The following is a 139,385-nucleotide window of genomic DNA, read 5'->3' on the forward strand; positions in this document are numbered from 1 at the left end:
CCCGCCCACCCCTGTCCTAGGAGGGTCCTGTGTGCAGACAGCTGTGGTCATCGTGCCAGGAGCCTGTGTGGGGTCAGTCGGGGAGAGGCCCCCTGGGCAGGCAGGGCCACTTCTCATCTTGCTGGAGTGGGGGTCCAGCTGTGCTCCGGGCTCCTGGGGACACTGAGCCAGGGCACCTGCTCCAGACCTGGGCAGGGTAGCTCAAGGCGGGGCCTCGAATCCACTCCAGAGTGGAGGTCAGCCGAGGAGCCAGAGCCACAGAGCCCTAGGACAGCTCCACATCCCGGCCCCAGAGTCATTGGGGGAGAGCAGTCCCCCACAGGAGGAATCAGGGCAGCTGCCTGACGCCCCACCAGGCCATGCTGTCAGAGCTTCTGAAAGCAGAACTGCTGAGCCCAGGGAGGACATGGAGGACAAGGAAGAGGGGAGGCCCTGGGCGGGGCTGCCAGGGCCTGGGTCTCCCACTACTGACTCCCCCAAGGGAGCATGGGACGGGGCCGTGTGCTGGACTCACCTTCGGGAGGCAGGAGGCACTGGAGCTTCCCCAGCTCACGCATGGAGGCCCGCAGCTGCCTGATGACCACATCCTTGCTCAGTTACCAGGCCTGCTTCAGGGTCACCTGCAGGAACTCCCGGAGGTGGTCCCTGGACATCTTCAGCAGGCGCTCTAGACATGGGGGTGGGAGTCAGGCTAGGAGTGACCCTAGGGATGGCGCAGCCACCATGGCTGCTCCAAGCCCTGTCCCAGCTCCAGACATGGGCTGCAGACACCCTTGGACACCCTTGGGTGTCAAGCCAAGCACTGGAGGGACTGCTTAGGGACCAATTTCCTGTGTGATGACCTTGGCCACTTCTCCTTGTGGTCTGTGGGGGCCTGGGATTGGGGGTGCAACAGAGGATTCTCAGTGCCCTCCTGAAGGGAACCCAGGACCCCAAACCCCCTCATCCCTCCCTCAAGCCCTACTCATGAGGGGCAGGAAGGGGGACCCCCAGCTCCTCCGTCCCCAGCACCCGGGCCTCTGTGGGCCCTGAGGACTCACTGTGATGGATCTTGAGGGCCGTGTATGCCATGGTGGTGAGCACATGCTCGCCCTCAAGGATATAGATGTCCCACATCCTCAGAACCAGGGGGAACGGCACCTGGGGGACAGAGGCATTGGAGGACTCCACCCATCTGGGCCTCAGCAGGGCCCACAGGGGGTGGGTGTGCAGTGTCACACCCCCACCCACTCAGGGAACCACACCCAGAGTGATGACCATGTCCTGTCCTGGACCCTGGGCATCTGCACACTTTGGAAACCACACTGGAGATGCCAGACAACCCAGGGTCCTGGGGGAGGGGTCAGCCCTTGGGCTGTGCTGACACCAGCCTCTGCCACTGGGGGTCTATGGGTCTCCTGCCTCTCACTGTAGGGCTCTGGCCTTTGCCAGGCTCTCAGGATGGGTCCTGGTGGGACCTGTCCCCTCCTTGCTAACCCTAAGGCTCAGCCTCAGCTTGGACCACCCTTAGCAGGGCAGGACCTGCCTGGTCTGCACAGCAGACTCCCTCCTGTGTCTACTGGGGCTGGGGGAGCTCAGAGTCACAGGCCACCACGACAGGAGAGCCAGGCACTGGGGCAGGGGCTTTCCTGGGCAAGGGGTCCCTGGGGCACTTACCCCATCCAGGAAGCACTGGATGTACCAGTGGGTGGTAGAGTCCTCCAGGCACACACCCTCCTTCTCCTAAGAAGAGGCAGAGGCAGAGGGGTGGTGGTTTCAGGTGGTTTCTGAAAGTCCATGTGATGGCGGAGTCGATGTGATGGAAGTGAGTGGCGCCCAGCCTGGCCTGCTCTTTCATCTCCTGCAGGGCAGGGACAAGGGGGAGGGGCCAGCCTCAGGACCAGCAAAAGCCCCATTGCCACATGAGGCTCTCTACTCCACGTCAGCTCTTCTGGCTGGCGGGGAGAGTTCCCTGCAGGGAGCTCATTCCCTTCTGGGTCCCACGTTGGGGGGGGGGGTCATGGGCTCCCTACTTGCCTCAGTGTCCACGTCACCCCCGTGGCCAGCACCCCTGCTGAGGGGGCCACTGGGACCCCAATGGTCAGCATCAGACAGGGGCTCTGAAAGGTCCCTGTGCACTACCCCTGCCTGCCCTCAGCTCTCAGCACAGATGCGGTCTGACCCCAGCCAGGCTTCTGATCCCCCTCGCTGGCATCTCAGGCCCTGCCCTCCAGGAGTCAGCCACAGCCTGGCCACTGCTCCATGCTGCGCCCTGCTGGAGGGGCCCATCTCCATCTAGACATTGGAAGCCACCCTTGGCTTGGAGCCGAGCCTGGGCAATGACTGTCTCCAGGCCCAGCTCCCAGGGCCAGCCCCAAACTGCAGACTTGGGGGAGGTAGGGTGGGCCACACAGCTGGGCCCTGCTCCCTGATGGCAGCTGGGGACATGAGAGCCAGCTGCAGTTGCCAGCCCTCTGCTCACACCAGCCCTCACTCCCTCCATTCCCGGAAGCTTTGAGAGCTGTCTGACCATTGGACCAGCCACTCCAGGCAAGGGCAATGCCAGGGGCTGCAAGTGCATGTGAAGGCAGGGCCAGCTGTGGGCAGGCCCTGTTAGCACAGAGCCTGTGGGGCTCCCTACCTCACACCATTGTGATCTCATACTGGGAGACCCCCGCCCATCATGGGCGCAGCAATTCCTCTGTTCTGGCCTTATGCCAAGCTGCCCTGGTGAGCTCAGCAGAGAGCAGGTTAAAGCCTCTGGCACAAAACACACATGTGCAGTCCCAGCTGGGTCTGGGGAGACGTGAAGGAGGCACTGACTAGGATCTAGGGAGAGAAGCAGGCAGGATGGGGAGGAGGCTCCCGAGGGCTCAGTCAGGGACGGTCCTCCACGGAGACTCAGGCTCCTGACCAGGCCCGAGCAGGCCAGGGCCCCTTGGGCTGAGTGCAGAGCCATACCGCGTATTTGCCTGGATTCTGGGCCTTCTTCTTGTCCACCTCCAGCATCACAGCCCACACCTTCCCGCGCACCTGGGCAGGGATGCCCTTGTAGATTCTCTGCTGAAACTACAGGAGAGAGGAGGCTCTGGTGAGTGGTGAACGTGGCCACTCGGGGAGGGAGCGCAGGGTGAGACAGCAGGAGGGAGAAGCCAGGGGCTCCGTGTGTATTGGCAGAGGGAGGATCTACCCAGATGGGGGCCTTATGACCCACAGTGACTGGGGGCCAAGGGCTCAGGGGCACCGGCTCTGCCCTGCACTGACTGCCCCCTACAGGGCTCCTGGAACCACACCTGCCCTGCATGCGGGATTGTCTTCAGCAGTGACTTTAGATTTTCTACCAGGACAGTGTCCTGCGTGTATGGGGAAGGGGTGCACATGACCTGTGTCCCTGGGGGCTGGACAGTTGCCCCTGGGCATCTGAGAGGCAGGCGGTGCCTGGCACGGGAATGGGCACTGCTCAAACCCCAACTCAGCTCTCAGTGTTCCCGAGGGGCCCTCAGCTCCACGGTACCTTCTCGCTGCCATGGTATTTGCTGTGGTTCTTTATCATTTTCACCCATTTCTGGATCCTGTGCACCTGTTTACACTGGAAAACAAGACAGGATGGTGTGAGCTCAGCTTCAGACTCTGAGAGTGGCCCTCAGATGCAGCTCAGGAGCTCTGTGTGCACTCAAAGGAAGGAATCAGAAAAGGCACAGACCGTGAGCCCCAGGTCTTCTGTCTGGGGAGCGTCGGTGGCCTGGCCTCTGACCCGAGCTGCCCCATCCTCAAGGCAGAGCCCCTGAGCTCCAGCCAGGTCACTCCCAACCATGCCAATGACTCATGACAGCTGACAGGAAGATGCCCCTGAACTGCGGCTCAGTTCTGGGGCAGGTGAGTGTGTTAAGATGTCAGCAGGGGCCATGTAAGTACCACATTGCAGGACCTTATGGCACTCCCACTAACCATTGCCGAGCCCCACATGCCCCCTCCACCCAGCTCTGCTTCCAGATGACTGGCCCATGGCCAAGGACTTGTCCTTACCTTTGCCCCCGGGGTGCTGTCTTGGGGCAACTTCTGCTCACTGGAAAGCAAGGGAGATGGAGAGGTGAGGACTGGACCACAACCGGCACCTCCACCTCCCTACTGGGCCAGGGAAGGACCAGCTTCATCCTCTCTTCCCAGGGGACTCAGACGGGAAGGGAGGGGCTGGTGACCATGAGCACAGGGAGCCCAGGGCCAGGCAGGGGACCTTGCTGCCAGTGGTGGCTCCAGGCCTTCAGAGGTCCACCTTCCTGGGCATGTGGCAGCACCCCCACAGCGGTTGGGGAGTTGCTGTCCTGAGCAGGGCCAGGCTGCCCAGGGGGGAGGGAGCAGTGTCCCCACACCAGCTCTCCCCAGGAAGTCACCCTGGAACTGACCGAGTCCGGGTGGCCTGCCTGAGAGATGCTCAGTGCTGAGTGTGCACTTGGGGCTGAGGCACCTGGGACCACCACACCTCCCAGGGTCCCCCCCTGCCCACCATCCTCCCCTGTGCACTGGCCGCCTGAGGTGCTGGCTCCACACCTGCCCCTCCTCTGTCAGCCCAGACCCTAGCCATCTCTCCACCACTCTGCTCCTTTTTTTTTCTCCAGGTTCTGGCACACTATGGAGCCAGAACCCCCTATCCCTGAGCTAAGGTGGGCTGCTGAGTCAAGCCAAGAAGGCCTGAGAAGGCTCCATCCCTCTAGGTCACCGGAGCCCACCCTCCAGCCATGGGACCTCTCTCCCTGACATCCGTGGGAACAGCCTCCAAGTCTGCCTCCTGCCTCCCAGGCCCCACTCCTCCCAGCACAGACCCGGGGGCAGGGCCCTCAGCTGCACCCTCCCCATGGTCTATACTATGGGATCCCGCAGGCAGTTTCAGAGCCTCAGAGACTACACCCCTGGCTATCCCTCAGACTAGGTTTTAGTAAGCCTTGAGCCTGGGCCCTGAGACCCAGGCACCTGCTGGACAACTGCCCAGCTGCTAGGCTGGTGCCCCAACCCTGTGGACACAGCTCTGGAGTGGCGATGGTCAGGCTGTGTTGCCTGGGAGCATGGGGACCCTCAAGCCACCCCCTCTACTTAACAGAAACAGAGACCTCAGAGTAAGAGTGCCCAGTGCTTGCCCCACGTCCAGCTCTGTCCCTGCCTGCAGTCCTGAGTCACAGGGTCACTCGGCTCTGGCCAAATGCTGACCAGTGCCTGCCTGTGACCACAGCTGGGCTCAAGGTCAGGGCCTGGAGACAGGTGTGCCACTTCATATTGGGGTTTCTGACCCCAGTCCCTGCCCTGGGGTGGGGTGGGGTGTGGAGGACTCACTGCAGGAACCCAAACCTGTCTGGGACGAGGCAGCCGCCCTCATCATCCTCTTCTTCAGGCTCTAACAGTGCCGCGCCTCGGCATCCCTGCAGCCAAGAGGGAACCCGGATGAGAAGTCACTGGGGAAGCTGAGCCGCCTGCCCAGTTCTGTGTCCCCAGGGAGGCGGGGTCTGGCTCTCACAGGCACAGTCCTTGAGGCAGGGCCCCACCTCCTCCCCCAGCACCCTGGCCCGTACCTGCTCATATTTCATGATGATCGCTGCTCGCTCCTGGGCCCTGCCAGACCTCAGGGCGTCCATATCCAATCTGTAAGACACACACGCACATGTGAGCCAGCACAGGGGAGCCCATGGGAACTGCTGCCCTGAGGGCTGTCCCCCTGGTCAGAGGAGGGACAGCCACACAGCCAGGCAGGTGGGCACCTGGTGGCTGCGTCCCAGGAAGATGACTCGTCCAGAGCACAGGGACTAGGGACGGTTGGGGAAGGACAGCCCCCACCTTGCTTCCCCTGCCCTCAGAAAGGACGCTCCTCCCCAAGCCTGGCATCCACATGTCCTCCAGGGAGCCCAAGTCTAAGGGTCTCCCTGGCCTGCTCTCAGCCCACGCATCTCTGGGGCTCTCAGAGCCGGCCTCCCTGCCACACCTGATACCAGGTGACCCGACACCTAGTCTTGAACCCGTGTCTGACACAGACTCACACCAAGGCCCATTCGACACTGATGCCCAGCAGAGCAGGAGGAATGAGACGACTGTATACACCCTCTGCACACAGGGGTACCATGAGACCTCAGCCACATCACTCATGGAACCCAGCGTGGGAGACTAGTGCCACCCACCTGGGCGCGACCTTCCCCCATCACAGGTCACACAGAGAGCCAGTCCCACTCACCTCCGTCTTGAATCCATTGGATTCTGTCAAATGTGCCTCCTGTGTATGCTACCAACACCTGGTCAGTTGGGCCATCCTCCACTGCACTCCTAGGCCACAGCAGAGAGCTGAACTGCATTTTTAATTACCTAAAAGATTATTGAGGTACTCCATAGCAATATATGTGTGTATATATATATATATAGTGTATATATATATAAATATATATATTTAAATAGATCATGGGAAAAATTACAGAATGGAAGAAAATACTTACATCATACATGACAGATGAAAGTTAGTTTTCTCAATATACAAATATCTCCTAAGAGAAAGACAAATGAAACCAACAGAAAAATCATCAAATGACAGAAATGGACAATTATCAGAAGAGGGAATGTGCTTATTAACCATGCTGGTAATAAAAGATACCCAGTAAAATAATAGAATAACAAATAACATTTTATGCATCGTATTGGCCAACATTTAAGAGAACTACAATAGACAGTGTCAAGCAAAATATACAGGAAGAATGCCCAATTCCTCTGTTGTGGGTATGGGAATCGCTACCACCTTTGTGAAACAGAACCTGGCACTGCCTTGACACACGCATGTGTTTGGTCCAGCAGTCACATTTGGAGGGATCTACCCACAGAACTTAGGGCCCCAGTGCTAAGATGTGTCTCCCAGTCTCATGCTGGTAAGCTGTGCTGTGTACTTCTTGAGGCCCTTGTGGGAATTCAAAGCAACATACAGGGAATGCATTCTGTCAGTTAGCTACCAATGTGGAAACACAGGGCAATGTGGAAACACTGGGCTTTCCCCACGACAGCCATGGCTTTCCTCCCGGTACTCCTCACCTATCTGCTCTGCACCTCATGTTCCCCACAGTGTAGCCCTCAGAGGAGTTAGGAAGGGAAACAGCAGAGTCAGATGGGACTGTGCAGGAGAAACCCTGTGCCTTCTCAGACCAGAACAGAGAAACCCTGGAGGGTGACCTCTGAGAACCCTTCCTAGTCTATTGTTTCTCTCAATCACTCTCAGAAAACTGGGGGTGGGAGCAAAACATTCCTGGCCAAGTCTGCCGGGATCCTGGGGGCTGGTCGCTCTCCACTGTTCTCTCTGGGCTTTGTTAGCTCAAGGAAGCTGGCCTCCCAGCTGGCGCCTCCATGCAGCTCCCGGTCTCTAGGGTGTTTCAGGACCACTGGTAGCCACAGGGGGAGCCTTTGAAAATCTCGGCGAGTAGAGCAGGGACAGACACAGACGGGTTCCAGGGAATTGTGCTAAGGGTCTATAGGCTAGAGTAACCTGTGCCAGGAGACACACAGGCTGCAGGAGCCCTTTGCTTGGGAAACCACTCAGTGTGTGAATGATGCCCAGCGTTAGTAAGCAGGCTTGCACACCTTGGTTCATGGGAGATGTGTCATGTTCATGGGGCGTCCCGCCCTGCCCTCACTGAACATTTGTCCCTTTACTCTGTATCCCACCCCTCCACCACCTCATTAGCTTTGGAGTCGCATGGCTCTTCTTAAAAACAAAATGCAGAGACCGCCATTCCATAAGTGTGCTGAGTGAGGGAACCAGAACTCAGCTGCGGCTGGTTCTGTGGCACCCTATGTTTGTATGGAGGGGCAGGAGGACACAGGACTCTGGTGGTGAGACAGCGTCACACCACTTGAACACATCTAGAGGAGCTCATGTGGACTCCCTTTGCCTTTGAAATCCAGGCTGTGCTCCTGCAGGCTGAGGCAGAGGATGTATCCTCTGGCCAAATAAAGGCATCACAGTTTGATGGAACAGAAGGAGACTCCAAGCAAACTCTCAAGTATTCAAAAATTAATAGGTAGCAAATACAGCTTCGCAGACAACTGTTGGTTCTTGAACCATGATTTTCTCACAAAAATGGCTAATTACATCATAAAATATAACAAATTCTGGTTGAATTAAAGAGTTAAAACTGAACAATGGAATCATGGAAAAGCATAGTGGAGATTTAACTCACATCTAATGGCAAAACTTAAGCACAAAAATGAAAAAGAATAGGAGGAAGAGAAGGAGGAAGAGAATAAGAAGACAATGAGAAGAGAAAAGGGTAGATAAGTGAGTTATTCGATTTGACTGTATAGTTTTAAACTCCTGTACATTGAAAAAAAATCTGGAACAAATGAGAGAAACAATTAACTTTTTAATATTTAAGAAAGCTCAACCAAGTCAATAAGCAAAATACATGCATTCTAAAAGAAATGTAAACAAGACACAAAAATATAAAAATCGAACAAAAAGAATATAAAGTGTTAATAAACATGCAAAAAAAGTCCAGCACACTACAGACCATTTAGAAAGCAAGATATGGGCATTGTGTATAGAATGGCGATGGCCAAGATGTGCCTTCGTATTCAGTGAAGACAAACGTCCCCTATACGGAGCAGCTGGGGACTGGGGTGCAGGAGCAAGCGAGCCTGTGTAAAGGGACCTGCCACTGCAGAAGCAGAGAACATTTGCAAACTGTGGGCTGCTGCTTCTCACAGAAATGAGGAAGAAGGGCTGGGACACACATGGCTGGCTTGTCCACCAAAATTCACCAATAATGTGGGTCCTCCCCCAACCCACACATCCCTGAGAGAGCAGGGAACGAGGCTGGAAGAAGACAAACGTGTTACAGCTGGAGGAACGCTCCCTGCCTGGGAAGTTGCATCAGAATTGGGAAGAAGTGCCCCCTTCCAAGGAAGCAGACTCCATGGCCTCCTCCTCGGCCCCCTAACTGTTTAACTACTTACTCATGCTGCTTTTCTAGCGCTGAGTAATCGATTATCACAAACTTACCGGAGCAAAATAGCACAAATTTATTATGTGTGAGTCAGGAGTCTGGGCATGGCTCAGGTGTTCCTCTACAAGGCTGCACTTAAGGTGCCTGATGGGCCCACACTCCAGCTCACTCAGGTCACAGGTGCAGCCTGTTTCCTTGTTGCTGTAACACTGGGAGCCTGGCTCCCTGCTGGCTTTTGCTGGGGACCACACCAAACTCCTAGAGCCGCCTGAGGCTCCCTGACATGTGACGCCCTCCAAAGGCTCATTCCTGTCATGGCAACTTGCTTCTTCAAAACCAGTGTGGGACAAAGAGTGGAACGCTGGCAAGATGGGATCTATGTAATGTTATGCAGTCGTGGAGTGGTGCCCCACCATCTCGGCCATATTCTACTGGTTAGGGTCGAGACAGAGGTCTCACCCACTCAAGGGGAGGAGCATGGCGACAATCTCAAGGTCTGTCCATCTGTCCACCACATGACCACACAGTAGGACCAACACTTGACCTCAGATAAAGGGATGCTTGCTTTCCTCACTCCTTCTACCCCATCACATTTTCTAATTTCTTATTTATAACACTCTGGGGTTGGGTGTTGTGGCACAGTGGATCAAGGTGTGGCTTAGGATGCCGGCATCCCAAACTGGAGTGCCTGGTTTGATCATGGCTACTCTGCATCTGATCCAGCTCCCACCATATCTGGAAAGGCCACAGAGGATGACTCCAGTACGTGAGTCCCTGCTACCCATGCGGGAAACCTGGATGGGGCTCTAGGCTCCTGGCTTCAGGCTGGCTCAGCCTCAGCTGTTGCAAGTGTTTGAGGAGTAAACTCACCGGTGGAAGTTCTCCCTCTCCCCTAGCCACCTCCTCTCTGTCTCCCTTTCTCCTCCCCTTTCTCTCTCCCTTATTCCTCCTCCCTCTCCTTTGCCTTTCCCACTCCTCTGCCTTTCAAATAAGTAACTATAACAATTCCACGTATCCTATTTCTACATTAACCAGGACCACTGGTTCTAAATTCTAAAATGATATACACATAAAGCTAGCTTATGAAAAAGATACATCTTTATACTTATGTATGTGACCTCACAAATACAAGAAATAAAAGAACATTCCTACTAGGAGAAGGGTAAGGATGGGCCGCAAGAGAAACTGAAACTAGGACTTCAGGTGCTAGCAGGGCATTTTCCCCATCTCTCACACACGCACTGTTCCTGTTAGCCTCACCGTCTCTTACTGTGTGTCTCTAAGCAGTGTTAAATGGGGCTGCTGATACTGTATCTTACAGCTTCTGTAACAGGAAGTCTACGGGCCCATTTTTAATTTCAGCTTTAAACACACCACATGAGGACCTTTCGTTTCCATGTATAATGAAGTAGCTCACAGTAGAAAACATAAAAAAGACCTTGATGAGACTCACCTGAACAATCATGTGTTTTTATTCATGTAAGCCACGGGTTTAATCAAGCAGGACTAGAAGAACCAATACTTCACAGAGGGGAAACCATGGATCAATTAGACATTGTTCTGCAGTCACTTTTTAAAAAGATTGCTTATTTATTTATTTGAAAGACAGAGAGAGAGAGAGATCTTCCATCCACTGGTTCATTCCCCAGATGGCTGCAATGACCAGGATGGCCCAGGCCAAAGCTAAGGGCCGGGAGCTTCTTCAGAAGTAATATTTTACTGGCTGTGTGGGTATCACTGAACTCACTTTGACACGAAAGCAGCCATCACCAGCCCAAAGCCAGGTGGCCATTTTGACTGTTGTTGAAAACATCTGAGGTGTTAAGTATCAAGATAGATGCTGATGAAGAGAAAAGCAAGTCCTTCACTCGTTACCTAAACTTGGCCTTGGGTCTGGCGCCAGCTCTAGAAAGGAAAGGTATGAACCATTCCATTTCAAAAGGCAGATGAAATCAGTCATCATTTGCAGGTACTGCCGTTTGGAAACACACACTCAGCTCAGAAAAATAGGAGAGGGCATTGAAAAGTGAAGCACACACTAGCACGTCCTTGGGACCTTCTACGTAGCCGCCAGAAAATCTATCAGAGGTGGAAACCTGATTCTATCCACCCTCACTTCCAGCCCTCGGATGGCACATCGTCTCCAGAGGCAGCAGTGCATGTTTCTTAGCTGGCCATTCAAGGCCCACCACGTTCTGTCCCCTCTCCCTCCTCTGCCTCCTCTCCCATTGCCCGGCACACACTCCAAGCAGCAGTCAGACTGAATACCCCGTCTGTGCCTTTCTCATGATGTTCCTACAACCTGGACCCCTGATCCATCGTGACTGGTGTCCTTACAAGAAGACAAGACAGACACAGGGTGAAGGCCGCGTGCAGACGGAAGCAGGGTTTGGAGAACCGGCTCTACAACCCATGGACCCTGAAAGACGATGAGCAGCACCAGACCTAACAGAGAGACATGGCGCAGGTTCCCCACTCCCCCCCCCACTACTCTCCTACTCACCAGCAGCACCAGAACCTAACAGAGAGACATGGCGCAGGTTCCCCCCCACTACTCTCCTACTCACCAGCAGCACCAGACCTAACAGAGAGACATGACGCAGGTCCCCCCCCCCTCCTACTTCACCAGCAGCACCAGAACCTAACAGAGAGGCATGGCGCAGGTTCCCCCCTCCCCCCACTACTCTCCTACTCAGCAGCACTAGAACCTAACAGAGAGGCATGGCACAGGTTCCCGCCCCCCCCCCCCACTACTCTCCTTCTTCACCAGCAGCACCAGAACCTAACAGAGAGGCACGGCACAGGTCCCCCCCCCCCACTTCACCAGCAGCACCAGAACCTAACAGAGAGGGACAGCGCAGGTTGCCCACTCCCCAACCCATCATCACTACTCTCCTGCTTCACTGGCAAATGTTCCCCTGGCTCACCCAACCAGGGGTGGGCCTCTCTGTCCTTAGCACTCTGCTACAGCAAGTCCAGGCCACGGCTTTGTATACACCCCCATCGTAGGCAGGACTTGGTTTCCTGGCTGACTTTTCTACTATGCAGAGAGCTCTCTTGGCAGGGCCTATGGCCCAGTGAGCCCCATACTGGCACTATGTGTATAGGGCCCATCAGGGTCTGATGACTGGGAAACACACAGAACGCTGACTGCCCTTCCAGAGTCGCATCAGAGGTCAGCCACTCCCAGCCTATGCAGGCAGAAAGTTGTGGAGGCAAATAAGACTCCCTAATACATGTCAGGTGGGAAATGCCACGTTATGTTTGAAACTGAAAAAGAAAAATGCCTGCCTTTGCCAGCTTTGGGACTGCCATGCTCACTGACAGTGACCAGAGCTGTGGCTCCAATATTATTCCCAGTATAAGGAACCAGGACCCCCCCAAAGGACAACTGATTCCACGGCTCAGGACAACTCATAATGGGTCTGTCAGAAGAGGGGCTCCCACTAGTGAGGATCACTTTGCGATACCTATGCTTGATTCAGGCAAGTTAAAACAGTAGCCATGGTCCCCCAAATACAGACACGCACCACAGGGTTGAAAGAAATGTATGTATACTTCATATGTATCAGAATACTAACACACGAGATTCCCCTCCTAATTATGTACTACTTAAAATTTTATTATGAGTACTCCAACAGCTTCATGGAAAAGTAGAATTAAGAGATACATTATTTTTGCACAAAAATGTTTAAATCCATGCATAGTTTTTGGTAACATGCATTTTCCATGAATTTTTAAGTACTCCCACCTATAAGTATAAGAATATACATATCCATATTTTTTATCTGAGTGAACAAAGAACAAAATCATTGGTCAGAGCAGACATGCACAATCTGAAGAGTGAAGTGAGGAGAATATGGTTTGATAATTCTGCCCATGTACTTGAGTACATTTTTGAAAGAGAAAATTGCCTAAGAGGAACTTTTCTCAACTAAGTGTAAATAAAAACCAACTGAAATTCTTTTCTTTTTTTATTTATTAGAAAGGCAGAGTTACAGAGAGGGAGACAGACACAAAGAGAGGTCTTCCATACACTGGATGTCATCCCTAAATGACTGCAACAGCCAGGGCCGGGCCAGGCTGAAGCCAGGACCCAGCAGCTTCTTCCAGGTCTGACCCATGAGTTCAGCGGCCCAAGGACTTGGGCCACCCTCTGCTGCTTTCCCAGGGGCACCAGCACGGAGCTGGATGGGAAATGGTGCAGCTGGGATTCAAACCAGCGCCCACATGAAGGTGGTAACTTAGTCTGCTATGCCACGGCACCGGCCCTGATTTTTTTTTATTACTTCTAGGTAGTAAGGTTTTCTTACTGCTAATCCTTAGCAGACATGGTTCAATAGATAAGAAAACTGAATAGCACTGTAAGAGTGGATACAAACACACACACCAGAGAAGTTATGGTTTCTTTGAAAGTACTTGTACCAGAAAGCCGTGTGCTCATTACGATGCTGCTAACACAGGCTGTTAGATGACTCACTGGGAAGCTGCCTCCAGAGCCAACTTGTGAGCTGTGTGAATTTGTTCCATTCCCTCTTTACTCACTTGCCTCTCCTTCTTTTCTGTCATTCCTTCTTTCGTCTTGCTGGAAAAGCCATTTCTCTTTCCCCGTGCAAAACACACACACACAAAGGCAGGAAGGAGCCCGTGGCTGTGGTGGCAGGGTCCCTGGGGTGGCAGGTCCGGATACCTGGGGCTGCCAGGGTTCCCACCCTTCCCAAGGCCTGGTCGCTCAAATCTTTCTTCAGCCATCTTCGTCACGTCTCTTTATGTTGCTTTAGTTAACCAAACTTGGTTTTGGCAGCTTGCAGCCACAGAGTCATAAATGAAACATCCAGGTTAATGGCCAAGTTTGGCTTCATTTGATAGACAAAAAGCCCTAGATGCAGAGAGGGAAAATGATTTGTCTAAGGGCACACGGATCTAGAACTCAGGACGTATCTCTCCAATCCAGATGTCTTTTACATCACACGGCGTCTTACACTCTACATCCCCACCCGAGATGCACACAGCTGTGGAACACAAAGATGTGCACAGACACAGTCTCTGTAACACAATCCAGCCCTTTGGAAGTGGGCAAGAAGAAGGGGATTCAGGGAGTAAGTTACCTGACGAAACTGCAGCGAGATGCAATGCCAGGCAGGGCTTCTCCCCAGCAGGCAAAGGCAGCGAGGCACGGAGCCATTGCTCTGAGGTCCCCCCTCCCTTTTGCTACTGCAATTTACTTTGTTTTTTTTTTTATTTTTTTTTTATTTTTTTTTTATTTTTTTTTTATTTTTTGACAGGCAGAGTGGACAGTGAAAGAGAGACAGAGAGAAAGGTCTTCCTTTGCCGGTGGTTCACCCTCCAATGGCCACCGCGGCTGGCGCGCTGTGGCCGGCACACCGCGCTGATCCAAAGGCAGGAGCCAGGTGCTTCTCCTGGTCTCCCATGGGGTGCAAGGCTCAAGCACTTGGGCCATCCTCCACTGCACTCCCTGGCCACAGCAGAGAGCTGGCCTGGAAGAGGAGCAACCGGGACAGAATCCGGCGCCCCGACCGGGACTAGAACCCGGTGTGCCAGAGCCACAAGGTGGAGGATTAGCCTAGTGAGCCGCGGCGCCGGCCACAATTTACTTTGCATGTATATTTGAAAGCATAAATATAACGTCTGTATATGGTAAGAAGATCAAACAGCTTATGATAAGGAAAAGTGGACAGTCCTCCCAGCCCGGAGCCCCTGCATCAGTGTCCACACCTGGGTCCATCCCCCCAGGGGCACAGCCTTGCTTCTCAGCGGTGGTCTCAGGTGCCCCTCATGTGCACACGTCTTCTTGGAGAAGCTTGAGAAGGGTGTAGCTGAGCCGGGTGGTGGATGACAGCTTGCTGGGGAGAACGCTGGTAAGGGATAGGACAGATCTTGCAGGGACAGCCAGAGAGGAGTGCAGGAAAGGACTACGGTATGTTTAGTGAACACTTCTGATGATTTTTATTTCTGTGCCTTGATAAGAAAGAGACTTACGAGAGAGGAGGAAGTGGGGTGGTACTGGGAGTGGGAGGGCAGTTAGGGTGGGAAGAATCACTGTATTCCTAAAGTTTCTTAAGAAATTTGTACTAATTAAAAAAAAAAAAGTCTCTAAAGAAAAGACTTCCTTATCTCCATGCCTTTTCAGTTATTTGTTATCTATTTTACAGTGGGAATGTTAATGGCATTCAGGTAATTGGACTAACATATGCTCAATTTCTTAACGTATGGTGTGCCTTCGAAGACATTGTACCTTACCCGGCTCTCCCATAGTGGTTTCCTGCGCTCAGCAAGCTAAGGGAAACACGCACACGCGACTGCTTTCCGTTCTGTGTCCTTTGCTGCCATCTAGCGGCCATTCTTCATAATGCAAGTCCCCAGGGTTGTGGAGAACCCAGCCGGGGGCTGTCTCAGCGTGGCACTGCCCTCGCGGGTCTCACGCGGCACTGGGAGCCGGAGGAAGGCCCTCTGGGCTTCAGTCGGTGATGCCTGCAGGTGGGGCATCCGCCGTCCATGCTGGTTGGCCTATCTGGAATACAGTTGTGGACACGGACCCTTTACCTTGGTGAGGTGAGTCCTCGGGGCGGCCAGCAGCTACTCCCCGCGCCCTCCCTGGTCCTGCCTCCCTCGGGCTCTGCCAGGTGGAGGGACAGTCGTCCCCTTCTCCCGTGTCTGAAGAAAGCATGTCAGTCTCAGGACCGATTTCCAATTCCAGGGGTGATGTCCCGGCACATCTGGCCTCTCAGGACGAGTGAGCTTTTCCAGAGCCAGGGTCACAGGATGCAAAAAAGAGAACACAACAAGATTCCAGGCTGCCTTCCAGGCCCGGTCAGGGACAATGGGGGAAGTGTCTCCACCTGAGAGAAAGGTCTGGTCAACTTCTGCCCCGGCAGGCAACTTCTGGTACAAACAGAGAGGGGTGGCGAGGAGGCAGTGTCTTAGCCAGGGGTCCTCACAGGCCATGGGCACTGGGGGACTGGGTCCTGACAGGCACAAAACCAGGAGGATGGGTCATGCTGTGGGATCAGGTTCACTGTTAAACGTCAGCGGTTTAACCGAACGGGGTTTATTTCTCACATTCTGTGTCCAAGGCAGGCTAGCAAGGTCCTTGGGAGCCATCTGGAACCACCGAACGAGGTTTATTTCTCACTCACATTCTGTGTCCAAGGCAGGCTAGCAATGTCCTCAGGAGCCGTCCGGAACCACCTGGGACATCCCCTCCACATGGCCGGGCAAGTGGGAGCCCAGAAAACTCACCCAACAGCTGCTAAACGCCTCAGTCATGGGGCCGGTGCTGTGGCACAGTGGGCTAGGCTGCCACCTGCAGCACTGGCATCCCACATCAAAGTCTTGGACGCTCTGCTGCCAGTCAGGTTCCCTGCTAATGCCCCTGGGAAGGCAGCAGATGTCCCAAGGGCCTGGGCCCCTGGACCTCCACTCTTGCCTTCAGCCTGCACCACCCCTGGTTGTTGTGGCCATTTGGGACTGAACCACTGGAGTGGAGGTCTCTCTCTCTCTCTCTCTCTCTCTCTCTCTATCACTCTTTCAAATAAATAGACAAACTTTTAAAAAGTCCCGGTCTCTCTAACTGCCAGAATTGGTCATGTTCCCCACTAACTGCAAGAGGGGAGTACTTGGGTGCTTTTCCATCAGACATCCCTGTCTGTTCACCTTTTCTCCAAGGAGGTCAACTCCAAATCCTATGCAGACACCGCTACAAAAACCCCAGACCCCTGCATTGTCTCTGTAATGGGCCTGCCTCTGTCTCCCTGTGGCCCAGAGTTCTGTGAACCCAAGCCATCCAATGTCCATGCTCCTCTGCACACACTCCCAACATGGTGGAGGGACATCACCACACTAAGGCTAAGAAACACCCAGAGCACCCCAGCCTGTGGCAATGCTGGTGTCCTGCAGGACAGACACTCTGACAGCCTCTCCCTGGGGCCGGGAGTGTTCCCTTGTTTAGAATTTGCCTCCTGGACATGCCACTGAATGAATGCATCCTACTCTCCTTATATTAAAATAGAATATTATTACTATGACGAACTATACTTTGTAATTTTGCCGTATAAATAACTTTCCTATAAATTGCTCTAGAAATAACTTTCTCTATAAAAAACTTTTCTACAAATAGTTCAGCTCTCAGTTAGAGGACTTTGGCAACTCTGCCCTGTGCCACTGACAGCTTGTCATTACTCTTCATGCTGTATATTCCTCACTCTTAATATTTCTGTACATTTTATCTCTCCTTAACTATATGTTCCTTGAAGGTAGGGCCAGCATCTTTTTTTTTTTTTTTTTTGGACAGGCAGAGTTAGACAGTGAGAGAGAGAGAGAGAGAGAAAGTTCTTCCTTCTGTTGGTTTACCCCCCAAATGGCCTCTGCGGCCGGCGCACCGCGCTAATCCAAAGCCAGGAGCCAGGTGCTTCCAATCCTGGTCTCCCATGGGGTGCGGGGCCCAAGTACTTGGGCCATCCTCCACTGCACTCCCAGGCCAGAGCAGAGAGCTGGCCTGGAAGAGGAGCAGCCGGGACAGAATCCGGCGCCCCGACTGGGACTAGAACCCGGGGTACCAGTGCCGCAGTCGGAGGATTAGCCTAGTGAGCTGCGGCGCCGGCCAGGGCCAGCATCTTTTCTCAGCTACACCACTTGGCTCAATGGGGTGCTGAAGTGGGATGAGATGCTGTCAATCACCTATTATTTCTTTCCCACAAATCTCTCCTCCTTTTGCACTTAAAACCTGTCAAGACCCTGACTCTTCTGATTTCTCTACCCCCAACGCAAACTTCTGATCCTTCATGTTTAATCCCCTGACAGACCCTCTTCTCTCTGCAGGTCTCTACTGGAGGTACCAGTTACCACAGGATGATATTCCAAGTAATTAACAGGGGCCTGTCCAGTCCTGAGTGGAGCCCTGGGTTCAGACATTAACTCTTTCAGTGATGCTACTAAAGAGGGCCTGGGAGAGGTGGGAAGGAGCTAGGGTGTCTTATGGGAGTGTGGTGGGAGTGAGTACTTGGCTGGCTGGTGGCAAGGGTCAATTGCCAAGCAGCATGAAAATATTTTAAGCTAACAGCTAGTGTGTCTAGGCCAGCATTTTCAGCTTACTGCAGCCCCATGGATCCCTTTGTGGACAACTGAGAGAGAGGTGTGCGCTCTCTCTAGGTGTGGAGACCTGGAACACACAGCAGTTGTGAAAATGGTTATTCTAGTATCTCTTTTGCTTCCTGAATACTGAGATAAAATGGCTTCATCTTTTATTAATAAACCTAATGATTTTCAACATCAGAAGAAAAAATAAAAAACATCAGAGACAGTTCCCTGCTGGGAGTTAGCAAAGAAGATAGATATGGATCCACTCCCTACTTCTCAGTCTCTTTTGGGGCTCTGGGTGTCTGGTTCCTGCTGGTTCTTGTGGATGCCCAGCCAACAGAGGGAAGCAACTGTAATTTGTTTTATGCTTAGCTCCTGCAGGGCCCAGTACTGCCTTTTTTTTTTTTTTTTTTTTTTTTTTTGACAGGCAGAGTGGACAGTGAGAGAGAGAGACAGAGAGAAAGGTCTTCCTTTGCCGTTGGTTCACCCTCCAATGGCCACCGCGCTGATCCGAAGGCAGGAGCCAAGTGCTTCTCCTGGTCTCCCATGGGGTGCAAGGCCCAAGCACTTGGGCCATCCTCCACTGCACTCCCGGGCCACAGCAGAGAGCTGGCCTGGAAGAGGGGCAACCGGGACAGAATCCGGCACCCCAACCGGGACTAGAACCTGGTGTGCCGGCGCCGCAAGGCGGAGGATTAGCCTAGTGAGCCGTGGCGTCGGCCCAGTACTGCTTTCACTGCCAAGTTTCACACCGTATCAACATCACAATCAAATAGCCTTTTAGTCCTGCCAAAATACCAGCCAGCGGATGACTTCATCATCCTCTCCCAACCTGCCAGCAGAGGGCAGCCCTCTGTCGCGTCCCAGGACACCAGGCCCTTTTACTGGGCCCTCAGAAAGAGCAGAGAGAACTAGCTCCACACAGGAAGCAGAAACCTGTGCTTTGGATGCCACGCCTGTGCTGCCCCCAAATCCACAGATGCGAACCCTGAGCTCCAAGGTGATGGCATTGGTGATCAGCTCCTGAGTGGGACAAATGCCTCGAAAGAACAGGCCAGAGCGCTACTTCTCTCTCTGCCACGTGAGGACGCGATGAGAAGTCACCATCTGCAGCCCTGGAGAGCTCTCATGAGAATGCAAACATGACCCCAGACCTCCAGCCTGCTCAACCACACGAAATGACTTTCTGTTGGTTTCAAGCCACCCAGACTAGGATACTTATTATAGCAGCCCAGGCTTCCTGGAACATCTGGTTTTGATTCGTTTGGTTTTCGAGGGACCAATAAATCCAGACGTCTGGATAGGTATCCAACCAAGGCAGAAAAGGTTCTCCGCACAGGGAGAAGAGAATTCAGAGACCATATGTAAAGCCCAGACTCTTGTAGCATCCATCTGGGAAGTCTCCTCTTTCTTTGAGAACTACAAAGTTGGAGTCGCTAACATTCCTGATAGCCATTTGAACGCTGACCAGACACGATAGGCTGGAGTAACAAGATTTTCATTTGACATCCAAAATTTGGCCTCGGGCCTTTTGTTACCGTTTAAGCTGAGTGAGCTGCTGCATCTTCAGCTTCTTCCTTATCCAGAAAACGGGAGAGGTATCTGTTAGGGATCTGCATTGTCTATATGTTGAAGCCCTTCCTCCAGTCAGACTGTCTTTGGAGACAGGGCCTTTAAGATGGGAATGAAGGTTGGAGGAGGTCATGAGGACTGGACCTCGACCCAGCAGGGCTGACATCCTTGTAAGCACACCCAGTGGAAAGGACGTGAGAGGACAGCCACCTTCAAGCAAGGAAGACAAGCCTCACCAGAAACTAAACTTGCTGGAGCCTTGGGCTTGGGCTTCTGGCCTCTGGAGTTGTGAGAAAGTAAGTTTCTACTGTTTTAGCTAGCTAGTCTCTGGTATTTTGTCAGGGAGTTCCAAGCAGACTAACACAAGTACCTAATGTATACAAAGCATCGGGCCAGTAGTCATTCAAGTATTTATCTCCCTCGTCCACATCTTCCACACTTCAGATACAGATATTCAATGTCCTGTTAGAGTTCTTCCCCAGACATTCCCAGCAGGTCAGGGTTTCCTAATACAAGGTAATCATTTCTCCAAAACCTTATCTTTCTAATGACCTGGGCTAAAAACCCTCCATCACGCTGTTTCTCTCCTGTCTGTTCCTCAAACCTGATGTGTCCCCAGGCCACTCAGTCTATTCGGCCCACTTGGTCGCCACGGTGCCTCTCGGTCGCCATGGTACCTGTCTCCCACTTCTGCTCCTCCTCTCCAGAACCTTCTGCAAGCATTCTTGGTGCTGGGAAGAGTCTTCTTGATATTCAGTGGCGACAAAAGGCTTCGTGACCCAAGTCTCTACCTTTCGACTGACCTAGAGGCAGTCTTCACAGGTAACCAACTTAAAGTTTTTGCCAACCTAAAAGTTTTTTCCAAAAACTTCAGTGACTTTCCAATTTCGGAGGAAATGCAATTTCTTGATTATTGAATCAATACTTTGAAATGTGTGTGTGTGTGTGTGTGTGTTAATGTCTGCAAAGTCCATAAAATGGGGGCCAGCGTTGTGGCATTGTGGATAAAGCCACTTCCATCAACACCAGCATCCCATATGGGCGTGGGTTTGGCTCCCTGCTAATGGCCCGGGAAAAGGAGAAGGCCCAAGGGGCTGAGCCTCTGCCATCCACGTGGGAGACTGGATGTAGCTCCTGGCTCATGAAACCCAGCCCTGGCCCTTGCATCCATCTGTGGAATGAACCCAGGGAGGGACGATCTCTCTGTCTCTCCCTTCTCTCTGTAGCTCTGTCAAATAAATTAAACTTTTTTAAAATCCATAAAATCCATGAATGGAAATGACATTAGCTTTCTAAAACTATACAGACTCTGTGTGTATAACTCAAAGAACATGAAATAATCACCCAAGTCATGAAAAACTAACCACCCACCTTGGGGGAGGGTGTGAAAATAACCTTCCAAGCCCCCCCTCAGACCAAGTGAATTTCTGATCCATTAAAGGTTGATCCATTTTATAAATCTCTTCTTTCATTCAACCAATACAAGCATCATAGGCATGGATAAAGAATGAGTGATACAGTGAGCAGGGAGCCCCTAAAGCATAGACTGAAGAGAAACAGAGAGGGAAGGTAGGACTTCTCAACTGGACAGGCACAGACTGGGAACTGCCCAGAACTAACTTCTCATCTCCGTCGTCAGTCTTCTACTAAACTTCCTGCTTGAACTTTCTCCAGGGAAACTTTAAATTGAATGATTACTACAAGTGAGGAGCTCACAGTCCAGTAAGGGAGAGGGAGACGAGACGGAAACATGGCTCATTAGAATTCAGCTTGAAGAAACAACTTTTTTTTTTTTTTTTTTTTTTTTGACAGGCAGAGGGGACAGTGAGAGAGAGAGACAGAGAGAAAGGTCTTCCTTTGCCGTTGATTCACCCTCCAATGGCCGCCGCACCGCGCTGATCCGATGGCAGGAGCCAGGTGCTTCTCCTGGTCTCCCATGGGGTGCAGGGCCCAAGCACTTGGACCATCCTCCACTGCACTCCCTGGCCACAGCAGAGAGCTGGCCTGGAAGAGGGGCAACCGGGACTAGAACCCGGTGTGCCGGCGCCGCTAGGTGGAGGATTAGCCTAGTGAGCCGTGGCGCAGGCCCTGTTCATCAGCATTTTATACATGGCCATGTTCAATAAATTTCAACAAGGACAGACCCCTTGTCACCCTAACATGGGGGACAAACATGTCAGTGGCTATGTGCTTCTATTTAAAACCTCACTGCTTGTCCAAAACTCACTGGGAAGCTTAAGTGACCCTTAGAAACGGAGGGCTCTTTCCTTCATAGGTGTCTCTTTCTCGCCAACAGTCTTGACTGAACCAGAAGAAAAGTGGACTTACATCTCGGGGAGTCATTCTTTTGCCACTCCAAAGTGCAAGTTGCTTGGTTACTAGGTAATCAGGAAGCACACTAAGCACAGCCCCCGGGGCCCAGAGTGTTCCTCACTAAACCCTGCTGACGCTCATGCAACGTTAGGATGATGTAGCTGACTCCAACCACTCTGCATAGGCTCACAACAGCCCTCTCAGTAATGGCTCCCGGCCGTAGTTCTCCAAGTGGGTCCTGGAGACGCATACCAGCGTCTGCTGGGAGCCTCCCCGAAATGCAGAATCTCCAGCCAAGCACAGACCTACTGAACAGACCAGCAACCTGGGCAGGGGTGGAGGTGCTGCTCCGATTAACCTCAGGTCCCTCAGCACCTGTGTGCTTACCTGATTGACTGGCTTCCAGTGTGTTTGACTCATTAACCTAAATTCCTTGAAGCTAAAACTGTTTTGCTCAGTTTCATTTCTACCACTTTTGATGACTGAATAAATTAATAAAACAATCTAGGAGCCAAATGATTTTTAACCACACATCTTATTGGTATAGGTGGAAGAAATTTCAGTAATACTTAAAGAAGACAACCTTTGAGCTTTTTATTTCCCCAAATAAAACATATGGAGGTTATATAAGAACGGAGTTTTCTAAAGGAATGAAGGATTCGGCATGCAGTAAACATCTGAGGTATGTTGGAAGTTCAGCAGAATTGGGGTGGGGCCCTTGAGGGCACAGCACATTTCCATTCAAGGAGCTGACACCTACTAACGTTTCTAACAGTGGAACTTTATTAATTTTAAGCAGCTGTTATTTTTCTATCTCATAAAATGCTCATAAAAGAAGCATAAGGCTTTGGTACCACATGTTAATTACCATAAACATTACTCATCTATTCCCAAAATGCAATTCAAGTAAAACTGAGAATACATTAAAATCTAAAGAGTATCAGCTTTACTTTTATAGAGGATATGTAAGTCTGTCAAAGATAGAAAGGTCAACTATGAAATCTCACAATGTACAGAGGACCTTCTGTTGCAGGACCCTGTGGTTGCTATCAAAATAGCAAATTCATGAAATTCAAGCTGCCCTGGTCCTAGCCAGAAGTTACTCCAGATATAATACTAAAACAATACTCACAGGTCCTCAGAAGGGCCCTACAGCCATGCCCCTGCCACAGAGTGACTTGGCTCTAACAGGCAGATCAAAGATCAAGTCTACTATAAACGTTGTCTGTAATCACCTCACAGAACACTCTGGATATTCCCACTGGGTGAAACTGCTGTCAACAAGGCCATACTCTATGAACCTGCACTCAACACAAGGCTGAAGAGGAGGCAAAGTTCAAATTCGAGGAAATAAAAAAACAGACAAAACAAGCAATTATATCAAAAGCTGTGCTTTTTCGGTCTTTAAACTTATATCAGTTGTCTAGATCACTACAATTTCCCAGGAAAAAAAGAGAAGGCAGTAGTATGCAAAATACTTCATTTTTTATTTCTATGGATAACTGTCATTAGTATAGCAGAAACTGACATGATTATAAAAGATACCAAAAAAAGTGTAAGAATGTTAGTATTCAATAGAAATTAAAACCTGAGCTGAAGGCTGATCAGGGTAACCGACAACTGGCACCGCTCTGACAGAAGTTACAGGTTTACGAGCCTTAACTCCTGTAATGCAGAGGAAGTTAAATGTCCAAGGAGCTACAATACAATGACACTAACATTAAATGACTTATGTTGTTCACAAACACTTAAGCTAAATCTAAAGTTTACACTCTTGAACATGGTGAGGCATATACATTGTAGGTTTTTAATTAGCAAGAGAAAAGCTAAGTCTGTTCTTAATCGTTTATTCCTGTAGCTCTAAAGGGCTGGTTCAGTTGGGCAAAAGTGATCATCAATATTGGAATGGATCATCATACATTCACCCCACCTTCTGGAAAACAAGTGACATGGCAGTAACACCATCACACAGAACAGTTATTAGCAGGAATACACCTGCGGTCTAATTCAGTTCTTACTTTAGACTCCACGGTATCTCTTATGAAGATTTTGGTGAAAAGCAATTCGTAACTGGCCATAAGCAGAAGGGGAAAAAAACCTAAGAATGCAAGCAACAATGGCCCTGTTGATTCAGAATCTGTGAACATGAATAGATTCTAACATGTTGAATAGAGTCACATTCACACACCAATGGTTAATATACTACAAAACTTTACAAACATAAAATCCCCTCATTCGTTGAGAACTTCAAAGCCAACAGAAATTCTTCTCCCTCCTAAGTAAATTTCTTCCACAGGAAGTCCTAAAACTTGAGTAACGCCTGGCGTGCCTGTGCTTTCACAAACGTGTCATTAAGCATGATGGTTTTTGTTAAAGTGAAGCAGGAAGCAATTTCATGAGGTCAAGAAGGCTTCCATTCCCTCACAGCATACTTTTAATTCTTTCTGCTCCACGTCACACAGACAAGAAACAAGGGCATCTAGGCTCGTGTAGTTTCTTTTATCCCAATAAAGTCATTAACTTCCTATTATCTGTCTTCCGAGAAAGGATCCAGCACTACATGCTCCACTATAAAGCATCTCCAGCCTTCACAGCATGTATCTTTTTGTAAAGAGGGCTGAGGCAGTGCCCTCTGCTTAGCGGAGGCCGGCCACCGACTTCCTCCCTGTGCCGGCTTTCCAGGAGGACACCACGTGCGTCTTTGCCCTGATATTTCTGCCCCGGGTCTTCCGAGGCTTCTCCTCTTTGTGCACCTTCATGTGCTGCCGCAGGTGAGAACTCTGGCTGAAGCATTTGCCGCACTCACTGCACTGGTAGGGTTTCTCCCCGGTGTGCGTTCTCTGGTGCTGAATAAGGTGAGAACTCTGGCTGAAACATCGGCCACACTCATCACACTGGTAGGGCTTTTCCCCGGTGTGAATCCTCTGGTGCTGAATGAGGTTGGAGCTCTGCTTGAACCTTTCTCCGCACTCATCACACTTATAGGGCTTCTCCCCAGTGTGGATCCGTCGATGCTGGATGAGATTGGAACTCTGAAAGAAACTCTTCCCGCAGTCGGCACATTTGTGAGATTTCTTTCCAGTGTGGATCTTCTGGTGTTGAAAAAGAGTTGAACTCTGACTGAAACTCTTTTCACATTCAGTGCATTTGTAGGGTTTCTCATCCAGGCTTCTCCTCAGTCTACTCAAGCCTGAGTCGAAACGAATGGTCATCCCCCATCTCTGCCGCTGCTGGCCTGTTTTGCGCTTGTTCTCATAGGCTTTTCCCTGGCTTGAGCTCCGAGAAATGCCCGCCTTAGGTTTTCCTAACTTCATGGTGAACAGCCAGATGCAATCAGAAGGAAGTTTACGGTCCTCTTCTAAACTAATGCTTCATTTCCTAGAGCGACACAGAACTTTCTGCAGGTAGAGAAAAAAAATACAAATACAAATCTTATTAATTATTCAAATTTAAGATCTCTTCAAGCCACCAAAATCACAACCATGTTTAAAATAAAAATGTATTTGGTACTGATGAAAACAAAGAGGGGAAAAAAACAGATGTAGAAATACATGCAAAACAACTCTGGATAATAAACATCATCTCATGTTGACTGAATTTACTTTTAGAATGTTTGTCTTTTGAAACAGAACTAAAAAAAAGTGAGGTGATGAGATAGAATTTTTAGCCATTAGCATATAAATGTATCATTTTGAAGGATTAAAAAGTGGATACAAGATAACACCTTAAAAGAATAGACGAAATCATTCCAGAAGACAACAAAGTTTGTGAAACAAAATATCATTACATTGTACTACCTACTCCCTGGGGCCAGCGCTATAGCGGATAAAGCTGCTCCCTCCAGTGCCACCATCCCATATGGGTGCTGCTGAGTCCTGGCTGCTCCACGTCTGATCCAGCTCTCTGCTGTGGCCTGGGAAAGCAGTGGATGATGACCCAAGTCCTTGGGCCCCTGCACCCAGGTGGGAGACCCGGAAGAAGCTCCCGGCTCCTGGCTTCGGATTGGCACAGTTCCGGCCATTGAGGCCAACTGGGAACTGGGGAGTGAACCAGCGGATGGATGGAAGACCTCTCTCTCTCTCTCTCTCTCTCTCTCTGTGTAGCTCTTTCAAATAAATAAATAATTTTTTTAATCTACTCCCCTGACTCTCTAAGGTTTCCAAACAGAATGAAATGACAAAGTACCCACTTTATGATATATTCATTCCTGCTTATTCCCATTTGTTTAGCCATTGTACTTCCACAGCTGTTGATGGCAACGCGGCTCTAACTCTGTGACATAAATCATGCTGAATGTAAAAAGTACTCAATAAGAAGTGGTAGATTAACTTCGAGTCTAGCTATGATAAACACGTACTAGATGAGAACTTGCCAGCGACGCGGGCCTTTGTTATTACTTTATTCCTAGAGTCTAATGATCCAAGAAAGAGGACGGTTCTTGAAACAAAGAGTGCTTCAAGAAAGAGAAAGAAAAGTTTCACTTTTACCTGATAGAGGAATAAAAACGGAGTTGAGAAGAACTCAAGAAAAGGAGAAGTGGCAAAAGTAAATTTACATGTAAAAATAGGATGAGATTCTTAAAATACCCACATGCTGCAAAAAAGCTTCAAGTATTTACTTAGAAGGTTGTCCTGAGGCTGTTTAAAATAGCCCAGGCAAACAACCAAAGACCCCACAACTCCAAATAGGTGGCAATGTGGGAGAGGCTGTGACTGCCAAAGTAACACCGTCATTATGTCCCAAATCCTGTGCCTGAAAGAAGACTTTAAAAAGGGACTAATTACCCCGGGTTTCTAGGCATACAGACACAGGAAAAGACACATGACATCATTTCTCTTTACCTTTCCCTCACGTGACTGTGTAACTGAGACTCTGAGGCTAACAGTGCCCAGGATTTCATCGGGACATTGAACAACAACACGTGATGCAGAAAGACCAAACTGCTCCGTAACAGCTAAGTCCTTAATCCGGGCAAATATTTATAAAACAGGAACTGCAAAGGAGGCATTGTGTTAGGCACATGCTGTTGGTGGTCAACAAACACCCATAATGGGAATTACCTATTTTTTTAAAGGCGCGTGCATTTTTTTTTTTTTTTAACTACCCAAGTCGGATCTGGGTGGCAACTCTGAGACTTAAACGTCCTATTGTGCTGCCTTGGGCTAGCTCCGCGCCATCACCTCCGCTCAGAGCTGAGACCACGCAGGTGCCCCCAACCCCTCGTAGGCGGCGGCAGCTTTGTCCGCGGCCCCGGCTGCCCACTCCCGCCCTGGCGCTGCGGGCCCGGGGGCTCTGCCAGCAGGTGCGCGCGAGGGCAAAGGTCAATTTGAGTGACAGGAGCCGCTCATCCCCCAAGCCAGGCCGCTCCCGGGCAGGGGCCTCGGGGATCCCTTTGGTGGCGCATCCCCCCGGGGAGCTGGAAGTTTGAGCGTTATCGGCAACCAGCTCGGACGCACCCCGCAGCGCCTCCGCGCACCCCGCAACCAGCGGCCAGGCCCGCCGGGCGCTCTCGGGCCTGGGGGCCGCGCCGGGAAGGCCTCTCTCCGCGGCCGCGGCGGGGCCGCCCCTGCCCGCCGCCCCCGTCAGGCCAGCAGGCCCCAGCTCGGAGGCCGCCTGCCCGCGCCCGCGCCGCCCCCCGCGCCCCGCGCCCGCGCCTCGGGCCCACTCACCGCGCCGGGCCCGCCGCCGCCGCCGCCGCCCTCGCTCGCCGCGCGCCCCTCGCGCCGCCGGAAGTGCGGGCCGCGCCGCTCGCCCGCCGCGGGCGCTCTAGCCACCTGGAGGAGCGCCCCTCTATGGTACCGGCCCACCCGCCGGCGCTCCCTGCCTTTCTGCCTGTGGGTGTTCGGACCCCCGTACGCCCCCCGCTCCCCGCCACGGCTCTCGCTCCTCAGCCGGCGTCCGGTGACGCCCCGCACACCACAGTGCCTCGGGGTGTCCCCGAACCGCCCTGTGGGTCGCCTGAGCAGAGCTCCCATGAGCCTCTGCGACAGAAGAATGGCCATGCTGGGTTTCCCTCCTCTGGAAACCAGGGCTCGGAGAAGACCGGGCCCAGGCCGCGCTGCGTGTGGCCTGGGACGGACAGAGCCCTGGCGTCCCCCCCCCACACACACACTAATGTCCTGTCTGCCGCTCCCCTCACCTCACAGGCTCCCCGCTGCAGGCAGCCGCCCAGCCATGCTCCCTCATGGGTCCGCTTCCTGCTCCTGGGGGTCCCCTCCTCCTGTCGGCCAGCATCCACCAACTGGATGTGTTGAAGACCCTCGCCTGGGTGACCCCACACTGATCCTGGAGGCAGATATTACTGAAATCCAGTCCAGGGCGCCATATGCATGTGTAATGGACACCCCAAACCCACCATACCCCAAAATGAACTCCTAATGACTCACTTGGCCTCCTCCCAGAAATTGGTGACAACCCCATTTTTTTTTTCAGTTGCTCGAGTCAAATACTTTGATGGCATTGTGGGCCCTGATTTTTTTAAATTTTTTCTTCTGTTTTCACCCAAACCCACATCCAATCCATTTGAAAATTCTATTGGCTGTCTTGAAAATATATTCAGAATCAAGCCACTTTGAACAGCTGTGCTAGAAGCCGCCACCACCTCCTGTCTGGATAATTTCACTGTCTACTGATGTGCTTACGGCCCCAGAGTGATCCTCTTAAAACCCAAGTTACACCGTTAATTTGTCCAAAATCTCCTAGAGCCCTCTTAGTCTTGTTGGCGCAAAAGCCAGCAACTTTGCAGTGGCCCACAATGCCTCTCCTGGTCTGTCTCTTTGGCTCTTTGCTGTACCCTTAGTGCTAAAGACAGTGCTTAGCAGGTAGCAGGCACTCGGTGAATGTTTGCTGAATGAATGAACATGGAAGATGACTTGTTTACAAAGTGCTTTCACACCTGTCCTCTGGTCTTTCATCTTTACTATGGTCTGGTGAGGCAGGGGATTGTCTGAGTCCTGCAGATCTGTAAAATGAGGGAAGAGGGGGAGACCAAGTAGACGAAAGGTTCAAACTCTCAGGCTGCGGCTTTGTGTTCTGCAGCGAGCAGCTTCCGCAGACGGCCGAGCAAGAGGCTGGACGAGGTCTGAACCAGGAAGGTCAAGCCAATAACCCAGGGAACGCACGGACTGCTGTAAAAATCAAATGAGACAATGTGAGGTACTTGGCACAACGCATAGCATTTAAGAATTGTGAACCATTGTTATGATGTTGTAGGATCTTGATGGTGGTGGATGGAGAGGCTGGGGAGGAAGGGCGATGGCCAGAAATGCCTTAGGAAAAGTTTCAAGAGCAGTGACCTGCTAGGACTGTTTGCACTGCATTGAAAAGAGTTTATTTTCTTCAAAACATATACTTTATTAATAAGATAGTCATAAGCGAACAGAAACCCTTGTCCGAGTCCCACGTAAAGGTGGGTTATCCATTTCTCCGCACCTGAAACCAGTTGGTCTAGAGATACGTAGAAATAGAATCGGGTAAAGACTGATACGATTTTATTTTTTAAAAAAGATTTATTTATTTGAAAGGCAGAGTTACAGAGAGAGAGAGAGAGAGAGGTCTTCCATCCACTGGTTCAATCCAAAGCCAGGAGCCAGGAGCTTCTTCTGGGTCTCCCATGTAGGTGCAGGGACCCAAGGACTTGGGCCATCTTCTACTGCTTTCCCAGGCCATAGCAGGAGCTGGATCGGAAATGAAGCAGCCGGGACACGAACCAGCGCCCATATGGGATGCTGGCATTGCATTTACCCGCTATGCCACAGTGCCGCCCCCGATGCAGTTTTAAAATGGGAAAGATGAAAGGATAAAGGGGTATAGGTGTCCCAGAATGAACAGAGGGAGAGATTAAGACTGAGAAGCAATAGCCATAAAAGGGGATCAAGGGGGAGGAGAAGGAAGAGAAGGACCAGAGAAGAAGAGAGAAGCAGCAGGGTTCCATACCCTGGATGTGTACGCTAGCATCATAGTTAACTCTGGGTGCTTGCTGTGTGCCAGGCACTGTTGGAAGTACTTGGGGGCTCTTCTCTAATAGTCCTGTGGTGTGATTGTTCCTGGACACTTTGCTCCACCCTTCTCTGATGTTCCATCCCTGCCTATCGTGGTGTGACTCACAGGGCCTCCTCGTGAGCTCCATGCCCAGCCTGCTGATGTTGACTTGACGGTGTGACTTGCATTGGCCATGACCTGCACATGAGCAGGTGCAAGGCACAACGTGTCTCAGAAGGAGCTATGAGTCCTGTGTTCCTGCCAGCTTTGCTTGTTCCCACTGCCTCCAGGATAGCATGTCCCCAGTCAGGCTGTTCCTTCAGTCTAGAACCCAGGATGAGAAGACATATGAGCAGAGCCCCCAGGCTCACCTACGGCCGTGTAGTCCCATGGGACATGCGCAGAAATAAATGCTCTTACTGTAGAACAGAGATTTCGGTGTAGTGTGTTACTGTAGGAAAGCTGACTGATATACCTCCCACCAACCTTAAGAGATGAGAACTATTATCATCCCCACCTTATAGATAAACTGAGACAAGCAGCCTGCCTGGGGTCACACATTTGTGAATGGCAGAAGTTGGCTTTGCAGCCAGAGCCTGACTCTACAGCCCATGCTCTTAGCCTCTATATAACAGCATGCATTGCAAATGGAATTGCAGGTGACTTAAGCAAACTGAGAAACTGAAAATGGCCACATGTAGCATTTACAAAACGCAAAGGAGAAAGGGGGATGATAGTGGTCGGGGTATCTAACAGTGCATCTTGGTTGGCAGTCTGGGCTAAGAGGGCCCAGACCCCTTATTGGCTGGGCTCTTCTGGGGGACTACTGGGTAGGGGCTGGTGTACCCAGAGCCCCACGGTAGTTGAAAGGTTCATGCTGGGAAGAAGAGTCTTCTGGGCTGAGAAACATGCTGGCACGACTATTTCCTCTTCTGTGGCTTTGGTGCCTGCCCCATTGTCCTGTAGATGCCTGGAGTCCCCGCCCTCCACCCCCCCCCCCAGACACACAGCACACACAAGTACAGATACACATAGACACACACAGACACAGATACAGACATACACAGACACACAGAGATGCATACACAGAGAAGCACAGACACACAGAGATGCACACACAGATGTACACACACAGACACACACACATACACAGACACACACAGACATGCACACACACAGACACACAGACATACACAGACACAGATACACACAGGCACACACAGAGACACAGACACACACACAGACACATACAAGCACACATACACAGACATACACAGACACAGTCACACAGAGCCACACACACAGACACAGGCACAGACACAGATACCTAGACACACACACACACACACACACACACAGTCTCGACAGACAGCATTGCTGTCTTGGGTCTCTATTGGCAACGTGGATGCTCCAAGTCCAGGTGCAGGAAGGCAGTGACAATGCATGGCCCCAGTGCAGTAACGAGTGGTCAATTGGTCACCACTTCCCACGAAGGGGAGCCCCTCGGCACAGGGACCCTGAACAATGGTTCAGTCTACCACGCCTGAGGCTCAGCTTTGTTTTCCCTCGGGTGCTCTGGGAATTCCCATTCCTGGGCCTGCAGAAAAGTCCCCGTGCAAGCATGGTGGGCTGGGGGGTGGGAGCACAGGACCCCACCCCGCTCGCTGTGAGGCTCAGAGCACGTCAGCCCCTGGCTCGCTGCCACACAGAGGCAGTTCGAGGGCTAAATATAGTGCCTGCATCTGGTTGTTTTTATACTTGGAGTTGCTTGGCTTTGACCGACTGAACTTCCTGCCTGGCCCCCACTCCGAGCCGGGGGGGGGGGCTGTCCCCACTGCACCTGACAGCCAAGTCCTGCTGTCTCTGCAGCTGCAGGGTGCCTGTGTCCCACACACCTGGGGGGGGCGCATTTTGCATTCTCAGTTCCTCCACAAATCACCTGAGAGCCAGGACAGGCCTTGGGTCTCATTTCCCTAGAATGAAGGGCCCAGATGTCCTTGGAGTGAACAGCTTTGTTTTGACAGGTAGCGTATGTACTGGGAGTGGATGGCTATCACTGCAGAAAAACAAGCTGTGTTTTGATCCCTTCTGATAACTTGTTCTGGGCAAGGCTGCTGTTTTTTCCCGAATCAGTCCTTTTGCAATCCTGTTGATTTTGTCCTGTGCTGGTCATCATTTACTCTGGTTGCTGGGAAGACAGCCCCACTGCAGGAGACAATGCTCTCCTTTGCTCCAGCTTCAGACCCCTCTATGACTTTTCATCCTGGTTAGCCTAGGGCTGTACACGCCAGGGGAAAGGAAGCTGCAATTTGCCCCCCCCCGCCCCCCCTCCGCCCAACAGAAGCCGGCAGGAAACCACCAGATCTGAAATTTGAAATGGGGTGTTGGGGTGCTCTGAATGAGCACCTCTTCAAATGTGGTGTTGTCGTTGATAAAAAGATCTGTGAAGCCCCAGAACACTGCAGAAGAGGCAGTATCCCCAACTTGCTGGAGTAATTCTGAGCTGTAATGTTCAGAAGTGAATGCTGGGAGCTAGCACTGTGGCGTAGCAGGTAAAGCCCCCACCTCTGGTGCCAGCACCCCATATGGGCTGCTCCACTTCTAATCCAGCTCTCTGCTAGTGCACCTGGGAAAGCAGCAGAAGATGGCCCAAGTGCTTGGGTCCCTGCACCTACGTGGGAGACCTGGAAGAAACTTCTACTCCTACTGGCCCAGCTCCAAATGTTGTGACCATTTGGGGAATGAACCAGTGGATAGAAGACCTCTCTCTTCCTCTCTGTAACTCTACCTATCAAATAAATAAATCTTTTTTTTTAAGTGAATGCTGATAGTGTCTATTTCAAAAGCAACGCTTGCTTAAAAAGGCCTTAAGTACTGTTGTAATAACTCGCAAAAGCAAGCCGGCAAAGCAGCAGCCCGGGCTGACAGAGGGCTTCCTGTCCCAGCAGTACCTCGTACTGGTACCTGTCTGGCTCTCCAGCAGGTAGGCCTCTCTTGGCCTGCAATACCACATGCGCTGTCTTAGCCCCACTCCAGGCCTGGCTGATGTCCCGGCCATCCTGGTGTCTGGCACAGGGCAGAGTGTGGCTGCTGTCTCTTTGTCCCTCCAGGGCTGAGCCCAAGCCTGCACGAGGAGCTGCTTGCTTCCTGCCCATTGATAGGTGAGCAACTGTCCTGCACCCGAGGTTGCACGTACAGGCTGGGGAGTCAAATCACCTGCTTGCGTCACTGTCCCACCTTCTCCTGGGCCCTGTCTCTATCCCACCTGACCCAACCTTGGAGGATCCCTGACACCCTCCTGATGCTAAGATCCTGCCCTTGAAGGTGACGTTACTGTGCATCGTCCAGGCCAGCCTCAGGCACCCTCGCATGACTCCTCTTCCATGCCCTCCGGCATCCTCATCTTAGTCCCCCCAGGACATGTGGTGGGAGTGAAAGAATCACATTGGCCTGAAGAGCTGATAGTCCATCTGCCAACCACAGCCACACAGGCCGTAGGACAAGAGTTCCAGAAGCAAAGCCATCACAGTGGACATGGAAAAAAGACAAAGAAGGGAAGGAAAAGAAAGTTCAGCCCTCACTCCCTCAGTCCACGATAGCTCCGTTTTATTGAGCACCCAGGACACCGTGCCATCAGAGGAGACCGAGGACAGCAGCCAGGCCTCTGCCCCTTCCCTGTGTGTCTCTGTGACAATGGCAGTGGGCGGTGCAGATCCTGGCATGACGCACACCCCGGTGAGCTGCTCCACAGGGCACAGCTACTCCCAGGCTCTGCTCTCCCCACTTTACATGCACTGGACGTGGACTCTGTCCTATCTCTGCGAGCCTTCACGCTTCTCTTTAAATCCACTTCCCATGGGCTCCCAGGGGGGAAAGAGTGTTGGGCTTCAGTCTGCTCCGTTTTGGACAAACACCCTCGTGATCAGTATAAACTGCTGCATAGTTTTTGCAAAGCCTTTCTCGTTCGTGCCAGAAATTCTCCACTAGTGGACAAACACACATTGTTCAGCATCTGGCCCCAGGGAGCTCAACGCCTCTTCTTCCCGGAGAAACATTTCTCCTCCTACCAGGCTTTGAAGGGAAATCATGAGACCCTGGGGAAAGTAAGAGCCACACAGGCATCCAGGGTGGGGGTGACAGGGGCCTGGGTGTAGCCCCCGGAGTCTCACCCACCCACACAGGTGGACCACCTCCCACTGTGAGCCAGCAGGCAGTGAGCTCCTTCTAAGAAGCTAAGACGAACCTCTGCAGTGGGATGATAGGATGCTTGTGGGTTTATCCCTGATCTGCCCTCTGCACCGGGGCGCTGGGCTGTGCAAGGCTCACGGGTGACGTCAGAGGCTTGGAGGCCAGGGATGCGGAAGTGAAGCAATGGCTGAGGACGTTACCTCCCATAGCTGTGGGAAGCCCCTGCTTTTCCTAGCAGAGTTCCTGGAAGGCTACGATGTAGGGGCAGATAAGGGTTTCTCGGTTTGCAAGAATGATGATGATAATGGAAACCTGCATGGTCTCTTGGGCCAGACAAAACCCATGCCCCCCTCCAGGGACTGGGTCCTATATTGCTCTCCTAAGAAGAGAGAGTGTGGAGTGGACAGAACTGGCCACACCGACCAGCCACACAATGTGGCCAGGGCTACAGTCTCAGATCTATTCACTGCTGGTGCCAGCCTTGTGTGCAAACCCCAGCAAGCAAGTTCCTGGTTCCTCAAGCTGGGTCTGATTCCTGTGTGTGCCAACAGCGAGGGAGGTGGGTCTCATGGTACTGAGGCTTCAGACAGGTGGAAGTACAGGTGTTGGGCTCCTCAGGTGGTGGCCATCAGTCAGAGTGACCGCTCAGGGCCCAGCCGCTGGGACTCCGTGTGCACTTGCTGCTGGAGGGGTCAGAAGAGGCAGGTGCCTGCCAGCTACTTGGTCTCCACCAGCTGCTCCAGGCGCTGCAGCATTGTCAGACGCAGGGCTTGGAACCTGGAGGGAGACACAGCAAAGGGGACCACAGCTGCTGCAGAGGACCAGGAGCCGGTGACTGACCGAGGTATGTGGTGGGGCCTGGCCCGGGAGACCTCTGCTCCCGAATGGCTGATTGGCAGCCACCCAGGAGAGAGAAGACCCCGGCCTGCCCCATGTACTGTACAGAGCGTCATTCAAACAGACAACCGCCACTTCTATTCCAAAGACTCGAAGTGAGCAGGGGTGGGCTCAGGCAGCCTGTGTTCCCTTGCAGGCTCTGCAGTAATCGGTGCTGCAACCTCCCCCACCTGGGGTCTCCTCTTCTGTGCACTGAGCATACTCACCAGGTGGTCCCTGGGTCCCTTTCAGCTCTCCACTGATCAGGGTCTCTGTTGACTCCCTGGGTGGGGCCCAGCCAGGAAGCCTGCCTGGGTGTGTGTGTGTGTGTGTGTGTGTGTGTGTGTGTGTGTGTGTAGGGGTGGGGGAGTGCAGGATGTGGCTTTCCAAGGGCCATGCAGCCAGAAGTCAAACCAACTTCCCAACCCCAGGCCTTTCCAGCCCCAGGCTGAATGACCTCCACCTGTTCTCTTCCATACTTCACCGGAACAAGTGAGACAGGTCACCGGGACCCAGCTTGGTGAACCTCAAAAAGCCAGGTCCCAACACAGCTTCTCCAGCTGCTTGCAGGTGACACCTGCTCCCCTTCCTTTCCCTCCAGCTGGTCTCCCACTCCTAAAAACATGAAAGGGCTCTGGGAATTGCAACAACTGCTCAGAATTCCTGCTATTCAGAAATAGCAGAACCAAATCACCTGCGGAATTCAAAACCCTGATCCAGCCCCGCCCCCTCTCAAGACCCTCCCCTCCCTGCCACACCCTGCCCTCTTCCTCTCCTGCCCAGCTACAACTGTGTCTCGTGCTGGTGTGGGGATGCTGAGGCTGGATGGCGCCCCTGATGTTTTGGCAGCCAGGGGTCAGAGGGCGAGGCTGGGAACCAGGGTTAGCAACAGCTCTCCCTATACTGCAGGGCAGTCGGTGCCAATGGAGGAGAGAGACCTGCCCGCCCAGCAGGTGAGGTGCCGCTTACTTCATGGTCAGTTTGATAATTTCTCTTTCCTCCTCTTCCTTTAATTTTTCAACAAAACTGTCCAGCACCGGCATTTCAAACTTAATGTACTGAGCAACCTAGAAAATCCAAGAACATTTTAATGTGCTTTCAAATCGAAGCCAATAACACGCCATCTTGCCATCTTCATGGCTTCCACGGGAGCCCAGGCAGCCGCATCTTGCAGCCCCAGAAGCAGCTGCCCACTTCCCACCCAACCCCCAGCGCCGCCCTGTGCTGTGTGCCGAAGCCGGGAGGACGGGAACTGTTGCTTTCTCAAAGGCAACCGTTATCTCCGGGCCGGGGGAAATGTTAGCTGGAATATTAGGAAACGCCCTAGTCCCGCAGTGCTGGCACATGGAGAGGTGGGGGTGGACTGGTGGGAACACCATTGTTCCTGACAATGGAACGAAACAGCTCCAGCCCTGGGAAAAGGGTGCCCTGGGAAGAGCCGAGGGACACAGGGCCTCCAAGCCTCCTACTTGGGTCTCTCCATGCACAGGGGGTGTGGGATGTGCTCATTGTCCAGCCTGGATCCTGGCAGTGACCCAGAGACTGCAATGCCTCCTTCCCCTCCTCCATAAGCCCCAGGTAGTCCTGGGCAAAGAGTCCTGTACATGGCTCATTCATGCAAAGACAGCCAAAGGCAGCTGGCCTCCACATCATGCAACCCGGGATTGAAGATAGGAAAAAAAAAACCATATTGTGTCTGCGCCGAACATGTGCACTGTCATTATTAACAGCTACTCTGACAGCACTGTACATTGTACATTGTATAATGCATACCTAATACATTGTACAATGCATACCTAATACATTGTATAATGCATACCTAATACATTGTACAATGCATACCTAATACATTGTATAATGCATACCTAATACATTGTACAATGCATACCTAATACATTGTACAATGCATACCTAATACATTGTATAATGCATACCTAATACATTGTATAATGCATACCTCATACATTGTATAATGTATACCTCATACAATGTACAATGCATACCTCATACATTGTATAATGTATACCTCATACAATGTACAATGCATACCTAATACATTGTATAATGTATACCTCATACAATGTACAATGCATACCTAATACATTGTATAATGTATACCTAATACATTGTATAATGCATACCTAATACATTGTACAATGCATACCTAATACATTGTACAATGTATACCTAATACATTGTACAATGCATACCTAATACATTGTACAATGCATACCTAATACATTGTATAATGCATACCTAATACATTGTACAATGCATACCTAATACATTGTATAATGCATACCTAATACATTGCACAATGCATACCTAATACATTGTATAATGCATACCTAATACATTGTACAATGCATACCTAATACATTGTACAATGTATACCTAATACATTGTATAATGTATACCTAATACATTGTACAATGCATACCTAATACATTGTATAATGCATACCTAATACATTGTACAATGCATACCTAATACATTGTATAATGCATACCTAATACATTGTACAATGCATACCTAATACATTGTACAATGCATACCTAATACATTGTATAATGCATACCTAATACATTGTATAATGCATACCTCATACATTGTATAATGTATACCTCATACAATGTACAATGCATACCTAATACATTGTATAATGCATACCTAATACATTGTACAATGCATACCTAATACATTGTACAATGCATACCTCATACATTGTATAATGCATACCTAATACATTGTATAATGCATACCTCATACATTGTATAATGTATACCTCATACAATGTACAATGCATACCTCATACATTGTATAATGTATACCTCATACAATGTACAATGCATACCTAATACATTGTATAATGTATACCTAATACATTGTATAATGCATACCTAATACATTGTACAATGCATACCTAATACATTGTACAATGTATACCTAATACATTGTACAATGCATACCTAATACATTGTACAATGCATACCTAATACATTGTATAATGCATACCTAATACATTGTACAATGCATACCTAATACATTGTATAATGCATACCTAATACATTGTACAATGCATACCTAATACATTGTACAATGCATACCTAATACATTGTACAATGCATACCTAATACATTGTACAATGCATACCTAATACATTGTACAATGCATACCTAATACATTGTACAATGCATACCTAATACATTGTACAATGCATACCTAATACATTGTACAATGCATACCTAATACATTGTATAATGTATACCTCATACAACGTATACATTGTATTAGGTATTCTAAGGGTCTGGAGGTGGTTTAAAGTATATGGGAGAGGAGCTGGCGCTGTGGCACAGTGAGTTAAGCCACGAAGCCACAGCCTGCAGCACCCGCATCCCACATGGGTACTGGTTCAAGTCCCAGCTGCTCTATTTCCAATCCAGCTCCCTGGGAAGGTAGCAGTTGATGACCCAAGTATGTGGGAGACTCACATGGGAGACTCGTATGGAGTTCCAGGCTCCTGGCTTCAGCCTAGCCTAGCCCTGGTTGTTGGGTCATTTGGGGAGTGAACCAGCAGAGAGAGAAGATCTCTCTGGTCTCTCAGTCTATCTAATAGAGGATCTTTCTAGCTATGTCTCTCCTTCTCTCTCTGTAACTGTCTTTTCAAACAAATTTAAAAAAAATTTAAAAAAGAATACGGAGGATTGTATAGGCTCTATGCAGATCCTATGCCATGTAACACATGGGACTTGACACCTGCAGATTTTGGGTGTCTGCAGGGGGTCCTGTGCACACTGAGACATGATGGCGCGCTAAAGAGAGGAAAAAGACAGGGCTGTGGCTTTTTAGACCCCAAGTTCTTCTTTCCCCCAAGACAGTAACAGGCAGAGGGAGGGCTGGGACCATCACCGTGCTGGACAGGGGGGCTTGGGGACAGCTGTGTGCCCTGGACTCTGGCCAAGGGGGGCTACAGAGCCTGTGGGAGGTCCCCCACGGTGTCTCCTGGCCCCTACTCACATCGTGGGGCACCTCCTCGCCCAGGTCTGCTTCCATCAGGAACATCTTGGCGATCTTCTCACAGGGCCCGTGCAGGATTCTGGAAATCAGTGGGTACTCACAATCCTTTAACTTTGTCCTTTCTGGAAAACAAGGCCATTTACACAGCTCCTGGCCCATCCGGGTCAATGATGCTCTTTGGACCAGGACAGGCACGCGATAGAAAAGTGAAATCCAGGGTGGGGGCCCAGGAGACTCTCTCCAGACTGCTGTCCTGGGAGGGGTGTGATTGTGCTGCAGGGGTGCAGACATGTGACCCCAAAGCATGCCAGGATGGCGGGTGAGCCGAGGAGACTCTCCGTGCTCCCCTGTGTGCCTAAAAGCAGGACACCCATTTGGGTTGGTGCGTAGACATGAATCAGCAGAGACCACCCTCGGTCCTTGTCACACAGGGAAGGCACCTGAATCACAAGTGTTGCTGAAGCTGCCTCTGCCATCGGAGTCCCCACTGCTGACCTTTAGGCCACCGGCCACTCCCGTGTCTCTGGACTCCCCTAATAGCAAGCTTCTGTTAAGAGGCGACCTACGCCCATACCCATCCACTCCTTAACCACTCCCTGCAGTGCACGCCCTACTAAACCTCGGCTGTTTTCTCTTTTATTGACCTAAATGTACAGAGCATCATGAACCTGGGGAGGGAGGGGCAAGAGGTTGTTTTCCTTCTGCTGGTATCATTTCACAAAGACCCAGCTCAGCGAGGAGCAGGAGCCTAGCAGAGGCTGGGCCTGCTCCCCGGCCATGAGTACCACAGAAAAAGACAGGAGGGCTGGGACTGGGGAGGTGGCTGCTTCTACAGCTTTGGTGGCAGACAGGAGCCTGCACGGGTTTGGGTTGGCAGGGATGTGCATAAGTGGGAGGCAGCCAAGTGAGGAGGGTCGGGCTGTCCTGAGACCCCACCCACCCACCCAAGCTGGCCAGCACCCAGGCCCCTCAGGGAAGGGCCCAGCCAGCGAGCTTACTGGACAGACAGAGACATTTTGCTTCTACATTGGGCGAGTGAAGGCAAACCCTTACCTCCGGATTCGTGGACAATGTAGAGTGCAAACTCGCCAGGGCCATCTTCCACCTGCGTAGGTGATAGTCACGGTGGGAAGGGGGAGGGGGTAAGGCCAGGGCTGTTAGAGATGACAGGACCCCAGGCAGTAACCACGCCCCCAGTGCCATGAGCTCCAGTCCCCAGGGGCCCTCTCCTTATGGTCTCCGAGAAGTCATCTCAGCAGAGGAAGCTTTGCTCCCCCCAGCCCCCCGAAACAAGGACAAACCACGTAGGGTCCAGGCCACACAGGGCCAGACTCACTCTGAACTTGTTCAGCAGCAGGGTGAGCACATGCAGCGTTGTCATGGTGCTGTTGACCCTCACGTTGGTCACGGAGCCGTAGGCCGGAGTGAACACGGAGGTCTGTGCCAGGGAGGAGGGCAGTTCAGGACGGGCCCGGAGCAGGACAATGGGCTACCATCCTGGTGGCGACCCAGGCTCTCGGGCACACCTGGGCTGTCGGTGCCCAGACACCAGGGCTGCTGGGGGCAGCACATGCATAGGGCGCCCATCTGGACTGGAGAATCAGGATGACGGGAGTCACTCGTAAGGGGGAACCTGCCTCTCCCTCACTCTGTCAATCAAATCAGCCAGCGTCTGCTGACTAAGGCAGGAAGTTCTCCAGTGTGTCTCCTCCTCCACAGTCTCCCAGCAGTGCCTGAGCAGACGGCAGCAGCCCCCCGGCACGCCCCTTCCTCATCTCTACCCTGCCAGCCCACCCTCTACACTACAGCTCAAAAACACAACCTTTCAAAACGCTGCGGCTGGGGCCAGCGCTGTGGCATAGTGGGTAAAGCCGCCACCTGCAGTGCTGGCATCCCATATGGGTTTCGGTTCTAGTCCCGGCTGCTCCACTTCCGATCCAGCTCTCTGCTGTTGCCTGGGAAAGCAGAAGATGGCCCAGGTCCTTGGGCCCCTGCACCCACATTAGGAGACATGGAAGAAGCTCCTGGCTCCTGACTTGCAGCTATTTGGGGAGTGAACCAGTGGATGGAAGACCTCTCTCTCTGTCTCTACCTCTCTCTGTAACTCTATTTTTCAAATAAATAAATAAAATATTTTTAAAAAAACCAAACCTACAGCTCCAGGTGTGCACTGGACCACCATGGACGGCCATGGGGAGGCCCCCACCCCTCCTCTCTGCTCCAGACCCCCCAAATCAGACCCTGCATTTGCAGAACATGGGGCCATCTCTCTGTATCATGAGAAGTGCTGTTCCACAGCACGGTTCCAGCTAAAAATATCTGAAGGTTGCGCGCAGCCTGTGCAACACCAGAGGCAGCTCCTCTCATGGACACACGTAGGTGACACCACAATCAGCCTTGTGTTCCAGCCACACTGGCTTCTCCACAACTTAGGGGAGCACGCAGTACCCTTCAGAGATCTGGCCTTGGCCTGTCACTCACTGACGGCCCCTGGCTTACGGTGGTTCCACTGTGATTTTTCAACTTCATGTTGGTGCAAAAGCAACGCAGTCAAATTCAGCAGAAATGGTGCTTTCAGCTTGATCTTTTCCAGGGACGGCTGCATCCAGTGCATTTCCTTTCTTCTTCTTTTTTTTTCCTAAAGATTTATTTATTTGTTTGAAAGGCAGAGTTACAGAGAGAGGGCAAGAGCCAAGAGAGAAGTCTTCCATCTGCTGGTTCACTCCTCAGATGGCCACAAGGGCCAGAGCTGGGCCAGGCCGAAGCCAGGAGCCAGGAGCCAGGAGCCAGGAGCTTTTTCCAGGTCTCCCATGTGGGTGGCAGGAGCACATCTTCTGCTGCTTTTCCCAGGGCATTATCAGGGAGCTGGATTGGAAGTGGAGCAGCTGGGACACAAACCAGCGCCCATATAGCCATCTTTATTGGCCACACCACGACTCCATTCCCCATCCAGTGCATTTTCAACTTAACAAAGTGTTTAGGGGGAAATGCAACCCCATCGTAAGGCAAGGAGCCTCAAAAAATCCACCAGGACACTATCTGATGTAAAGTCTGTCAATGACACTAGCCCTGCACTGAACCTGCTAAGTGTTTAACTGTAATCTTTAACTTAGTTCTCTGAAGTATACCCCCACCTAGCTGTCTCTTCTTAGAAAGGAAACAGAGACTTGAGGTTAGTACGAGGCTTGTCTGGGGCACGCATCCAGACAGCACCGCCGCTGAGGATTCTGTGAAGTCTGGAACCCCACACACAGCCCCCTGGTGCTGCTGCCTTCTAGCCAATGGGACCCTTCTGCAAGTGAGCCCCTCCTCCCTCTGCAAAACCAAGTTCAAGTTCATATATGGGCCTAGATCTGCTTTCCCAGGGAGCTGGCTCAGCTCAGGGTGCTCCAAGGGGCTGGGGCTCAGTGTCCCCAGCTGGCCGTCACTCCAGTGAGTGCCAGCATCGGCCTCAAACTCAGACCTGCTTCCTCCACAGCTGGGACACACAGTGACTCTGGGGCATTCAGAAGAGCTGAGTGTTGAGTTAGGCTTTTAGCTCCCAAGAAATACGGCGCTGGGGAGAGGAATCCGGCTACTTCCCAGAGGGGAGACGTCTTGTCAAGCGAGGCATTGTCAGTGTTGCCTCTGCCTTTTCTCAGAAGGATACCGACCAGCTCCAAGTGGGAACAAAGGTCCCAGGCTGTTTTGCTTCTACCCACAGCGGGTTCCTCCCTAAGAGAACACATTCGAATCCAGCAGGCCAGCCCAGCGCAGTGGGAACAGCCATAAAGCTTCAACTCGGGCTGGCAGTCAAACCAACATGACTGTAAATCAGAACAGTTTTGGAAGATGACTAAGTGGATTCATAGTGCACAGTTCTAAGAAATAAAACTCAGAACCATTACCCGGAAAGGCAATGCTAGGAATTCTTTCGTTGTTTTTTTTTTTAATTGTTAATTATGACTTAAGAAACTCATACCCTAATTTCTAAGGACAAGAATTCTGTACAGATACAGGGTGGGGTAAGGAAGGAGGCTTATGTGTAGGGCTTCTTTTTGGGGGTCCTTTGGGCATGCAGGAAATGAGTAGGAAAGTCCCACATGCCTAAGGTGCTCTTGCACACCCTGGAAGACGGTATGGCCTCCTAGAGGCCCGGATACCCACCACACAGGTGCATCTGTTACTAGGATGAAATGGTGCCCCAACTGGGTGGCAGGCAGAGGCCCAGGGCTCGCTCTCTCTCGCTGGCTAAGAAAAGCAACTGTTGGTTCCGTTGGAACCGAAGGGCCACTGTTCATTTCTGCTCCTTCCAAAGGTCACATGGTGCTGGAGCCCCGTGATGTCTGCAATGACTGAATCTACAAACACCTCTCAGAGATGGACAAGCCCACAGCACAGCAAAGCCCCAGTGTATGGCACCTGAAGCCGCCAGGAAACCAAGCCGGTTCCTAACGCCCCTTTGCAGATGCCAGGGGCCGTCAGTTCCTGGTCTCCTGCAGTCTCCCAGCTTCCCTGCGTGAGTTTCAGGCTTCCTCGTCCTGCTTTTAAGATTGCAATCAACCTCTTACTAAAATTCACGGAATGGAGGGATTGGTACAGCCAGGTCTCAGATCACAGGACTTCTGGGGTCACTCCTCTCCCCTGTAGCTACCATCTGGATTTCTGGTCTCTTGAGGGTTTTTCCAGGAACCTCAGGCCCAGGGCAAGAAGTCACTACCACCCCCGGGCCAACTGAAGCCTGCTTTGCCATCATCGAAATTCCTAAAAGAACACAATACCACTGACCAATCAGTGGAGCGCTGAAGACTACCCCGGGATCTGCACATGAGTTGGGCCTGCACCTCTCAACCCCAACTTCAGTCGACAAGAACTTTGACCCTAAACCCTCTCGGGGACCCTGGGAATTAAGTGTCCATTGCCTGGCTCCTTGCTCCACACTTTGCAAATAAACACCAACTTTCTTCCACCACCCCACTGCCCCATGATTAGCTTGCTGAGTTCTACTGAGGGGACTCTTAGCTCACACACAGATTCTCTGAAAAATTTTGAGGAATTCCTTAACATAGCATATCAAGATGTATTTAAACACTAACCATTGGTGCTTCATACTTCTAGAAACAAAACCCATCTCAGAGCAAGATTTAAAGAATATCCAAGTGGGGCTGGGGGCTGGTGCTGTGGAATAGTGGGTTAAGCTGCATTGCCTGCAATGCCGGCATCCCATACGGATGCTGGTTCAAGTCCCGGCTGCTCCACATCCAATCCAGCTCCCTGCTAACGGGCCTGGGAAAAGCAGTAGAAGATGACCCAAGTGCTTGGCCCTCCACACCCACGTGGGAGACTCAGATGAAGCTCCTGGCTTTGGCTTGGCCCAGCCCTGGCTGTTGTAGCCATTTAGCGAGTGAACCAGTAGATGGAAGATATCTCTCTGTGTGTCTCTCCCTTTCTTTCTCTAGAACCGTCTTTCAAATAAATTGAATAAATCTTAAGAAAAAAAAAACCAGGATATTCAAGCCATATGACAAGTCCTTTGGCAATGGACACTGTTCTTAGTCTTTGCTAAACTTCAATGCTGGCACCCCTCACTCTCCTGGGAAACCACAGGATTTTCTCAGATTTAGTAAAGACAATCCTTTGGCCATTGTCATTCATTAGCACTTTATAGGAGCCTACCAGGGACGGGAGGCTGGTCCCTCACTGCAAAGCAGCCTGCCTAGGGTGGAGCTGGGAACTGGGCAAGAGGACAAAAGGGAGGTCCTGAGCAGGGTCCCTTCAGCTTGCTCAGCTGCATTCTCTGTCCCCACACCTAAGAGCAGAAGGGCCCTGCCCACCCCCCAGTCTTCCTCAATCAGCAGGGCAGCTGCTTAAAGGGGAAAACCTGTGCTTTTGCTTCCGAGCGGCCGGATGCAGCCTCTTACAGCACACTCCGTGCTGGGTCTCGCCCCAGCTGCCACTCACTCCATTTATAGAAACAATCCACATCTCCTTTCGGGTCGGATTTGTTTGTGGGATGATGTCACTGGGGAGGGCGATGCTTCCCCCAGGCCCAGACAATGAAATCTCAGACAAAGGCTGGGAATCGGAGGCTGGCCAGGTTCTCTGGGAACACAGCCATGCGCCCTGGGCACACCTCTGCTCCTGTGGGCTCGATTCACCCAGCAGGGTGACCCCTGGATGCCTGGTGTCCTCAGCGAGCCATCCCTTGAGCTCACAGGAAACAGCTTCCCTGAAGATGAACTTGGCATTCCCTGCTGCCAGCCTAAGGCTTGCTGGCCAGACTCCACATGGCTTCTGAGAATGGACTGACAGTGAGTGCAAACACGGGACACTTTCATGGATGTGGCCTTGGGTCAGGGATGGCGGCAGGCCCCCTGATGGGACCATGATGGGAGTGAGCCCTCACGTGACCGTTATGGGACCTGCTGCACCTGCTACACTTGTGCTTGGCGCTGGCACCCTGCACGCTCAGCTTCAAGAGCAAGGGAAGGCCTGGGCAGGGGCAGGACGTCACCTTGTGGTTATAAAAGTGCCCATTGATGGAGAACCGGTGCCGGCGGAGGCGCTGGGCCTCGCCAGGTGCGCGGCTCCTGGGCCTCCTCTGGATCATGGCGCTGGCATCGCTCTTGGTACGCATCAGCTGTGGGGCCTCCTCATCCTCCTCTGGGGGCCCTGTGGCAGGAAACAGACAGGGAGGGGCTTAGGCATGGGTAGAAGGTGGTGACAGCCATGGCCAGGGCTCCGGCGGCCAGCTCTTCGGGCTCCGTAGCCACACGGTGGTGTCGGTGTCACTCCTGTGCTGGAGGCCGGGCGATTCCATAGTTGCACACGGAAAGGTGAGCCCCCCACCCCCGCCTCCGTGGGGCCACTTGGGTCACAACCTCACAAGGTCATCAGCCTCCTGTTTTCCACCATGGGGAACTCACCAAGGTCTCAGGGGACCCCAGTCCTGTCCTCTGGGTACCACTGTGGGTCAAGCCCTTGGCTGAGTGCGGAGGGAAGGTGCACAGAGGGGATAGGTGGGTTGTTACAGGTCCCAGAGAGCAAGGGGGCGATGCTAGAGACCTGGGGCCAGGGCGCCGTGCTGCCTGATGAGGCTTCTTTCCATAGCACACACAACACGGGGTGGGGGGGCCTCCGGTCCCACACTCTGGGTCACCTCCAAAGTCCCTGAGTCATTTCCCACAGACAGGTGTAAATGGCAATGCACATTATGCACCCTGTATTGAGTTCTGGACTTGGCGAGGGTGGCCCCTAAGACAAAAGACGCTGCAAATGTTCTCAGGGAGCCAGCTTGGGATCCGCATCTCTTGTCCCTGCCCCAGGTGAGACAGGCTGGGCTTACCTCCGCCGTCTCTGCAACTCTCAGCCTTGGGCTGGGCACTCGGCTCCTCGCTGGGGACCCTGCCGTCCTGGGGAGGGGGCTCCTTCCTGAAAGGACACAATCGCAGGGCTCAGAGGGCAGGGTGGGGGACCGTCTCAGGCCAAAGACACGAGGCCGGCAGATTCGGGGGCACAACACACAGGCGAGAAGCAAGAGGGGCAGGCCAAGTGGAAGCCTGGGTTTCATGTCGAGAAAGTGAACTTGGAACAATAAAACAAGGAAAAGCCTTGCACAGCATCTGCTGGGAGGAGCCTGAGTTCGGCTCTGCAGACAAGGGCTGTGTTGCGTGGACACAAGGACCCGTGGGCACATGGTGGCTATGACCGTGACTGTACCTGTGACTGATTTTACCCCAAGGTAAAAAATCATGCAGTTTTTCTGGGGCATGCAACTTTGCCCTGTACACCTCTGTGGCTCACAATATACTCCAGTGACCACGGCCACCCCAGCTATGTCCAGGGTGCCCACTTGCTAAGCGCTCTCTGAGTTTTGATTCCACTTGCTCATTTGAAAGGGGTAATGCTGCGAATGCCTGTCTCTTAAGAAAACAAGGCTAGCCATGGCCTGCCCTTTCTGGGGCTGGGGGTAGGGGAGGTAAGTGTCTGTTAAATAGTAAAATATGCAAGAAACCATGGCTTCCAGAAGGAGACATCCCTCTAACATTGTGGATGAGCCCTGTCTCCCCACCTCTTCACCAGTGTCTCATGCTGTAGACTTACTGGTGTGTGCCAGTCTAGTCCACCTGAGCTTGCTTTTGGTGTGTGGTGTGAAGAAGGGATCTAGCTTTATCTCTTTCTAAATGGAGAGCGGAACCATTTATTTAAAAGCCTATTCTGAGGGCTAGCATTGGAGTATAATGAATTAAGCTGCCACCTACAATGGTGCACTGGTTCAAGTCCCAGCTGCTCTGCTCCACTTTCAATCCAGCTCCCTGCTAATGTGCCTGGGAAAGCAGTGGAAAAAATGACCAGAGTTCTTGGGCCCCCACACCCACGTGGGAGACCCAGATGAAGTTCCAGGCTCTTGGCTTTGGCCTGGCCCAGGCATGGCTGTTGCTGCCATTTTGGGGAGTGACCAAGATTGGAAGATCTCTCTCTCAGCCTTTGAAATAAATAAATCTTAAAAAAACAAACAAACAAACAAAAAAACTAAGAGGTAATATTCAATGCCTCTAAGTTTTTTAAAAAAGCTATTTTGTGGCCAGTGCCATGGCTCAATAGGCTAATCCTCCACCTTGTGGCGCTGGCACACCGGGTTCTAGTCCCGGTTGGGGCACTGGATTCTGTCCCGGTTGCTCCTCTTCCAGGCCAGCTCTCTGCTGTGGCCAGGGAGTGCAGTGGAGGATGGCCCAAGTGCTTGAGCCCTGCACCCCATGGGAGACCAGGAGAAGCACCTGGCTCCTGGCTTCAGATCAGCGCGATGCACCAGCCGCAGCATGCCGGCCACGGTGGCCATTGGAGGGTGAACCAACGGCAAAGGAAGACCTTTCTCTCTGTCTCTCTCTCTCTCACTGTCCACTCTGCATGTCAAAAAAAAAAAAAATCTATTTTGTTCCACTGACTGTTTGCCTATCCCTGGACAAGTAATGCATAGTTATGAACTATGGTTCCAGAGTAGTACAAGGCTACATTTGTGTGACTTCGTAAGGCAGGGTATGCCAAGAAAGCATGGCCTGCAGCAGCGATGGAACCCTGTGGCTGCTGGCCTCTCTCCTTGCTCTCAGGTGGCATGTCTGGGCGGTGAGGCCACGGAGCACCAAGGCCACGGACTGTGGGGATGATGCTGGCCCATGCCCCCATGCTGGAGTTCCAGAGAGGACCAGAGCCTGCACCCTCAGGCCCCGGACACCCCACCCCAGATGGCAGAGCTGAGGTTGAACAGGCATCACCAAGGCCCCCCAGCCCTGCTCCACCCACTGGGCACTCACAGGTGGCTGCTGGGCCGTCCAGGCACCCACGAGGCAGAGGGCAGGTGCACGCGCTCCCGGTCGTCCTGCATTTGCAGCCGGATGGGCCGCCGGAGACCCCAGGCGATGTTGAGGAGCCCCTCGATGATCAAAGCCCCTTCCTCCTGCGGGGACCACAGAGGTCAGCTTCCTTCCCCCTGTGGCAGCCACCCTCGGGGCCCCCACCATCCCAGAACCCTCAGTCCCACCCCTCCTCCTCCAGGAGTGCAGGAGGAAGCCCGAGCGTGCCTTCCACCCTCGGCCCACTGCTGGCCAGGAGCCCAGCCAGGGCGCAGGGGCTGAGTCAGGTGTCCCACAGGAACCCACTACTGACCGACAGGCACGTCCACCCCTCATGAGGAAGCACGTGCCAGGGAAGCACCATCTGGCCACTCAGGACACTCTCAGCACAGCCTGTGCCGGGGGCAGGGGGTCTCACATCCACCAGGGCAGTGTCAGCTGCTCTTCTGGGTGAGTCTCACCCTCCACCCCCCTCCCCTGCTTCCTTCTCCCTGGGCTGACCCGGCCCCTTGGTGTTCAAATCAGTTTCTTTCCCAACAGCTGGCTTTGTATTTTTCACCACCCCAGGACACCGCCAGCCTCACCTCCCACCACTAGAATTCCTGCAACAGCCCCCACCCTGCATCCCCAAGCAGCCTCAGTTTCCCCAGGTCTATGTGCCCCCCTACCAAGCCTTTGCCAAACCTCCCAGCCCAAGGGACCCAGTCCTCTGCAGGCGCCCAGTTGGCTGAATTCCATGTCTCTGATCTACCGCTCCAGGCTCTCTGTGCCTAGCCCCACTGTCCCACCTCCCACGGGCCTGGCCCAGCCGCATCGTCTGCACCCCCTCTGTGCCTCTTCATTGGATCATTTTAGATTCCTCATGTACGTGGAATTCAGATTCACAAATCCCACTTCTCTCTCTTTATTGGCATTTTTTAAAAGTCCAGGGAGACCAGGTCATGGGCACTTCTTGCCGTCCCTGGCAGCACTTACAGAGATGTCCTGCCCAGCAAGGATCTCATGGTCCATTACGGACGACAAACACCCCACCACCCACGGAGAAAACATTCGACTCTCAGGTTATCAAAGATACACACAGCTTTCTGATATGATCCCGTACTACTGGCTAAAAAAAGAAAGCAAACAAGAAAAACCCAGCGTTGTTTTCTATTTCTACTGATAGGACACAGACACAGGTGTACAACTTGTCCTACCTACAAAGCAAGGGCTGGCAGCCATCTGGGGTTCATTTGAAAACCCAAGGTGGGGTGCAGGTCTGGTGCCTCTGGCAGCACAGAGCGCCCCCACCTGGAACATCTCAGCTTGTAGGGACGGCTGCTCTGCTGAGACCCACAGCCTTGGACCCTGAACAGCAGAAGGCAATTCAGACATGCACCCGGCCACAGGGGGCTCAGGCTTGGACAGACTAGACACAAGGGGGCTTCCTGGACAAGGTGACGGTTAAAGGCAGACAGAGAGGATGAGCGACAGGTGCTCCTGTCTGAGAAGATGCAGGGGCGGAGGCAGGAAGCAGCAGGCAGCCAATCAGGGAAGTCAGGTGGCTGGCCACTCCTGGGCAGGTGCGCTGTGTTGTCTAAGACCAGGGAGCGGATGGTGAGTGGGGTTAATCAGCAACTGTGTGGGACAGCCCAGACGAGACACTGAGGCAGGGGGCACGGGGAAAGGAGGAGACCCAGAAAAGGAGGGGTGACCCAGGGGGCCGCCTCTGAGGTCAGGGGCAGACTCGCGGGGAGGTGCTGGCCCGACATGCTTGGGTCATACTCGCCAAGCAGGAGGGGCATGGCATGCAGGCAGAGCAGGTCCCACAAGCCCAGGGGACTCTAGAATCCCACGTGTCAGGACGTCACCCTGGGCTCTCTACTTCTGTGTCCCACGTCAGACGCTCCAGTCTTTGCAATCCCAAGTCTCAGTAATCCCAAGACGAGACAGAAAACAGACACGGGCTCCGCAGAGGCTACTGGGGCGGGAGCTGCTGCATGCTCGCTGGTCTCAGATGCCCCCAGGTCGGGGAGAGGCCCCCGGGACCCCAGCATCTGCCTAGGGAGTCTGGGGTCTGTCCAACACTCACACCCTGGCTTGGGCAGCCCTCTTTCTTCCTGGTGACTTCTCTTTCTTCCCTGCCTACAGGCATGAAGCAGGTGTGTTCCAGGTGGGGCCGAGGCTGGGGCAGGGGATCTGGGGTCTGAGACGCTCACCGGGCCACCCACCTTGTCCTCAGTGGCCTATTGAACTCTGGCGCTCGCCCCTATGGGTGGGAAGAGGCTTCCTCTAGCCACTTCAGCCCAGGTCCAGCAGCTGGAGCTAATCCTCTCAAGCAGAGGCCAGGACTGTAGCACCCTTGTTTAAATGATGCAGTGTCTACGCCACCACCCCCCGGATGGAACCCAGCATCCACGCGGAGGTCCCTGCCTTCTTCCCACCTGGGCCTGTCCCAGGTCCCCTGAGCATGGCCAGCACACTCCCATCACAGGGCCTTTGCACATGCTCCATCGGCCTGTCTTAGGGAAGTCACTGCATGCTGTTGGGCTTTACTTAGTAGCTGGAAGTCCCCCCTCCCCACTCCAGAATGTGAGTTCCAGGGGCCTTGGAGGCCACTGCCAGGCATATGATCACTGCTATGTCTGCTGCGCCAAGAGCAGGCAGAGGCCCACGGCAGGACCGTTTATTTGGTGAACGACTGAGCCAACAGACTGTCCTATGCAGGCCCCGGATCCAGACTTCAGCAACACCAGGCTCAGACCCCACAGGCTGCCCTGGCCCTGCTCCAAGGCGACCATGCCCTGCCTCTGAGCAGGCCTGAGGCTGGGGTCGGGCACGGCTGACGTCAGGTCACTGGCGGGTCCAGCCACCGGCCTCACCGCTGCAGGCCCAGGGGTCTGTGGGAGCCAGCGCACAGCTGGAGTGGGTCCTGGTGCTGGTGGAACACACAGTTCGGAAGGCTTCTAGCCTGGGCTAGCTGTGGAGCTGCCTCTCCCCTCCCTGACCCCCCCACCCCCAGTGGCCTTAGGTGGCCAGAACAGTGGCTACTCCACCCCCGCCCTTCAGTGTAAACAGCTAGAGCCTCCCACAGGCACAAACAGGGCTCCAGGCTGGCAGCTGGGCCAGGCCCCGCCCACCAGGCTGTTTTCCTCCCAGAGCCTTCCTGAGCACGGCTATTTTTGGCTCTGGATGGCCAGGGGGGAAGGTATAAAAGCAGCGGCAGGCAGGCCCCGGGAGGAGTTTCCTGCTTTGCCTGGTCTTGGCTGAAGCACGGCCCTGCTGTCCTCCTCCTGCTCTCAGTCCCCAGTGCCGGACAGAACCCTCTGCCCCCCGAAGCTTCCTGGGGGCTTCCCCCTGGACAGGACTGCCCTTGCTGGCACAGCTTCCCTGCTGTCCCTAGACCCTGTCCGTTACAGGTAAGAGACGGCCACTGCCCCCCAGCTTGAGCCAACCACGGGGACTTTGCTTAGCTTGGAGGGGGCGAAATTCAGCCTGAACCTGCACCCGTAGGAGACCAGGGATGCACAGCTAAAAAGTAGGCGCAGCTTTCAAAGAGAGTGCTCAAAAGGGGTTACTCACGTGTGTCTTGGGACGCGAATAACCCCATTTTGTGGCTGGGTAAGTGGGGGTGCATAAGGGGGACCCCACCAAGGTCCCGGGGTCAGTGAGTGGCTTTGAAACCTGGTTTTAAACCTGGGTTTCCTCTGACCTTATCTTCATTCGGCTGGCCTCTCTCATTTGTGCTTGTCCTCATTTAGCAGGAGAAACAGCACAGCAGTGCAGGGAAGTCACTGCTCTCAGGACACCTGCTTCCTAGGGCAGCCTTGAGGAGGGAGGGGACACAGAGGGGGCAAGGCAGGCTCTCACCCTCTGTTCTCTGTTCACAGGCAGGTTGCTGCGCCCCCTGCTGGCGCCATGAGGTCCCGGCTTCTGCTTTCCGTGGCTCCTCTGCCCACAATTCGGGAGACCTCAGAGGAGATGCTGCCCCCCGGGGGGCTTGGACAGGAGCCCCCGGCCTCCCCCAGCCTGGATGACTACGTAAGGTCCATCTGTCAGCTGGCACAGCCCACCTGCGTCCTGGACAAGGCCACAGTCCAAGACGGACTCAGCGGACCCCACCGGCCAGCTTGGGGCTTGGAGGAGACCTGCCCCACTGCCACCCTCCAGGACAGCACCGCCCGCTTCGGCGCGCAGCAGCCCCCACGGCCCACGGCGGGCCCTGCAGACCCCCTGGACTGGCTCTTTGGGGAGTCCCAGGAAAAGCAGTCAAGTAGGAGACAGCCAGCCAGGAGGACTGGTGCCTCTGCTGGGCTCGGGGGTCTGCACAGGCAAACAGACAGTGGCAAGACCAGGGCCGTCCCCAGGGGGAAGCTCTGTGAAGCCAGGGCCCCTGGGCACTCTCTGGCGAGAACATCACGGGACGGGCCGCAGAGCGCCAACCTCAGAAGCCACATGGCTGGGCGGCCCAGCCGGGCCACGGACTCCTCCTACAGCCCTCGTCCGAGCAGTATCCTGAGGACTTTCTACCTGCACCTCCCCGTAATCCACGAACTCTGAGCCCGCCCCAATAAAGGCACGTGCGCCAAGCATGCCGGTGCTCCTCATTTCTGTCTCTGTGGCGGACACGGAGGGGAGGGGCTTTCTAGAAGGGGCGAGGACAAGGCACAGTGAGACCCCACTTGTGGGCAGACTCCCCACTGGCTCTGTGCCTTCTTGGCTGGTCACCGCGAGCAAGTTTCTTTCCCTCTCTGTTGCCCCGTTGTTACATGGGTAAAATCGGGGTAGGTGCTGGGATCTGCCTCCCAGCTTCTGATCCACCATGGGTGGGTGGAGACCTGGGGCTGGGGGAGGGGTCTCAGCCCCCAATGTGGTTTCAGATCCCATGCTAACCTCTTGGCTCCCTCCCCAGAGCCCCTGTTCCACAAGGCTCAGGAGGGAAGACAGGGGTCTCAGTAAATGTTCCTCTGCGCTCCTGGGGGTCCTGGCATGGGGAGCCTCAAGGTGGGGGCAGGACCCCCACTCACAGGCCCCGGGGGAGTCCCCCATGCTGCAGGCCAGGGCAGAATCTGCACCGCTCAGCCCACAGAGGGTGGGAGGCCTAGACCTGATGGCCCAGTCCCTGCCCTTCCCCTCCCCCAACCTGTGCTCAGAGCATGACATAGGCCTGCTGACATGCACCAGGCAACTCCTGGGCCCAGGGCTCACTGCACACGCCCGAAGGACCGGGTCAGCCCTGAGTTCTGACCTGGAAGACCCCAGGCACCTGGCAAACGAGGAGCGGGAGTGGCGGAGGGATAGGGAAGGGGTGGGGGAGTGAGTTCCTTCCTTAGTGAGGCTGGTGTGGCCTCAGACAACCCAAAAGAATCAGGCCTGCCACCTTGGGCCAGGCCAGAGCTGGCTGCACAGGACGGAGGGACAGAGAGAGTGGAGAGGCAGAGGCAGAGTGCACTGGCTTCCGCATCGGCCACTTCCTGGCTCGTGACGTCTCCATCCACTTCCTTTGTGTGTGTGCACAGGGGGTGGAGGAGGGAGAGGGGTGGGTATTTTTAATTAATCACTTAAGACCTAGTCAGTGTGTTCTGGAAGACAGAATGCAAGCCGCACACTAAAAAAGCCTCAGACAAGCCAGGTACTCGGTGTCTTTGCCGGGATCATAGGGACCTGTTTTCCAGATGCCCTTGGTGGGGGGTGATAAGCCTGCACCTGCTACTGTGCATTCTGGGCAACTTCTCACATGATGGGCAGCCACCTGGAAGACGGGGAGGGATGACTCCCCAAGTGGGTGCCCACAGGCCACTGCAGCCCCTTGTGGGATGCCGTGTGAAACCTGGGCCAGAGGGAGGTTTTGACAAAGGAGGGTGATGTTATAGGACTCCCCCGGGGCTCTGGGGCTCCCCTCTAAGGAGAATGCTCATGGCACCCTTCCCTGCACACCCAGTCCTCCTGGTGGAGGTGCCTGGTGAGCAGTCACGTGGCTGGACTGCAGAGCAGGGCTGGGGGCTTGGTGCACAGGGCCCCTCCCAGAGTAGCGACCTGGGATGCACTTTCTGAGCTCCTTGAAGCCGATGTCCGGGGAGCAGGGGCTGACCGCTCACTCCAGGCCTCAGGTGAGAGGGAGGGGCCGCCCTGCCATGGAAGAATCTTGGCTTTTCTACATGCGTGGGAGAGTCAGAGACCTCGGGCAAGGTGAAGCTGGGGCCAGTTCTGAGCATTGCTCAGCAAGGGCTGGGCGCATGAGCCGTACTTGGGTGTGGTGCGCGCTCGCGGCCACCAGGGGGCGCGCCAGGGCCCACCGAGAGCTGGGCGGGCGGGGGTCGCGCTCCTTCCTACACCAGCCACCGGCGCCCTGCACATGCAGAGGTCTGCACCTGCTCGGCCTCAGCCTCCATAGTGCTTAGGGAGCTGGGAAAAGGATCACGAGGGAAACACTCGCCGGGCGTGGCCCTGACTCCATGCACTCCGCATCTCCAAGTTTGCAGACGCTCGGAGGTGGGGGGGAGGACAGGGGAGGAGAAGGTGCCCTCCAAGCTGGGTGCTCAGAGCGCAGCGACAACGGAGGGGGAGTGAGGGGGACTCTTTTCCAGGCAGCTGCGTGCGCGGGCACACGGGGTGTGAGCTTCCCCCACCACCCGGGAGCATGAAGGGCCCCTAGCCTCCCTGTACCCTCTGGGATCTGCACCAGAGCCTGCCTTGTGAGCAGCGATACTGGCTGCAACGTGTGACCTTGGACTTGAGCTGTGGGAGTCCCAGTCCCTGGGAAATGGGCATTCTTACGGACAAGGTTTTGTCTTGCAATCAATCAAAAAAGGGGGGTGGGGGCTGTGGCCTGGTGCACTGGAGGCTCCCCGGGGGCCGGGAGGGAGAGGCACTTCCTCCTGCCTGCCCAGCCTTTGGCGTTGGTGATGGGTGCCCTGGTGCTGCAGGGGCCACAGTGCCAAGAGGCCCCCAGGATGGTGTCCCAGTCCTCAGCCTGGTCTCCATGGATGCACGTTCTCTGATGGCGCCCCCTGGTGTCAGGGCTGCAGAGAGCTCTGCTACTTTCTGTCTCCATGGAGACCCCATGGCCTCCTCGCACCCTCCCTCTTCTAGAGTTGCCGACCTAAAACCCCGCACCTCCCACCTTGGGCTGCCGGGAACGGCTCTTACCGCAGGTGGAGCCCACTTCTCCAGAGGGACTGCCCCACACACGGAAGTGCAAGGTGAAGGCTGGGGGCTCCCGCCCACACACACAGGGAATTATCCCGGGGAACCCCTCACGCCTCTCTCTGACTTGTGGTTTGACCTCTATCCCCACACCCTGAAGGGCTTCCTTAAACACGGGTGGGAGTTCCAGGAGTTCCTGCTCCAGCAGCCCTGGGGGCGGGGCCTGGTGAGCAGGTGCATTTCTCACCAGTTCCCAGCCAGGCTGAAGCTGCCAAGGACCCCTGGATGGATGCCTGCACTCACTCCCGGCTCCCTGTGACTTGGAACCCACTGGCCAGTCTCTCTCCACCCACTCTGCCCAGGCCTCTGCCTCTAGGTTCCTCTGCTTCTGGGAACCACCATTCTCAAGTTCAATGCCTGAGAGACTCAGAGCTGGAGAACGGCAGCTCAATCAGGACCCCGGTCACACCCCAGACCCGAAGCGGGCACCAGCTCCTCCCCCAGCAGCACAGATCAGATCAAAACCCCTCCGGCAGGGCTGGCTCTGTGGGTAAAGCCGCCATCTGCAGCACCAGCATCCCACATGGGCGCCAGTTCAAGTCCCAGCTACTCCACTTCCCATCTGGCTCTCGGTGAATGGTCTGGGAAAAGCAGCAGAGGATGGTCCAAGTCCCTGGGCCCTTGCACCCACACGGGAGACCCCGAGGAAGCTCCTGGCTCCTGGCTTCAGCCTGGTCAAGCCCCAGATATTGTGGCCATTTGGAGAGTGAACCAGCAGTTGGAAGATCTCTCTCTCCTTCTCTGTCTATATCTCTGCTTTCCAAATAAATAAATATAAATCTTAAAAGAAAAGAAAACCCTCTGGCTTAGCAGTTAAGACACCCACCCACATGCCACATTAGAGCATGTGGGTCCTGTCCCTGCCTCTGGATTCCAGCTACAGTTTCCTTTTAATGTAGACCCTGGGAGGCATCCACGTGGGAGACCTGGATCGCGTTCCAGTCTCCCAGCTTCGGACCCCAGCTCAGCCTGGGACCACTGTCGGCATTTGAGAAGTGAATCAGCAAATAGGAGTGTTCTTTCTCTCTCTCTCTCCCTCTCTCTCTCTCTCTCTCTCCCCCTCAAATAAACAAATAATAAAAAACAAAATCAAAGATCGCTTCTGGACCTATTTGCCACACTCCCTCCCCTTCCCTGGTGCCCAGCGCCCTGAGCTTAGGACTCAGAACACATCCCAAGTCACCCCAGGCCTGCACCTGCTGGCTACCCACCCAGCAACCACACACACGGGTACCACATTGTCTGGCCTGGAGCACACGTATGCAGGTTCGGCCCCAGCTCTGAGGCTCAAGTAAGAAAAGGGACGGCAGAATCTAACCAGTCTGGTGCGGAAGAAGTTGGCTGTTGGGATAACTACAGGGAGGGAGGAATAGTGAGGGGTCAGGGCCAGGGCAGAGCTGGGCTGGAACTGGGTGGGCTGGGGCAGGCAGGGGGAGCTATGTGGCAGAGAAGGAAACCAGGAAGGCGACTTCAGAGCTGGTACCAGTGTGGGGAGGAGAGGACCCAAGGGCGGGCAGAGCTCCTGAGCTGGGCAGACTCTGGCCTGGCTGACGGGGTGCCTCTGGGGGCTGACCCAGAGCACGGGGCTGCCCCCTGCCACTGGCTGGCCATGCCCAGCGGCCTGGAGCTCCTGGGGTCCCCGGGCTAACCCTGGTCTGTGACCGCAGAAGAGAGGGAGATTAGTGAGTGAGTGGGTTCCCCAGAACCTGAACCGCCCACTCCCAAGTTAAACGTCAAGAAGGGGAACTGGAAGGCCAAACTCATGGGTAGGGCGCATCCGGGAACCAACGCCATCTCAGCCATGGAGACACCCCCACACACACCCGGTAAAACCTTCCTACAGTTACGACACCAAAACTCACGGCAAGGCCACGGCAAGACATCAGCGTAGACCCAGACTGGGGCACAAGACCCTGTCCCAGGCTCCCGTGGGAGACAGTGGAGGCTCCCCAAGCCCAGGGCCCTCTTGACACTCGGTGGAGTCTGCCTGGTGCCCCAGGACCTTGGACATGCTCTGTTTGGCCCACGTGGTGTCCTGGGATTTGGGAAATTCATCATGAAATTCCAGACACCAGGCTTCTTTTGAGAGATTAGAAAGGGTCTGGTTATACTGGGCCCACACTCCTGCCCAGTAGCAATGGGTGTGCTGGGAGGAGTGGCCGCCATCTCACCCACTCCACGACACCTGCCCTGCCTGGCCCTGTGGGTACCTGAGCTCACATCCTCCTGTAGCTCAGTACCTCACTTACAGGGGACACAGGAGACAAGGTCCGGGACCCCTGGCTGGGCAGGTAGGAGGAATAACCCCTCCTTGTCCTTACTTCGGAGTGGCATGTTGGGGGGAGGCAAGACTGGGCTATGCAGCCCGTAGGATCTCAGACTCCAGAAATCCACCTGGACGAAGGTCCCAGGTGCAGGGAGAAAGTCCACCTACTCCAAGGGATGCTCCCACCCTGCCCCGGCCGCTGGTCACTTGTCCCTGGCCCACGGCTTGAGTGACAATGGCAATCACGTAACTTGTCATGCAAAGTTCTGAGAGCGAAGGGTCGGGCTGCCCAGGGACCCCATAACAACGAGGCCAGGGCTGTCAGCGGCAAATCAGGGTACACGGTGACCCCACCAACCCCCAAGAGCGACGGGCTCACCTCCCGGTGCCTCAGCTGGAAGCTTCTACCCTCATGGTAGCAGTTGTAGGTTTTCAGCAGGCCTAGCAGCTCTGACCTGCAAATGGACAGACAGACCGCATGCTCGGGAGGTGTGCAAGGGGCTCAGACGCTTCCCTGGCCTCGGTTTGTTCATCTGTAACATGGCCACACCAGCCACACACCTGCCATCTTCTAGAAGGTTCTGTGGGCGGGTCCTCTTCTTGGGAGGTGTAGGGTGGGGCTGAGAAGGAGAAGCAAGCCCCTCCCAGGAGGACACCGAGGGTGTGCACGTATTCTCTGTTATACACGGGAGTCCCCAAGAACTCCCTGAATTCACCTCCGAGTCACTTCCTCAGTGGAAGTCCCCTGGGCTTGGCTCACACACGTCCGAGACTCTGGCTTCTCCTCCCATCACTGCCTGGTGTGGGGACCCCGTGGCGGGGAGCCTGACCTTCCAGAGGTACAGTCAGGGGATGCAGGGGCTTCCCTCCAAAAAAAAAAAAAGTCATCCCATCAATCAAATCCGCTGCTTTCATTCCAAACTCACAACCTATCTGGGGTTTCTTATCCTCAAATGATTCACATGAACTTGAACGTGAGTGCTGCTCTAGTGTTTAAGGGAGCTCAGCGCCACCCATGCAGAGTCCTGCTCCTGCCCCGGAGATGGGAGTCAAACCCTGAAACACCTTGACCTTGTAAGACATGGGCTCCAAACAGAAGCTCCACGCCCCTGTGCCCAGGGCACACGGTCAGGTCTGTGAGCTGGTGCCCCAGAGCCCTCCACCCACAGTCTGCCCAGCACGAGGTGCGGGGTGCACAGCCCCTCCCCGCACTCCAGGGCTTACTTCAGAATGGACTTGCTGTCGCTGATGGGCACGTGGGAGCTGGACGGGCAATCTTCCTTCATCTTCTCCTCCTCTTGTCTGTGGGTTAGAGGGTTGGTTACCTGTGGGGAAAGGTGCAGAGACAGGTGAGCTGGGAGGAGCACCAGCCAGAGTGGTGGCCCCGGCTCCCCCAGCCCTGGAGCAGAAACCGGCTTCCTACTTGCCTGGGTGCAGGGTAGCCACAGCTGAAGGGGAGCAAGTCTGGACTCACACCTGCCACAGGTCAGCCAGGGTCAGAGCGGCTGAGCCAGTGGCTCCATGAGCCCCTCACCTGCATGGCCACCTGAGCCTCCCACTTCCCTGCGGCTGAGCCGGCGGCCTCAGCCCCATCCCTGAGTCTGGAGTCGGCTTGCCCAGTTCTGGAGGTGAACAGGGGACCTTGGTCACTGCAAGACTGATGAGAATTTGCTGCCAGTGAACGTGTCTGGTCCTCACAGCGACATCTAGAGGTTAAAGATCATCACCATGCCGTTTTGTGCGCAAGGGAAAACTCTGTGGCAGATCACTCAGGGAGTAGGCAGCACGGGCACCCGGACTCCTGGTCTTGGTCTCACATCCCTTCTCTGTATGGGTCCCTTCTCCGTATGGGTCTTGGATGATGACTTAACCCCCGCCTCCCCCAAACCCCCCTTTTCTGACCTGCATAGTGGGGTCATCTCAGCTCCACTAGCGGATTCACATGTCTCCATCCGTCTGTCTCTTTGCATTCGCATCCAGTGAGTTTGGAGGAGTAGTCCCCCACCTTACACACGCACAGGTACCTGCTACAAGGTAGACCCACAGTGCATGCCGGAAACCACCAGTGGTAGAAAAATCTAGAATTTAACGCCCTGTCTCCATCTTACCTAAGCATCGATCTCACTCTGCTGCTGCTGTAATTTTGCAGTCTGAGGTGCAACACCGAAGCTAACACGATTTTCTGCCTTCTTCACAATTTCAAGGATCCAAGATTCATTCTCACCAGAGATCTTGGCCACCTCCGCATCCGATTTTATTTATTTTATTTTACTGAGCTGAGAACTTTCCCTTTTTTTCCTTAAAGAAGCACAATAGGGTTCCTTCTGGCATCCATGAACTGCCAGCATGGTGACCCTTGAACTTGAGGAATGCCGTTAAGTAAATCAAGGCCACTTGGACACAAGCACTGCCGAGTGAGTGGACAGATGGTCCCTCTGAGGGCAGAGAAAGCTGCCCAGTGATGCACAGGTGGGCGGTGCATACAGCATGGACACGCTGTGCAAAGGGGCGATTCAAGTGAACCTCACATAAGGGGCTTAGCTGCCGCAGACGGGGCGAAGGGGAGTGATTTAGCGAGTGGTGGGCTTCCTGGACCTCAGGATCGTCCTCTAAGTACCCCCACCACCACCCCCTGTCTTGCACTAGGAGGAGGCAGGTCAGGGATGGGACAGAGACCCAGGGCCACAGGGCTACTGGGCAGTGCCACCACTGGGACCTGCAAGTGGAGACCTGCTGCTGCATTCTCCTTGGCCAAGGCTGGCCACAGGATTTCAACACAGGGTTTCAGTTCCCCAGCACCCCGGTGGTGCCCCGGGAAGCAGAGGGCGGTCAGACTCCTCTGGTGGTTCCTCAAACACGGGGCAGGCAGAAGCTGCTGCAGCCGGGGGCCGCGTCTCGCGACTGGGTCTCTGTAGTCCGCCTGGCTTGAAGCAAGCTGCACCACAGGAAGGGCGGGATTTACCCAGAAATGACAGGAGGGTTTTGTCTGCTTTGCTCAGACCCTCCCCCATTCCTGTCTGCACACTCTCGCTGCTCTGCACCCCAGCCTGGCAGAGCAGAATTAAAAGATGCATTTATTTGGAAGCAAGAAATAAATTAAAATCCATGAGGGATCTTGAAAAATTTCAGGGAGAATGTACATTATGAAAAAAACATGCACGGATTTCTAATATTTTTTTGCACCAAAATACTCATCTTTTTGATTTTTTTAAATTTTATTTATTTTATGTTAAATTAACTCTATTTCCTTCCCCCAAAGAAATCTTTTACAAACTTCATGAAGTTTTTGGGGTTTTTTCGTTTGTTTTATTTTTATAAAGATTGATTTATTTATTTGAAAGTCAGAGTTACAGAGAGACAGAGAGACAGAGAGAGAGAGAGAATCTTCCATCCATTCACGCCCCAAATGACCATAACTTCCATGGCTGGACCAGACCAAAACCAGGAGCCAGGAGCTTCTTCTGGGTCTCCCACATGGGTGCAGGGGCCCAAGGACTTGGGCCATCTTCTACTGCTTTCCCAGGGCATAGCAGAGAGCTGGATGGGAAGTGGAGCAGCCGGGACTCGAACCAGCACCCATATGGGATGCCAGCACTGCAGGCGGCGGCTTTACCTGCTGTGCCACAGCGCCGGCCCCTCCCATGAGCCTTTTGAAATACCCTCATATACAGCAGGACTAAACATGTGAATGTCTCCAGGGGCCAAGCAGGTGACTCAGCTGAGGGAATGTCCCAGATTCCACGGGAAGGGAAGTCGGGGCTCACTTCTCGCCTGGGGCACTCTCCCATTGCTTCAGAGGAAGCCAGGAGCCAGGTCTTGATGAGCCATAGCCCCAGGATGAAAGTCCGGGAATTTTGGCAGAGGCCTGCACTGACCCTTCCCTAGGCCCCTGTGACTAATTCTGACCCAGGGGCTGCAGACGGAAGTGCTATGGCCACTTCCTGGCCAGTATATTCAAGAAGCAGAGCACAACCGTACAGCTCTCCCGCCTCCTGCTGTCCAGGGACATGTTCAAGGCAGTAAGGCTGGGGCTGGCACTGTGGCATGGTAGGTTGGGCATCTGCCTGCAATGCCGGCATCCCACGTGGGCACTGGTTCGAGTCCCGGCTGCTCCATTTCTGATCCAGCTCTCTGCTGTGGCCTGGGATAGCAGTAGAAGATGGCCCAAGAACTTGGGCCCCTGCACCCACGTGAGAGACCTGGAAGAAGCTCCAGGCTCCTGGCTTTGGATTGGCCCAGTTCTGGCCATTGTGGCCATTTGGGGAGTGAACCAGTAGATGGAAGATCTCTGTCTGTCTCTCTCTCTTTGTAACTTTGCCTCTTAAATAAATAAATAAATCTTTAAAAAGTGGGGGGGTATGGCCACTCAATGGTCAGCCTGGGTCCCTGAGAGGCTCTCTTGACCAGAGCCCCCTGCCGCTCACCCCATGCAACAGGAACCTGCACAGTGGGATGCTCCTTTGCTCTGTGTCCCTGGGGAGCAGGGGGTGGGGCAGCAGGGTTCCCCGTGGGTCCCCCAGGGGAGCAGGGGTGGGGCAGCAGGGTTCCCCGTGGGTCCCTCAGGGGAGCAGGGGGTGGGGCAGCAGGGTTCCCCGTGGGTCCCCCAGGGGAGCAGGGGTGGGGCAGCAGGGTTCCCCGTGGGTCCCCCAGGGGAGCAGGGGGTGGGGCAGCAGGGTTCCCCGTGGGTCCCCCAGGGGAGCAGGGGGTGGGGCAGCAGGGTTCCCCGTGGGTCCCCCAGGGGAGCAGGGGTGGGGCAGCAGGGTTCCCCGTGGGTCCCCCAGGGGAGCAGGGGGTGGGGCAGCAGGGTTCCCCGTGGGTCCCCCAGGGGAGCAGGGGTGGGGCAGCAGGGTTCCCCGTGGGTCCCCCAGGGGAGCAGGGGGTGGGGCAGCAGGGTTCCCCGTGGGTCCCCCAGGGGAGCAGGGGGTGGGGCAGCAGGGTTCCCCGTGGGTCCCCCAGGGGAGCAGGGGGTGGGGCAGCAGGGTTCCCCGTGGGTCCCCCAGGGGAGCAGGGGTGGGGCAGCAGGGTTCCCCGTGGGTCCCCCCGGGGAGCAGGGGGTGGGGCAGCAGGGTTCCCCGTGGGTCCCCCAGGGGAGCAGGGGTGGGGCAGCAGGGTTCCCCGTGGGTCCCCCAGGGGAGCAGGGGGTGGGGCAGCAGGGTTCCCCGTGGGTCCCCCAGGGGAGCAGGGGTGGGGCAGCAGGGTTCCCCGTGGGTCCCCCAGGGGAGCAGGGGTGGGGCAGCAGGGTTCCCCGTGGGTCCCCCAGGGGAGCAGGGGGTGGGGCAGCAGGGTTCCTCGTGGGTCCCCCAGGGGAGCAGGGGGTGGGGCAGCAGGGTTCCCCGTGGGTCCCCCAGGGGAGCAGGGGTGGGGCAGCAGGGTTCCCCGTGGGTCCCCCAGGGGAGCAGGGGTGGGGCAGCAGGGTTCCCGGGGGTCCCCCGGGGGTTCCTTAGCAGTAGAAGACTCTTCCCTTAGGGGTGAATGGTGGATGGAAACTGTCGGATATCAGGAGAAGAGGTGGCTTTGGTTGACAGTGGGCTGTGGGCCGTCCCCTCCACTCTTTGGGAGAGTGTCAGGAGGAACACAGGGCAGCTTTCACAGCTGCAGACGGCTAAGGGAAAGGAAGGGGGCAGCGAAGGCGCATGCGTGTGTGCATGGCCCGGCAGGGAACCGGTCCCGCATCTGAGGGGAGGGGAGTGTGCAGGGTGTGGGCAACGGTGAATGGCCACTTCAGCGAGCCGGGCTCCCTCTTCCAACTTGCTGGGGGCTACACTGAGTCTCCCGCTGAGCACTTCAGCCCCAAAGCGCTCCTTTGAGAGAACCTCGTGGTTCCGCGACCCCTGGCCGCCATCAGCCGCAGTGTGCTCAGCAAGTCGCTTGGCCTCTCTTGTGTCCAGCAGGCACTGCCCTGTGTCCCTGTCCTGTGTCCCTGTCGCACTGAGCTCAGTCCTCCGCCCCCGAGCTGGTCTGGAGTACAGGGATGACTGGCAGAATCCAAGCGGCGCTGTGACCCCACTGCATTCATCCGCTGCCCCCAATGTCCTGCTAGGAGCCTCCCAGGTCCCTTTAGGGGCATGGCCAAGATACACTGCTAAATGAGGGGGCTGTGCCCACGCTCAACCCCCAGTAAGAAAGTAACAGGAGCTGCCTGCCTCCCACATGGCAGGACCAATCCCCCTGAGCACTGGAAGCCCCATAAACAGTGATGGATCACATCTTGACATTAAATCCCAGGCAGAGCCCAGCACCCACATGGATTCACGGGCTGCCGCTCTAGTGGAAGCAGAAATCAGGGAGAAGACGAGGTTGGGCCAGGCCACCACCAGGCACAATGAGAAGACCAGAGTGACAGATACAGTTGGACAGCCCCAATCCCCCTCGTCCTCCCCCCACCCCACATGCAGCAGGCTCCCCTCCTCCTCCCTCTTTGTCCTTGCCGTCTCCGCCCCCAGGTCCCAGGCCCCAGGGCACTGGGCCTCCTGCTTGCTCCCCTGGCTGGACGAGGCTCCTGTCCCCCAGAGGAAGGGCCTCAGGGCGGCTTGCCAGCCCTGGCTACCTGTCCCCAGTGAACAGGCTGCTTGCATTTTCCACTTCAGCGGCTGCTGTGTCCACCAGGGCACAGCAGGGACAGTGACAGCCGGCGGCACAGCCTGTCCTGGCGACCGAGGGACAAAGGCCAGTGAGAGCAGTGCACCTGCTCAGCCTGGGCACTGTCTCCTTTTTTGTAGTGATGCAGGGGACCCATCTGTGACTCTCCAGGTCACTCGAGGGCCCAGTGCTATCTGCTAATGGCAAAAAGTGAACCAGAAGATGACTGAATTGTGTCTTCTTGCAGCTAACCTGTGTGCACGCACGGGAAGGCTGGTTACACAAAGATTATGCGGATGACTGCCTGGCTTTGAGTCCTGCTATGCCCTGTCTGCATGGCCAACGCAGCTGGAGGGGCCCTCACTTGGCGAAATCTTCTAAGTGCATCTGGGAAATCTGCGAGCTTGGGAGCCTCTGTTCTGACACCCCTTGACATTCTGAGTCTTACTTTCTTACCCAGGCAGGACTGAAGTCAAACCAGTAGTCGGTTGACCTGAGAAGCTAAAGACAGCAAGACAGCGGCTGGGACACAGCTGGGAGGCTCTCAGCCAAGGCTCGGCACCAGATGGAGGAGGGTGGCAGGTGCAGGCCACCCTGCTCTGGGTTCCTGGGAAACCTAAATTCCCGGCTCCCCTGCCGCCCATGCAGCTCCAACTTCCAAATGCCAGCAGCCAGGGGGCAGTAGCCAGGCGCTGGAAACAATGAAACAATGAACTTTTGCCTGTGGGGTGGATGGGGGGGGGGGGCTGGCACCTGTCAGCCAGCAAATGGCAGGGGCTGGGCCCAGGGAAGTAGCCAGCTGCCTCCATGAGGGGGCCTGGCTGGACATGGCCATGGACGGGCGGCACATTCTTGTGGACAAAGCCAGTTGTTCATGTGTGGATGGCAGGTGGTGACTCAGCAGCTGCGGTCCCCGCCTCCTCCCATGCCGTCCAGTTCCAAGGTGCACCTCCCACCATCACTCCCTGTGGCTCAGCCACAGCCCACCCCCACGCCAGCCTCAGCCTTGCTGTCCAGGTCCAGGAAGGTGACAGAGGCCCAGATTGCAGGGGAGGTGGCCACAGAGCCACCTGCTACCTCCTTTCCCCACTTGCCCTCAGCTGACCCGGCTGGCCTGGCTAAGCCTTTTCTGTGTCCCTTTGTCTCCCACCCTCAATCCTGGTCTCCCACCCTCAATCCTGGTCTCCCACTGACTGATACCCCTGTAACCTCTGCTTCCTTGGCAGAGCCTGGCTCCCCACCCCCAACTGTCCCCACAAAGCTCTCTGATCACCCAGCCAGACCCCTGCAGGCTTCTGCCCTTGCCCTCAGGGCACACCGTGCTGGGACACAAAAGTGGTAAGCAAGCCTCCCGCTCTCCCTTACACTTGACACCCACAAACCCTGGCCCTGCACACTCCCACCCCCACCCCAGCCTCACCTCCCACCTATGGAAGAGGAGATCTGAAGAACCAAGGTTGGTTTGGAGCCAAACAAGTGCTCAGAACGGCCCCTGGCCAAGATTCCGACTGCCTAGGGCCAGCCTGCAGGGCAGAGGGCCAGCCCTTCAGATCACTGGGTCCCAGCTGCAGCTGGGCCGCCCTGGCATTCTCTGGCTTCACCTGTCTCTCCATCCTGCCCCAGGCCCTGCCGCCAAGTGCAGCTGCTAGGGGTGGTTTCCCTGGAGGGTCTCGGAATCCTTGGGTCATGAAGCCCCTTGGAAGTTCTTGAAAGTTTAATGGATTCCCCCTTAGCAAAAGATGCATGTGTGGGCTCACCACTGCGGGGGGCCAGGGACCCTTGTACGTGTGTCCCTAGTCCCCCAGATGCCAGGGTCACTGTCTCTGCAGAGACATGTTACAGCCAGAGACAGGAGGCAGAGGCGCATGGGAGATGGAGTAAGCTGGGCTGTGGTCTCAAGGTGGGGTAATGGCAGCCCATCTACAGTGTCCGTGGAGGGTTCTCCCAGCACTGTGGCCATGGGGCCGTGTGACCCATCCCCTCTGCTCCCCAGTGTCAGGGGAGGGGCTCTGAGCCTTGCCCTCAGCAGCCATCCTGGGGAAGAAGACCCAGCAGCCAGCAGAAGAGAGCAGGGAGCAACAAGTTCCCCTTTAACAGATGCGAGAAAACTGCGGAAGCTTCGGGAAGGGCAGCCACTTCCTGCTCCTCGGTGTGGACGATCGCCCAGCCTTTGCAAAACTTGGGGTTCAAAGCTCTGCTCCTCTCTGGCTGTGTGACCTTGGGAGAGCCTTGGGCTCACCAGTCACATAATCATAACCTCGGGTGACTTTCAGGAAGGCGCAGGAGGAAAGGGGCGTGATGGGGGCTTGTGCATGATAAACGGATGCCCTCGGCACTGTCACTGTGGACTCCGGGTGCCAGGGCCCCTGGAGACAGGACTCAGAGGCCCCTGCAGGAGCGGGCATCAGGGAGGAAAGAGGCCGAGCTTACCCTGAGCCCAGGATACACACCCCAGGATCCAGTGCTGAGTGCTCTCCGCTAGACCTCAGCCAAGGTCTCCCTGGCAAGACTGTATTCCAGGACCTGCCCTGTGACGCAGCCCAGGCTCTGTGCGCACTCCTTGTTAGGTGTCATGGGCCTCCTGGCCCTGACCCTGGCGGGGGGGGGGACCCTGGGTCTTAATTCTGTGCTCAGCCTTGAGACTGCCCACGGAAGAATTCCTGGCCCCAGGTCCATCTGGGTTCCAACTAGAAGGAAAACAGACGTGACCCACATCCACAAGGAGCTGCAACTTCCAGCCCACAAGCCTTTCACCCAGAGTCCCTCCCTCTTCTCTTCCATACCCCTTCCCCAGCCTCCCTCCTGCTCCCCTTCCTCCCTCCCCCTCCCTAGCACCCCCAGCCCAGGTAGCAGTGACCCAGGAACTGTACAGAGAAAAGGGACATCATCAGTTCTACCAAGTCACATACAAGCTTTTTCTTTGTTTGTTTCCAGGGCTTCAGGCAACAAATCCCAATGGCCACTTCGGTGGGGGTGGGGGGGTGGGGGCGGTAATCAGTCAGTTAAGCCACAGGGAACGCAGCCATGCAGCCAGGGGCTCCTCCACAAGACAGTGTGGTCTAACCCACCCAGGTCTGACCACCCGAGTCGCATGACTTTAGCTCATTCCCTTGTGAAATGCAGTTGCTACAGCTCTCCCTGGAGTGAGACAGTGCCCTGGAGTGAGAGGAGGCCTCTCTCCCCCGGGGCACCCGGCCAGACTCAGGAAGGCTCCCAGGCGTTTTTCAGAAGTGGGCCACATCCTCTCAGGGCACAGCAAGCCCTGAGTCCGAATTCCAGCTCTGCCAGCTACTCACCTGTGAAACTCTTTAACCATTAGTGGTGTTTTGTTTTGTTTTGTTTTGTTTTTCCCATCTGCAAATGGGAATAATGTTAGCACCAGTCTCAGAGTGTGTTAAAGCCCTCAGCCCAGGGTCTGGGACAGGGGAAAGCTGCCATCCACAGCGATGGTGAGCCAGGCCTGCTGTTACCTCGGCGCTCATTTGCACCGTGAGAGCAGAGAGTTGTGCCTGGGGAGCTCTGTCATCCCTCGGAGACCAGGGCTTCCAGGAGGCTGGCCAAGGAGAGCACAGGTGTAGCCTGGGGCCCAGCTCACCTATACCTCAAGGTTTTCGCTCCCAGAGTGCCGGCGCCTTGGAAGACGGGTCAGGCGCCGAGCCCACTCACAGCAATGGGCCCGAAGCCCGCAATGCGCCAGGATGGAGGGGCTGGGGGCTGGGGGGAGACCCTGAGCGCGCCGGCCAAACGGCACAGGTGTCCAGGCTCCCGCGCAGCCCTGCCTGGTGGCCGGCGTGAGTCGTTCCGTGGACCCCTCGCAAACTTTCCCGCTCGCGCAAATCACTCACCGTGCAGTCATCGCGCGTTCCAGAAGCCGCCGCCGGCGCTGTGTCCGCCCCCAGCCCCGGAGCCGCGCCCGCAAGCGAGCAGCGCCGGCAGCTCCCGCAGCCCCAAGCCTCGGCCCGGGGCTTCGGGCCCGCCCCTCAGCCCGCCCAGGACACGCCCCTTGCTCCTCACCAGCCAATGGCACCGCCCCACTCGTCCCTAGGCATCCAGCACCGGGCACGCCCCTTACTCTTCACCAGCCAATGGCACCGCCCCGCCTGTACAGACTCGCCCCTCTACGGTCACGCCCCGTCCTAGGCAGGCCTTTAACTCCTCACGAGCCAATGGCGTCGTCCCATCCGTCCCGCCCCAAGCCCGGCCAACGCCACACCCCGGGCACGCCCCTTACTCTTCAGCAGCCAATGGCACCTCCCCGTCCGTCCGACTCCGCCCCTCCCAGCCCCAGGCACTAGAAGCTGAGTCCGCGCTCAGGTGGTCGGAGTTAGTAAGGGGCGTCGGTGTCCCGCCCGCCTGGGGGTCCCCGGGACGCGCGGAGAGCCGAGGCCGGGAGTCCGGGGGTCCGGGGTAGCGCAGACCCTTGCGCCTCCTCTCATGGCCTTGGGGCCGACGTGGGGCTGGGAGCTTCTCTGGACGCTGGAGTGTTTGATGTTCTTAGCTGGTGTGGTCTTGCAGACCTGGCCTTGGAGGAGAATAAATGCGGCCCTGGGTCCCGGCCGCGGCGACCCGGCCTGAGCCTACCTGCGTGTCCTCTTCCGTCTTCCTGGGGCAAGGGTCGGTTCAGAGCTTCTGGAAAAACGCAGGGGCCTGTGGACCCCCACTTCCGAGAAGGCCAGGCTCTGCCCCCTGCACCTGTTGCCACACCTGCAAAATACAGGGGGCTGAATAGGAGCAGCTGGGGAGCCTCCCTCGAATTCCTGGAGCGGGGCCCACCCACTGCCGGCTCAGGAGGGGTCCCCGAGGCTGCTGACCGGATGTCCTCTCAGGACACACTTGCTGAGACCCAGAAGACAGAGGGTAAAATTCAGCGGAGCTGTCAACCCGCCAGCATCAGACCCCAGAATTCACGGGCACCCAACAGGAGAGGTGAACACAGCCTCCGGGGTGACAGACAGTTCTCTGGGGATCTCGAGCACCTGAGTGTGAATTATCTTTCCTGCCCTGGTTTCCGCTGCTGCACTGCTGCTACCCCCAGGGCGGCCACCTGCCTGTGCCCCAGCAGGATCCCGGTGCAGGATCCCCTGCAACACTGCTGGCTCACACAGGATCCACGTGTGTGGTCAGGGGCCCTGTTCCTACGTGAGGAGGGGCCAGCTTTCCGGGCAGTGTTTTTGAAAACAACCACATGGCATGGCAGCAGTTCCAACAAAACGGTTTGCACAGGCCACAGATGACCAGGGGCACTGGGTGGCCAATGCCTTCCCCAGGCGACCTTGTCCCCTGCTCTGACCTCCTGTCCTTCTGCCCGCCCCCCGTCCTCCGTGCCCCGGTCACCCTGTTCCTCCTCTTGTCTCAGGGCCTTTGCATGAGCTGCTCACGCTCCCTGGAAGGCTCTTCCTGAGATGTTTGCAGGCTCCCTCCCTCACCTCCATCAGGTCTTCACTCACAAATCACTTGCCCCCTGTCTAATGCCCCTCCCTGTTGATTAGTGTGTTAAGCCGCCAGTAGACATCAGAACTCATATCAGGATGCCAGTTTGAATCCCGGCTGCTCCACTTCCCATCCAGCTCTCTGCTATGGCCTGGGATAGCAGCAGAAGATGGCCCAAGTGCTTGGGCCCCTGCACCCGTGTGGGAGACCTGGAGGAAGCTCCTGGCTCCTGACTTCAGCCTTACTGAATACTGGCTGTTAAAGCCATTCAGGTAGTGAACCAGTGGATGGAAGATCTCTTTCATCCTCTCTCTCACTATAACTCTGCCTTCAAATATTAAACAAACAAAAGAAAAAAAAGTGTCTTTCTTTTGTGAGCTTTCCAGCCTGACTGGTAAGACCTGTAAAAAGTCAACAGGAAAAGTTCTGGTCCAATGTCTTATCAAACAGCCCAAGAAAGGAACTCCTGTGTGATTGGCCAGTGGGGAAGGGCTCCGGAGCTGAGCCTTGGTGTGCCTGGTGAGGGCGCTGTGGAGCAGCCTGCTCTGCTCTGGAGTGGCCTGAGGCCTGGGGTTGGGGGGGGGGATGCTGCTCTTCCTCTGTGCCCCTCTCCCACCCCACACTTCCAGGGTAACAACTGAAAACACTCGGGTACAATCCCATCCTGTTGAGATGCATTGCAGATTTCTGATTTTAAGATAAATTATATTAGTAACTGGGACCATTTGCTTTAAGTTATTTTTAAAAGATGTATTTATTTACTGGAAAGACAATTACAGAGAGAGAGAGAGAGAGAGAGAGCGAGTGGTATCTTCCATCTGCTGTTTGACTCCCCAAATGGCTGCAATGGCCAGGGCTGGGCCAAGCTGAACCCATGAGCCTAGAACCCCATCCAGGCCTCCCATGTGGGTGGCAGAGGCCCAAGTGACATCCATCTTCCGCTGCTTTCCCAGGTGCACTAGCAGGGAGCTGGATCAGAAGTGGAGCTGCCTGCACTTGAAGCAGCGCTCGGATATGGCGAGGCTAGCCATCAGTGACCACTGAGCCTTCCTTCCTGGGGCTTTCATTGGCTTTCATGAACTCCACCTATGAGCGTATCAAGACCAACTTCCGACTGGTAGGTGGAGCTCTCCTACAGGTACTGGAGACAGGCAGGCTGCAAGTGATCACTCATTTCCCAAATGGACATAGATTTCAATGGCAGGAGCTGTGCAAGTGCCTTCCTATTAAACAGAAGCACACAGAGACACAGACACACACAGAGACACAGACACACACAGAGACACAGACACACGCACACACATACACACACAGAGACACACATAGACACAGAGACACACACAGACACACAGGCACACATATAGACACAGACATACGCACACACAGACACAAGCACACACAGACACACAGAGATACACATAGAGACAGAAGACACACGCACACATGTACACACAGACACATACACACACAAACACAGACACATGCACAGACACACGCACATATACACACAGACACAGAGACACACACACGCACACACACGTGCAGGTGCACTTTATGCGTTATTGGTCCTTTATGGTTATGCTTTGGGAAAGCCTTGTTCTCCCACTGTGCAGAAATCAGTTTGGGTACAGTGATTCCTGTCCTTTAACAAGTACTTAAAAAAAAAGGGGATCTTCCCTTTTGGGAGGAAGGAGTGATTGACTCCAGCCCTTTGTCCATGTGGGTGTGACTGCCCAAACCATGTTTGCTCCCCTAAGTCAGGACGTCAGGGCCGGGAGGCGCCAGTGTTGGCAGGATTGTTTGTTTCTTTGTGAGCGTTCCAGTAATATTTTCTTTACAGTGGTCAGCAGCCTCTGGGTTGCTGGTCTTTGATGCGAACCTGTGGTTCCTCGTATTTGGGCTGAAGATTATAGTTACCTGGAAAGGGACAGGTGTCTTTGTGTTGAGGTTGTACACCTGTTAAGAAACCCGTGTCCCAGGATGTGAGGGCGATCTGGCTGCGACATCTGTCACCCCATTGATCACCAGGGTTGATTCGGCTGATCTGGCTGGCTAGGCAGGTGTCCCCTTCCTCCCTCACCGCTCCATGTGCGTCCCTCCCGAAGCTGCGCGCTCGGTCGAAGAGGACGACCTTCCCCACTAGAGGAGGACCGGTCTTCGGTCAAGGGTATACGAGTAGCTGTGCTCCCCTGCTAGAACCTCCAAACAAGCTCTCAAGAAACCTGTGTCCCAGTCAGAGTCCGGGATTCGAGTTCTCACCTCCGCTCCTGCTTCCAGCTCCCTGCTAAGGCACCCTGGGAGCGTGGTGACGGCTCCCGTGGTGGGGTCCCTGCCGCCCCATGTGGGAGAAATGGATTGAATGACTGGTTCCTGGGTCCAGCCTGGCAAATCCCTGGATGGGTGCTCTGTAAAGTCCCACCCGGAAGTCTGCTGAGCAGCCAAAGCTGAGAACTTTGGCTGCTTCCGGCTCTGAGCTGGGCTCAAGTTCACGGAGTGCCCGGCGTTCCGTGTAATATCTCATTTAATCTTCTGAACTCTACGTGTGGGCACTGTTCTTATTAATAAGTAACAGCAGTAGGTACGCGACGGCAAGGCCTGGCTTGCTGGTGACCCAGGAGCTGTTTCTCTCCGCCTCTCCTCCCCCTCTTCCTGAGCCTGGACATACACACTTGTTAGGTTTTACCCAACAGTGCACATGGAAAGCTGGGGAGGGGGAATCCTTCTCCTTCCCTAGGCTTTCCTGCCTTCCCCAGCCTCCCCTGGGACCTGGGTCCCTCCCCACCCATCCTCACAATCTGCAACTTGGGTTGTGCTCCCGGGGGTGGGGTGCAGCTGGGTGCTGACTCTTAGAAAGTCGATCATTATTGCTGGAATTTGATTTATTGTGAGCAGATGATATTTTTTAAAGATTCATTTATTTATTTGAGGGGCAGAGTTACAGACAGAGAGATAGAGAGAGAGAGAGAGAGAGAGAGAGAGAGAGAGAGGTCATCCATTTGCTGGTTCACTCTCCAAGTGGCTGCAATGGCCAGAGCTGCACCGATCTGAAGCCAGGAGCCAGGAGCCAGGAGCTTCTTCCGAGTCTGCCACCTGGGTGCAGGGGCCCAAGCACTTGGGCCATCTTCCGCTGCTTTCTCAGGCCATAGCAGAGAGCTGGATTGGAAGTGGAGTGGCCGGGACTTGAACCAGCACCACCCACAGGGGATGCTGGTGCCAGAGGCTACAGCACCAGTCTCAAGCAGATGTTATCTTAATGGTAAGATGAAAATGACTATGGCAATGCGAGACTCCTGCACAAAGCACATGTTCAATATAACTAAGATTTTAATGCGATCAGAACACCACCCTATGTTGCTCACCGGCTGGATTCGATGATTAAGCATGGGGACTGTGTGCTGAACTGGGGGAGCCAGGCGGGACGTGAAACGCAGGCTTGTATGAGAGCAGCAATTTTCCAGGAGAAGGTATTAAGAGATAGATAGTTGTCCCACAAAGAGCCTGCTGTTGTATGGACAGAGAGTTCCTTGAACAGCAAGAAGTAAGGCTGGCAGCTAGGCCCTCACCCCCAGCCAGGGTGTACCACAGCCACAGGAAGTGGAGACGCCCCAGACGGTGGGAAAATGGAAGCTTCAGACAGCGCGCAGGACATTTTGCCTACAACAGGGGCTGTCTGTGCAGCCCCTGGTCTGTGTCTTCCTGGACAGACCCTCCTCAGGGCATTCTGGGAAGTGCACCAGCCAGGCTGCTCCTGGGGAGGAGAGGGAAGACTGATCTTCCCCCATCTCCATTATCTCCATTTCCCAGTGAGGCTTCCCAGGAATGCTAAGCATTCCCCAGGGGCAGTCAGGCCTGACCTATGAACCTCGTGCTTTAGACAAGTCCCATTCTCTCCGACCTCTCCTCCCTGGCCGCATCAAAGCCAGCTCTGTGCTGCTCCAGGCCTGATGGGGGTGGCCCGCCCCCCAAATTGCCTCCGTGAGTTTTGTAACTGAGGACCTGTGTGTTTAAGGGAGGTTGGAGCCTTCTGTCTAATGACCGAACCTTCTCGAGCTTGGTCACCACTTCGGAGACCTCTCTGGCTTTTCACTTGGAAAACTCTCTGAGGATAACAAATAAGCTGCCGCGGTGATGAGGAGCTGGGGACTGGAAGCAGGCCAGGCTGGCTCCATGCTGCAGCTCTCGGCCAGCAAGTGCACACTAAACAAATCAGGATGGAAGCCCCTAGTCACAAATATTTGCCAACTGACAACAAGATTGAGGTTTCGGCACAAACCAGTCAGAAAAGGCTCCATTGGGGTGGCGCTGTGGCGTAGTGGGTAAAGCCACCTCCTACAGTGCATCCCATATGGACGCCAGTTCAAGTCCCGGCTGTTCCACTTCTGATCCAGCTCCCTGCTAATGCACCCGGGAAAGCAGGAGAAGATGGCCCAAGTCCTTGGGCCCCTGCACCTGCATGGGAGACCTGGAAGAAGCTCCTGGCTCCTGGCTTTGGTCTGGCCTGTGATAGCCAACTGCAGTCATTTGGGGAATGAACCAGCAGATGGGAGATCTCTCTCTCTCTCTCAAACTCTGCCTTTAAAATAAATAAATGAATCTTAAAAAAAGACTGCTCCTGCCTGCACAGTAGCTTAGTGTGTAACCACTGCATTTGCTCTTTGGAGATAACGTGCTAAGAACACACAAATACCCCTAGATTGTGAGACCTTGGCTAGCCGCTTGGTGTCTCTTTCTGCCAGCCCCTCCCATCTATCGTATTGTTCAGATCTTCGCTTTCCCTTACTTTCTACTCTCACCATTGTGTCCAGTCTCGTAAATTGTCATACACACCAGGACACGGCCCCAGACTCATGTCACCAGTTTTGCTACAATAATTATAGCTGTGACATTAGAGCCATGCATGCATGATCAACACACACACACACACGAGTACATATATGTAGTTACCCAGCGCATCTCTGAGTCCGCACCCATGGATTCAACCCAGTGAGAACCACAAATATTTGAAAAACGGATGGACATTGGTACAGCAGCTAATTGCCCCTTGGGCTTTGGGCACCCACACCCTGTATGGGAGTGCCTGCATTGGAGTCCCAGCTCTGTTCCAGATTCCAGCTTCCTGCCAATTCAGCACACCCTGGGAGGCAGCTCTAGCGCTCCGATCCCTGCCATTCATGTGGGAGACTTGTATTGAGCTCGGCTCCCGGATTCGGCCTGGCCCAGCCCTGATGGTTGTGAGCATTTGAGTGAAGGGCTGATCTCTGTCTGTCTCTCTGTCCCTCTTTCTCTGTCTCTCTGCCTTTCAAATAAACAAAATAAAAACATATTCTTAAAAAAAGCAACCTTGGACAATATGCAAATGAGAGAATGAGGCTGTATTCCAATAAAACTTTATTTACCAGAACAGGCCCGACTGGGTCTACAGAGAAAGACTTAATGGTCGGCTGGCGCCCCAGCTCACTAGGCTAATCCTCCGCCTGCAGCGCTGGTACTCCGGGTTCTAGTCCCGATCGGGGCGCCGGATTCTGTCCCGGTTGCTCCTCTTCCAGTCCAGCTCTCTGCTGTGGCCCGGGAGTGCAGTGGAGGATGGCCTAAGTCCTTGGGCCCTGCACCCGCATGGGAGACCAGGAGGAAGGAGCTGGCTCCTGGCTTCGGATCGGCGCAGCGCACCCACCGTAGCAGCCATTTGGGGGGTGAACCAATGGAAAGGAAGACCTTTCTCTCTGTTTCTCTCTCTCTCACTGTCTAACTCTGCCTGTCCAAAAAAAAAAAAAAAAAAGACTTAATGGGAGCATCAGATGTTATCCTGCTGTTGTGCCTTGCAGAGCAGGAGAGTGGATAAGCTATTCTGTGAGTGGCCAGGCTTTTCCCCAGGGAAGAACCAAAAAACCCAAACACAGGGGACTTTGCTGTGTGACATCATGAAAAGTCCTGGGAGTGAGCAGTTCCAAGGTTGGTTAAATCAGTTAATTCTCAAAGTCATCTTCAGGAACCAGGTGTCCTGCATGTAACAGTGCCTGCTCCTCATCACAGGAAGCAAGCTCAGGGCTGTGATGAGTGAGCAGGGCCTTAAGTGGAGGACGGGGCAGGCTAGAGAGAGAGAGAGAGAAGTCCAAGGGGCAGGGCTCCTTGCACACACAGGAAAGGACCCGGATGGAGGGGTGTGACCCAGGGGGCCAAGGAAGCCACCCATGCCCAAAAATCGGGAACTGAAAGTACACATGCAGGAGGAAGGGCCCCGGCCCCATCCCCCACCCAGGCTGCTGTGGATTGGAGGAGGGAGCCGGTGAACCCTGGAGTCAGGGGCAGGGTCCTCAGGGGAGGCTGTGCACTGGGATCTCCCTGCCAACCAGCTGGGCGGGAGAGGGCAGCCAGCAGGAAAGCAGCAGAGCTGGACTCCGGGAAGGAAACCCATGGCAGGGGCAATGTGTATGCCGTGTCCCTAGGCATCCAGGTGACATTTTCTGAGCCACTTCTTAGCTGCATGGGGCAGGGGGAGAGGCTGTGTGGCTGGGATTCTTGTCCTGGGCTGGGGCCTTGTAGACACTGGAGTTGGCAGGGATGGGGTTGGGGGTGGACACGGCTCCCAGGCTCTGCTGGGGCCCGGCTCTGCTCAGGCCTGTCAGCTGCCCAGGGTGAGCAGAAGAAGGGCCAGGCTCCTGTAGGGCGAGCAGCAGGGCCACAAGACCACCCCGGGGCTGTGTGTATTGAGGGAGGGTAGCCTGGTGTTCAGAGCGGCAGTCGTCATGAGATAACCAACACCAGGAGCTGGCCCCTGTGCCTTCTCACACCTGAGCCAGTGCTGTCAGCCTCTCACTCCCTCTCTGCCTCCATCTCCACCTTCTTCTGTCCTATTCACTCTCCATCTCCACTGCCCACTGCCCCACCCCCCAAACTGGAGTCCCATTTGGTGACTTGGCTGAAAGGGACCAGCGTGGGCTGAGCGTGTCCCCTCCAGAAACACACGCTGATGCCTGGTCCTCAACAGGATGCAAGCAGGAGGTGGAGCCCTTGGGAGGCAATGAGAGCGCTTGCATGGAGCCCTCACAGGTGGGATGCCGGCTCTTGTAAGAAGAGACCCAAGAGGCCGGCGCCGCGGCTCACTAGGCTAATCCTCTGCCTGCGGCGCCGGCACCCCAGGTTCTAGTCCCGGTTGGGGCACTGGTTCTAATCCCGGTTGCTCCTTTTCCAGTCCAGCTCTCTGCTGTGGCTCGGGAAGGCAGTGGAGGATGGCCCGAGTGCTTGGGCCCTGCACCCGCGTGGGAGATCAGGAGGAAGCACCTGGCTCCTGGCTTCGGATTGGTGCAGTGCTGGCTGCAAAGGCCATTTGGGATGGAAGGAAGACTTTCTCTCTCCCTCTCTCTCTCTCTCTCACTGTCTAATTCTGCCTGTCAAAAAAAAAAAAAAAAAAAAGAGAGAGAGAGAGACCCAAGAGAGATGACCCCTGTCCATCACATGGGGACACAGCAGACAGGCAGCTGTCTGAACCAGGAAGGGGCTCCCTGCAGACTCTGACCCTGTGGGCAGCCTGATCCACACTCCAGGGCTGGCTAAGCCACCTGTTCATGCCAGCTGCAGGAACCGGTGCTAAGACGGGACCGTAGGGTCACCCAGTCAGATGAGCGGGCAGAGGGGCAGAGGAAGGGGTAGAGAGTCTCCTGCGTACTGGTTCCAGTTTTATTGAAATGTGCCATGTCAGCCACACTTAGAGTGGGATCAGGCACCACGCTGGGACCCTCCTTGGCCTTGGCACCTTGTGTGTTGCCTGATCCACACAGGAGGTCCTTAATGAATATGTGCTGGGGCGTTGGTGGTGCTGGGGTCTAAGCTGCCACCTCCAATGCTGGCATCTCATATGAGCTCCGGTTCAAGCCCCTGCTGCTCTGCTTCTGATCTAGCTCCCTGCTAATGCTTCTGGGAAAGCAACAGAAGATGGCTCAAGCACTTGGGCCCCTGCTACTCATATGAGAGACCTAGATGGAGTTCCTGGCTCCTGGCTTCGACTTGGCCCAGCCTCTGCTGTTGGGGCTATTTGGGGAGTAAACCAGTGGGTGGAAGATCTCTCTCTCTCTCTCTCTCTCTCTCTCTCTCTAGAACACTGACCTTCAAATTAATAAATAAATCCTTTTAAAAAAAAGGTTTACTGGGTTAAACTGATGTCTGTCCTTAGCAACCTGGTCTCCAAGTTTGTACCGTGGCCCTGGCTTCACAGAAAGGAATATTCTGTGCTGTGGAAAGCGGAACCCGAGACTCAGGGCCTGCAAGTGTCACATGCAGGTTCCTGGCGGCTGGAAACTGAAACACTCACGGTGGGTGACACCCCCAAGCCTCGGGGGCCATGCGCAGCTTCAGACAGAAGCAGCTGATCAGGGACAAATGAGGCATCAGAGGCGTGGCCCACTTCCTGCCCTTGTTATCTGCTCCTCAAAGGGCATCTTAAAGTCCCACGGCCAGGGCTGGTGCTGAGGCATAGCGGATAAAGCCACCGCCTGCAGTGCCAGAATCCCATATGGAGGCTGGTTCGAGTCCCAGCTGCTCCACTTCCGATCCAGCTCTCTGCTATGGCCTGGGAAAGCAGTAGAAGATGGCCCAAGTCCTTGGGCCCCTGCACCCACGTGGGAGCCCTCTTCTCTAGACCATGGCAAGACATTCAGCCAGCCAGGTGGGTCCCCCAGGGATAGCCCGATTCCAGCCAACCCGGGCCATCCCTCCCTGTCTCCCAAGAATGCTACCCTTTCCCTGTCTTCTCCAAGCATTCAAACAGCTGACAACACACCATGGGCCAACGGCTGAGCCAGGGCTTGGCAGGACAGATATCAGCTGGATGAGTGCCCTTTTGTGGACACAGGGGATGGGGCAAGGGTCTTCCCGCTTGGATATGGTGTCTTTTGAGAGACCAGTGAGGAGCAGGAAGGGGTGGGGCCCTGGGAAATGAGGCTCAGGCTTGCTTCTTGGACAAACGTGCCATGAGCAAGGTGCAGGCTCCGGGCTGAGCTGCGAGCAACAGGCTAGAGTGGACGAGAGTAACTCACCGCCTGCAGAGAAAGCTGGGTGGCAGCAGCTGTCGGAGCATTGGAGGTTTCCCGTTTACATTGTCCTTCATCCTCAGCCACCCTCTTTACCAGTGGATGAGGGGAGGCTCAGAGGAGTCCCCCACCCTCTGGTCACACGGCTGGCGAGCACCTGATGTCCAGCTCACGTCTGGCTCACGCACTTGAACGGCCGAGTTCTTATCAGCACACTTCCCTTCCTCGCTGTAGCTGGGCTGCGCATGTCCGCTGCAAAGTTCTCCTGCTGGAAACGAAACCCCAGCATAGCAGTACCGGGGAGTGACCAGGCCATAAGGGCTTTGGCCTCATCAGTGGATTGACATCACAGTCACAGCAGCGGGTTCCTTCCTGGAGAAAGAGTCTGTTATCAAAGTAGGTCCAGGGGTTGGAGCTGTGTCGTAGCGGGTTAAAGCCCCGGCCTGCAGCACTGGCATCTCATATGGGCGCTGGTTTGAGCCCCGGCTGTTCCACTTCTGATCCAGCTCTCTGCTATGGCCTGGGAAAGTAGTGGAGGATGGCCCAAGTCCTTGGGCCCCTGCACCCATGTGGGAGACCTGGAAGAAGCTTCTGGCTCCTGGCTTCAGGCTGGCCCACTCCTGGCTATTGAGGCCATTTGGAGAGTGAACCAGAGGATGGAAACTCTCTCTTTCTCTGTCTCTCCAACTCTGCCTTTCAAATAAATAAATCTTAAAAAAAAAATAAAAACGGCTGGCGCCGCAGCTCACTATGCTAATCCTCCGCCTGCAGCGCGGCACCCCGGGTTCTAGTCCCGGTCGGGGCGCCGGATTCTGTCCCGGTCGCTTCTCTTCCAGTCTAGCTCTCTGCTGTGGCCAGGGAGTGCAGTGGAGGATGACCCAAGTGCTTGGGCCCTGCACCCCATGGGAGACCAGGAGAAGCACCTGGCTCCTGGCTTCGGATCAGCGCGGTGCACTGGCCGCAGCGCGCCAGCCGTGGCGGCCATTGGAGGGTGAACCAATGGCAAAGGAAGACTTTTCTCTCTGTCTCTCTCTCTCTCTCACTGTCCACTCTGCCTGTCAAAAAAATTAAAAAAAAAAAAACTATTGTAATCAGCCAGGGTTGTGGTGTAGTGGGTAAAGCCATCACCTGTGATGCTGGTATCTTGTATTCAAGTCCCGGCTGCTCCACTTTCCATCCAGCACCCTGCTAATATGTCTGGGAAAGCAGAGGAAGGTGGCAAGTGCCAGGGTCCCTGTACCCATGTGGGGAGACCTGGCGGAAGCTCCTGGCTCCAGCCTTGGACTTTGCAGTCATCTGGGGAATGAACCAGCAGGTGGATGATCTCTCTCTCTCTCTCTCTCTCTCTCCCTGTAACTCTGCCTTTCAAATAAATCAATCAATCTAAAAAAAAACCTGTTATAAGTAATAAGCTAGTTCAGCAAGTTTATGAAATACAAGACTGATACAGAAAACCAAATTGTATTTCTGCATGCTAGCATCTGACATGAAATTCAGAGAACAATTTAATTTACAAAAAAACATGAAAAAAGAATAAAATGCTTAGAAATAATTTTGGCCAAAAGTGTGAGGCTTGCACATTGGAAGCTATGAGACATTACAGTAAATGTTTTAACCAAAAATTAAAGATGATATAAACAAGCAGAAAGACAGCCCTCATTCCTGGGTTGGAAGACTCATATTGTTAAGATGGGATACTTCCCAAATTTATCTAGAGTCAAGGAGATCTCTATTAAAATTCTGATTTTTTTTTTTTTGCTGAAATTGACAAGCTGATCGTAAAAATCAAACAGAAGTGTGATGAACTCAGAATTGTCAAAACAATCTTGCAAACAAGCGAAGCTGGGGGTTCACAGTTTCTGCTTTTAAAACTTTCTGCAGGGGGCCAGTGCCATGGTGCAGTAGGTTAATCCTCCTCCCGCAGCTCCGGCATCCCATATGGGCGCTGGTTCGAGTCCCGGCTGCTCCTCTTCCGATGCAGCTCTCTGCTGTGGCCTGGGAAAGCAGTAGAAGATGGCCCAAGTCCTTGGGTCCCTGCACCCATTTGAGAGACTCAGAGGAAGCTCCTGGCTCCTGGCTTCGGATCAACACAGCTCTGGCTATTGCAGTCATTTGGGGAGTGAACCAATGGATGGAAGACCTCTCTCTGGCTCTCCTCTGTAACTCTGTCTTTCAAATAAATAAAATAAATCTTTAAAAAAATCCTGCAAGGCTACAGTGACGGCAGCAGTGTAGGGATGGCATTAGGACAGACACACAGGCCAATGGGACAGAGATACAAGTTCAGATTTAAACCCCTTCTTCCACGATGTTTGACTTTTTGACAGAGATCCCAAAACAAGTTGACTCAATAAATGGTGCTATATCAACTGGATATCCACATGTAAGAGATAAAGTCCCATGTCCCATCACACTAAAAATACTCAATTTATCATTGCCCAAATACAAGAGATGAAACTATAAAACTCTCAGAAGAAAACATAGGAATGGATCTCCAAGACCTTTGGTTAGGCAATGGTTTCCAAGATTTGGGCACAAAAGAAAAAAAAAAGACAATTGCAGTCCACCAAAACTGAATCTGTTGCACTTCCAAGGGCATACACTATGAGAAAAGTGCAAAGGGAACTCAGAGAATCAGAGAAAACATTGGCAAATCTTACACCTGTAAGGGTTTTTATCCAGAATATATAAACAACTCTTAAAGCATACAAAGACAAAGGACTCAACTCAAAAACAGCCAAGACATTCGAACAGACTTTGCAAGCAAGAGGATCACAGGCCGATAATTGCTTTAAGAAGATGCCCGGGGGCCGGAGCTGTGGTGCACTAGGTTAAGCCATCACCGGTGATGCCAGCATCGCATATGGGTGCTGTCTTGTATCTGGCTGCTCCATTTCTGATGCAGCTCCCTGCTAACGGCCTGGGAAAAGCAGTGGAAGATGGCCCCAGTGCTTGGGCCCCTGCGCCCATGTGGAAGAAACTCCTGGCTCCTGGCTTCGGATCAGCCCAGCTCTGGCCATTGCAGCCATTTGGGGAATGAACCAGCGGATTGAAGACCTCTCTCTCTCTCCTCTCTCTCTCTTCTCTCTCTCTCTTTCCCTCACTGTAACTCTAGCTTTCAAATAAATAAATCTAAAAAACAAACAAACAAACCTCAGCACTGAGGGTTGATGGGGGTGGTGGTGGTGGTGGATGCCCCAGGGGACCTGTTGGCCCACTGTGCTATTTGACTGAGCTGGGGGAGGGGGTTGTGTATGCCCCAGTGCTGGCTCTGGGACTCAGAGACGGAACCTGCATTGTGCTACTCTCAGACCTTCTGTGCTGTAGGGGTCCCACAGTGATAGGGACACGGTGCACTGGGCATGGGAACCAGAGAAGGGAAGAGGCACGGCCAAGCTCCCTCAGCATGCTGATGGCAGGTGCAGGGTTCCCAGCCTAGTGCTCTATTCCACCCTGCAAAGCATCCATTCTCGTTTCAGCCAAGAGAGACAGGGAGGGAGGAGGCCACAATGGGGTCAGCCCTTCTCTCCTTTGCTTCTCAGCAAAGGTGGGGGGCACTGTCACGTTTGTGGGGGTGCCACTGGGTGAGGATGTGGTTCCCAAGGGCTCGGGCTAAGAACCAAGCGGAGCCGCTTATGGGGAAGGGGCCAGGGTGAAGGGTCTACGGCCTGTGTAGTGAGCTCATGGGAGCTTAGTTTAGTGTTGGTGCCTTAATTCATCCCTAGCTAGATTCCCAGCAGTCCTGTAGCACTCACACCCCGCGGAGTGTTTCTTCCCAGACCAGAAAGCCTGGTTGTGTCAAGATCACATGCACATCACCACCCCCCTGGGGGGGAGGGACTCTCAACCCACGCCTCCTCGACTCTGAGACACAGCCGCCATGGTGCTGAGGCCTTGGGTTTGCAGAAGTGTTTCTTGAAAACAGGACAGTGCTGGGGCTGACACTGGGGCCGGTGGCACTGTGACGTAGAGGGAAAAGCTGCCACCTGCAGTGCCGGCATTCCATATGGGCGCTGGTTGGAGTCCCGGCTCCTCCTCTTCTGATCCAGCTCTCTGCTATGGCCTGGGAAAGCAGTAGAAGCTGGCCCAAGTCCTTGGGCCCCTGCACCCGTGTGGGAGACCTGGAGGAAGCTCCTGGCTCCTGGCTTCAGATTGGCACAGCTCTGGCCATTGCAGCCAACTGGGGAGTGAACCAGCGGATGGAAGACCTCTTTCTCTCTCTTTCTCTCTGTCTCTCCTCTCTCTGTGAACTCTAACTTTTAAAGAAATAAATAAATCGTTTGCTTTTTTTTTTTTTTTTTTTTTTTAGAAAAAGCAGGATGGTGCTGGTCTTCAGGTTTACTCCGCTGGCTGTGATGATGGAGCTCCCCAGAGACCCTCAGGCCATTGTGGCCCCTGTCCACTGGGGACAATGCCCAAGGCTGCTGGCTTCTCCATACCAGGGCTCCTTCTGTTCACAGTGGCCCGCAGGGGACACGTGGCATGTCATGAATGGGGCAGCCCCCACCCCTCCCTAGATCCAGGAAGCATGTTATCCACTCCCCCCTCACTGCCAGAGCAGCTCCTGAGTTCCCTCCTCAGTGGCAGCTAAAGCCACAGCCCCTCCACGGAGGGCCCTCGGGATGGCACCGTTAGCCGCCTGCCACGCGCTGCTTTGAAAGAAGACCCAGGCAATGGTACTTCTGCTTGGCTGTGGACCTCCGTACGGCTGCACAAACACCCACCCGGGGATGTCCTGAAGTGTGCAAGAACCACATGAGTTTCTCATAGGGACCATAAAGCGAGCGCTCTCGGAGTGCCCTGGGGTCGGCCCCCTCTCCTGCACTGGGGAGCGATCCCTTCCTTCTTCTGATTTCTCATTCACTAGAACAAAAAAATTAACACGCCTGGCCTTCCTGGCCACAGCCTCATGGCCAAAGGACAATGCCGTTCCCTTGTTCATTCCGGGCTGTGACAGAGAACTTGCCCTCCTGCCAGCTCTCCTCCTACCCTCTCTTCTTCCCAGACCCACCCTCCCTCTCTCCCACTTTGGATCCACAAATGCTCATCCTCTAGGGCACCCAGTGTGGCAGAGTGTGCCTCCTCCGCATGTTGTGTTTCCTGGTCCCTGCACACGGAGGGCGCCACGGTCCAGGCTCTCTCAGCCCCTGCTGCCTTGCCACGGGCACTCGGCATCTCTGAGTTTGCGTCACTCACATGGCATCTGTGGCAGGCCGGGTTGTGGGGCTGCAGGGAGCCCCGAGCCATGCTTCCGGAATGAGCGCGGCTTTGTCTGGTGCGCACAGAACGGCTTTGTTTCCCTGAGCCCCGCTGGCACGCCTGCAGCTCTGCCCAGCCTGGGAGAACCCACAGAATGCGGGCCACCGCCTGCCCGGCTGCTCTTCCTCCCTTTGTGGCCATCTCTGACACCTGCTTTGAGATGCTTAAGTCGCTAAGGTGTCCCTGGCCATCCCAGCCGTCCTCAGGGCCTTTGCTGAGTGCTGGATCAGTGTCAGCAGCTAGGGCAGGTTTCTGCTAAGGTGACATCGTCCATCCTCACCGGAACAGAGGCCGCGGCTTTTGCAGCCTTGCGCGAGGTGGAGGTATTGGGCTCTTTGGGATTCCCCCCACCCCTGGCCAAGAGGGAGGAGCCGGTGCTGGCTCCAAGTGATCTTGGCCTCATTTGCCTCCCCGATGCCTGGCCCGTCACACCCCTGATGGTCATCGTGGGGTCGTCTGGGCCTCCCAGAGGACCTAGGCAGGGCCACGGATCCACGCAGACCCCTCGGTGAGCAGCTCAGAACAGGCCGGTGGTGGCCGACAGTGAAGACAGCAGGGGCAGGGGCTGTGGGGTGGGGATGATGGGCGTCGTATCAGAGGTGGTCTCCTCTGACTCACTGTCGCCCTCCTCCAGCCCCTCGGCGAGGGTGGGGATGATCCGGACCACGTTGTCTTCGAAGTGCACCTGTTTCTTCTTGGCTGGGGAGTCGGCCGGCTGCAGCGTGAGCTCTGTGAGAGTGTCGGGGCGCTGCAGGGCGCTGGGTTTCTTGGTCCCCTTCAAGATGCTCTTCACATGGGTGAAGAGGGACCCCGGCCCCTCCCTGAGGGCCTCGTGGAAGGTGTAGGTTTGCTCCGTGTCCCCGGAGCCCGTGGTGCTCACGGCGCTGCTGGAGGGGTCCGTGTACTGCTCGGGTGGGGGCGGGGGTGGCGCCTCAGGCGTGGCTTTCTTCTTCTTCCGCTTGCTCAGCAGGAAGTAGGCCACGGCTGTGATGATGAGCATGGTGCCTGGAAAGAGCTGAGAGGTCAGGACGCCCGCACACAAGAAGAGGCCGTGCGGGGCAGCTGTTCTGTGGGGGCTGTTTTCCAACTCAGTGCTCCCTGCAGGGCTGGCTTCTGGGTGTTTCAAGGGAGGGGCTCGGGGAGGGGAGGAAAGAAGAGGAAAACACTCACGGAGAAGCACAGGAAAAGACAATGCGGGCTGGCGCCGCGGCTCATTAGGCTAATCCTCTGCCTGCGGCGCCGGCACCCTGGGTTCTAGTCCCGGATGGGGCGCCGGATTCTGTCCTGGTTGCTTCTATTCCAGTCCAGCTCTCTGCTGTGGCCAGGGAGTGCAGTGGAGGATGGCCCAAGTGCTTGGGCCCTGCACCCCATGGGAGACCAGGAGGAAGCACCTGGCTCCTGGCTTCAGATCGGCACACTGCGTCGGCCTTAGCAGCCATTTGCGGGGGTGAACCAATGGAAGGAAAACCTTTCTCTCTGTCTCTCTCTCACACTGTCTAACCGCTTGTCAAAAAACAAACAAACAAACAAACAAAAAAACAAAACACAATGTGAGCATCGAATCCCTGGTTCTGCAGCCAGAATCCGGGCTGCAGCAGGTGTGCGAGGTGGGGTAGAAACCGGACGGCTTTCAAACCTGGCTGAGGAGTCTGTAGGCACCGGGAACATACAGAAGGGCTTGGGCAAAGAAGTGGCCGCCGCTGGTCCCCATGAGCATCCTTGCAAGGCTTGGACCTTGCACGGTCACTGACAGCAAAACCCAGCCCCCGCCCCGCCAAGGTGCGGGCTCCAGAAGGCCTCCCAGCAGGTTCCTGATGTTTGGTCTGTGTGGATGGTTCTGGGTGGGTCCCCAGCCCCAGATCTGGGCCAGAGAGGGTAGCGGGGCTGGTGGGGACCGCGAGAGCGGCTCTAGCAGCTTTGCATGCTGGGGTGGGGACTGCGTGCCTCCCCTTCCCCCAGGGTCCTACCTGGGATGGTCACATGCCAGACCAGGACAGGGTGGAGGAAGCAGGCCACTGACAGCAGCATGTAGGCCAGGAACTTCTGAAAGCAGCCCAGCCAGTGGGCTTTCTCCTTTGCTCTGTGGGCCAGGGACCCTGGCTGGCACCTGGCAGGGAGGGAGTCCAGGGTGAGCAGGAAGCACCCCAGGGAAGCCCCTGTCACATGGGGGAGGGTCCTGCTGTGGGCATGCTCTTTGCAGGGCCCCGGGCTGAACATTCTTCAGGATCTGGGAGCCGTGGAGGCCTGGGGGTTCTTGCTGTGGGTTGCATAGTTAGGAGGCTGGCCTGAGCCCTTCCAGAGGGCCCTGTCCTGTTTTTCTGGTCCAGGAGGAGGAAGGGAAATGTGCTTATGATTCAAGAGCCAATGAGGAGACCAGGAGCCTCAGGGCCCACTGGGAATCACACAGTAGAGCAGAGGTGTGTGGACTGGAGCCACCAGGCTGGAACAGTCGAGTGGACTGTGCACTGAACAAGCAGCCTGGCCATGTGGGCCAGCAGGCAGGAATCCAGCCATGGCCTGCTCACTGGGCCTGGAGCACAGGACAGGCATTGGCCCAGAAGGGCTTCTTTCCCTTCAGGGACCAGACATGAGCTGGTAGAGGCCTGATGTCCTCTAGACCCCTGGATTTCCAAGGAGGAAAATGCCTTCCTTTAGACCTATCGACTCCTTGCTCTGAACTGGTCTAGAGCAGGAACTCTGCTCAGCACTGCCCTGCCCAGGCCAACTTTGAGGGAGCAGCGTGGGAGCGGACTACGGACAAGGCCCAGAGCCTGGCCCACCACGCCCAGGCCTTGTACACTATGGCTCGCTGGTGCCCCCTGGTGGTCATTCATAGGTATGTGTGTGTGTGTGTGTGTGTGTGTGTGTGTGTGTAGTCCCGAACAGATGACATGTCCCTTCCCACCCTAAGTTCCCCATTCTTCCCCCTCTGCACCCCCTGAAGTTTCAGGGATCCCCTGGCAGTGGGAATTAGCAGCAAGGTGGAGGCTGGGAGGCAGCCGGTGGCTTTGCCAAGTCAGACAGCTGGACGCGAGGCCCTGCTCCCTCACTGACTGCCCAAGTTCTCAGCGCTGCTGACCTGGGGCTCCTGCTCTGGGCCACACTGACGACAGCTCCCACATGCTCAACACCAGCAGGGCAGCCCGGGGTGGGGTGGGCTCTGTGGCCCTCCAGCCCCTGACTTGTCCAGGGTCCTGCAGGAGGTAGAGCCAGTTCTCTCCTGCGGCTTTGTGCCCTCCCCAGGTAGGTGGCCTGGACACTGGGGCCCTGTGATTGGCTGTTCCTGGGGAGGAGGGCTGGGGCTGAACTTTTCTGGGAGATTCTGGGTGGGGGCGGGTCCTGAATGGATGCATCTGTAGGCTCCAGTGGCTGGGGACCACTGAGGTCCATGCCTGTGCTGAGGGTTGCAACACTGTAGATGGACACCCCCCAACCCAGAGGTGGCGTTGGGAGCAGAACAGCCCCCAGCCATGGCCTCACGAGTGCAGGCATCTGGCGATGTCCGGAGCTGGGCTGGGCAGTGATACAGGGACCACTCCAGGGCTACTTACCGGAAGCACACGGCCAGCAGCTGAGCCATGAAGTAGGCGCCTTCGCACAGGGACATGGCAGCTCCTATAAACCTGTGGGTAGAGACAGGCAGGGCCGTCTCTGATCCTCCCTGTGCTTTGCTCTCTGCACCGCGGCCTCCTGCTCATTTGCAGCCAGCAGACTGACTCCTAGAGGACAGCCACCCTCCTGGTGCTGTCTTGAGCCAGCCTGGGCCTGGAGCTGGGCTAGCCCACAAGCTGGAGGGGGCAGCGGCTGGACAAGAGACAGGCGAGGAGGAAGCTACAACAAGCACACTCTTGTAGACCCTGGCAGGTGCATCGGTCCGCTGGCTGCTCACCAGGACCGACACCTACTGTCTGGTACCCCCAAGCCTGACCCCTTCAAGACCCTGTGTCTCCCTCCCCCTTTTCCCATTGTCCTGTCTCCAGGCCTGTTGCTTGGGTTCCTTAAGTGCCTTCAGAATCATGCCCACTCCCTCTGGTCTCACCGGTGTCCCCTGGGTTCAGGTACTGTCCCTGCACCAGCTCCCCCAACCCCCACCCTGGCCTTCCTGGTCCTCCACTCTGTCGCCACCTCCTTCCAACACCTAACTCTGATCATATCCCTCCCGTCCAGAATGCATCAAAGGCTGATCATGCTCCAGGAACTCCTGGATTGGAATCTTCCTAAGAAATAGGTAAAATCCAGGGCCGGCGCTGTGGCACAGTGGGTTAAAGCCCTGGCCTGAAATGCTGGCATCCCATATGGGCACTGGTTCTAGTCCCAGCCACTCTTCTTTCGATCCAGCTCTCTGCTATGGCCTGGGAAGGCAGTAGAAGATGGCCCAAGTCCTTGGGCCCCTGCACCCACGTGGGAGACCTGAAAGAAGCTCCTGGCTTCAGATCGGTGCAGCTCTGGCCATTACGGCCAACTGCGGAGTGAACAAGCTGATGGAAGACCTCTATCTCTGTCTCTACCTCTCTCTGTAACTCTGTCTTTCAAATAAATAAAATAAATCTTTTTAAAAAAAAAATTAGGTAAAATCAGGGATTCCAGAACCCATCTCCCTGATTTCCTCAGTCTTTGGGAATTACATTATTTTGGGAGGATCTCATTGACCTATGTAATTCAAATTTCCTAGCACACCTTTTACAATCCTTCAGAATGTCTGTGTTTCCTGGTCGATGCGGGAAGCAACTGAGTGCCTCAGGGCCTTTGCACAAACTAGTCCTGTTTGAAAGCTTCCTTCTTCCCCCTTCTGTCCATCTGGTTGACCTCTTGCTTCTCTGTAGAGACCAAAGCCATCAGTCTGTGCACTGGTGCTCTCTAATGCCCTGTAGTCTGTGGTCCACCCTGAGTAGGCTTTGCTAAGTGCCCCACGAGCATGCATTGGGATGAACAGATAAGAACAGAACAGAGGAAGAGGAAGGGGACTCGGGGTCAGGGTGGCATTATAGTGACTCAGCAATAACAGTGTTACATGGTGGAACTGGCATTGTGGCGTAGTGGGTAAAGCCGCCTCCTGCAGTGCTGGCATCCCGTATGGGCGCCGGTTCAAGTCCCGGCTGCTCCACTTCCGATCCAGCTCTCTGCTTTGACTTTGGAAAGCAGTGGAAGATGGCCCAAGTCCTTGGGCCCCTGCAACCACGTGGGAGACCAGGATGGCGCTCCAGGCTCCTGGCTTCAGCCAGGCTCACATCTGGTTGTTTGGCTAGCAGCAGATGGAAGGTCTCTCTGTCTCTGTCTCTCTGTCTCTCTCTCTCTCTCCTTCTCTTTCTGTATCTCAAATAAATAAACAAAAATCTTAAAAAAAAAAGCATGGCAAAATCACTGCCCTTGCCTTTTTCTATATCCTGGGAAGGAGCGGGAAACTGCAGAAGCATCGTGACTCGTTCGGACTTCCTGTCTGGTGCTGGTGAGTGGCAGGAAGGGACAGACAGGGTGGGCAGCGGCTGCCGATTCTCTGGGGGCTTAGAGAACACAAACCCCTCCACTGGAGGGGCAGGTGGTCTGGACACAGAGGGACTCCCTGGACATGGGATCCCCTAAGACAGGAACAGAGCCGTCAGGAAGAGGCAGGGCCCGGGCAGAAGACAGCTGGCATGACCCTGCCACGGGCCTGCCTGGAAGATTGCGTGGCCCTGCACTTGGGATCTCCATAAATGGAGCACAGCGGCCAGGACAGGGTCAGGGCGATGTGCGATGTGCGGGCCGTGCAGAGCCAGAAGGCATTTGCAGCCAGCAGGGGCCTCCAGGCTTAGGAAAGCTGCCCTGGGGCAGAGTTCTTGGAAGCAGCCTCAGGCCTGGGGGAGCAGGAAGGAAATGCCAGCATGGGCGGGAGGCCCTCCTGCGCTCAGCTGCGGGCACACAGCAGCCTGGAAGCCACCCGACACCAGCAATTTGAGAGACAGCAGGCCCTGGGGGAGCGGAGGCCAGGAGGTGGCTTAGGGGTATGCACTGGAGATCTGGAGAGGCCGCTGGGGGATGCTGGGTGCGAGCTGAGCTGCCCGAGGCTCAACTGAGCTGGCCCTGAGGCAGGGAGTAGAGGTGGAGTTCTAGGAGGGAGAGGGGAGAGGACACAGCCTGGAGAGCCGGCAGGCAGTGCCTGGGCTGGCGTGGGGCAGCCTGTCTGGACATCACCCGCTGCCTCCCGTCTGGGAACACTCAGGCTTCCGCCCGGCAGCCCCTCCGACTCTGGTTGAGCCAGCAAGGACTCCCTGGATAGCCTCTCTGCAGGCAGCTGGGGAGAGGCTTTGGCAGGGGAAATGCAGAATCCTGGACTCAATCTGGGTCTTGCTGCCTATGACCTTGGTGATGTGGGCTGGGTGCTCTTGTGCAAAACCAGGCCAAATACACACTTGTCCTGCAATGCTGTGAGAGTCAAAGGCACAGAGCAAAAATAGTTCTCTGTGCTTGCCCTGGTAGAGCTCAAATATATATATATATATATATATATATATATATATATATATATACACATACATACACACACATATACATATGTGTGTATATATGTCTATACATATATATGTATACATACATATGTCTATACATATATATGTATGATATATGTATATATCATATACACACACACACATATACTGCCCTGATCTCCTACACCTCTCTCTGAGATGAGAGCTCAGTTAATATTTGTGAAATGGAGAGGTGATTGAATGGGTGCATGGATGGATGGGTGGGTGAGTGGGTGAGTGTATAAACAGATGGCAGGAAGGATGTGTGGACAGATAGGTGTGCGTGCAGGAGTGGAGAGCTATGGGTGAGTGGAAGACAGGGTCGGTGGGTGGGTGGATGGATGAATGGATGTGTTGATGGGTATATTGATGTATGTATGTATGTGTAGATGTATGTATGTATGAATGGATGGATGGATGGGTAGATGGATAGATGGGTGGATGGATGGGTGGGTGGATGGATGGGTGGATGGGTGGATGGGTGGATGGGTGGGTGGATGGGTGGGTGGGTGGTTGGGTGGATGGATGGGTGGGTGGATGGGTGGGTGGATGGGTGGATGGGTGGATGGGTGGGTGGGTGGATGGATGGGTGGGTGGATGGGTGGATGGGTGGATGGGTGGGTGGGTGGATGGATGGATGGATGGATGGGTGGATGGGTGGATGTATGTATATATAGATGGGTGGATGTATGTATACATAGATGGGTGGATGGGTGGATGTATGTATACATAGATGGGTAGATGTATATATATATAGATGGGTGGGTGCGTGGATGTGTTGATGGATGGGTGGATAGGTGGGTAGGTGGGTAGGTGAGTAGATAGGTTGGTGGACGAGTGGGTGGATGGAAGGATGATTGACTTATGACTGGTCTACCCAAACCGAGGACTATCTTAAAAGTCTGCTTGATTCCTTCCCCATGGGTTAGGATGGAGGCATTGCATTGAGGGAGGCATTGCTCCAGGTTAGTCTGGGCAGGCAGGTGTAGAGACAGACAGGGAGGGGCCCCTGTGCACATACTCACAGCAGGTAGAAAGCCAGGCTTTTGTACTGCCCACGGAGTAAGGTCTCGGTGCCCACGCCGATCAACACTAAGTAGGGCAAGAGGAGAGATGAGAGAGGCCCAGGCACTCCCCACCACCACACTTCCCTGCTGAGGGCTCTGAGGGGACTGAGGCCAGGTAGCAAGGGAGCAAGGAACCTCTTGGATCAGTCCTGGAAGCCCCAGAAGTCTCCTGAGCCAGCCTCCCCGAAGTGCGGCTGTGCATGCTGGTCATGTAGCCAATTCTTGGTGCCCGGGAGACTGTCCTCACCACCAGCCGCCAGCCACTCTGACCCAAAGCTATCCTGTCTGTGCCATGGCTTCAAGGGCCTGTCCCATGCTGGCGGTCAAAGGCCAATGGGTGCTGTGTGTCTGGCCCCAGGGTAACACCAGGGGTGGGACCTGCCCCTTGGCAGGTGCCTGCTGCTTGTACAGCCACTTTGTCCTTACTTGCTGACTCAGCAGCTGCATCGCACTTCCAGCTCATTGCTTTGGGGCCAGTGCAGACTGGCCCCACCCCATGCCCCTGCTGCTTGAGGGCTGCTCTCCCAGGCCTGGGTGCATCTTCTGCCCACTGCAGTGACACCTGTGGGCGTCCATCCCTGGGTGTCCCACACCTGAAAAGCGGGGGAGCCCCTCATAGAAGCCAGCAGCACCCCCGCCCCTGACTTCCTGGGGCATGCTGGAATGTTCTGGAGAAGGGGAAGGACAGAGCGCTCCAGCCAGGCGGGAAGGGCAGGTGGCTGTCTCTGAGTGCTGGGCAGAGGGTCTTGTGGCCGCCCTGCTGACCACACCTCTCCCCAGCATCAGCCTAAACTGAGGAGTCCAGCCCTGCAGAGTGCTTCTGAGCTCAGGCACATGGTCGCACACCCGCCCCTGCTCTCCTACCGCCCCCATGGCACACAGGCGTCTTGTGTAGTTTATAAAGATGTGGACCGGAGACAGGGACTCCGAGGTCCCACCTGAGCCTTCTGGTGCCAGGTGGTGGGCAGCTTCCCAGCATCCGCTGTACACCAGTGTGTGTGTGTGTGTGTGTGTGTGTGTGCATGTGTGACTGTGTACATGTATGTGTGACTGTGTACATGTATGTGTGAGTGTGTACATGTATGTGTGAGTGTGCGCATGTGTGTGTACATGTATGTGTGGTCGTGTATGTATGTGCGTATGTGAGTGTGAGCATGTGTATAAGTGTGTGGTAGTGTGTGTGTATATGAGTGTGTGTATGTGAAAGTGTGTGGGTGTGTATGACTGTGTGTGATAGTGTGTGAATGTGAGCATGTGTGTATGTGTGTGGGGTGGTAGTGTGTGACTGTGTATATGAGTGTGTATGTGTGTGTGACACTGAGTGTGCATGAGTGTGTGACAGTATGTGTATGAGCGTGTCAGTGTGTGACAGTGTTGTGACTGTGTGCCAGTGTGTATATGAGTGTGTGGCAGTATGTGTTTGTGACAGTGTGAGTGTGTATATTTGTGTGAGCATGTGCAGCAAGAGTGTGTGATACTGTGTTTGACAGTGTGTGAAACAGTGTGTGTGACAGTGTGTGTGACTCTGTGTGTGACAGTGTATGACACTGTGTGACAGCGTGTGACCGTGTGAGTGTGTATGAGTGTGAGCATGTTACAGCATGTGTCTGACAGTGTGTGTGTCAGTGTGTGTGACAGTATATGTGACAGCATGTGACAGTGTGTGACTCTGTGTGTGTGTGTGTGTGTTTTCTGCAGGCACGCGGCCCTTTGCGTAGCTCTCACTGTGGATCCGGCCTGTTCTCAGCACTCAGCCTTCGCTCACTGACTGAGCCCCAGCAGGCTTACTGGAAGGGTCTGCTACTGCCCCATTCACAGAAGCTCACTGAGCGGCCGCAGGGCCTGGGTCCGAGCCTGTGTTTTGTCCTCACGTCCACCAGTCAGCGGTTGAGTCTCCCCTGCCTCTGACCTTGTTTCCCCACTCTCCCTCTCCTATAAAGCGTGCGGTTATGGGTGTGAGGATACAGTGGGCGGGCAGGTGCTGAGCACATCCCAAGAGCTCCATGAAGCACTGGCTAATTTTCAGTGCAAGCATCCAGCCCCACACAGGGAAGGAGGCCTTCCCAGCCTGGGCCTGAGGCTGTGGTTGAGCACTTCGGTCCCCACAGTGGGCACTCGGTCCCCAGGGGCTGTCCTGGCAGGTTTGCCTGGCTACAGGAAGTGGGCTGGGAACTCACTCCGCCCCCTGATTTGTACCCATCTGCCATACGGAGAGCTGTCTGGGTGCCTTTTCTCCTACACTCTGCAGACTGAAGCAGGAGGTCATCACAGCCAAGGGGGCGCTGGAGGAACTCTGCACAGACGGTGCTGGCTTGTATTAGAAAAACAAACAAACAAACAAAAGCAGTAGCAACAAGGAAGCGGCCGGGTCAGAGGCTCAGTTCTGTGCGTCATCCCCAGGGTAACTGCTGCTAAGCATCTAAGCCACGGAGTTGGTTCTGCTCATCTGTGGAATGGGCAGAATCAGTTGCATGGCTTGGAGTTGTCGCTCAGATTGGAGGAAGCGGTGTGTCTGAGATGCACCTGGGAGAGGTGGGGCAGCCGAGGCATGTGAGCACCTCTCCTCCCCCCTCCTCTCCCCTCCTCAGCCTCCACCTGGCCCATTCTGCACCAGGGGGAAGGGAATCACTCTCCCAGAAGCTTTCTCTCAACCCTGGGTTCTCCATGGCCAGGGACGGGGGCGAAGAGCCTGAGGGGTTGGCATCTGGGTCCTCATAAGCAGGGCCTTAAAGGGACCCGGAGACATCCTCAGGGGAGGCCACACGGCCCTTCCACGCCCATGCCATGGGGTCAAGCATGTTCCGCTGGAACCTGCCAGGCCCAGGGTTCAAGTTCATGGAGACAGATCAGGCTGGTTTGAGACAACCGTGACTGACAAGAAGTCCTTCCTTCCATCCCTGCTTGGCCAGAGGGGCTATCTGGTCTTCCAAGGGCAGTTGTTAGGGCTGGGGATGAAGCCTAGGGTGGGGGTAGGGCTGCTCACATCTCCATGGCATGGCGCAGGGAATAGGGGCGTCCATGAGAATGGAGGTTGGTTCTCTGTGGGGACCCAGACTGGGTGGCCCCCACCCAGGCATGAAGGGGAGGGCTGCCCGGCTGTGACATATCGGTCTTTGGCTTTCTCTGGGCAGCAGAGGGCAGAGATGTGGGCTGGTCATGGCATCTGGGTTCAGAAGCTCCCTGGGCGTGCCAGCCCCACGGGTCATACACCACAGCAGGCCCTCAACCCGCATCTCATTTCATCACACATCTGCCGAGGTGGGAACAGGCCACCCTGGGTTATTTACGGTAGTGAGGGGCAGGCAGAAGCCAGTGTCTGGGTGCCAAGAGTCTCCAGGTCCCCCGTAGGGGACGGAGAAGGGCCGGGGTGAGAACAAGGGAAGTGTGGGAAGGCATTGCCTTGGGGTCTTCACGAGCCAGGAGGGGTCACTCACAGAGGTAAGGGGCACAGCAGGGGTCCCATGGACCACGGAGTCCTGCCCAAGCCCAGCTGAGAGTGATTTCTGCAATATCTGTGTCAGCGCCAGACCAGACCTTCCTCCTTGCCTCAGTTACTTGCTGGTGCCTGCCTGTCGCTCACCCAAGCATCCGCACTAGGTGGAGCTCTCCTGAGTGCAGAGCCGCTGCAGCTGACTCCTGCCTGCCGGGGTGGCTCATCTCGGCAGCACCAGAGTCCCCAGGGGCCACAAACACTCAGTCCCAGTGCGTCCTCTATGCCCGGCCCAGCGAGAGCTCTGGGGTGCACAGGAAATGCCTGTGCAAACCTGGGCAGACAGCCTGGACCCCACAGATGGAAATGTCAAAGGTGACACAGGGCCGGCGCCGCGGCTCACTAGGCTAATCCTCCGCCTTGCGGCACCGGCACACGGGGTTCTAGTCCTGGTCGGGGCACCGGATTCTGTCCCGGTTGCCCTTCTTCCAGGCCAGCTCTCTGCTGTGGCCAGGGAGTGCAGTGGAGGATGGCCCAAGTGCTTGGGCCCTGCACCCCATGGGAGACCAGGATAAGCACCTGGCTCCTGGCTTCGGATCAGTGTGGTGCACAGGCTGCAGCATGCCAGCCGTAGTGGCCATTGGAGGGTGAACCAATGGCAAAAGGAAGACCTTTCTCTCTGTCTCTCTTACTGTCTACTCTGCCTGTCAAAAAAAAAAAAAAAAAAAAAAAAAAAAAAAAAAAAAAAGGTGACACAGACACCCCAGGGCCCTGAGAAACACAACAAGAGTGACTGCCTGGGTCGCCGAGGCGGTTGTGAGGACAGAGCCGTATAAGGAACAGTCTAGAAAGGCAACTTCTGCATTGGTGGGGACCAGAGCCAGACGTGGCCAAGGCCACATGGACCACACGGGACACTGACCGAGTAGCTTCCTTGGCCACACCCCCAAGGTCTGGCTCTCTTTGCAACTTCCTCTCGCTACCCCTCTTTCCCAAGATAGCCAAGTTTGTGGAGAAAGCTGTGCCCTGGAGCCTGGGCGAGAATCCATCCCTCCATAGTCCAGGTGCAGCCGAGTACCCTCAGAAGCTTCGGCCGCTTCTCTCCCGGGAGGTTGCTCAGTGTTTCCAGCAACGTGCTGGCTGCCCATTGCCCAGGACCAGTGACCCGCTGACCCCTGGAGGACAGCACCCTCTGAAATCCTGTGAACCAATTACTGGGCTCTGCGACTGAAAATGGGGTGGGGAGAGAGATTCCCTGGGATGGGGGGGGAGCTGTGCAGCTGGGGGTCTCGGATGCAGCAGAGGACTCTCCCACTGAGAGGTGGAGCCTATTTCTCCCCTTGAATAAAGGCTGCTGGCCTTCGTGCCTTCTCATCCAGTAGAATGACGTAGAAGTCAAGGTCAGGGTCATCTACAGCTACTTAGGAAAGAGCTTCTTCCCAGAGCTCTCAAGATTCTTGTTCTGGGGGAAGCCACCGTCGCGTAGGACATCTGACCCTCCAGAGAGGGGGTCAATGCACTGTGACATAGCCCATGCCGGCCACATGTAGCCCTTTCTGGAGGAGCCTGAAGCCCCCAGCAGCACCGGGGTCAGAGCCAGGAAGGGACCTGCAGAGGAAGGTATCATCTCAGATATTCCAACTCCAGCAGCTGTGGCATGGACAAGAACTGGGGAACGCAGCCAACAGTTGGAGCTGAAGCCTCAGGTGGGCCCCATTCCCAGCACCGCAGCCTCACTGCGTGGGAGTGCACTGCCTCCAAGAACTGCCTGGATCCTGGCTGCACTGTCTTCCCCTGCAGGCAGAGGAGTGTCTTGTGGAGCTGCAGTGTGCCTCTTTGCACTGCCATTGGTGGCTGCCAGCTGCCCTCCACCCCTCCCTGTGATCCATACTCAGGATTCACAGCTACCCTCAGCCCAGCCCACCCCTTGGTCCCACTCTCGGCACTTCCTCCGGGAGGCAGCTCACACTGCTCCTGGATGAAGCCTGGCCGCCCCCGCCCCATCCCCTTCCCTCCAATCTCTCCGTGCTCCTGCTGGGCTGGATCCAACCACAGCACAAGCTCTTCCTTCTCCGGAGACCAGGGCCGGCTTCCGAGGTGCCTTTCTGAGCCGTTTGCTCTCCTGCAGGCTTAGCAGGGATCAGAGATCCCAGGCCAGGGGCCGGTGGTGCAGGTCAGGGCGAGGCAGCCCCCTTGGTGGGCCACTGGAGGTCCTGGTTCTAACGCTACAGGGGGAGGAGAGCTGAGAGAGGATGGTTACATCCTGGCTGCCAGGGAAGTCTAACAATCTGGTTTGTTCCACCTTACAGAACATGGGGGCGATGAGAACACTCGTGGTGGTGCCTGTGAAAGTCCAGTAGCACAGGGACACGGGCTGGCATGTTCCCAGGTGCTGCATGGAGAGGGGGACATCTCCCCCTGGTCTCGGACTGGCTCTGCATTTGCCTCCAGGCTGACCTCACAGCTGGCCGCAGTGCTGGGTTGTTTCAATGCTTGCCCTTTGCCCCACAAAGCTCACTGGAGACCACACTAAGCTGGGTTTGCAGGCCAGTGACCTTGGCCCTGACTTCCTGGATGTCAGATGAGGATTTAGTCCACACTGAGCTGAGGGCAGCCTTATGCAACTCACTGTGCATATTTGTCACTTCTCTTCATCCTTAGGTACAGCACCACTCTGACTGGTTGCAGGTTCTCCAAGGACTTCCTGGGTCCAGGAGCCAGCAAGCTGATGGCCAGGGCTGGGGTGGTTTAGAAGACCTGCTCACAGTTCTAATGATGAAAGTGATATTTGCTCTGTTTCTAAGAACATGGAGATGTTGGAAGTGGTTGCTACAGACTGGCTTCTTCCCACACAGAAAAGTTGCCACATGTTCTAACCACGGCTGTGTGTTGAGACCGGGTCAGAGACAGTTGTGAGGAAAGGCTTGGATTTCATGGTAGAAATGTCTGGACAACCAGTTGGAAAGGAATTTAGAGTGGGCAGCTCTCAGCCTCGCAAGCCTGTGTGGAGAGAATTTCCTGAAGGCCTGACAGTGCATCTGTGCTCTCCCAGGTTCTTGAAGCATGAGCTCCAGATTAAAGACAGCCAGCCAAGGAGTCTATTTTGCTTTGTTGATGACCCCGTGACAGACCGCAAGGATTGCCCCCAAACTGTGACCTCTCTCGGTATCCACATTCTTCACACTGTAATTTGCATCCCCTCGCACTAAGGCCACATCTGTTCCCCACCCCCTGGACTTGCTCTGGGCAACGGTGCATACATGAAAGGTGCTAAAGAACTGGCCAGTGCAATTGTGCTTCTGTCGCTACCTTGACTGCAAGCTGTTCTATTGCAGCGTTCCATTGGACTGATGGACCTCAGTTTGTTTATAACTGACCGGTGGATGGGTGCCTGGTTGTTTCTAGTTTTTGGCTGCTGCCAATAAAGCTGCTGTGAACACTGACGTGCAATCTTTGTAGGGTCATGGCTTTCTTTCCTCTTGGGTAGACAGAAGTATAGTTTGGAAATATTTTCTCTCATTCTGTCCATTGCCTCTTCACTTTGTTGAGTGCTTCTTTTGCAGTGCAGAAGCCTCTTAGCTGGGGTAATCCTGTTTATTTTTGCGTTTATTGCCAGTGCTTCCCAGGAAGTCTTTGCCCAGACCAATGTCATGCGAAGTTTCCCTGATGTTTTCCTCTAGTAATTTGATGGTATCGGGCTGTAGATTTAAATCCTAGATTCATTGTGAGTTGATTTTTGTATAAGGTGTAAGGTATGGGTCTTGTTTCAGACTCCTGCATGCATAGATCCAATTTTCCCATGGGAGAAATTTCCTCTAAGTCTTGATGTCGCAGATATGCAAGGTGTTGGCTCCTTATTTCTCTGTGTTCAACACACAGCAGCTTTCTTGATGTCAGGAGAACAATGACCACTTCTGCACCTGCTCTGTCCCTCCACCCCACCCCAGGACGCCTGGATTCCTCGTCTGATCTTTCCCTGCTCGACAGCAAAGCCTCCTGAGCTCCCTCTGCCCAGGGTCTCCATAGCCGTCTCCAGAAGTCTGGACAGAACCAAGGACAGTCTTTAAAGAGCTGTCAGAGAGGTGAAGTGATGCTGTCATCCTTGTCCATTCTTCACAACTACAACTAAAATGCCAGAGAGGCGCTTCGCTTCCCCACAGGGTGGAAGGATTATCTGGGCTTAGAGTCTGGAGCTTTCACGGTGCGCCTGCTGATGGCTGTGTCAGCCTGACCTCTGGTGGAGGTTGGAGAGTGGCAGAGGGACAGCCACACGGTGAGCCAGGGAGCGGAGACCCGGGGAGCAGATTCTTCATCTCCCCTTTACATGGTCTCCCCTTAGAAAGCCATTGCGATTTGATCACAGGGCCCCAGCCAAGCAATCCAGTGCTATCCAATCACTTCCTGAAGGCCCCAGCTTCAGGCACCATCAATGGATCAAGCTTCTGCCCTCTTCCGTCAGTCATTAATTCACTAACCATTAGCATACAACTTTAGGGTTTAGACATTTGCAGGAGTTTAGGGAACCAAGTCCTGTCCAAACCGTGACAACCACCATCTGCCTTCTGGTTTGCTCACTCCACAGAGTGGTAGAAATGACAGTGACCCCCAGGGGCTGATCAGAGCAACCCAAGCTCTAGATGGGATGCAAAAGGACACCCAGGCTCAGAACTGCTACAATCTAGCCCCTTCCTCCTGGCTGAGTCAGCTTCCTGTCACTGTAACAAAATCCTGGAGGCAGTCTAACTTTACAAAGCAAAGAGGTTCACCCAGCTGACGGTTTAGGGAATTCAAAGGCTCCAGATCAGACGGGCCCCATGGGGTCATGAGACCAGGTGACAGCCTGGGTGTGGGGGATGGTGTCAGGGGCGAGCGTGGGAGGAAGCAACTGGGAAGCCAGAGAGGCCGTAAAGCTAAGCTCAAACTCTCATCCCCCAGGAACCACCATGGTTTCTTCCAAGGGCAGGGCCCCCAAGGGACCTAAGCATCTCTTGCCAGCTCTGCATCTTCAAGGCCCTACCCTTGCAACATTGCCATGCTGCGGACCAAGCCTGCAGCCCACGGATCCTTGCGAGGAAACCTCTCCCCTGCAGCGAGAGCTGTCATTTGGTCCGTGCAGCCCCGAGCCCCAGCGCACGGCTCATGAGCGCTGGGCAGGGATTCGTGTGCCGGGCTGTGCGCTCCTTGATCTTTGTTTCACTTAAGCTTCCTTGTGCCGGATGGTGGATGCAAATGGGTCATGCCCTTTTCATAGATGGGGAAATGGAAGTTTAAAAAGCATAGGTGATGCACTTAAGGTCACATGTCACGTGGTGATGGGGGCAGGGCACAGACACAACTCTCCCAGACAAGGCCACAGAGCTCGGTGCTGGGAAGCAAGCTTGCTTGGTTTGTCTGTCTCCCCCGTCAGATTGTGTTCCCTGTGCGGCAGAGCCCTGGGGCATCCTTATACTGCACAATGCAGGGCGCTTGCTGAGTAAGCAATGAACTCTAAGTGGAGACTAGATTTTTTGTTCTAAATCAGAAGGGAGACCCGGTCACAAAGAAGCCAAGAAAGAAAGGCTTCCGGCCACAGGAGGGCAAAGCAGAGGGCGGCAGGGGTGGGGGGAGGGGCCAGCGACTCGGACTGGGAAGAGGGACTGTCAGCATTCAACTTGGCAGATCCGGAAATGCAGTGAGGTTTCGCTGTGGTCGTACATCACCTGGAGACAGGTGAGCGTGCATCATGCTTCCTTCCCTAAGAGGCAGGAGGTGGCCACGGAGATCCACACTGAAGGGGTGAAATCAGCATGGAAGGAGTCAGGTGGTTGTTTCGGAAGCATTAGTTTTCTTGAAAGATTTTGTTCAGGGCTAAGGTCAAAACAGGCATTTTCGCTCTGCTCTTTAAAAAGCAATGCGAGCCCCCTGGGGTTTAAATTCTTCTCTGTCCTAATCTGTATTAAGAAACCAGTCCTCCTTCTGAGCCAGGAATGAGGCTGTGGGATGGCACTGGGTGCCTTGTGCAGGAAAACAGGTTCACGGGCCAGAGACCAGGAACGGAATGGAACCCGTCTCAGCCGCCAGTGGGCCCCAGCCCCTGATGTGGGGGAAAGGTCATGGTGGCCCCGAGAAGCATCCCGCCTCCTCTCCTTATTGGCTTGGCTGGGCTGCTGTAGCGTGGTCGTGCGACTGGGCAGAGTGGAATTCCCACAGCAGACCTTGATCTACTGGCTCTCTGAGCCCTGCGAAGCTACCCCAACATCCAAGCCTCAGTTTCCCCATCTGTAAGATGGGATCAACCTCCTCACTCCTGGCCATAGGAAGCTAACATCTCTACATGGTGCACGTCTGGACCCCTACACGGAACATCCTACCTGGCCAGCCCCCACGGGAACTGTGCACACATTAGCTGTGTCCAGATGGAAGCCAGGAGGAGGTGTGGGCTGGGCTGGTCATGGTGGTGGTGGTGGAAGCCTCAGACTGGACGCTGGGTGGAACAGCAGTGTCTTTACTTAGGAAGTGCGCGTGACCCTTGCTGAGTGCTTCCCTGCGCTGTGTCTGCCCTCACCTGCGGGAGCCTGTGCACCCCAGGACTACCTGGGGGTGGGGACATGGGGACAGATGACGGGGGGGAGGGGGTCCTGATCAGGTCTCTGTGGCACAGCGAGGTGTGCCCTTGAACCCGTGCTGCGGCAGAAGGCACAGTGATTGGAAGTGGGGTCTCAGGCGTGGGCCAGCCTCAGGTGCACTCTTGTGAGATCGGCAGCGAGGTGCGGCCCCATAGGAGGCTCTGTGAGCGGGTCTCAGGTTGTGCACGGTGACGTGGGCAGGGATCCTTGGGAGGATGGCGTGCAATGTGGCCTCTCAAGAATGTAGCACAGAGCCAAGCCCGCAGTCAGTACTCGGACAGGGCGGCCACTTCCCAGGCCTGTGGGCATCCCCTAGGGCTCAGACTGAGACCAGGGAGGTGAGCGTGCTGCTCGGAAGGATGGCCGGGCAGGGGCTGCTGGTACCTCCCCGTGCAACGTGCTCAGGCTCTGGGTGCCGCTCCTCAGTGTGTCTGCCTCTATGGGCGGTGCCTGCGGCTGCAACTCAGCAATGGAGGGGCTGAGAGGCCACAGCTGCACACCCATGTAATTCACATGTAGACACACACAAACACACATGTACATACATGCACACTGCTTCAGTGCCTTGCCTGGCTATGGAAGTGACATTGCAGCCACACACATGGGCATTCACATGTATACACATGCACACATGTGTACATACATGCACACACACACCTGGGGCCTTCCCTGGCCCTGGAGGCAACGCAGTGAGGCCAGTGTAATAGGGAGTGGCGGGGAGTGGGGCTGCTCGATTGCTTTAGAGGAGCAGACTTGTCTCATTCTAGAATCCCCCCGTGGCTGGGGGCAGTTTGCCTGCAACCCGCTTATGACCATGTGGTGGCTACAAGACTCTGTGCTCAGATCCGCTTGTGTGGGGCTGGTTGTGGGGGATGGAGGGCTCCTGGACATCCTGATGTGGCTAGCTGGGCAGAGAGGACAAAGCAGCGTGGTGAGCAGCCTCTGTGGCCGCAACCACAGGGCCTTGGCACACAGTGGAGGCACCTGCACCCTGGCGCCCTCTGCCTCTGCCAGCACCTGGCCCCATCTGCAGGAGTTCAGAGAGGAGACTGCCAGGGCAGAAGCCACAGCCTCTCAGGAGCTGCCTGGTCCCTGCAGGTGACACACCAGGTGACCTGGGCTGGACACGCCTGCCTGGCCTCTGTGACCCCAGTCTCCCAACTTGCAGGAGGGCGAAGCACCCTAGGTGTCTGCAGAGTGCCAGCATCCCGTTCCAAGCCCTCTCTCCTCTCCAACAACAATGCCCCTGCTCTTCTGACGATTTCCCCCAAAAGAGGCTTAGCAGAGGAAGGAATTTGCTCTGGAAACCGGCCAGGATTTCAGTGATGCTGGAAAGAACGCGAGACCTGCCCAAGAGCACCGATGCCTCTCCCCACCCCCACCCCCACCCCTGCCCCTCCTCCGTGTCTGGCGTCCCCGCTGGCTTGGGCACTCCAGAATAGCCCAAGCAAGATTATCTGAAAGCCTGGCCTATTTTTAGCCTGGCTCTCGTATCAAAACCAAGCGGGAGGAGGCGCATCTGTAGTTTTGACAGCGGCCCTCTGCGTGGAGATGAGGGTTGTGTTTAAGAGGAACGCTGTACACCCGGGTGCTGGGGGGTGGGGCGGGGCGCTGCAGGCCCTGCCATTGGCTGAGACAGATCAGTCTCTTAAACCGTCTTTAGCCTATCCCTTAGGAGAACAGGAACTCGTCTTAAAGCCGCTTCCCGGCAGGCAGGAGGAGGCCTAAGCATTGCACGCAGTATGGCTGGAGCATCAATCATGGCGATTCCGCTGGCCTCAAGCCGTGTGCTTTACCTATACATAACCCAAAGCCTGAGGGGGCTGGGTGGATGCAGAGCGGCCATGGTACACCAGGACTCTAAGCCCTGGCCTGGGCACCTGCTTAGGGCTTGCTTCCCTCTGCCCCCTCCCCCAGGTGGGCTGTGGGGGGCACTCCCTTGTGGGCATTCCATCATGCGTAGATTCTAAAGGAGACTGGAGCAGGCTCACTCACTCTCTAGAGATGGTGGCACAGCTGTGCACTGGGCAGGGCAGGGAGAGTGCACTGGGGTGCAGGGAGGGCTTCAGCCAGAGCAGGGGCTGGGGCTCCAGGCCTGGTGTCACTTTGACCTGCAGTGTGACCTTCGGCAAGGTCACCACATCTCTGTGGGCTCAGCTGCTCAGGGGGGTGGGATCAGAGCACTGACGAGAGCCCTTCCGGCTCTGACTCACGGGCAGGGGCTGGGAGAGCCCACTGGCCAGCCTGCCACGAGCCTGCCTCAGTGCCTGGGAATGACCCAGACCCTCCCTGAGCTCAGAATCTGTTACAGGGGGCTTTTGGGCCAGAGCTTTCACCCTCCGCTCGCCTGAGCTGTCTCAGCTCCTTGCCTCTGTGTTCTGCCTGCCCGGTGGGTCAGAAAGTGGCCATCACAGGGGTCGGGCAGCTCCCCCAAGGCCACATGTTGGGCAAGTGTCAGGGTTGGGCTGCATTTTATCCAGGGACCTTTCCCATTTAGCAAGGCTCACAAGTCAGCTTTCGCTCAGCAGTACTGATGGGCTTTGGTGGGTGGTGTGTGGCTCTTCCTTGTCTCCAAGTGTCATGGGGTCACAAGCTAAGGGTGCAGAAGGCTCCCTGCTCTTTTCCCCAACACAGATCCTAGCTCCACGTGGGCCACATGGCTAGCAGCGGGGGTCTGTGTTGGGTGCATATGCAGGCTGGGATTTGGATTGCACTAACCATTTGCCTTCCCAGCCCATCCAGCAGCCCTTTCAGTCATCCGACTGCGCGGGACATAGGGGCCCAGTTCAGGGAACCAGCTCTGTCCCCCAACTCAGAGTGTGCTCCTGCAGAGGGTCACAGAGAGGGCAGCTGGGGGTTTCTCTAAGGTGCTTGGTCAATGGGGACCCCGGGTGGGCAGGAGGGAGCTGCCCAGGTCAGCCTGTCCCCTGGGATGGGGCTGCTCTGTGCCTGGGAGTTTGCTCTCCATGGAAGCGGGCTGTGATTTGGCGAAAGCAAGTGGAACTCAGCTGATGGTTTTCATAGCCATACAGTGGGGCTCCTATTCCTGCATCTTCACCTCCAGCCCCCACCCCCAACACACAGCATCCTCCAGGAGGTGGGACAGACCCCCACCCCAAGATCTTCTGCAGACGAAGATGCTCAGGGTTCCCAAGGGTGAGGGAGGGGTCGTCGCCAAGCACAGATCCAGCACCAGGCCTTGGGCTCCTGGCCTGGGGCTCACCCCACCGCACCTGCTGCTGCCCTACAGAGCGCCGTTTCGGGTTGTGGGAGGAGAAGGGTGTTGGGAAAGAAACTGGAGGATAGAAGCAGTCAGATAGACTTGCCCGCTGGCTCCCACAGCCAAGTGCAGGGGACCCAGCCGGGAGGCGGGCTCTTACCTGCAGCCGTGGTGATGCCCAGGAGCCGGCAGGTGTATTCCAGCCCAGTCCAGAACACTTGGAGCTTCATGGTGCCGGGGCGAGGGCAAAGTCCCAGTGGGGCCGGCAGCAGAGCCTCTGGTACCGGGATGCTCCCGGGTGCCCTTACACAGGCAGCAGGCTGTGGCTGCCGGCTCAGGGCCCCCGTGCCCCAGGGCCTTGCCTTTCCAAACCAGTCTTGGCCACCGCAGCCTGGCCCAGGTGTGAACAGGGCTCACCTTCCCAGTCGGCAGTCTGCGCCCTTGCCAGGCGCTTAGCTTAATCATTACCTTGGAAGAATGCTCCCCACAGCGGCTCCCTGCAGCCCCAGCCTGGCTGCCTGGGATCAGGGCTGGGCTGCAGGCAGCCTGGCGCTGGCAATTAACCGTTTCTGGATGGGAGGAGGGAGCCGAGCAGCGAGCCCAGGCCCTTGCTTGCCAGGCCAGTGCCTTGCAAGACACACCTGAACCTCATACCTACAGTGGACCTGGAGAGCCCTTCTCTGCAGGGGTCGGTGCATGGACAGGTTCCTGCTTGATTGTGTGTGTGTGCACACGTGTGTGGAGGAGAGAGAGGGATGTGTCTTTAAATCACCAGCGCCTACAACTTCTGAAATATGTTCCAGCCTTCATTCTTCTGCTCTAGGTGGATTAGGGAGCTTTCTAGGTCTGTGGCGGATTTGGGCTGAGACCAGACCTGCTTGCCCGGTCGGCATCCTGACCCGGGTGTGAGAAATGCCCATGAGTCTTTGGGAGGGGAACTGCTGGATCAATAATTAACTGGGTGACCTTGAGGGAGTTCCAAGGTGTCTGTGAGCCTTAGGAAATTCTGCAGAAAGTGAGTGAGACATGTGGGCTGGGTGGGTGGTTCTCAGGGTATGTGAGTGTCCCCGAGCTGCGCCCCTAACCTTTAGACTGGGATGGGCTTTCCTTGCCTTAATTTGCTAATTGATATAATGGACGCAGCGACAGCAAATTTTGCCCCCGCCCTGCTCTCTCCTCCAGCAGTGTTTTGTTTAATGGACAAAAAAACAACCAAATAAGTGGAAGAAATAAAACCTTAAATGGGAAGCTCCAGTTCTGTCTTGTTGTTTCCTTTGTCCTTCATATAATGGATAGTTTTGCCATTAGCCTCATTTTACTGCTAAGAACTGATACTACACTTGATCTTAGCCAAAAGGCTGAGAAGCGATTAGCATTATTTTAGTATGATTAAGATTCAGGGCGTTCCATAGACGGTCCCTTTTTTTTTTTATATTTCCTCCCTTGAATGAGTTTAAGAACCTTTGTGATCATGTGATGATCTTCAAGGTCAAGTTCAGAGACACAGGATTTGACACATTTGCTCCTTGGGTGGGGCAGGCTGTTTATCAGCAAACTATCAATTCTAGCCTTTCATATGTCTTGCTGCTGCGTGCCCCTTCCCCTAAATGCTGGTTTTGGGGTCTCTGAGGCTCACGTGGAGGCAAACAGGTGGAGCCGTGGAGAGCAGGGTGGCTGTAGGCCTGTGGCCCCACCCTCTTTGAGATCCCACCTTCTCTGAGCAGGCTCCGACTGGCCCCACACTGCTCACTTGCCTCTTCTTGGCCAAGAGCAGCCGACGTGGCTGCATATTTGATGCCTGCAGGCTCAGAAGCCAGGGCCTGGCCTAGCCTGTTCAGTGCCCTGGTCATGGCTGTGGCTGCAGCTACCTCTTCCAGGCTGCAGGAATGAGGGTGTGACCCCAGAAGGGACAGGAGCATCCCTCCCTTTTTTCTTTTTCTTTTTTTAAAGACTTTATTGATTTATTTGAGAAGTAGAGTTATAGTCAAAGAGAAAAGAGTTCCATCCGCTAGTTCACTCCCAGATGGTCGCAACAGCTGGAGCTGCACCAATCTGAAGCCAGGAGCCAGGAGCTTCTTCTGGGTCTCCCACATGGGTGCAGGGGCCCAAGGACTTGGGCTATCTTCTACTGCTTCCCCAGGCCATAGCAGGGAGCTGGATGGGAAGTGGAGCAGCCAGGATTCAAATCCATATGGGATCCTGTCACCGCAGAGGGAGGCTTAGCCTACTGCGCAACGACACCGGCCCCAGCGTCCCCACGGGGGCCTGAGACCAGGTTGTTCCCTCTCCCCTGGCCCCGCCCAACTGGGAAGGGCATCTGCCCTGGAATAGGGTGTGACCAGCAGAAGACAAGCAAGCCTGGATGCCACTGGGAGCTGCTCAAGTTACTTGTTCCTGATTGTCGTGGGCTGGTGTGGGTTTTCCGGTTCAGGCTGAAGGTGTCTTGCCTGGCAGAGCGGGCTGTGTCTGGACTGAGCCCTCTACATAGCCTCTTCCCCAGGAGGTTTAGTTCTATGCACTGGGGTAGGGTGGGAGAAGTGGACAGCTAACGGGGCTGCAGATTAGGGGTTCCCTTCCAGCCACGAGGGGTGCAAGAGGGGGTTGCTGGGAAACACCCAGTTTTGGGAGGGCGCCCTTTTGGAGAAACTACAAGATGGACTTTGGCAGCTGTGACGCCTGCGCTCCCATTAAGCCCATTTCTGGAGTCCCACAGGGGAGGGAGAAGTCTGGCTGGGCAGACAAGTTCCTTGGAGCTGTCAGAGCAGAGAGGGAGAGAAGCCTGCCAGGAACCAGGGGTCAGACCCTAAAATAGAGCTCAGCTGGGAAGCTGGAGGAGCCCCAGACACCCACGTCTGACCTCGCACTCACTAATGGGCCCCCGGGAAGAGAGATGAGGCATTTCCTGGAGACACGAGCGGCTAGCTAGGCTCCCAGCAGGCTGGAGAGGCAGAGGAGGAGGAAGGGCAGAGGAAGGGCAGAGTGGCTGAGGGCTGGGCTGGGGGAGGCAGAGTGTGGAAAAGTACCCTGAGCCACGGGAAGCGAGTCTCAGGTGACAGCAGTGTGTGACACCGCGTGTGCCAGCACACAGGGGTGGTGACATGGGTATTAGGAAAGTACAACTGGTTTTTCTCCTAAGGAGTCCCGTGGATGGAATTACCCTCGGCTAGCCCTGCGCTGGGGTGGAAGCTATGGGAGGAAGCTTTGTACTCAAAGAAGGGGACGGGGTTGTAGCCATGGGGGCCCAGGGCTGGCGTGGGCCCTTGTGGGAGATAGAGAGCTTCCTGGGACCTGTGCATGCTGGGGAGAGAAGCCCCCAGGTGTTTCCCAGGCCCTGACACACAGTAGGTCTACAGCTCCAGAAAGAACCCTTGCGAATGCTTCCAGAAGACAGCTACTGCTGGGCCTCTGGACTATGGAGGAAGAGGGCTGGGGTTGCGTGCCTTGCCCAGGTTCTGTCTGCTCACCTGCCCCCAGCCCCTGGATACCTGGCCAGGCCGAGGAGCAGTGGGGGTGCAGGAGCATAGGTGCCATGTTCAGCCCTGCAGTGAGCAGCTGTGTGCCCTGGGACAGTCCCTCCCCTCTCTGCCCTCATGTTCCTGTCTCTGCAGTGGGGCTGGGCAGGTGCCTTCCTGGGTCAGATGCGCTGCCTCAAAGCACCTGCTGAGAGTACCACGTGTCAGGAAATGGAAGCTGATACTATTTAGGAACAAAGCAGAGCACCCCCGGCCCGCGGCCAACCCTTGCGAAGGGTTTGCTGTAACAGGATTCCACTGGTTGAGCCAATTCCCAAACCTGGGGCTCAGCCCAGCCCTCCCCTGACCTCACAGAGAACCAGGATAAGGGAGTCTCTGTTTTTTAAGGGGGATGATGGGGTTTGTCCAGAAGGCTGTTTTACTAATTCACTGTACACAAACCAGAAAACCTGAGGGAATCCAAGCCACTTGGCAATGGCCCGTCCCATACCAGGGCTTGTGGAAACGAGCGATGATGTCGGTGACTGTCAGAACAGTTGGTGTTGTGCAAGAAGCACTGAGCGCCAGGTCCTGTGCCCTATTCTTCCCAGCATGTTTGTTTTATGGACAAGGAAGCAGAAGCAAGCAAGGTTAGGTGTACTCTCTCCAACGCACACAGAAAAGACACGAGAGATCAGTGTGCCAAACCAGGCCTCCACATGGGCCTCTCTGCTGTTTGCTGGAGGTCTCCCGCACACGGCTGACTCTACCCACGGCCCCAGGACGTTGAGAAGAAACCTGTATGGGTGTCCTCAATGCTCCTGGCTCAGTGAGGGCTCCCACCATCTCTGAAGGGGAGGGAATGCGCCCCTCGCACTTCTGTTTGCTACCATGCAGGGCTGATTTGCAGACAACCCTGGCCGTGTGGGGTGGACATAAATTGCGCTCCACTGATGGTTGTGCAAACATTCCAGATGCCTGGGACGGCTCTGGGGAGACTGTAAAGTCAGGAGAAGATGAAATGTGGGCAAACGCTGAGCTTCAGCCGCTGGGGGTGAGGAAGTGTACGCAGAACTGTAGCAAGGTCATGGGCATAACTCAAAGCAAGGGCTGTCCCTGGGGATACAGCCGATCTTGGTCTTTGACTTCCTCAGAACCGCTCCCAAGCCTCTGCCACCTCGTTCTAGCATCAACCGAAGGACATAGGACCGTCAGGATGGCACCTGTCCGACCCCCCCGTATCCCTCCTGGCTGCACCTGCACCCGCACCTGTTGCTCTGTTGGAGGAAGAGCTCCTAGCTCTCTCTTTGTGCTTTCAATCACTGCTCTCGTATGTCTGGAACGTGGGCTATAATCTCTGTACCGCGGCATCCCGCACAGTCCCCCCTCCACCTCTTCCCTCCAGTCATCTCCAGCCACAGTCAAGCTTTTGTGTCCAGCGCCACTCCCCCCACCTCTGGAAAACCCAAGCGGTCCCTCCTCTCTGCACCACTGAGACTGCAGGAGTCAGTTCATACTCCCAGCTCCCTGCCACCCCACCTCCACTCTCCGTGCATTCGTCCACCTGCTGAGATGTGGCTTCTGCCTAGGCCCACATCCTTGCGGCCGGCCATGCCAGTCTCATGGGCAGATCTGGCGGCCTCGCTTCAGTTCTCATTCACTTTCCTTTCTTGGAGTTTTCCAGTAGTTGGAACCAGCCCTGCCTTCAGGGACTCCTCCCTCATGGCGCTATGCTTCGGCAATTGGCCCCCACGCAGTAGGATTTGCGGTTTCTTCTGCTCTCTGTGTTTCCTATTAGAGTCTGTTCTCTTTGTTGTTGTCCTGGTGGTGACTTGAGCTTGGCAGCATCCAGATGGTTCTAACGACCTGTTCTGCTGTTCACACCATTATGTGGTCCCCTCTCTCCATGGCTGAGGACGGCAGAAGCAGCGGCACGTGAGTCCCGACATTAGGTTATGAAAGATAGTGCCTTGGCCGCGTGGAGCGTGAGACTCAGACTCAGCGGGAGGCCGGTTGCAGAGCCCTGGGGAGCCCCGCAAAGAGGCCCAGACTGTGAGTGGCTGATGCTCAGGCCCTACTTGATCCTTGGGAAGACTCCAGCCCCGGCTGACCACATGGGTACAGCCTCCTGAGAGACCCTGAGACAAAACCCTGGGATAAGCTGCTCCCAGCACCTGCCCCTCAGAAAGTCAAAGGTAGCAAATGTTGCTTATTTCAAGTTGCTAGGTTTTAGGGTCATCTAGAACTCAGGGGCACTTAGCAAATGCATCATTTATTGCTCTCCTTCCTCTCATCTGCTCTCTACTTTCTCTCGGGTTCTGTGACTTGGGCTTTGTAAACATGAGGCTGATTCTCAGCCAGGATCCAGCCCCACCCTCCTCTCCTCAGCTATGAATCCAAATGTGCACTTCCCTGTTGGTCTCCTGTGTGGCCAGTGCAATGCGTCTCCAATCAGAGTTAGCTCGCTCTCTCTCTCTCTCTCTCTCTCTCTCTCTCTCTCTATCTCTTTCAGATTTATTTATTTGAAAGACAGAGTGATGACAGCGAGAGGAAGAGACAGGGAGGGAAAGAGATCTTCCACCTGCTGGCTCACTCCCCAGGTGGCCACCATCACTGGGGCTGGGCCAGGCTGAAGGCAGGAGCCAGGAACTCCATTCAGGTCTCCCAGAGGGGAAGCAATAGCCCACTCACTTGGGCCACCCTCTGTTACTTTCCCAGATGCATTAGCAGGGAGCTGGGTTGGAAGTGGAGCAGCCAGGACTCGAATCAGTGCTCCAATGGGATGCTGGGGCTTAACCAGCTGAGCCGCGATGCAGGCTCCTTGCCTTGTCTTTGGATGTGGCGACCTTTGGAAGTTATAGCCCTGCTGGGCAGTCTCAGGATTTCCCATTGCCCAACAAGTAAATTCCGAGTGAAGTCAGACCCCCAGGCCACCTCTCCATCCTGTGTGTCCTCCCTTCTGCAGTCCACTGGGGCGCAGCCTCACAGGATACAGGCTCCACGCCCCCCACCCCCCGCCCCCTTCTGTAGTCCCCTCCAGGAGGTCTTGCTTTCTTCTTCAATATTCACTGTCATCTCCTCAGCTTGACCTCCACAGTCAGACTTAATTCTCTCTCCTGCAGCCCCCAGCATCCCACGCTACATTCGCACTTCTGCTGGCTATGTGGTTATGTCTCCATCAACTCACCAGAAGCTGGAAATAGCCTGAGCTGAAAATGCATTTAACACAGTTAAGCTGCTGATCGCCTATGTTAATCGTGCTCAGAACCCTTGCAGGAAGCACATTTTATAACAAAGCTTTGCACGTCTCGTGTGATTGATGGACTATTGTACAGCAAGTGCAAAACAGAACGATCGAGAAAGTCAACCCGCCCTGGAGTCACAGACTGCCCGTTTCTGAATTCTCTGAATTAGTGGTGGTGTCTCCTGCCAGCTGGCGAGAGTCCTGGATTCAGGGATGGCCGATGTCCGAAACGAATGGTGGAGGCTTGTCCAGGGTCCCTTGTGTTTACTTTTCCGTTCCTTGGGGTCCCTTTAGCCAATGTTCAGGTCAAGTGCAAAGCCCAGTGGTGGGATGGGGTGCAGCAGACTCCCCTCTGGCTCTCGTCTCCACCTCTTTCTCCGAGTTAGGGGCCATGCACGGGTCCTCCCATAGTGTGGGTGGCATCCAGGGTCTGTGCAGGGCGTGGGTCTCCACAGCAGAAGGGCCGTGGGTGGCACTGTGGAGGCTTCACTGACTGGTGCACTGACTCAGTCTTTGGCCTCTGAGGCCTTTTGAGCTGCCTGGCACCCACTGGGTGTAGGTCTGTGTGGGGCGGGTGGGTACCCGTTCCTAAAGGGGAGCAAGGGGGAGCCACCCTCTGTAGCGGTTACTCGGCACCCTGCTTCCAGCTCGGAGCATGGTGGGGTGGTCTTGCTGCCAGGTTCTCTGTGAGCAAATTCCAACTGGGGTTAGAGGTCAGCATGGGCTTGGGCAGCCACGGATTTTAGGCATTGCTTTATTTATTTTTAAATAGTTATTTATTTATTTGAAAGGCAGAGTTGCACACACACAGAGAGAGCTCCTCCATCTGCTGACTCACTCTCCAAATAACCACAACAGCCAGGGCTGGGCCAGGCCGGAGCCAGCAAAGAGGCATGTAGGGCCTTCAGCTCCTGTGGGTGCTGATGCTGAGGACTTTATCCCCGTGAACTCCATTCCAGTGGAGCCCCACTGTGAAAGAGAAGATGGACAGGGTCAGGGGTCATGAGGCCAGGCGGGGGTCGGCAAGGGAACACCTCTGTGCCGGGCCAGGCTCCCTGGGCAGCTGGCTATGCCTCTTCCCAGGGCAGCCTTGTCTCCAGGGAGGAGCTGTCGGGGTGATTTAAACATGCCCTGAGCCTGGCCCCTTGGATACAGGCAGATTTCTGGAAACTGGTGTCTTCCCCGGAGACGTGCCTGGGTCTGTAGTGCTCAGGAGCTCACACTCCCAACCCTCCAGGGAAGGATTTTAGTCATGGGCGAGTCCCCTTGCACAGTGCTGCCCTTCCCTGGGGCTGAATATTCAGCTCAGGGGCAGGGGTCTCACGCACAGGACCCTCCCTCCAGCCTGGTAGAGCTCCTGGAAAATGCCCACCTACGTCTCTGGCCTGGATTGCAAGGGCTGGGGTGACATCAGGAGGGAGGAGCTACTGTTTCTACGGCAATGACTCCAAATCGTCTTGGTATTTTTTATTTAATTCACTCTCAAAAGATGCCTTGTTGATAAATTTTAAGCCAACCAAAATCACTTGAAATGGCCCTAAGTGCTAAGAACAGGCTGGGTCTGGAGCTGTGGCAACGCAGGCATCCCATATGGGGACCAGTTCGTGTCCCTGCTGCTCCACTTCCCATCCAGCTCCCTGCTAATGCACCTGGGAAAGCAGTGGAAGATGGCCCAAGTGCTTGGGTTCCTGCACCTGTGTGGGACTTGGATGAAGCTCCTGGCTCCTGGCTTCTGTTGTGGCCATCTAGGGAGTGAATCAGCAGATGGAAGGACTCTCTCTCTCTGTCTGTCTCTCTAATGCTTTCAAAATAAATAAATAAATCTTTTAAAAAATAAAATCGGGCTTTGGTCACTTGGTTCTCTTCATGCGCTCAGCATCTCCCAAATTGCTAATCTTTATACCCCATAAAAACATTGTTTCCTTGGTATTACTGAACAACAGACTTCTGTTTGAAAAAGCCCAGACTTCCCAGTGCTGTGGCTGCTGAGTGGTAACGTCTGGCTCTGTCCCACCAAAATGGAGTGGGCTATAATGGTGTTCCTTCCACGGACACAGATGAGAGCAGCTGGGGTCGCTGGTGCAGGTGGATGCATGCGAGAGCAGGAGCTGACTCTGCAGCACGCAGGGGTTCCACAGCCTTGCCTGCAGCCGAGAGTTGCTGAGAGCAGTGAGCACTGCACCCTGAGCTCAGGTCTAAGGGCTTGGAACGCAGGGACACCGCGGACCATGGAGGGAAGATCAGGCTTGGAGCTAAGAATGGGGGGAGAATTGAAAGCTGGTCGCTGGCTCGGGGTGGTTTGACTTGCGATTCTTCAAGTTTGCAAGGAGGTGGGAGCGATGTTTTAAGGTTTGTTTATTTATTTCAAAGGCAGAGTGACAGAGAGAGAGAAAAGGGAGAGAAAGAGAGAGAGAGAGAGAGAGGAGACAGAACCCATCTACTGGTTCACTCTTCAAATGGCTGCCATGGCCGGGGCTGGAGTAGGACAATACCAGGAGCCTGGAACTCCAGCTGGGTCTCCATGGAGGTGGCAGGGGTCCAAGCACCAGGAAAAGATGTGGACCCTTGCTTTTGGGGGGAACTAGAAAGCCTTCCGGTCAGCAGTCAGCGATCTTGACTGGCAGTACAGCATTCACCGGCTGCACACTCGGCCTCCCGTGGTGAAGGTCAGGGCTGGGAACCCAAGAGGCTTTTCAGCCTGTGGAGCAGCGGGTCTCAGAGGCTGCTCTCAGAACCGCCAGCACCAGCCTCCTCCGGGCCCTTGCTGACACACATTCCTTGCCCCCCACCCCCCGGCTGGATCCGAAGCTCTGGGAAGGGCCCCCGACCCTCCAGATGGCCTTGATGAGACCCCAGAGCCAGCGCTGCTCCCTGATTTTGGCTCGGCCAGAGCAGCCGAGGAGCCCTTCCTGGGCTCCCGGAGCCTCCCAGCCACTCTGGGGCATCCCTGGAGGCCTGAGGACTCAATTTCCTGCAAAGTCAGGCTGCTGCTGACGCCCTGCAGATAACATGACCCAGAAAATCAACCAGGAGCCGCTGAACAGCCTCCAGCAGGAACCCCTGGGAATCCACGGGGCTGAGGCTCCGGGTGAGGATGCAGCAAGGGGGAGGGCGGGGCAGGAGCTTCCAGACAGCACTGCAGGGCTCTGGGGCTCTGTATAAGAGGGGAGGGGTCCCCGCAGCCAGAGACCTGGCCTTGGAGCCTGGTGTGGGGCAGGCGGAAGGCTGTGGGGTTAGCAACACCAGGCGCTAGGGTCCCTCCACCTTACTGAGACACCGGGGCTCCTGCTTGCCTGCCCCTAGGCATCACCTGGGAAATGCCTGGGGGCCATTCCAACACCCCCACCGCGCCCAGGTTAGGCCTCGGACCAAGTCAGCCAGGGAGTCTGGGGGTGGCCCCAGGCTCAGGCCCTGCTTTGGGCTTCCCTGGTGATTCCAGTGTGCACGCCAAGTGCAAGCACTGCCGAGAACCCCTGGTCTGACTGCCCCTCTACATCCAGACCTTCCCAGTGGAGAAACACAAAGAAAGAATGAGCTGTGCCCACTCCCCTCTCCTTCGGGGGCCCCACATTCTTTAGAGGCAGCCCTTGCCTAGGCTGCTCGCCCTGTGCTCCAAATATTTAATGTTGCCATGCCCAGTGCATGCCTGCTGAACTCTTTTTTTTTTTTTTTTTTTTGACAGGCAGAGTGGACAGTGAGAGAGAGAGACAGAGAGAAAGGTCTTCCTTTGCCGTTGGTTCACCCTCCAATGGCCGCCACGGCTGGCGCACCGCGCTGATCCGATGGCAGGAGCCAGGTACTTATCCTGGTCTCCCATGGGGTGCAGGGCCCAAGCACTTGGGCCATCCTCCACTGCACTCCCTGGCCACAGCAGAGAGCTGGCCTGGAAGGGGGACAACCGGGACAGAATCTGGTGCCCCGACAGGGACTAGAACCCGGTGTGCTGGCGCTGCAAGGTGGAGGATTAGCCTAGTGAGCCACGGCGCTGGTCTGCCAAACTCTTGCATAGTGCCAAACCCTGGGGGCATGGCGTATTCCCTTGTGCAGACACACCCAGAACAAAGCGTGGTTTATATGTTGGGCAAATGAAAGGTTCACAACTAATAGTAAAACAGAGCAATTATAACACACTGTCATGAAATTGCCAGCAGTGGGGCTCTGGGCTCCTATTAAGTAAAATACGCACTATTTGAATACAAGCGCTGTGGTTCCATGTCAATCATTCTGGTGACCATGACAGCTACCGAGCCACTACCGGGCAGGTAGTGCATACAGCGTGGATACGCAGGACAAAGGGATGATTCACGTCCCAGGTGCAGTACTCAGCACAGAGCGTGATTGAAGTCTGCTTGTTTCTGGAATTTTCCATTTAGTGGTTTTGATCTGTGGCTGCACATATGGAACTGAAACCACAGAAAACAAAGCCATGGATGGGGGAATGGGTTTGGCAGGGGGACTCCAGTCCTCTCCCACTTGTCTGTCAAAGAGCTGCATGCCAGCCCGGGCCCATCCATCATTCTTCTGCAGGACGTTGTGGGCCAATGTGTGGTGTTCGTCTTGCTGTCTCCTCCTCTCCTGAGGCACTGCCTGTGCTGGGTGACAGCCCTAGCGTCACCTGGGCCCATGGGACTCAGCTTCAGTTTTCTCAGAGCCTCCCTTTGTCTTGGTGCCCTGGGCATTGTCAGGGACCTGTGGTGACAGGTGGAGCTGCCACTAAACTTGGCTGAGCCCTCCCCAGGGTTTACTCCATTTCTCTCAATGCAGGAGCCTGGGGGTGCAAGTGCACGTGCCTGGGTAAGCAGAGGGTGTGTGCTCCTGGGGTCTGGCTGGGAGACTTCTTCCAAGGCGCATCAATATCTTGTTTTTGCCAGGAAAAATCAAGCCGGGACTCAAATGTCAGTTTCTTTGAGCAGACCTGTCAATGATGATCTCAATAAAGTCACCCATTTGAGAAACGGCAGGTGCCAATGGCAGGTGTTAATACACCTCTTGTGGGCCCAAGAATGACAGGTTTGGGGCTGCTGGCCTTCAGTCAGACCCCTGAGTCTTCGTGATGGAACCTGTTTGAGGAGGAACACAAACACCCTCCCAGTGCTGATGCAGTGAGATAGCAGGGGTGAGCAGGGGAAGTGACCGAAGTGACTCGTTAGCAAAACTGCTGACGTCTTTCCCCAGGAAGTCTTAGGCTTTGCTGAGGTCTTGAAGAGGACTCTCCCTTAGCATTCAAGATTTCCCAGTGTGTAACCCATCAGCCTGGTGAAACACTTTCTGGCTTATTATTTTCAGACCATGGAATGTCGACGAAGCAACAAGCTTGGATTCATATTTGTAGTGCTGGCCGCTGTATGGTGCTCACTTGGTCTTTGAGATATCAATTATTCATGTGAATATGTCGTGCTCCAAGACTCTGGTAACTCAATTGTCTGAGGCTAAAATATGTGGAGGAGCAGCTTGGGGCAGAGCAGCTGAGTCTGCCTGGGGCCAGTGTATTATTTTCCTGGTTCTTCATCCGCTCTGTTGGGTTTAACCATTCTGAAGATGAACCATGGTCCAGATGGGTGAGTGTGAAGCCTGGGTGAGTTGCTCTTGGCTGTGCTGTCCTCTCTGGCACTGTCTTGGGCTTCTCTCCCGGGGTGCACAGGATTGGCAGATGGGGAAGAAGGGTTGGGGTTAGCACAGGGCTGGGACTGAGTCTTGGATGCCCAAGAGAGTGACCATTATCAAGCTTCCTAGACAGGCTGCCAACCTGTGTCCCCCAGCTCTATGTCTTAGGAAAGAGGCCTGGGGACAGCCCATGAAGTCTAAAGTAGCTAGGTTGGTGTCCCCAACCCTCTATAGAAACAAATAACGTATAGAGATAAGTTGGCAGGCAGTGGTGTGTATGCAAGAGGCCATCAGGCACCATTTCATTGTAATTGCATAACAGAGAGCAAAATAGAGCCTCATGCCCATTAGCAAGGCTACTGTCAGAAAAATAGAAAATCTCCAGAGTGAGCGAGGACGGGGAGGAAAATTGGAATCCTTGTGCCTCCGTGGTGGGAGTAAACATGGTGCCGGCACTGTGGACAGCAATGCGGCGGCTTCCCGAACAGATAAACACGGAAGTAGCATGGGGTCTGGTAAGTCCACTTGCCAGTGAAGCTACAGGAAATAAATCAGGCGGGAAGAGACAACATGGTGAGAGTCCCCTTATGTGAGTGCTGTGATATGGATGTGCACCCCAAGGGTTACTTGCTAGACATGGAATCCCCAGTGCAAGAGTGTTCAAAGGTGGGGGTCTTTAAGGAGGTGATGGGGTCACGAGGACTCTGCCTTTGTAGATGGATTAGTGGGGGCCAGTGTTGTGGTGCAGTGGGTTAAGCCACTTCTTGTGACACTGGCATCCCATGCCAGAGCACTGGTTCAAGTCCCGGCTGCTCCACTTCTGATCCAGCTCCCTGCTAATACACCTGGGAAAGCAGTGGAAGATGGTTCAAGTGCTTGTACCTCTGTCTCTGTGGGAGATCTGCATGGAATTCCTGCTCCATTTGGGGAGTGAACAAATGGATGGAAGACCTCTCTCTTTAGTCTGTCTCGAGTCTTCTCTGCCTTAAATAATTAAGTAAGTAAATTTTTAAAGCTGGATTAATGTTGCTACTTTGTTGCAATGGTGAGCTGGGCTCTCCCTCCATCTCTCCTACTTCCTCTTGCCGTTCTGCCTTCCACTGCAGCCACCCATCTTCCAGAAGCACAAGCCAGATAAACACCTGTTCTTTGTAAATTATGCAGTCTGTGGTGGTCTGTTATAGCGGCGCAGAATGGACGAGGACAATGACGTAAGCTAGAATAGGAAGATTCATCGAACAGAAAATGAAGCAGGGATCTCCAGGGGCTGGGGGAGGGGAGGACGCGGCGGTCACGTTCCATGGGTTTGGAGCTTTTGGAAGGATGAACGCTTTGGACACAGATGGTAGTGAGGCTCCCAGCATTGCAGATGGGCCTAATGCTACTTAAAAATGGTGGAAGGTAAATTTCATGTCTGTTTTTACCGTAATACAAAAAGGAGGATGGGAGCCATGGTAGTGGGTTCATCTACCTGGACAGCAGCGGGTCCGCTTCATGGCTCATGCACAGGTTCTCACTGGTGCAGCTGCTCCGTGTTTGCTTTCTCCCCACCACGATCTGTGTTCTCTCAAGGCAGAGTCCCAGCGCCCAGTACCCACAAGATGATGATGCTGAGTGGAGACTTGAGTGACCTCACTCATCTGAGGCTGGCCCCAGGACAACACCTGTCCTCCTGGCTCTGGCTCCTGGCTGGGTGGGTAGAGGGAGCCCCGACCTTCATGCCCAAAACCAGAGCAAGCAGCCTCAGAGCAGCTGCACTTGGAGCAATGCCATCCACCCCTGGATTCACCCTATTTTTTAGAGACTTATTTATTTACCTGAAAGCCAGAGTTACACAGAGAGAAAAGGAGAGGCAGAGAGAGAGAGAGGTCTTCCATCTGCTGGTTCACTCTCCAACTGGGTGCAATGGCTGGAGCTGTGCCGATCCAAAGCCAGGAGCCAGGAGCTTCCTCTGGGTCTTCCCATGCAGGTGCACGGGCCTAAGGACTTGGGCCATCTTCCACTGCTTTCCCAGGCCACAGCAGAGAGCTGGATTGGAAGCGGAGAATCCGGGACTCGAACCAGTGCCCATATGGTATGCTGGCACCACAACGCAAGCCCCAGGATTCACCCTATTTCATTTTGGGGCTAGAATTCCTCCTTGTCTTCCACCAGACTCTCCCTGAAGGCTGCCATTAGTGACAGTAGGGTACCTGGGCAGAGGCACCCTCTTCTCTTACATCATGCCTTGTGGACCAGGCATATTCTGCCCCCCACCCCAGCCCTGGACCAAGGAGGGAAGCTTGCTTGCCCCTTTCTTGGTGGCTGAGAGCCAGGGACCCCAACCTGAGTCCTTGCTCCACCCAAGCCTCTCTCCCGACAATGCCGAGCCCTGGGTGGCTCTCACCTTTGCTGCTCACCTGTCTCCCCAGCACTGTGAGTCTGTCTGGTCAGTGCTGGCTACAAATCAAGATACCCCTTGTGGAACAGGTCACTGCTGCTCCCAGCAGATCCTGATCTGTGCTCTGTGTTTCTGAGGATGCCAGGGGCTGCCTGGGAAAAAAAGGGACAAAGTTAGGTGCTGGTTTACCTCTAGTCGAACCCCTGGGCCTTGTTGGTCTCATTTGTACAAGGTTGCTTCCAAAAGTCTGTGGAAAAATGGAAATAAAAGGTATGCTTATTGTGATGCAAGAAAAAACTGAAATCTGTGTTCAGTTTATATATCATGCATTTCCCATGAACTTTTTACAAAAATGTTTATTTATTTGAGAGAGAGAGAGAGAAAGAGAGAGAGAGAGAGAATGAGGCTCTTCCATCTGCTGGTTCATTCTCCAAATGGCTGCAATGACCAGGGCTGGGCCAGGCTGAAGCCAGGAGCCAGGAGCTTCTTCTGGGTCTCCCACATGGGTTAAGGGGTCCAAGCACTTGGGCCACCTTCTACTGCTTTCCCAGGTGCATTAGCAGGAAGCTAGATCAGAAGTGGAGCAGCTGGGACTCAGAATGGCACCCATATGGGATGCTGGCGCTGCAGGGGCAGCTTTACCCGCTATGCCACAGTGCTGGCTCTCCCTCCATGAACTTTTTTTTTTTTTTGACAGGCAGAGTGGACAGTGAGAGAGAGAGAAAGAGAGAAAGGTCTTCCATTGCCGTTGGTTCACCCTCCAATGGCTGCTGCAGCCGGCATGCTGCGGCTGGCGCACCACACTGATCCGAAGGCAGGAGCCAGGTGCTTCTCCTGGTCTCCCATGGGGTGCAGGGCCCAAGCACTTGGGCCATCCTCCACTGCACTCCCTGGCCACAGCAGAGAGCTGGCCTGGAAGAGGAGCAACCGGGACAGAATCCAGCGCCCTGACCGGGACTAGAACCCGGTGTGCCGGTGCCGCGAGGCAGAGGATTAGCCTAGTGAGCCACGGCGCCGGCCCTCCCTCCATGAACTTTTAAAAGATCCCTCATATGCATGGATTTAAAAAAAAATGTCTGCACCCAAATCAACCCATCTTTTCACTTAGCTTCCTGTAAGTTTGCTGCAGCTCCCTGGTACAAGGAGATGAGAGGATCTGAGGACCACAGTCTCCTGCAGCTCTGACACCTTGGGCTCCTACACCCAGGTGGGAACTGCTGAGGACACCCATCCCTGTCCCCCAGCCTCTCGGAGCCTGCTCTGTGTCTGGGGTCATGGGCACCACCAGCACTTCCGCATCTAAGCAGCCTGGAGGAACTCACCTCTCCATCCTGGTGCTGGAGTGGCTGCTAACAGCAGCAGCCTACAGTACTCAGGTTCGAAGCCCCAGGGCCTGCTTGCACTTCTAGTTTTCCTTGGCCTTCCCAGTTCAGTAGAACCCTGCTGGGCTCCTCCTCATCACTGGCTTTGCTCTCATCTGCTTCTTCTTCATGCCACCCCTAAGCCTGGGGCTGGTGCCCGGAGCTGCCTGTTCATCCCCTGATGTGGGCAGCCTCCTGCCCCCTGCACCTCTTCCTGCTGGTCCAGCCTCTGCACAGCAGCCTGGGGATTCCGCAACCCAGAGGAGGAGCCACGTCACTCCCCAGTGGAAGAATTCTGCAGCTCTCTCCTTCCTGCGGCCCCTGCCAGGGTCTGGGGCAAGGGTATTTGGCTGGCAAATGTTCAACTGGCAGGCTGTTACAGGGATGTGGAGCCGGCAGGCAGAGCTGCAAAGTAGCACACAGTGGCCAGCATTTGTCCGTCAGATGATTTCAAGAGCAGAGAGGAAAACGGATTGAAATAATCAGAACATCACTGGGTTTGAGTACCCTGTTTGTTACGTGCTGCTAATTTCATTGTGAATGATTTCTGCATGATGGCATTCAGTCTTACCAACAGCTGAAAATTTAACCAAGCCCTCCGGAGCTGACCCCGGTCCATATCTGAAGATGGAGTTGGTCTCACAAGGGGTGGGTGGAATGCAGCGCCTTGAGCTTGGGGGCTGCAAGCATGGGGCTGGAATGTGGATTTTGTCCTGGCACTGGGGACCAAGCCTGCCCATCCAAGATCTTGTCCTGCTCTGTTTTCTAGAGTAGAATTGCAGGGCTCCTGGGAGGTGGTCCCGTCTTGAAGTTTTCCAGGTCCTTCCAGCTACAGTCTCCTCTTAAGTATGTCTGGGACATAGTCACAGCCCAGAGCCAGGCCTCAGCTATGGGCTCTGCAGGTACACGGGCCTCTCTTGTGCAGGGTCCTGGGTTGTCTGACCCCTGATTTCCTCCCCTCCCATCATGCTCACAGGCTCCAAAGGCTCTGTTCAGTGTCCAGGAGGGGACAGTGGCCTGGGTCTTGGATCTCCTGGCTCTTGGGCCCTTCTGCATGCACGGTTTCCTTCCAGAAGGACCTGGGGTGCACAAGATTCTTCCTGCCTGAGAAAGTATGTTTGGGACAAAAGCAAAACCCAACCAAACAAAAGCTGCTCTGAGCCTGCACACTGTCTTCTGGGAGTGCAGGAAAAGGCCAGGGAGATTAATGAGTGGGGGAGAAGGTAGAGGGAAGGAGAGGCCTGCCCACCCCGCCCCCACCCTCTAGGGAAGCCAGGCTCTGGGGGGATGCCTGTGCTTGTTCAGGAGTTGGACGAGGCCCCGGAGGCCTCTGCATCTGCTGAGCAGAGACAGCGCCCTCATCTCATGAGGGCAGACTGGACTCCTGCACCCTTGGGAAAGTTGCATGCAGATCTGAATCCAGACAGCAGGGAGTGCTGGGGGCATAGCCTGGTGTCCGACTCTCTGTGGCTGAGACAGCGTTGAAACGTGGGATTGGAGAGAACCGCCGTCCGTGGAAGAGTTGAAACACAAAGCACCACACACCCCGTATTCAAACTTGAACCTGAACATCCTTTACATTCGTGGAAAGTGGAGCGCAGAGGACTGCGGACAGCTCCGGGCAGCCAACAAATGCTGGCCGATGTCATTCTGTGGTTCCCATCACAAGAAGCCCGAGGAACCAGTGGGATTCAAGGCAGACACAGATCAGATCATGGCAGAGGAGTTTTCCTTTGCAATCCTTGACCTTCGTCTGGAGTATGGGTTTCTATCTAGCACCCTCGGGTTGTGGTAGGGGGGGACACCCAGCTGCAGTGCAAGCTTTGCATGCAAACTGGCCTGCACCTGGGCCACCTCTTTAGTCCTCCAGCAGGGCTCCTGGACCCGCAGGAGACCCCGAGGGCCCTTGGGAGTGCACTCAGAAACCCTGCGCCCCGTCTCTCACCTTCCCACCTCAACAGGCGTGGCTGTCCATCTTCTGCACCCCTGTGCTTGCCCTCATTGTGCTAGTGGGTGTCAGTGCCACTGACACTTCTGAGTGCTCACACGGAGTGGAGCACAGGGCCAGGGCAGGTTTGTTTGTGTCTCTGTCCCCCTTCTTGTTCTCCGAGCACCTGGAAAACAGGAAGTGTGTTTAATACCACTTTATCCCTTTGTACCTCGGGTTCAGACTAAGACAATGCTTGATTTATGGCAGGTGCCCTGTAAATATTTGTAGAAGGAACTTGCACGAACTAATTTGCAACCACGTCATCTTGTCACCTGCCCTTGGCAAGAAGGCCCGTCGCTCCAGGTCCGCCCTTCCAGGTCACCCTACCGGAGCCACCTTCATCCGGGGCTCTCTCAGTTTTTTCCTCCTCTGCGGGCGCTGAGCCTGGACGACTCCGATTCTGGGGCCAGGGCCGTTTCCTGAGAGGTGGGCACAGGACATGCTGGAATGTGCTGCCCTTCATTTAAGTCTGTGCAACCAAATTTTACCTAGGCCTGCTTGCCTCAGCTCCAGGTCCCGTCCTAGCACAGGGATCCAGCAACAGGAATTTGCAACTCCAACGGTGCAAACTCATTGCAACTCCAAAAATTGTTTCAGGGCAGCGTAAGATTTCATGTTATTTTATTTTTCTGAAACCTTGCACCATTTGTTATCTTGTTGTTAAGATTTCTTTATTTATTTGAAAGTCAGAGTTACAGAGAAGGAGAGGCAGAGGCAGAGTGAGAGCGAGAGCGAGCGAGCGAGAGGTCTTTCGTCTGCTAGCTCACTCTCCAAATGGCTGAAACAGCCAGGGCTGGGCTAGGCCAAAGCCAGGAGCCTATAGCTTCTTCTGGGTCTCCCACATGGGTGCAGGGGCCCAAGCACTTGGACCACCCTCGGCTGCTTTCCCAGGCACATTAGCAGAGAGATGGATGGGAAGTAGAGTAGACGGGACTCAAACTGGTGCCCATATGGGATGCTGGCGCCATGGGCAGTGGCTTTACCAGCTATGCCACAGCACCAGCACCATTTAATTAATTAATTAATTTAACTTCAGCTCCCACACGGAAGGGAGAACATGTGGTATCAGTCTTTCTGTGTCTGGCCTATACCTCAGGCAGGAGCAGGCCCTTGGCCACACACACCGCATGACTGCTCTGTCACCTGCACTGCATGGGCCACTCGGAGGAACCGTCCCACCCACCTGCCTGGCCGGTGCTGCACCAAGGCCACGGGTTCCTCCCACACCCAAAGCCGCTTTTCTTGGTGGAATGCAGACCGTTCCCTGCTGGGGACCCAGCCAACACTTGGCAGGGCTCAATGTCACATTCAGTTCCAGATTAACTCGAGGTGGAACAGTTTTGCTGAACGCGGAGAGACCTCTGAGTTATTCGTTCATTTTCTGAAATCCTAAACAGCTTCAACAGCAGGGTTTTGGATTTCTGCATGTACGACTCGTGAACTCCATGAATACTATGTTCACAACAGATAAGCAAGCGTCCCTACTGAGTATAGCAACTGTGGTGCCTTCTTGCATTTCTGTAAGAGATGGTTTTTCTCAGGGCTGGTGCTGTGGTGTATTGGGTTAAGCCACTGCCTGTGCCGCCAGCATCCCATATTGGGGCCTGTTTGAGTCCTGGCTGCTCCACTTCCAATCCAGCTCCCTGCTAATGGCCTGGGAAAGCAGTGGAAGATGGCCCAAGTCCTTGGACCTCTGTACCTGCATGGGAGACCTGGATGAAGCTCCTGGCTTCTGGCCCAGCCCAGCCCCAGCCAATAGCTGCTATCTAGAGAGTGAACCACTGGATGGTTATATACATCCATAAATACACATAGAGCCAATTTTAAGGTATCTTCATTGTATTTTAACATGACATTTAAAGTAAAAATTTCCATCATATACCATCACAGGAACGCGTCACTCGGACCTGCCTGGACGTGACAGGAGTGCAGGGAAGGGCACCAGGACTTGGGCCACTGCAGCTGGGCCAAGTCACAACTCCCCCAGGCTGCAGATCAAAGCCAGGTCTCCTGATTGTGGGCACGTCCCTCTCTCAGGCCTCATTGCAAAAGGAAGGTTTTGGGTTTTTTCCAGACTTCATGTTTTTTCTACTCTGGTATCACAGCTTTTGATCCAGTTCAACACAGAGCCTGCATCCAGACAGCCAGTGCTGTCAGAGAGAGAGAGAGAGCTCGGCTCTGTGAGGTAGTGAGCCCCCCGTGCGTGGGGGAGTCCAAGTTGGAAGGTGCTTGGTGGTGACTTCCTAGAGAGGATTCAGAGAGCAGGCAGGAGGCGCTTCCACGCCTCACACCACGGAGAGCCGTGAGTCCTGAATTCCAGCTCAAAGTCCTGGGATGAAGTTTAAAAAGAAAACCCAACTCTTGCGGCTGGTGTTGTGGCGTGTGCTGCCAGCATCCCATAGGGGAGCCTGTTCATGTCCTGGCTGCTCCACTTCCCAATCCAACTCCCTGCTAATAGCCTAGAAAAAGCAACAGAAGATGATAGAAGTGTTTGGGTCCCTACCAGCCACGTGGGAGAGCTTGGATAAAGCTCCTGGCTCCTGGCTTCTGCCTGGCACACCTCTGGCCATTGTGGCCATCTGGGGAGTGAACCAGTGAATGGAAGATCTCTCTCTTTCTGTCTGTCTCTCTCTGTCTCTGTCTCTTGCTCTTTCTCTTTCTCTGTAACTGCCTTTCAAATATATTTTAAAGATCTATTTATTTATTTTAAAGGCAGAGTTACAGAAAGAGAGAGAGAGAGAAGGAGGAGGAGGAGGAGGAGGAGGCGGGGGCGGGGGCGGCAAGCTCTTACTGCTCATTCACTCCCCAGATGGCCACAACAGCCAGGGCTGGGCCGGGAGGAGGCCAGGAGCCAGAGCTTGTTCCGGGTCTCCCACGTGGGTTTCAGGGCTCAAGCACTTGGGCCATCACTGCTGCCTCTCATTAGCAGGAAGCTGGAACAGGCAGCAGAGCCGAGTCACAGACCCGGCATTCTGATAGGAGACGCAGGTGTCCCAAGGACCACACCAAATACTTGTCGCCAGGACTTCTTCATATCATCCTAGGAAGGGCTCCCGGCTGGGTGGGTATTTTTCTGGAGGTTAAAAAGAAACTCTTATTGCAAACGCAGATGCTGGGAACATTCCAGAGGGTTTCGGTGTATGGAGAATAGGGAGCGTGGAGCAGAAGCCAGTGTTTCCTGGGATGACGTTTCCCTGTCATCACTGGGGAGAAGCCACAAAGAAGTCACCCAGCAGGAGGTCTCAGAAGTGCGGGACCAGCAGCTTCACAAGAGAGCACGCCTCAGAAGCTTGTGGGCAGGCAGCAGCCTGAGTCTCCACAGCCCCTCCAGGGGGTGCTGCACCTGCTAATGTTTGACCTTTGACATCTATCAGGTTTCTATGGGGACAATGCCAGGACCCCTGCTGAGACCAAAACCCAGATTTTTTTTCCCCCAAATCTTTTCCATTGAACCCACAGCAGGGTGGGCGGCTGTGGCTGTCTTCCTGGTCTGTGATGGGGCAATGCTGACTTTTATATGTAAACGCGGCTGGGTGCTGGTGGCCAGTTTTTTTTTTTTTTTTTTTTTTTTTTTTTTTTTTTTTTAGGTTTCAAGAGCAAAGTGGATTTCCCCTGCATAGCATGAAGGGCATCTTCCAATCAGGCCTTATGAGAAATAACTGACGCCCCCCGGAGAAGGGAAGAATTCTACATGCAGACGGAGCTCAAGGCCGAAACACCCACTCTTGGCAGGATTTAGAGTGCCGGTCTGCCCTGCAGATTTCAAACTTGCCAGTCCCCACAATTCCCCGAGCCAGCTCCTAAATCCCATTCCCCTGTCTGTGCACCCTAGCTACTACTGGCCCTGCTTCCCCGGAGGACCCTGGGTGCAGCACTAGAATCAGGTCTGAACCATCTTTCTCAGCCCCAAACCCAGCGGCACCATCAGCTTCAGCTCAAGCCCCTACCACAGGCGGGAGCCAGCCCAGGTGACACACCACCACAGCCATCCGGGACTTGCGGTATTAACTAGGAGCCCTATAAAATCACCTATCAGGGATCACTGCTTACCGATTGAACGCACTGGCAAACGAGAAGGTGAGTCCCACCCTGCAGCTCTCTCTCTTTCTCTCGCTTAGCCCCTGTGAACTGCATTTTCTTCATCTATGAAGGAGTGCTATGGAGATTGTTTGCTTTTGTGGCTTTCGTAAAGCTTATGGGAGTGTCTCCAAAGTGCCAATTCATGCTGGGCTTGTAGTAGGCACTCAGTGGATGATTGCAATCCTTTCAGCTTACTTTGAAAAGCAGGGTATACCACATGTTCATCCTGGGTTTATTGGTAGCATTCGATTGCAACTGCTACCTGAGCATGACTGAGCAGCGCACTGGGCACTGACTGGGAAGAGAGTGGTTGGATTAGGGTGGAACTGGCAGGATCAGCCTTTGGTGACTTGCAACACCCAGGGAGAAGGATCCACCCACACCTCCTGGTGCAGAGAACCCAGGCAAGACACAGGTTCTTGAAATTTCTATCACAACCACACCGATGCAGGGAGGACGAAGGGCAGACCGTCTGCTGGAGACATTAGGTGTGCCTAACTCTAGGGACAGCAACGAACATTATCAAACAACACAGTTTTGTTTTCCACAGAGAAGAAGGCTATTCGAAGGCAGAGATTGGTGGCTCTTCCTGTAACTGGAGCACTCACATTATGTAAATGGTGCATTTGAAACCCTGCATGCATTGGATGAGCTTAGGAGGACCAGAGGCCAATCCTGATTCATGAACAATTTAGGAGAGTTCTGACAATGAGCAACTCTGAAGGCTGTTAAAGCAACACTGAGAGCCTTCCCTTTCTCAAAGCTCCAAGCCTAGACGGGTCATAAATGCATTTAACAAAACTTTTGAGGGATGCTTCATTGGCAATCTTTACAAGTGGTTCTATAAATAGAAAAAAGTTTTCCAGCTCATTTTACGAGGCCACTGTAATTTGTAACTTAAGAACCGTAAATGTTAAGAAAACAACACTCTGATTTGTATGTGTTAATGTGAAGGCAAAGGTTTAAATGGTAACTAAGCCAACCAAATAATATGCTAAAATATATCATAAGCAATAGGATGTAGGTGTCCTTACACCTCCCTGTCCTCCCTTCCCCCCTTCCACCCCCTCCCCTTCCCTTCCCCCCCCTTCCCTTCCCTCCCCAGATTTATATTATTTATTTGAAAGGCAGAGTGACAGGGAGAAGCAGAGAAAGAAATCTTCCATCTGCCGGTTCACTCCCCAAATGTCTGTTTGGATGGGGATGGGCCAGGCTGAAGCCAGGAGCCTGGAACTCCATCCAGGTCTCCCATATGGGTGTCAGGGGCCCAAGCACCTTGCACCATCTTCCGTTGCTTTCCCCAGGTGCACTAGCAGGGAGCTGGATCTGAAATAGAGCAGCCAGGTGGAGTCAAGCAGCTCTCTGATGTGGGATGTCAGCATCTCATGCGGTGGCCTAATCTGCTGCACAACACTGCTCCCTGGAGTTTTCTTTATGGGAAGATTGTTTTAAAAAACTTATTTGGGAGAGAGAGAGAGAGAGAGAGAGAGAGAGAGAGAGAGAGAGAGATGTCTTACATACACTGGGTCACTCCCCAAACAGTTGCAACGGCTGGAACTAGGCTGATCTGAAGCCAGGAGCCAGGAGCTTCCTCTGGGTCTCCCACATGGGTGCAGGGGCCCAAGGACTTGGGCCATCTTCTACTGCTTTCCCAGGCCATAGCAGAGAGCTGTATCAGAAGAGGAGCAGATGAGACTTGAACCAGTGTCCATATGGGATGCCAGCGCCTTAGATGGAGGCTTAGCCTACTATGCCATAGCTGGCCTCTGTGGCAAGATTTCAGAGTACACAATCAATGTAAAATAAATAGATCGAAGGCTATTTCAGTTTATGGTTCCTCTTGAGTGTTGATAGTTTTTTTTGAAGAATTCATCTGTTTTATCTAATTTGTGCTATATGTTTTCCTCAAGTCTCATTCTCTTATTTTTTTAAAAGATTTATTTATTTATTTGAAAGTCAGAATTACACAGAGAGAGGAGAGGCAGAGAGAGAGAGAGAGAGAGAGAGAGAGAGAGGTCTTCCATCTGCTGCATTACTCCCCAATTGGCTGCAGTGGCTGGAGCTGAGCTAGTCAGAAGCCAGGAGCCAGGAGCTTCTTCTGTGCCTCCCACATGGGTGCAGGGGCCCAAGGACTTGGGCCATCTTCTACTGCTTTCCGAGTACATAGCAGAGAGCTGGATCAGAAGTAGAACAGCTGGAACTTGAACTGGCTCCCATATGGGATGCCGGCACTGCAGGAGGCGGCTTTACCAGCTATGCTACAGCGCCGGCCCCTCATTCTCTTATTTTTTAACTTCTGTAGAATGTAGAGATTCCACAGTGCCCATTCCGGATATCAGGAACTTGAGCTTCCTGTGATGAGTCCAATCAGTTTTACTGATCTTCTCTAAGCACACAAAAAGTCCCGCTTATGCTTTAATTGATTTCATTTTATTTTTCTATTGCATCAATGTATCCTCTGAGCTTTGCTATTGCTTCCTTTGGGTTTAGTTTGTACTTCGTGCTAGCTTTTTAAGGAAAATGAAATCATAGATTTGAAATGTCTTCCTTTGTAACTCATTTTAGGACTGTAAGTTTTCCTTAAAGTATTGCTGCAGCCACACCCCACCAATTTTGTGCTCCCACAGTCAACAATTGAGTGGATTCGCTCCTCATTTTCCTGCTTCTTTGCCTATGTGGTCATTGGCAAGTTTGTTTTCCTGTATGCATTTTTTAGCTTTTTCCTGGTTTGTACATTCTGTGCCTTTAAGATGTAGTTCGAATCATTTGGAATAATGAATGATTCCACAGTCCCAAGGTGAGGCTCTGCCTGGTGGACCTGTCACCAGGTGGTTGGTGCACCTGTCCCCCAGTGTCAGGAAGGGTCTTTGTCCACCCCCGTGTGGGTGCTGAACTCCCCTCCTCCCACTCTGTGGGCGCTTCTTCCCAGGGCTTGGGTGGGGTGGGGGAAGCCCTCATACCCACTCACGGAGCACTCCAGGCTGCCTGCTTCCCGGGGACTCTTCCTTTGCAGATGTCTGAACTGGTCTCTGCTCCTCGTCCAGGTCCCAGGCACCTGCACCATGGACTCTGCTTTGTCTCTGCTCCTGAGCCTGCTGAGCTGGGTCAAGGTTCTTGCAGCCTCTGTGCGATGGCCGGAAGCTCCCTGGGTGGCTTGCAGGCACCGGCTGTGTTCTGAGAACCATTATTTCCGCAATTGAGCCGTTTTCCCCACAGTTATTTCAGTGTGAGGGTGCCTTCCTCTCGGCGCTTTAAATCCACCCCTCCCTCCCACCCTCCCTCCCTCCAGGGACTTATTTATTTATTTGAAAACAGAATTACACAGAGAGAGGGAAATCCAGAAAGAGACAGATCATTCATCTTTTGGTTCACTCCTCGAATGGCCTCAATGACCGGGACTGGGCCAGGCTGAAGCCAGAAACTCCATCCAGGTCTCGCATGGGGGCGACGAGAGCCCCCACGACTTGAGCCATAACTGCTGCATTTGCAAGGAGCTGGAGTCAGGAGCAGAGCTGGGGGATTGCACCCTGGGTCGCAGGTGTGGTGACCACACCCACTCAGCGAGTTCCTATGTCTGCAGCTCTGGGAGCTGCCGCAGCAGAGGCTGTGAAGCCTCCAGAGACCGCTAGGGGGCAGCAGAGGCCCAGGCGTGTGAGGGGCTCGTCTCTTTCTCCCCTCCCACGCCACCTCTCTTAGTCACTGCCCTTGGCCGATTGCTCCTCAGCTCTCAGCTTGGCTGCCCACGGCTCTTCCTCCTGTGTGGTGGGCTTAGCTTCTCCTTGGAAGTCAGCAGCTTGGGATACCAAGCAGAGGTGCGAAGCCAGGGTGATGGGTGGCTTTGTGGGGGGGATGTCACCTGCTTCCCTCCTGGCTGTTTTCCTCTCTGATCTGCCTTGCTCTCAAGCTGACGTCCCCCCGTGGTATCTCAGACAGCTGCTGTGGCTCCAGCCTCTGGAACAAGGCCCTGTTGCATTTGATTGAATTAACTCTGGGGCACAGGCCTCCCAGGCTGGCTAAAGTCTTATGGGCAGGCTTAAGCTTGGATTGCATGATCATTTCTCGAGTCAATGTTTGTGTTAAAGGAGCTGAGGGTCTTCTAGGAGCCCCAAGATAGTGGGGACTTAGTCCTGGGGCTTGGGGAGGGGCTCCATCAACTCCCAAACCACACTCATTCTGGGTTTGGGGTTGCAGCTGGGGAATGCTTGCAAGCTTCCTACAGTGTTCACGGCTTGGCAAAGACAGAAAGGCTCAGCGACTGGGGAGCACCAGGCCAGTGGTGTGTGATGGGCACATGTGTGTGGCCAGGGAGCCCAGCGCTCAGCACGCCCACAGAAGCCAAGGGCAGCCCCAGGCAAACAGGCTTTGTGGTCTCTGCCCAAGGCTGGCGGGAGCTGGGGTCTGACTCAGCTGCCTGTCTCAGCTTCTCCCAAGATGGATTAATCATCCACCTAGCATCACACTAGGCCTGGATCAGAGCCAAAGGACCTCAAAGAATGTTCTGTTCACTGGAAGGGAGACAAGAACACCAAGAAATGTGCAAGGCAGCGGGAAAAGACCCTGCAAAAACGGAAGTGTTCCCCGGGGCGGAGGGAGAGCAGAGCAGGAGTGTCTGGACCCTGGGAGGCTGAGCAATGCTCTCAGTGGGGGGGGGGGGGGGTTCTTAAAATCCAAGGCTTACGCTGGAGATGGAGGTGGGTGTGGCGAAGGGACTTCCCAGGCTAGCAAGCCTGCCACTTCTGGAGTAGACTGGCTTTGTTTGCTCAACAACACAGCCCGTCCTGGCCACAGCCGGGGTCAGCTTTGCTCAGAAGTTTATTTAGCAACTGGCTCTGGGGCTGGGAACTCTATGGGGGGGGGGGGGCTGTATCTGCTGTTCTCACCAGCAGGTGGAGGCAGCACGCCAGGGAGAGGATGGAGAGGTACCCACCCCCCGAGACACCCTCTCCACTCCCATGGCAATGGCATCCATTGGTAATCACCTCTTAAAGGGGTCCCAACCCTCACCCCTGGGAGAGTGGCCATCCGATTTCAGCATGAGGGGCCGGAGTTGTGGCGCAGAGGGGTTAAGCTGAAGCCTGCAACTCCTGCATCCCGTGTGGGAGTGACAGTTCAAGTCCCTGCTGCTCTGCTTCCTGCTCACGCGCCTTGGAAGGCAGCAGGAGACGCCCGGGTCCTTTGGTCCCTGCACTTACGTGGGAGACCCAGAGGGAGTTTTAGGCTCCTGGCTTCAACCGTGTGGGGGATGAACCAGCAGATGGAAGATTTCTTTCTCTCTCTGCCTTTCGAATAAATAAATGTTTTTGAAAAATGTCAACATGGGTTGTAGCAGGGCACTCCACCTGTAACACCTGGTGACAGCTTCCATCTGACCTAGCCATGGAGGGCTCCTCCGTCTCTCCCTCTGTCCACACTCATCACGACAGCCAGGTAGGAGGGTCTCTCCGCTTATTTCAAAAAGCCAAGTTTGCTCTCCTGAGACCTTGATGACACACATAAAAATGGCTCCATGCTCCAGACTCCTTTTCCAAGCAAGCCGTTTCGAGGAACTAGTGTGAATTCAGTTCTAGAGCGAACGCAAGCCGTGTGCTAAGAGCAGGGCCAGTGCCCTGACACCCAGGAACAGCTTCCTATCTGCCATTGCCTTCCCACACACAGAGGTTAGAGTAGGGGTGAGGAGCATTGCTTCTGCCAAGGGCCATTTGGATAGTTACAGCATCAGGTGCCGCCACACAGAATTGTCAACTCCAAGATGAGCCTGCTGGAGGTTTGTGGAGTTTCAAACCCTCAAACCCTGCCTGTGGTGGCTTTTTTTTTTTTTTTCAGGCAGAGTTAGACAGTGAGAGAGAGAGAGAGAGAGACAGAGAGAAAGGTCTTCCTTTTTCCATTGGTTCACCCCGCCAAGTGACTGCTACAGCAGGCGCGCTGCGCCGATCCGAAGCCAGGAGCCAGGTACTTCCTCCTGGTCTCCCATGGGGTGCAGGGCCCAAGCACCTGGGCCATCCTCCACTGCACTCCCGGGCCACAGCAGAGAGCTGGCCTGGAAGAGGGGCAAGCGGGACAGAATCCGGTGCCCCAACCGGGACTAGAACCTGGGGTGCCGGCGCCACAGGCGGAGGATTAGCCTAGTGAGCTGCGGCACCGGCCTGTCTGTGGTGGCTTTTCAAAAGCCTCCTGTAGAATTCACACACCCGGCCCATGACCAGAGTGCTGCAGAGTTAGCTCTGGGCCAGCCACGCGCACGGCTTTCTGTTTCTATGCACAGGGTCGTTTTAAGGAATCCAATGGCGGCAGATGGAGAATTCTTTGTGAAACTCAATACACTAGGACCACTTGCCCTTTTAGACATTCGAGAGGCTGGGGGAGGGGTGTGTGTGTGTGTGTGTGCGCGCGCGCGCGCGTGCACGCCGGTTCCCTCATCCTGTGCCATCCCGCACCCTGCAGCTCCCACTCCTGACTCCAGGTGGCAGCAGCCCCCACGGATCCGCCCCGCGACCCTGAGGGTCCCCTCGTGCTGGGGGCCGCTGGCGCTGGATAAGGAGATCAGCAAGTAGCAGCCTAATTGGCTGCACAACTTGCAGCCCCGCCCAGCCCAGAGGCCCTGGGTGTGGGGGGTGGGGAGCGCGCACTTCCCTGTCCGTGGAGAGGCCTGCAGAGCCACAGCCTGGGTTCACACCGTGCCGCCCGGGGTTTCTCTCCCTCCCCTGCGCCGCTCCAGACCCTGCCTTACTCGCCCCCTCCTCCCTTGCACTGCACCCATGGTCCCAGTCCCATGTCTGTTTGTATAGGGGTACCTGTGCTCCGGGAACCTAGGGGAGGCGGGGGGGGGGCACCTGCTGCACACCCCCTTCCTCCGCGGAGCCAGCCCGCCTTGCACAGGTGACCTCGGCGGATTCCACACCGGGACCTGGATTCTACACCGCGACCTCTGGGATTTGAGAGCTGAGCGACTGTTTGCTTGGAGCAGGGAAGCAGAATTCTCCCCACCCCCGCCGCCACCCGCGGGTGGGGGGGTTCGGACAGAGGAGGCCAGCAAGGGTGGAGGTGGGGGTCCAGGCCCCAGCCTCACTCCCTCGCCCCCCAGGGGGTGCCAGCAGCTCAGGTTTCCCTGCCGGATGCCAACAGCTGCAAGGCAGGGACTTGGCAAACCAGCTCAGTGTTTGACGCCTCTGGGGGCCTAGCAGATAACGAGATGCAGGCGCGAGCCTGGGGTGGGGAGGGGGGCTGCAGTCCAGGGCCTGCCCCCTCCCTGGCATGCAGGGCACTCTGAAAGGTCAGGGGCCCCTCCCCCAAGGACGGGCTTCTTCCGTGCAGCTCACTTGGGGAGACGGCAGACCCTCCCTCTGGGCTCCTCTCCCTGCCCCTCGAGTTTCCTCCTGAATCAGTTTCAATGCCTCCTTTGTAGCCACAGCTGCAGAACCCGGGGGCTCTGGGGGCCCTCCAGCCCCTCCATCCCTCCCTGCTGCAGCTGCCCCCCCCCAGGGGGGGGAGCGTGACCCCATGGGTGGGGAGCTGGGCAGCCTTTTCCTGTTTCCTGTGCCCTCAGGCCCACAGGGGTCTGGTTTCTGGGACAGGTGGCTGCTGGGGACCCTGCTCCCTGGGGGGCCGGGGGTTGTCGAGGATGCTATGAGTGAAGCCACCAAGCTCTCTCCCAAGCAGGGGGCCACCAGGAAGCCCCCTGATCCCTGCGGAGAAGATTCTGGGCTGTGCAGATCTTGCTGTTCTTGTGGGAGTCACACTGGAAGGAGTGGCATTCCCTGGGGAAAGAGCTCTGGGCTTCCGGCTTTGGCTTTTAGGGACCAGAGAGACAGAGAGAGAGAGAGCTGATTGTTAGATGGATAGATGATAGATAGAGACCTTTTTATTCTTCCAGTCTCCAGGTGAGCACGGCGATTGGGATAGGATCCAGCCCTGGGCTTGAATGGATGAGTCAACGACCATGGCATTGAAACTTCACCTTTTTTCTGAACTTGACATTGTTCTCTGTGAACTGAGTCCCATTCCATGAACATCGCTGGGGCAGGGGCCGTAAGATTCCAAGAAACCAGGGACTGAAAGACAAAAGCCATGCAGCAGATGTCCAGAACAGGTCACCCTCTCCACTCCCACCCCTGCCTGGCAGTTTTCGTGCATGGAGCTTTAGAGACAAAAACCAGGATTTTAGGAAGATATGAGGGGTGACATTTGGCTCAGCAGTCATGATGCCGACTGAGTGCCTGCATCCCGGGTCGGCGGAGGACCTGGGCTCCAGTGCTTGCCATTCCAGTTCTCTGGGAGGCAGCAGGTGATGGCTCAAGTGTTTAAGTCCTGCCCTTCACATGGAGGCAAGATTGAGGTCTGGCTTTGACCTGGTCCAGTCCTTGCTGTTGCAGGCACTTGGGGGAGTGAACCAGAGGATGGAAGACCTCTGCCTGTCTCTGTATCTCTGCTTTGCAAATAAATAGAAATTGGGGGGAAAGAGAGAGAGAGAAGGAGAGGGTGAGAGAGAGGGAGAGGGGGAGAGAGAGGGAGAGGGGGAGAGAGAGAGAGAGAAGGAGAGGGTGAGGGAGAGGGGGAGAGAGAGATTCCATGAAGAATGGACCCTTTGAGCTGGACAGCAGGCTGAAGCCAGGGTAGGGCTGTTGGAAAGACGCCTGCTCGTCATGCCCAGCTGTGCCCAGCTCTGAGCTAGCAGCAAATTCCTGGGGAGGCAGAGGGCACGGTGGGGAGGGCGGGGGCCTAGGTCCATCCGGCCCGCAGCACCAGGCTGCTGCGCACCCTTGAATAAGGCGGGGCTCCCCCATCGTCACAGGGATGAACTCTCTCAGAGACCCCAAATAGGGAGCCAAGACAGCCATGTCCAACTGTCAGACAGGCACCTCTGCCCCAGCCCTAACTGCTTGGTGCCCGGGGACTTCCTTCTAGGGCCCAGTTTGTCTGCGTAGGCTTAGGAATTCTTGTGCCCAGGTTAGTCAGGGCACCTGTGCTCCTCCCCATGAGGATGGCTTTGGCAGTCAGAGACCAGACTGGCCAGGGGACCCAGCTAGGCGGGGCCTGGGAGAGGCACTGGCTTCCCAAGGAGCCCCCCTCCCCCGCAGCTCCTTCTGCTGCTACCAGAGACTTCCCCACTCCAGGAACTTGGTGCACAGATCGGGAGGCAGAGCCCACGTGTGCGAGCTGTGTGGACCCTCCTGTCCCCACCCCAGCCTGTCTCTGGGGAGATGGGTCGCTCTCACAGGGGGCAGAGCCAGGGCAGTGGCAGGGGCCGTGGAGGGCTGCAGGCTCACCCAGAATGAGGCTGGCAGGGAAGCAGGTGCAGTTCCAGGACCTGCAGGGAGGCCTGGTGACCCTCAATGGTGCACCCCTGCCCCCTGCCCAGGTCCACAGACACCTATAATTTCACAGAATCAGAAGGCTTCCTTCTGCACCAGGCGCTACCTCTCAGGGCAGATCCTACCCTGTGGGGAGCAACTCGGACTAGACTGTTACTCGAATTAAGACTTATTCTATGCATCTGCTCTCCCACAATATGGCGCTGGGAGAGGAGTCAACAGCTTCTACACAGCTGCCTCCAGTTCAACCAATAAACTGTAGGACCTGCTCCTGATTGGAGGAGAGCAGCATACTCCGCGTGTGGGTAGCAGAGTTGGGATTGGTGGAAGAGGACTATAAAGGAGGAGAGAGACAACATGCACCAGGAACATCTATCTGAATAACACCTGAGCAGCCCCCGAGAGAGCCGGCCGGCGGTGTGCCGCTCCCCCGCGGAAGTGGGGAAAGTGGCAGGGGGAACCGCCCTTCCACGGAGGTGGAAGGGTCGGTAGCCAACCCGGGAAGAACCAGCAGCAAACCCGGGGAGGGCCGAGCAGACGAAAGAACAATGCAGGGTCCTGTGTCGTTCCTCCACGAAGAGGGGGAGCGACACTACCCCAGGCCCTTTGCACCTTCCTGTCTTGTTCACTGACTTGTGACTGAAGCTGTGTTTCTGTGGGAGATGTTGGCCACCCTCCAGGACTCGGGCACAAGGGCTGACCCTAGATCACTACTTATAAGTACACCTTTTGGTCCTGGTGATTGGTTTACTAGCGGGGAGGGGTATATCTCTGGTGTTTGAGGCTTGAAGGGAAGTTTACTTGGGGTGTCCTCAAAAGAAAGAGAATCCCCATTTCTACTTTGGCTGAATCGTGTCCTGTCTGGGACTGCGCACATAATGCTTGGACCCCTGGCAGCTGTTTTGTGACACACCTCAGTGGTTCACACATGTGTGCATCTGCGTCTCAGGGGCCCCAGGAGTGGGATGGGGATCAGACCTCTGCCCGTGCCCGTGCAGGCCACCCCAGCTCAGGAGACGCAAGCCCCAGCCCAGGGATGTGCTCCACAGCCTTGCTGCTGTGCCCAGAGCTGAAGGGCACCGTCCAGAGAGACCCTGGCCAGGACCCTGGGATTCACCCCAGTCCACCGGGTGGGGGTGTCATGGGGGTGTTGGCATGGGCTGTGTGCCCACGCAGAGACCTCACAGGCTGGAGTCCTGACTCCCAGTAGCTGGGCGCATGAGGGCGTCCAGCTTTTTAAGAAGAGAGCACACACATACATGCAGATGGAGGACCCCGTGAAGAAGACACGGCCACCTGCTGGCCCAGGAGAGGCCTCGGAGGAAGCCAGCCCTGCTGACCTTGACCTTGACCTCCAGCATGGCAGCTGGAGGACACAGGATAGGCACACACGAAGCCCCTCCCCCTCCTGGGGGCAGCCTGCCCGTTCCGGATCTGGCCATGCCATCGTCTCTCGCATCTATCACAGAGCAGTCGGCTGGACTTACACCTCCCCATCCTGCTCATTTCTCATGTGTCATCCCTTCTAACCCTACAGGGACGGTATCCCATGCCCCCTCCTCCAGGAAGTCTTCCTGGGGCCTGCTAAGAAATAGCCTCTCCCTCTGCTGAGCTCACCTGGCGCTGGCGTGCCTTGGCTTGCAGCTCGATTGTGCCGAGTTCAGTCGGGGTGGACTGTGGGCGTGCCTTACTTCCTCCACTGGGAGCTCTGTGTGGGTCTCTGAGCCTTCCAGTCACCCAGGGTTTATTGAGGATGGTGTCCGCCCCTCGTCTCTGCCTAGGCGTCATTTCCCTGCCCCGGGCGGTGGCGTCTGCTGGGATCCCACTGCCCAAGTCTTCACCTGCATTTTCCCTTGGGTGGGGGCCGCAGGGAGAGGTCTCCTACCACTCGGTGCCTCTCGGCCCTGAGGTCCTTGTGAGTGAGCCGGGGAGCTGCTGTCCCTCCCCTCTCCACACCTCAGTGAGCCCCTGGGGGAGGGCCTCAGTGAGCATCCAGGGGGATGGGGAAGGGGGGAGGGAGAGGGAGAGAGAGAGCACTTTCACGTGCCTTCTGTCAGTTAGCAGAGGCCGGACTATGCCTTTGCTACGCCCTGTTGGAGAGTCTGTGGCCACACTGGGTGACCCTTGGTTTCCATGCCTCTCCCTCCCACCTCTGGGGCCCTGAGGAGACCCAGTGGCAGCACCCCGGAGCCCCAGGCTTCCTGCAGCCGCGAGCCATCAGCTAGGCTCTCTGAACATCGCCCTCCTCCCTGTCGACTCCGAACTGCCCACTGCAGCCATTTAACGATGGCAGCAGAATCTAGACTTCCTTTTCTGGGGTAATGGGTGCATGGGTAGCTCAGGACACAAAGGTCGGAATTGCAGAGAATCTGAAAGGCCCATTTCTGGAAATTTCTAGGAGACGAGAAGCCAGCAAGCCCGCTTGCTTCTTTTCATTGAGACCTGCTGGAGGCGCTTTGGTCCTACCTAACACAAAGCAGGCAGTGCAGGCTCCTTTCTCCAGCTCAGCCACAGCCCTGACTGGGGGACTCCTGCCTGGCCTGGCTCTCACACTGGACCCATCCATGTTAGCAGAGCATCTCCCTTCTCCTTTAAAAATTATTGTAGTTACTGAAAGAGAGAGAGAGAGAGAGATCTCCTATCTATTCTCCAAATGCCCACAGCAGCCCTGGGTCGGGACAGGCTTAAGCCAGGAGCCTGGAACTCCTTTCAAGTCTTCCATGTGGGTGGCAGGGACCCAAGTACTTGAACATCACCTGCTGTCTCCCTGGGTGTGCGTTATCAGGGAGCTGAGATCAGGAGCTGACTGAGACCCAAAGCCAGTATGAGATGCAGGTGTCCCAAGAGTTCAGCGCTCTGCCAAACACCCACCCTTTTCCTCTGCTTTTCATTAACGTCTCCCACAAGAAGACTTTCGCTGCTTTCCCACCGTGGGAGCCTCCCTCGTTCTCCCTCGTTGGGAGAGGTGCGTCATTCTCCCACCCACTGGACAATCATGATGGATGGAGACCCCTTGGCGGTGGGGTCTGGGGCCAGGGGGTGTTGTCGCCAGCTGCAGGCCCGGATGGGGGACAGTTGAAGGGTCTCAA

General features: G+C 54.9%; 4 protein-coding genes, 2 long non-coding RNA genes and 1 pseudogene across 16 annotated transcripts; 2 read left to right on the forward strand and 5 right to left on the reverse strand.

The window, feature by feature from the left end:
- Positions 1-24,450: 24,450 nt before the first annotated feature.
- On the reverse strand, positions 24,451-27,730 carry ZNF22 (zinc finger protein 22). Its single transcript, XM_051836934.3, has 2 exons — positions 27,590-27,730; positions 24,451-25,318 (listed from the first exon to the last, which is right to left on the reverse strand). Exon 2 carries the CDS (start codon positions 25,232-25,234, stop codon positions 24,557-24,559), a length of 678 nt encoding a protein of 225 aa, XP_051692894.1. The 5' UTR covers positions 25,235-25,318; positions 27,590-27,730; the 3' UTR covers positions 24,451-24,556.
- A 5,759-nt stretch (positions 27,731-33,489) lies between these two features.
- Positions 33,490-68,326, reverse strand: RASSF4 (Ras association domain family member 4). 9 transcript variants are annotated; one of them, XM_089314210.1, is made up of 12 exons: positions 68,186-68,326; positions 58,986-59,063; positions 58,141-58,216; positions 48,272-48,414; positions 46,306-46,391; positions 45,475-45,632; positions 40,318-40,419; positions 40,035-40,086; positions 39,422-39,514; positions 38,982-39,103; positions 35,934-36,031; positions 33,490-34,865 (listed from the first exon to the last, which is right to left on the reverse strand). In XM_089314210.1, exons 1-12 carry the CDS (start codon positions 68,194-68,196, stop codon positions 34,805-34,807), a joined length of 1,080 nt encoding a protein of 359 aa, XP_089170336.1. In that variant the 5' UTR covers positions 68,197-68,326; the 3' UTR covers positions 33,490-34,804. The 9 variants fall into 9 exon arrangements, with proteins under 9 accessions (XP_089170336.1, XP_089170331.1, XP_089170332.1 ...); XM_089314205.1 differs by having other exon boundaries at positions 58,986-59,086; positions 68,186-68,314; XM_089314206.1 differs by lacking the exon at positions 35,934-36,031 and having other exon boundaries at positions 68,186-68,325.
- On the forward strand, positions 34,798-44,411 carry LOC149122164 (uncharacterized). Its single transcript, XR_016221850.1, has 2 exons — positions 34,798-34,932; positions 43,279-44,411. It is a non-coding gene; the product is annotated as an uncharacterized LOC149122164 (long non-coding RNA).
- DEPP1 (DEPP autophagy regulator 1) lies at positions 51,525-52,881 on the forward strand. The gene is made up of 2 exons (XM_002722527.6): positions 51,525-51,708; positions 52,180-52,881. The coding sequence occupies exon 2, from the start codon at positions 52,208-52,210 to the stop codon at positions 52,847-52,849; it is 642 nt and encodes a 213-aa protein (XP_002722573.3). The 5' UTR covers positions 51,525-51,708; positions 52,180-52,207; the 3' UTR covers positions 52,850-52,881.
- A 6,819-nt stretch (positions 68,327-75,145) lies between the features above and the next one.
- Positions 75,146-105,714, reverse strand: TMEM72 (transmembrane protein 72). Of its 3 annotated transcripts, none has more exons than XR_016221851.1 (6): positions 105,038-105,714; positions 91,581-91,647; positions 87,604-87,675; positions 86,020-86,159; positions 78,800-85,057; positions 75,146-75,522 (listed from the first exon to the last, which is right to left on the reverse strand). XR_016221851.1 is itself a non-coding variant. In XM_002722526.6 (5 exons), the coding sequence occupies exons 1-5, from the start codon at positions 105,105-105,107 to the stop codon at positions 84,570-84,572; spliced, it is 837 nt and encodes a 278-aa protein (XP_002722572.2). In that variant the 5' UTR covers positions 105,108-105,714; the 3' UTR covers positions 75,146-84,569. The 3 variants fall into 3 exon arrangements, 1 of the variants encoding a protein (XP_002722572.2); XR_016221852.1 differs by having other exon boundaries at positions 91,577-91,647; positions 105,038-105,101; XM_002722526.6 differs by having other exon boundaries at positions 75,146-85,057.
- Positions 105,715-106,140: 426 nt separating this feature from the next.
- Positions 106,141-106,247, reverse strand: LOC127488308 (U2 spliceosomal RNA; annotated as a pseudogene).
- A 12,724-nt stretch (positions 106,248-118,971) lies between these two features.
- On the reverse strand, positions 118,972-127,434 carry LOC138845454 (uncharacterized). Its single transcript, XR_016221377.1, has 4 exons — positions 126,959-127,434; positions 122,864-123,032; positions 119,577-119,709; positions 118,972-119,205 (listed from the first exon to the last, which is right to left on the reverse strand). It is a non-coding gene; the product is annotated as an uncharacterized LOC138845454 (long non-coding RNA).
- Positions 127,435-139,385: the final 11,951 nt, after the last annotated feature.

This window comes from Oryctolagus cuniculus, chromosome 15, assembly GCF_051225735.1.
Source record: "Oryctolagus cuniculus isolate XC-2025 breed Fujian yellow rabbit chromosome 15, ASM5122573v1, whole genome shotgun sequence".
Lineage (NCBI taxonomy): Eukaryota > Metazoa > Chordata > Mammalia > Lagomorpha > Leporidae > Oryctolagus > Oryctolagus cuniculus.

What these genes read in the sequence shown, in the direction of transcription:
- TMEM72 (XM_002722526.6), bottom strand. Translation starts at nt 105,107, where the DNA reads ATGAAGCTCCAAGTGTTCTGGACTGGGCTGGAATACACCTGCCGGCTC. An exon ending in AGCCTGGCTTTCTACCTGCT is followed by an intron (nt 87,676 to 91,580) that starts GTGAGTATGTGC and finishes CTCTACCCACAG; the next exon opens with GTTTATAGGAGCTGCCATGT. An exon ending in CTGGCATGTGACCATCCCAG is followed by an intron (nt 85,058 to 86,019) that starts GTAGGACCCTGG and finishes AGCTCTTTCCAG; the next exon opens with GCACCATGCTCATCATCACA.
- ZNF22 (XM_051836934.3), bottom strand. Translation starts at nt 25,234, where the DNA reads ATGAAGTTAGGAAAACCTAAGGCGGGCATTTCTCGGAGCTCAAGCCAG.
- DEPP1 (XM_002722527.6), top strand. Translation starts at nt 52,208, where the DNA reads ATGAGGTCCCGGCTTCTGCTTTCCGTGGCTCCTCTGCCCACAATTCGG.
- RASSF4 (XM_089314210.1), bottom strand. An exon ending in GAGTTGCAGAGACGGCGGAG is followed by an intron (nt 45,633 to 46,305) that starts GTAAGCCCAGCC and finishes TTCCTGCCACAG; the next exon opens with GGCCCCCAGAGGAGGATGAG. An exon ending in TGCTGCTGAACAAGTTCAGA is followed by an intron (nt 40,087 to 40,317) that starts GTGAGTCTGGCC and finishes TCACCTACGCAG; the next exon opens with GTGGAAGATGGCCCTGGCGA.